This window comes from Bubalus kerabau, chromosome 6 (assembly GCF_029407905.1).
Source record: "Bubalus kerabau isolate K-KA32 ecotype Philippines breed swamp buffalo chromosome 6, PCC_UOA_SB_1v2, whole genome shotgun sequence".
NCBI classification, from domain to species: Eukaryota; Metazoa; Chordata; class Mammalia; order Artiodactyla; family Bovidae; genus Bubalus; species Bubalus kerabau.
Genome location: NC_073629.1, coordinates 115,144,670 through 115,287,982, shown reverse-complemented (window position 1 = coordinate 115,287,982; position 143,313 = coordinate 115,144,670). Strand labels below are relative to the sequence as shown.

The window sequence follows — 143,313 nt, the reverse complement described above, 5'->3', positions numbered from 1 at the left end:
CCTGCAATACATGAGACTCGGGTTGGATCCCTGGGTTGGGAAGATCCCCTGGAGGAGGAAAAGGCAACCCACTCCAGTATTCTTGCCCAGAGAATTTCATGGACGGAGGAGGCTGGCGGGCTACAGTCCACAGGGTCACGAAGAGTTGGACACGACTGAGCCACTGAGCATACACAGCACACGTGTTTGGTGAGCAGCCTTCCTACTGTTGCACGTGGGGAGGGATCAGTTCAGTTCAGTTCAGTCGCTCAGTCGTGTCCGACTCTTTTAGACCCTGTGGACTGCAGCACGCCAGGCCTCCCTGTCCATCACCAAGTCCCGGAGCTTACTCACTCATGTCCATTGAGTCAGTGATGCCATCCAACCATCTCATCCTCTGTCGTCCCCTTCTCCTCCTACCCTCAATCTTTCCCAGCATCAGGGTCTTTTCCAATGAGTCAGCTCTTCCCATCAGGTGGCCAGAGTATTGGAGTGTCAGCTTCAGTGGCAGCATCAGCATCACTACCAAAAGCAATCTATTAATAATTCCAATTTTTCTGTGGCTCTTTTGTCCTCAAAATATATCCCACTGGAGGGTACACAGAGTAAACTTGTCAGAAATTACTTGAATTCCGCGTTACTTTTCTCTGTGGTTAAGCTATCAGTTTGATCTATCATTAGACTCATCTGTTTCTGCTTGCAGTCAACTGTATTTGATCCCAGTTACAAAAGCCCAGAAAAATAGAAGACAGTTACTTTATATAAGACATGTACATAGAACAACCATGAAAAATATTACTCAGGAAATGAAAATCAGTTTCAATCAAACAGAAGATATTTCTTAAGAGATTTACTACCATAGGCTGACCAAACTTATGATATGTGCTTTTCCACCACTTTTTAAAAGATTTCTTTGTTTGTTTTATTATGTTTTGGCCGTAATGTGTCTTCTTTGTGGCACCCTGGTTTCCTCTAGTTACAGTGAGCGGGGGCTACTCTTTCTCATCGCGGTGGCTTCCTTGTCGTGGAGCACAGGCTCTAGGGACAGTGGGCTTCCGTAGCTGTGGCTCCCAGGCTCGCAGTAGCGGTGTGCATGGGCTTAGTCGCTCCTTGGCATATGGGATCTTCCTGGACCAAGTATCGAACTGGTATCCCTTGTGTTGCAAGGCAGATTCTTAACCACTGGACCACCAGAGAAGCCCCTCCTCCATCACTGTTCTTTTGAGCTATCTTTGGAGATGTGGGAACTTCCTAAATAGTCACACAATGAACAAGGGCAAAGATGAATTTGAGATGTAGGGGCAAGTCCTAAAAGATGATCATGGACCAACCAAGCAAGGAAAAATACTGCCTGCAGAAGAAACACACAAACACTTAGCAGTCTCAATGGACGCAAAATAACGTAAAATAAACCCAGGTGTGCACCGGGCATTGCCTGGCCATACTTTTTTTTTTACTTAACGCCTTCTATACTAAGGTATGGAAGTAACTGACGAGACAGGGTCACAGCAAATATGTTGTTGCTTCATTTCTTCTGGAGACACTGCTGCCTTTGACTCAAAAATTGTTCTGATCGAAATTTGGCAGCTCAGTGACTTCTTAACATCTTTATTTTCCCAAAGTATAATACATAACGTTAATTAAAATTCAATTCTAGAGTGATTCATACATTCCGTAATTTTCAAACTTTGTGATCCGAATCAGGCTGACCTCCCCCAAGGAGCTACTGTATGTACAACAAGGAAATTAAAATGTCAGATGTGAGTGAAATATGCTTTTCTGCCTTAATAAACAACTGAATACATGCACACTGTGAATTCAAATCCTTTCCCCTGTGTGTCTTCAAGTTACCTAGCAAGACCACGATTCATCATCCTGGGTTTCCCTGGAAACCATTGATAAGATTTCAAAACACTTCAAAACAATGTAACCCTTCTCTAGAGATGTTTCCTTGGTTGCCTAGGAAACCTGTCTCTTGTTTTGGCTCCAGAGTGGATGAAATGAGATTCCTATGCCAGGAGCAAAATGGTATCTGAAAATTCCTGAAAGGTGGGTTGGCCCCAAGCACCTTAGATATTTCCGTCACTCCGCCTCCTGGATTCAGTCCGTTGTCCTGTTCGGGGCCCTCCCACCCAAGACAAGAGGGCTGCCTGCTCCGAAGTCCACCACCATCATTCCTCACTGTCTTCCCGCACAGCTGGAGACATCAACTTTGGAAAATGCGTAGGTGATTCAGTGTATTGGTTTCCTGTCTTTCCTGCTGTTATCTTGGTTTCTTACTGTTATCCAGATAATTCACAGAAACTGAGTCTGCAAATCCAGGTCCCACCCTCCCCTCTTGCTCCAGCCCAGAAAGTTATGGTTGTGGGCAGGGGTCTGGGGTGGGAGGCAGGAAGTGGTTAATGACACAGGGAGGAAGTGATCACTGGCATGGAGAGCAGAGACATCCATCAGAGCCTTGTAGGTCCCTTCCAGCCAGGGTTTGGAGCAGAGGGGGCATAGAGCCAAGGTGAAAGTCAGCTTCTTCCTCTGGTCTGATCAGAAGGTGCCTCCGGGCTGGGGGGGGGGGGGGGGGATGGGGTGTGGAGTGGAGGCAAGTGTCCCATGGGGATAAAGACAAGGGGGCAGATGGAAGGAACTTCGTGGAGACCCGAATGGCCATGTGCATCCAGGAGTGGATGTGACCGGGCAGTGGGCCAGGATGGGCTGAGACCAGAAGGATAGGAGTCTAACCCCCACTGACGGGAGGCTTCCTAGGGGAGGGGTGGGAGGAGGGGCCCAGGAGGAATGTTCCAGAAGGAGCTGGAAGCATCCGTGTCCAGCCACGGGGTGAAAAGCCTCCTCACAAACACATAAATCCACTTTTTTAGAGAAAGCACAGTACTTCTTAGGAAAGTTGAACTGTGACTCTCAGGCTCAGTTTGAATGATGAGTTTGACTCAGGGTGAGGCTTGACTCCTGGGCACCCCAGCCCTGTCTGGAGGCAGCAACAAGCCCACGGTGCCTAGGAGGGCAGAGGTCAGCTTTGGGACCCTGGATGCCCCCGGGCACACAAGGTGACTGGACACTGCTGAGTCCTCAAGAGACACAGGCAGGTGGGTAGGGGACCTGGGGACACTCATGGGGCAGGAGGCGCTTGCACGAAGCCCGAGGTCAGGTGCCCTGTTTATGACCCTTGAGAAGGAAGGAAGACTGTCCAGGAGCGGTGTGATGGGAGAGTTGGAGGCCCAGTGTCCGGAGCTCAGGTTTCCGAAAGGGGGAGATACAGGTGGGTCCCGGCAGGTATGGGGAGCCTTGGGGTCCCTCTGTGGACAGCTGACGGAGCCCACAAACCCATCGGTGGCTTCACAGCTGCTGAATATGCCCACCTTGGAAACATGGGGGATTTTCCTACTCTCAGGAGAAGGGGGATGAAGGCAGGATTTGGAGGAACCGCAGGCTGGTGGTGGAGACAGCTGGCGTCTGGGGTTTTTCACATCCTGCAGATGGGCCAAGGCTGCTGTGTGCACAGGCTGGTGTGTAGGGGAGCCTCAGGGTCCCAGTGAACCCAGGCACCATGCTCCTCTTACTGAGGACGCAAGTTGTCGGGCCGGGACAAGGCTCCTTCACAGGCAGGGCTGATGGATGCTCAGCATGTGGAAGGAGACTCGGTTTGCTCTCCCAGCTCCCTCCCTCCTCTGCAGGGATGTCAGTTCCGAATCGCCCTTCATTCTGCATTAACAGTGTTTCCAGCTACGGGGTTATCCCCATTAGCAAATAAACTAAACACACACGCACACCAACAGCAAAGCGGCGACCTCACCTGCTCCTCCGACCGCTCTCTTGTTTTCTCCTCCCCTTCGGCACTCAGCTTTCTGCCCCTTTTCTCCTCCCAGCTCCACACTCTCCCTCTGTGCTAGTTTGAGCCCCATATACACAGAGCTGGATTAATCCTGGTCCTCGATTCCTGCTCTACCCTCACGGTGGATCCACGGGTGACCCACACTGGCTTATTTACTCGTTAGTCACCCTTAAGTACCTTTGGACTCACCGCCCAAAATGAAAGCTGGCGTGCTGATAGTGACCCACCTGTTGCCACCTGCTTTTCTCTGCTTCGGAGAAGGCAATGGCACCCCACTCCAGTACTCTTGCCTGGAAAATCCCATTTATGGAAGAGCCTGCTAGGTTGCAGTCCATGGGGTTGCTGAGGTTTCTCTGCTTGCCCGTCCTGCTCCCGGCTCCTGCTCCCGGAGGCTGATCATCACCCTGAACCCTGAGTCTGTCTTTCCCCAGCTTTCCTTCCTGTGTGGCTTTACCACCTGGCTGGGTGACAATGAACAGGTCATCTCTCCCATTGGCCAGCATGAGGTTGTTCCCACGTCTGTGCTAAGGCCCCAGGGCTGCAGTGAATGTTCCTGTACAAGTTTCCTGCTGCACAATCTCGAGGGCTCACCTCTTTCCTTTTTAAAACACTGTATCCAGAACTATTTTCAAAGCACACATATCTTTCTTCCTCGGGAAATGCACAGAACAGCATGTCCTGTTTCTACCGCCCTCATGTAACGTGGTCCAGTGAAGTGGTCGCAAAGTCCACTTCATGAATGTGGCCCTTTACCTCTAACTTCCTTACTGCGTGACTCATGGCTGATGCAAACGATCCCACCTTGAGCGTACTGACGGCACAGCTTCCTGTGAATTCAGATTTGTGTCCCCTTTCCTTTTATATCATCGACCCCATGGGCTATACAGTCCATGGAATTCTCCAGGTCAGAATACTGGAGAGGGCAGCCTTTCCCTTCTCCAGGCAATCTTTCCAATCCAGGGATCGAACCCAGGTCTCCCGCACCGCAGGCAGATTCCTATCCCTTCTCCAGTGGATCTTCCCAACCCAGGAATCCACCTGAGGTCTCCTGCATTGCAGGCGGATTCTTTACCAACTGAGCTATCAGGGAAGCCCTCACAGATAACTGAAGAGTAGTAAGTGGAAGTTTAGCAAATAAATAAAGCAAATGGCTAAACAGGGACCTTTCAACCCCCTCGACTGTGTGGATCTTCAAAGCCCCCATGGGTTTTCTCTTTGGCTTGTTTTCATAGATCTGTAGGGGCTAACTATGTTTTGTTAATAAATAATTGAAAGGCACTTTCTTGGTTTCTTTAGGAAGGACAGGAAGTGTGCAGAACTCCTCTAGGCATAACAGATGTTGGGTGAGAGAGAGGGATGCATCAAGGAGATGAAAGGCTCTCCACCCATGTGTGAGACTGAGGAGGAGAGCTACCAAACAGTGCCCTTGCTATTTTGCTATAGAACCAAACTCCCTGAAAAGTCGAGGTGAAAACAACATCATCATTTGTGTGGATTTTGTGGGTCAGGAATTGAGGCAGGGTAATGGGGAAGGCTCATCGCTGTTCTACCGTGTGACTAGGATCTTCTGGAGGCTTCTGAACTCACATGTGCTTTGACGGATGGAGTTTGACCAGAACTGTCCCCATGGCCTCTCATGTGATCTGGGCTTCTTACACAGGTGGCAGCCTCATAGGACTCCTTACATGGCGGTCAGGACGTCAAGCGTCTTCGGGAAGTCGCAGACACTAGGGGGCCCCCTGTCCTGGCTTCAGACGTCACACAGCATCACTTGGCTGCACTCTGCAGGGTGAGGCAGTCACAGTCTGTGTAGCTTCAAGGGGAGGGTGCAGAGAATGCAGAGCAGGCTGGGAGGAGGGACCAGGTGTCATTTTAAAACTAGAGATAGCAAGGGAAGGAAACTTGGTCTCAAAGGGCAGCTCTGCTGTTCTGCGAGTCCCAGGAGAGAGCAGAGTGGGATAGAAGTGGGGGTGCTGGGAGCCCAGCCTGGGGAGTTCTGAAGACTTGGTGCCTTGACCACATTCTCCCAAAACATGAGAGCTGGGCGGCTCCATGGCATCCTTAATCCAGCCAAGCAGGGAGAAGGGCTGACTGTCCTGACTCAAAACTGCTGAATGGTCCATGATTCATGCTCTTCAAATGTCTTCACCACTGTGGTCCAGGCTTGCCAACGCCTTGCAGAGTAATGTAAAATGAGCTGAGAGTTCACTGGACTAAATGCATTCTAATGAGAAAGAAAGCCATGAAGTTAAAAGACACTTGCTCCTTGGGAGAAAAGCTATGACAAACCTAGACAGGATATTTAAAAGCAGAGACATCACTTTGCCAACAAAGATCCATAGAGTCAAAGCTATGGTTTTTCCAGTAGTCATGTATGGATGTGAGAGTTGAACCATAAAGAAGGCTGAGGCCAAAGGATTAATGCTTTCAAATTGTGTTGCTGAAGAAGATTCTTGAGAGTCCCTTGGATTGCAAGGAGTTCAAACCAGTCCATCCTAAAGGAAATCAACCCTGAATATTCATTGGAAGGACTGATGCTGAAGCTTTAATAATATTTTGGCCACCTGATGCGAAGATCCAAGTCATTGGAAAAAATCGTGATGCTGGGAAAGATTGAAGGCAAAAGGAGAAGGGTGTGGCAGAGGATAAGATGATTCAATAGCATCACCGACTCAATGGACATGAGTTTGAGCAAACTCTGGGAGATGGTGAAGGACAGGGAAGCCTGGCAGGATGCAGTCCTTGGGATTGCAAAGAGTCAGACATGACTTAGCGACCAAACAAAATCAACAATGAGAAAGAAGAGTCTCTGACAACTCTAGTAAGAGTGTTTGGGATCCACGGTCTTTGTGGCAGGAGAGAAGAAAGAAGGCTGAGAACCTGCGAGAGGGGAAACAGGGAGGAAGGAGGCGTGCAGTGACTTTGATAGAGTCAGGAGCTGAGCGGGCTGATAGTTTCTTAATAGTTAAGGCGGGAGTAAAGGGCTCTACGTGGATATCCTGAAGATTAAATAAGCATCTTAAGTGAGTGATTAGTAGGAGACTTGTGTGTCCTTCATTTTTCTGGTTTTTAAGATGTGGTTTCCCCCTGGGGATCTTTTTAAGAGAAGTTCTGGGGACCTGGAGCCACTCAGGGACCAGATCCTGCCTTCACAGCACTCTGGACTCAACCTTCTCTGTGTGTGTGTAAGCATCAATGCTGCCCTGGTTGCTAGCGGGGTCCATCCCTGTGTCCCTCATCATTCCAAAGGGGACTCCGCCATTGGAATCCTCTCAACCAGTAGATGACAGAAACTAGAAAGACACACACACACACAAAATGCACTCAACTCCAAAAGATGTCCTTGATGAGGGCCTGCAGCTCAGGGGGGACTCCAATGGAGGGAAATGGAGACTTTTGTCCTGGAGGGGTCTGACACACTCTGCGGGTGGGGGTCGGGGTGGCAACAATCAGAACAGGGTTTCTCAAGTCTTTCTTTCCTACAAAGTTCCTCAGGGGATTTTCAACATTTTTCACAAAGATGCCTGGATTACTAGAAAGAATTTTTGCATTGTTTTCCTTTGAAAAAATCTTTTGGAAAAACATTCTTTTGGTAGCAGCACGTTGTACCTCTGAGAGTACTGACCCTGCTGTTTATTGGGGTCAGGGCTCCTGTGGGCCAGACTGACTTGTGCTCATCCCAGGATTCAGACAGACTTGAGCATGTGTCTGCAACCTCTGGGCTGACGCCACCAAGGTCATATTTGCTGAGAGCCTTTGGAACTTCCTGCAAAATAAGTCATCTGAAGAAGAAGGAGAGAGGAAGAGCACAGGGTGACCTACAGCTAACTCAGGAGGGGTGGGGCCGCTGTGATTCAGAACAGCGTGTTCCACAAACTGTCTACAGCCCAGGCCTGCATCTTAGTAAGAGGTTCTGGAAATGAAAAAGTGAGTAGGAATGAACAGACTTAGTGTTTCACTACACTTCTCCCATTTTGCAGTGTGGACCATCGTAGGGAAAGGATGTGCAGTTTGGTGGCTTTGCAAGCTGTCCATCAAGGAGCTGGAATCAGGGACTGACATCTCATATCTCCCTGTGACTCAGAATGTGGAGACAGTTCCTAGGAGCTGTGCATGGAATGGTTTCTGCATCAAGTAGTCCTGAGGGCCTGAGGAGAAGGCCAAGACAAGAAAGAGACCAGAGATGGTCAAGACTCAGTGAGGAGACTTGAGGAGGTAGGGAGATGAATCACAGAGGAAACCCTTGACTTGAAAAATAAGCAACAAATAACACCAATTAAAACAGAAGGCTCCAATTTCTCAGCTATGACACTGGCAAGGGTTTTTAAAAATTATTATTCTAAGGGACATCTAAAACTGTTAGGTGAAAAGCTGGTAGGCTGACAAGGGCTGATCCCACTCATCTGTCTTAATGTTGCCAAAAGTGGGACTGCCAGACATCAACTACCCACTGAAGCTCTGCAATAGGAGGGTTACAGCCCTACCAGTGAAGTATCATTATGGAGAGATTGAACCTGAATCCAATCGAGCCTCTAGACCTACGTGCCCATTCATAGCTAATTCGAGGCTGAGAAGAAATTTAAATGATGCCCAATGAGTCAGCTGGCCAAAGCCAGAAGTGAGACATTCTTTTGGACAAATGACCTGGAAAATGATCAGATTGTTTCTAAAAAATTACTGGCGTGGAAAAACCAGAAGAGGAGGCAAACTGCTAAGATTACAAAAGAATTAAGAGTCACATTATCTGAAAGCAGAGAGTAGAGCAAATGAACCCTAAAGGCACTTCTGAGACAATCAGGAAAAACTATAGATTGGTTTTCAGGCAACATAAAGAGATTATTGCTAATCTTTTGGGTGTAATATGGTGTTACATGTGTGTGTTTAAGCTTTGATCACTTATTTCTTAGAATGAACACTTGAATATTTATAAGTGAAATTATATGATATCTGAGATTTGTTCTCAGTACTCCAGATTTTTTTTTAAGTGTTCAGAGGCCAAATGAAACACAAAATAGAATCTGGGTAAATGCTGGAAATAAATGGCAAGCACTGGAAGACCATCACCTTCTTTTTGACACTCTTGTGAATGTTTGAGATATTTTCATAAAGATAGAAAGAAATGGCTCCTCTGGATTGGCAAAGGTGTATAGAATTTTCAATTTCAGATTTGTGTTATCCATCTTACTTATCAGTTTCTTTTGGTTTTACCTTCTATTTCTCTCTTCTTCATGTTCTTATTTTCCTTAAATGCTTAAGCATATTTATAATAAGTTTTAAAGTCCTTCTCTGCTAATTCCATCAATTCTCCATTATCTGCACCATTTCTGAGTCTGTGTCTGTGACTGAACTCTATCCTGGTGACATGGCACATTTTCTTTCACCGTTGCTTGTCTAGTAAATTTTGAGTGGATATTATGACTATTATGTTATTGAGTGTCCAGATTTTTTTTTGGGGTGAGGGGCTTCCTTTAAGTAGTATTGCAGGGTTTTCTTTTTGGCAGGCAGTTAAATTATTTTTTAGTCAGATTGATATTTTTTAGTCTTGCTGTTAAGTGTTTAGTAGACAGGTTTACTCTTGAGCTGTTTTTATCTATGACTAATGCACGAACTTTCTGAGTTCTTTTCTGAATGTCTTGTACATTCAGTGAGTTCTCTCCACTTGAGTGGTTGGGACTATGTGATCTCTAGAAATGGTTAACCTTACAAATCCCCTAATAGTTGCTCTTTCCCTGACCTTGGAGAGTTGGTCGTATGTATGCACAATATAATTTCCCCCACAGAGACTCAAGGACATTGAAGGAGACCTCTAAAAGAGCTTTTTTTTTTTTTTCCCCTGTGTGGTTTATTCTACTCCAGTACTCTGCTCCATAAATTTTGGCTTTCTTGACCTCTCTGAATTCCAATTCCTAATGCTCAAGTCAATTAAACATCTATGACTTGCTTGGATTCCCTCTCTCTCTGCTGTGGTCCAGAAAGTGCCTCCCAGTGGAAATCTGGGGCCATGGTGGCAGTCACCTCATTTGTTTTCCCTCTCTCAAAATCATGCACTGACAATCCCATTCACCATTGCCATAAAAAGAGTTAAATATCTAGGGATAAACTTACCGAAGGAGACAAAATAACTGTACACAGAAAATTATAAGACACCAAGGAAAGAAATCGAAGATGACATAAACAGATGGAGAGATATTCCATGTTCCTGGGTAGGAAGAATCAATATTGTGAAAATGACTATACTACTAAATGCAATCTACAGATTCAATGTGATCCCTCTCAAATTACCAATGGCATTTTTCACAGAACTAAAACAAAAAATTTCACAGTTCATATGGAAACACAAAAGACCCCAAATAGCCAAAGCAGTCTTGAGAAAGAAGAATGGAGGTGGAGGAATCAACCTTCCTGACTTCAGATTCTACTACAAAGCTACAGTCATCAAGACAGTATGGTACTGGCACAAAAACAGAAATACAGACCAATGGAACAAGATAGAAAGCCCAGAAATAAACCATGCACCTGTGGGTACCTTATTTTTGACAAAGGAGGCAAGAATATACAATGGGACAAGACAGCCTCTTCAATAAATGGTGCTGGGAAAACTGGACAGCTACATGTAAAAGAATGAAGTTAGAACACTTCCTAACACCATACACAAAGATAAATTCAAAATGTATTAAAGATCTAAATGTAAGACCAGAAACTATAAAACTCTTAGAGGAAAACATAGGCAGAATACTTGATGACAAAAATCAAAGCAAAATCCTCTATGACCCACCTCCTAGAGTAACGGAAATAAAAACAAAAGTAAACAAGCGGGACCTGATTAAACTTAGAAGCTTTTGCACAGCAAAGGAAACTATAAGTAAGGTGAAAAGACAACCCTCAGAATGGGAGAAAATAATAACAAATGAAACAACTGACAAAAGATTAATTTCCAAAATATACAAGCAGCTCGTACAGCTCAATACCAGAAAAACAAACAACCCAATTGAAAAGTGGGGGAAAGACATAAATAGACATTTCTCCAAAGAAGACATACAGATGGCTAACAAACACATGAAAAGATGCTCAACAAAATGCAAATCAAAACTACAATGAGATATCACCTCACACCGGTCAGAAAGGCCATCATCAAAAAATCTACAAACAGTAAATGCTGGAGAGGGTGTGGAGAAAAGGGAACGCTCTCGCACTGTTGGTGGGAATGTAAATTGATACAGCCACCATGGAAGACAATATGGAGATTCCTTTAAAAACTAGGAATAAAACTACCATATGACCCAGCAGTCCCACTCCCTGGGATATAGCCTGAGGAAACCAAAATTGAAAGACACATGTATTCCGTTGTTCATTGTAGAGCTATTTACAATAGCTAGGACATGGAAGCAACCTAGATGTCTATCGACAGATGGATGCATAAAGAAGTTGTGATACATATACACAATGGAATATTACTCAGCCATAAAAAGAAATGCATTTGAGTCGGTTCTGATGAGGTGGATGAATCTAGAACCTATTAGACAGAGTGAAGTGAGTCAGAAAGAGAAAGATAAATACCGTATTCTAACACACATATATGAAATCTAGAAAAATAGTACTGAAGAATTTATTTACAGGGCAGCAATGGAGAAACAGACATAGATACTTTGGACATGGGGAGAGGGGAGGAGAGGGTGAGAGTAACATGGAAACTTACATTATCATACATAAAATAGATAGCCAAGGGGAATTTGCTGTATGGCTCAGGAAACTCAAACAGGGGCTCTATATCAACCTAGAGGGGTGGGATGGGGAGGGAGATGGGAGGGAGGTTCAAAAAGGGAGGGGATATATGTACACTTGTGGCTGATTCATGTTGAGGTTTGACAGAGAACAACAAAATTCTGTAAATCAATTATCCTTCAATAAAAGAAAAGAAAAAAAAAAAGAAAACCCATGCACTGACACATTGACTCTGGTCCAGTGTCTGAAAACTGCCGTTTCCGGTATTTTTGTCCCGTTTTCTCATTGTTTATGGTGAGTAGGCCGGTTCAGACCTGGTTATACCTTGAGGCTAGAAACAAGTCCAACTTAAAAAAAAAATCATTTAATCAATTTAGAAGCTTCTTCTAGAAAATGAACCAAGGCAGAAATGAGGTCTAGACAATAATAGGTTCAGCACTGCGGGGAGGTGGGAGGGAGGTTCAAGAGGGAGGGCATGCATGTATACATATGGCTGAATCACTGTTGTACAGCAGAAACTAACGCAACATAGTAAAGCCAAGGAAAATTATGATCAGTGTTTTATGGCCGGTATGAGGGCCACTGAGGCGAAGAAGTGACCATGACTCATTATTCTTCATTATCTTTGCAGGAAGGAAAAATAAGTGGAAACAGCCAGCAATAAACCAGAGTAGGAGAGGGAACCAGTTTCTTTAGGCCTGAAAGACTTTTAAAGGAATTTGATCCTTAGAATGAATAATGAACAAGCTCCCTGGTTAAAAACAAAAACAGAAACAGGTGTATGTTTGTTCCCAGCCACAGACCAACAGTAAGTTCAGAGGACCTGATCTACTGCTGCTGCTGCTAAGTCGCTTCAGTCGTGTCCAACTCTGTGCAACCCCACAGATGGCAGCCCACCAGGCTCTGCCGTCCCTGGGATTCTCCAGGCAAGAACACTGGAGTGGGTTGCCATTTCCTTCTCCAATGCATGAAAGTGAAAAGTGAAAGTGAAGTCGCTCAGTCGTTTCCGACCCTTAGCGACCCCATGGACTGCAGCCCACCAGGCTCCTCCGTCCATGGGATTTTCCAGGCAGGAGTACTGGAGTGGGGTGCCATTGCCTTCTCCGCCTGATCTACTAGGCACACATAATAGTAATTGGATTCAATACGTTGTAAACTTGCATTGATCTCCCCGGCACACACAGACAGCTTCTAATTTCTTATAACAGTACTTGAGTGGAGAGGTGTTGGTACGAAACCACTTTTATTAAGAGTGTGAATTCAAAACAAATGAGCCTGTTCAAGAGCAGTCAACAGGGGCAGAGAGGATGAGCAGTGACATCCACACATTTTCTATTTAGGAAACTCTCCCCCATCCTCTCTCTCTCTCTCTCTCCCTCTAAGTCCTCAGGTCCAGAGTAAACCAGGCTTCTCTAAGAGCTGGGGGTGTGGTGGATGTGGCAGAGATCATGTCAGATCTTCCCGGATGGAAGCGGGCTTTTCTAGAATGCAGTTCAGCCCAGAAGGACACTGGCCAACTGCCGCCACTCAGTCAATGGATGTAGCTGCTTCTCCAGCACTCTGAGCCAACCTCCTCACGGATTTGCACTTTAACACGAAGAATCAAGTATCTCCCCCGATGCAAGGTTCAGGTCGACTTCACAGAGGTCATGTGTTGTGTGTTTCTTCCCTTCACACGGGATGTGTGTGTATTAATATAACTCAGGAGGAAGGAGCAGCAATGGAAAATATTTGCTGCAGAGCAATGGCGAGTTATTGTCGTTTAGTCCCTAAGTGGTGTCCGACTCTTTGCAACCCCACAGACTATAGCCAGCCAGGCTCTATGGGATTCTCTAGGCAAGAATACTGGAGCCAATTGCCATTTCCTTCTCCAGGGAATCTTCTCCAAATCAGAGATCAAACCCTTGTCCCCTGCAGGTGGGGTGGATTCTTGCCCCCTGCAGGTGGATTCTTCACCACTGAACCCCCAGGGAAGCCCAAGAAGGCTGGTAAGAGCACTTAAAGGTCCAAAGTTTGCATAGAAGACTGAAAGGAGCTTCAGTCAAGCTCCTATCTATGGCAGCCCTTCATTTTGACAAAACCGAGCTATAAAGCCACAGGTAATGGGATTCGAACCAGACGCCTGCAGGCAATTTTCAGAAACCTACCATACATTCAGATCTCTGAGTATAAAATGTTTTTTTTATAAAATACGATGGCAGTTTTGTTCCTTTAAGCCACTGTAAGCACGATGGGAGACGCCGCTTGAGAGCGACATTAAACAAGGGGACGGCGCAGCGGCGAGGAAGCTGGCTGGATTCTAGTGCTCAGGCTGGCGTTGACGGGCTGTCTGCCTCTGAATAGAATCAAAGCACCCAGCATAGTTCATTCTGGGTTTGGCTCCAGTTCTGAGCTCCGTAGGGCTGTCAGACCAGAGCGTCCATGTGAGAATTTGGGGGGCTCATCAGTGTGACGCACGCCTCCCCAGCAACCTTCTCTTCTCCCCTTCCTTCTTCCTCCACAAGTGTTTATGGTGTGGCCAGGGATGCAGTGGTGAGCAGAGCCCAGAGTCTCATAGGGAAGGCAGAGGTCAAGGAAGCAATCACATTAAAGATGATTGTGAACTGAGCTTCCCCTATGGCTCAGTGGGTGAAGAATCTACCTGCAGTACAGGAGATGCTGGAGAGGTGGGTTCGATCCCTGGGTCGGGAAGATCCCCTAGAGAAGGAAATGGCAATCCACTCCAGGATTCTTTAAAGGAACCGAGCAAGCCAAGATGGAAGAGCATCCCTAAGACGTGCTGGGGAAGAAGCTCGATGGGGGCTGCGCAGGAGGGAGATGATGGAAGAAGCCGAAAGAGGGGACCACCCTCCCTGCTGTTTGTGTGCGTCCTCTCCAGGAGGCATCAGGGAACTGAAAGCAGCTTCCAGGTGTGATTTTTTGGGTCTCAGATGTGACCTTCCTGTTCATCTTTAACTCAAAGAGATTTCTTCTATGGTGTGGTCCTGTGCAGGCTGACAAGATGTTGTTCTGGGTCTCCCGAGCCTGTCCAGATAAGGGGATTCTGGCTGCTTATCAGGGTGACCCCAGCACCTTGAGGAGGGGCTGTGCCAGACACCGAGTACATATTTGTGGGCTGACTTCAAGACAGCCCTTACAGCTCCTACATTTTTTACGGAGTAACTCATTTTGTATGCAGCTCCCACAGGGACATTTTAAAAGATTCACAAGCTGTCGTAGAATGCTCCAAAATGCTCTAAAGAATCAGAGTACACGAAATCCACCTCTTTAAAATATTTTAGAGCTGTGATAAACAAAGAATTTTTATGTTAAAGAAACAAGGATGATAGATTTATCCTCAGGAACTAAATGAAAAAACTGATATTTCCCCAAATTATGGACTTTTGAATCACCTTACAGTTATTCCTTTGGGTGTATAGGAAACATAAATCAAAGGTACTTTTGGAAGACTTAAAAAAATACCATCATGTGTAACCAGGAAAGAGAAGCTGTGATCTGAATGCCCTCTCAAATAATCTCTCTAAAACGTTGAGCAAATATCCATGTATTTTGAATTTTGTCTTTTGGAGGCAAAGAAAACGTTATTCTTTTTCTTAAGCTTTGGGTATTTCTGTAAGGATATTATACTCAGTGTTTTTTTCCTCATGTATTAAATCTTGATCTAACTGATCTACCATGTTCAGGACAACCCTTATATTGTCATAAACAGGAGGGGAAACTTGAAGATTATGTTTTCCGGTAGCCTCGCTTTAAAATATAAGGTTTTCACATTAAAACTTTGGAGTTCATGCGAAGCAAATGGAAGCTTTTTAAGGAAGAAAGTGCTTTTGAATTTATACCCATACTTAGTTTCTGCGGAGATGCTATCATTAAGCAGAGGGTGCTTGACCTTTGGAGAAACACCACACTGCAAACATTTCTCAGCAAACATTCTGAAAGGGAAGGCCGTGTAGCCAAGAGCTTTCCTGGCAGTTTGGTGAGTGCAGCTTGGACTGTTGGACTGTTTGGCTCATAGGAGAGGGGGCTGGGCTGTGGTGGGTGTGATCGTAGAAGGCTGGCTCTTATCCTCCAGAGAGACTGCTCTTAGTTAGAATACTCAATAATAATAATGTCAATGTGTTAGACACTCAGCCGTGTCTGACTCTTTGCAACCCCATGGTCTGTAGCCTGCCAGGCTCCTCTGTCCATGGGATTCTCCAGGCAAGAATACTGGAGTGGGTAGTCATGCCCTCCTCCAGGGGATCTCCCTGACCCAGGGATTGAATATGGGTCTCCCACCTTGCAGGCAGATTCTTTACAGTCTGAGCCACCAGGGAAGCCCCAGTAACGTCAATGTCACTTCCTTAAACTTGAATTCTATGTCATTATCTGGACAGTCACTCTCTGTGCATCTGGATCCCTGTTTGGCCATTTACATCTCATCACTTCTAGCTGCCCCTTTTCTTCCAACCGGATGCTTTTCTGGTGGCCCAGCTCACTGCCTGCTCCTGTCCCAGGCTTCGGGCCCCAGTTGGGAGAAACCCACCCTTGCTGGCTGGTAGCTGGTGGTGTATAGGATGAAAGCTCAGAGAAAAGGCTTCCTTGCTTATTTTTAAGAGTGAGGAATGTGAACCAGGCTCATGGAATCTTTTGTTGATAATGGAGGCGCCCTGGAGAGTGTGCAGAATTGGAACTTAGGGTGAATTAGGCACAGGTGGCTGCTTTATTTATTCTTTTCTGGTAGGTCAGTTCAGTTCAGTCTCTCAGTCATGTCTGACTCTTTGCAACCCCATGGACTGCAGCACACCAGGCTTCCCTGCCCATCACTAACTCCCATAGCTTGCTCAAAGTCATGTCCATCGAGTCAGTGATGCCATCCAACCATCTCATCTTCTGTCATCCCCTTCTCCTACCTTCAATCTTTCCCAGCATCAGGGACTCTTTTCCAATAAGTCAGTTCTTTGCATCAGGTGGCCAAAGTATTGGAGTTTCAGCTTCAGCATCAGTGCTTCCAATGAATGTTCTGGACTGATTTCCTTTAGGACTGAATGGTTGGATCTCCTTGCAGTCCAAGGGACTCTCAAGAGTCTTTTCCAACACCACAGTTCAAAAGCATCAATTCTTTGGTGTTCAGCTTTCTTTATAGTCCAACTCTTACATCCTGATCTGGTAGACCACAACTCATCTGGTAGGTCATTTTTGTTAAAATGCATTTTCCATTCAACTTAAAAACTCGCTAAACTCATAAACCTTCAACTTACTGCTGTATGCCAATTATATCTCAATAAAGCTGAAGAAGAAACACCGTTTGCTCTATTTTTATAATTTTTATTTATTTTTGGCTGCTCTGGGTCTTTCTGCAGTTGCAGCAAGTGGGAGCTACTCTTCGTTACTGGGCGTGGCTTCTTGTGTTGCAGAGTACTGGCTGAACTGGCTTCAGTATTTGTGTCTCTTAGGCTTGGTTGCTCCAAGGCAGGTGGAATCTTCCTAGACCAGGGCTCGAACCCGTGTTCCTTGTATTGGCAGGCAGATTCTTAACCACTGGACCACTAAGGAAGTCCCAGTTTGCTTTCATCAGGAATGTTTTACCATATCCCAAGTTGCGCCATGCACTTTTTTTGGAGTTATACTTGAATAGTTTAAAATCCTGTGATACTTGGCTTTGATTCTAATGGTACCAGTGGAAGCAGGTCTGTAATCACAGCTCTTGGCTATACTTTCACAGTGAAGGTTTTAAGCCAGTTTTCATGTCCAATTGACCAAATAATCCATGCTTGCCAGCACATGGTGGAAAAATAGGTTCAGACACACGTGTGTGCGTGTACATGTGGGGCTTCCCCTTGGGGCTGCACAGCTGGCGCTGGCCCCTCGTGGTCCATCCTCACAGGACGTCTAGTTGGTTTATGGTTACAGGACAACCAGCTAGCCGACAGACTGCTCCCCTTACGGCTGGGGAGGGAGGTGTCACACAGATCCCCCGAAGCTGAGGATCGTGGTGGGGGGGCAGTGAAGCACGATGGAATTCTACTGAGTGCAGTTATCAGAAGGTTTTGCTTCCCTTACTAAAAGAGACAGACACCTGGTAGACCCCATGCCCTTTGCCCTCTCCCCCTCTTGCCGCCTGGAAAATGGACCCAGTACCCAGAGATGTGGCACAAAGCCACAGGATAAGGATGACTGTGCGGGAGGTGGAAGGCCAGTTCTCTGAGCAAGTGCATCAGCCCCGGAATAAGCACTCAGCCTGGGCAATGGGTCAGATGAGATAAATAAACTCAACTGGTCTCGCCCAGGTTTCTTTGCATTTGGCCCAATGCAGTCCTGGCAGACTGATAGAATGATGGATGTCATGCATGTGAGACACACGAGATGCAGTTGTGAAAACCTCCAGGCAGGATGTGTGCTGGGCACTGGTGGGCTGCATTTGACCACGGCCAGTGCGTGGGGCCCTCCTGCTATGCGTCCCCCTAATACTTACGAATGCCCTGAATAGGAGAGTCTTTTATACGGACATCACCATGTTTTCATATCCTCTAGGGTAGTGGTTGTTCAACTTTGGGGGATCATGAACATGTATGAGTACTTAATAAAAAAAAATACTCTGGGACTTCGCAGGTGGTCCGGTGGCCAAGACTCCGTGCTCCCAATGCTGGGGGCCTGGGTTCGATCCCTGGTCAGGGAACTAAATCCCACATGCTGCAACTGAAAAAGATCCCGCATGCCACAACCAAGATCCAAGATCTCAAGTGTCCACCACTAAGATCTGGTGCAGCCAAATGAATAAATAAAAATGAATATTTAAAAAAGCAAGCTCTAGATATCTTCCATGGAAGATAAACAGACTAAAGTAAAGAAAAAATTAGCACACCTTTTGAGGGTTTCAGAGAAAGTCCTAAAACGCATCTGGGGGCGCTGGCTGCAAGCATTCTGTTCCAACAGCCAAATCAATTTTGATGATCTCCCTCCACAGGCCCACTGTGCTAATTAACAGTATGCAAATTAGGTACTTGTATGATTTTTTTGATTTTGCAAATTGGAGTATTCGTTCTAATCCCTGGATGCCTACTAATTCTAAATTACTCTCATTTCATGAATCATTATCTGCAGCATATAGAATTATGAAAATATCACTGGTGCAGAGCCAGAAATCAAATGGCACAAAAAAGTGTGTGTTCGTACTTGTCACTTCAGGTGTGTCCAGCTCTTTTTGACCCTATGGACTGTAGGCTCCTCTGTCCATGGGATTCTCCAGGCAAGCATACTGGAGTGGTTTACCTTCCCTTCTCTAGGGGATCTTCCTGACCCAGGGATCAAACCCACGTCTCTTTTGTCTCCCGCATTGGCAGGAGGGTTCTTTACTACTAGTGCCACCTGGGAAGCCTGGCACAAAAAGGTGCACAAGGAAAACTGAGTCCTTCCCCAAAGGCAGACTGCCAGGCCCCAACAACCCCGTGACCACACTTCCTGAGCGTCGTGCCAGGAATGCTTTTTGTGTGAGTTCCATAAATGGGAGATTTTATAGTCACTGTTCAATTTGTTTTCTTTTTAACTTACTAGATCTTGGAGATCCTTTCACATCAATTACTATAGATCTTCCTGTTCCTTTTAGAGGTTGAAGAGTATTCCGTCGTGTAAACATACTGTGACTTATTTAACCACCCCAGTATCAATGGTCATTTCTGTAGAGGAAAATTTTAAAATCGCTCTCACTTCAGCAGGCTCATTGCTGTCTCCACACCAGCCATTGAATACATAGAGGGAATATAAACTAATTACATCTCTTTAAGCAAAGGAAATTAAAACAACAAGCGAATTACAAAACCTCTCTCCACTTCTCATTGTCTTCATGTAAAACATGCTGAACTCAGAAATACAATGTTTGCTCTTTACCACATTCAATCACGCAAGTCCCCATTTCTTTCTCTTAGGAAAACATCACCTGGGTATGGCAGGAATGGGGCCCAGCAAGCACCTTGGAGCCAGACTATCTGGGTTTGAATCTCGGCTCCACACTTCGTAGCTCTGTGACTTTGGGAAAATTATTTAACCTCTCTGTGCCTCACGTTCTCTGTAAATGTGGGTAACAATTTTACCGATCTCACATATGTGTCAAGAGGATCAAATGAGTTAAAATCCCTAAAGTTTTAGGGTGGAGACACACAGAGAAAGCGCCGAGTAAGTGTGGGCTCTCACTAGTCTGGGTGGCCTTGGAATAAAATGACGGTCAGTGGCTTCTGCCGTGGCATTGCTGCCCAAGGTCAGGAATGCCTGGAGGCTGGCTCAGAAGCCTCTGGACCCCTGGGGCAGGGACCCTCACACACACGCTCATGCACTCAGGCACACTTGTGCACACACAAGAACACTCTGTGCACACAGCCCTGGCATACCTGAGGTCTGCTACATGTCACCAACAGAAAATGGAGTTGCTCTTTACTCGGGTATTAATGTTGGAATGCAAAACCAATTTATTTTTGTTTTGATGGTTTGAGATATACCGTGCGTGGCATCCTGACACTAACCATCAGGACATCGCTACATGTTTTGCACAAACCTAATATTTGAAAAATGATGACTGTCTTCCAGGTCCTGGGAAAAACACATAAATCTCCAAGGTCTGTGTAAATTATTTCTAACTAGGTCAAGTGCTCTGAGTCTCTCAGTACAGATTCAGCACCTTTTCTGACTTGAATTTCTCAACTCATCTGTCACATAGAAAAAGTGATAATTAGAAACATGTAAAGGTGTTTTGAGAAATGACTTGCGGAACTGGAACCTGATTTTCCAAGATTTTTGACACGTAATTGTTTTTCCACTAATTCACCAACTGCACAAAGAATACACATTCATACGACACTTCCATACACACACGTGAGGTTGCATTTGTATGTTTCAATATTACATGTTGTTAAACTGACTTGTCAGCAGGGATTTTACTCCAAGTTCTTCATTCTGCAGATGTGGATCTGAACCAGGCTCAGGGTCAAAAATGAAAGTGACAGTTGTCCAGACGTTTTCTCTTCTAGACAAGGAGGACGCTCTGTGAGTCCCCAGAGTTGCTAGGCAACCTCCTGCCTGCTCTGCTCAGGTGTCAGGTGGCCACCCAGGGAGGCCTGTGACACCAGGACAGCTCACCCGAGGCTGCGGGTCTTCACTGAGTGTACCCTCGGCTGCTAGTCTCCCCTAGGTGTGATCGTCCATGCTGTGGATGTGAGCTGATTTTATACTTAGAGTGTAGAAAAAATATGCCCGTGTGTGAAAAATAAAGCAAACACTTTTTTTTTTGCCCTAGTGTGAGCTTCAGCTGAGTTGAACATATGTAATGTGAGAAGACCAGTGAACTCAAACAAGTAGAGATAGAACTTTCCAGAAAGAAATCCAAAAGTGGACTCGCCACAATCTTCTATTTGTTTGATTTTTTAAAATCAGTACAATTGCACGCAAGGCTACTCGGACACTGGTACCTGGCCTCCACTCTCCCAGGGGAATCGGTCGGCAGTGGTCATTGGAAGTTGCTCATTCAAAGGGGCGTTCATCCAAGAATGTACAGAGTGTGAGTTGCTTGAGTGTGACCTGGGCGTGGGAGCATCTTGGTTGTCCAGTTTACAGTCTGGACACAACAAGCAAATGCAAAGCTCTAACAGACAGATTTGGGGTTTATTGTGGTAAGGCTGGCATGTGGGTTTGCATTTTCTGGGTTGCAAGTACAGCAAGACTGTCCTCAAGAGGAGGACAAGCTGACCACCTGGAAAGCATGATAAAGCCAAAGCACAGTGAGGAGGGTGGTTTGGTAGAAGCAGCCACGAGAGCAGAGAGCCATGGAAGCACTTCACTTTGTTTGTCCCTGATTCAATGGACGATCTGAGTCATGAGATGTGTGGGTGTTTGCCCCTGGTGGCTCAGATGTTAAAGCATCCGCCTACAATGTGGGAGACCCGGGTTTGATCCCTGGGTCGGGAAGATCCCCTGGAGAAGGAAATGGTAACCTACTCCAGAATTCTTGCCTGGAAAATCCTATGAGCGGAGGAGCCTGGCAGGCTACAGTACATGGGGTCGCAAAGAGTCGGACATGACTGAGCGACTTCACTTTCACTTTCATCATCAGCCAACACTGTACTTTGCCAAGAAAGACATTAAGACAACTACGATGGTTTACTAGGTCCATCAGTTACCAAAACAACTCTTTAGTTAACATTAAAAAGGAACGGAGGGCTTCATCTCAGGAACAGAAAGGTGTTTGCTTTCTGTAAATCTGGCTTTCATGAAAGCCCTCTGAGCAGTGTCCCTGTTCCTCTCATTTCACGGGGACAGGTGGAAGCTTATCAGGGCCAAAAGGGTCTGTATATTTGGGAGGCCTCCATTCATCCGCTCTCAACATGGGAGGCCACGCAAGGTCAGGGTTAAGTAGGCAGGGGCACGTGTTTCTAGTCCACATGGACCATGCTGGTGGCCACGTGGGCGATGTGCTGAGGAGGCAGGGCTGGGGTTGCAGGTATAGGGAAAGGTGACGTGGCCAGGATCAAGGTGGAGCCCCATAGACAGGAGGAGAAATGGGGTGGGGCGTGACTCAGAAACCTCAGTGGTCAATGTAATGGTCATGGGAGTGGGGGGAGGCCCACCCAAGGACACGGAGGATGTCCTTCCAGGTTTCCATACCATCTGCACCAGCTTCTCACTGGCTTTTTTTTTTTTTTTGGTCTAAAATTTTCAGCGATGTCTTCCATCTTTCTGTTGCTTCCAAACAGAAAGAACTCACTGCTCTCCGCCGACATCCATGTCCATCGCCTGTAGCTTTCCTCCCGGACCATCCCCTCCCCACTTTCCAGTAAAGCTCTTCATCAATGCTTGGGAACCCGTCGTGACCTGCTATGTTCTCAGAGGCCACTAGCCCCTCTTGGTCTCACTGCTGCTGTCCAATCAAAAGCCACACTGAGTCCATCTTCCCCGTCTGTCACCCACACCCTTCTGCCCCTGACATCCAGGGCTTTTGGGACTCCTGCTTCTCCTCAGCTAATCACACCAACACCTCCTATCCGGTCTGTCTCCCCTCACTCCAGTCCCCTAAAGCCTTCCCCTCCCTCTGAGCCTAACCTGGCTTCCAGGCTGCTCCTCCCTGACCCCACCTTCCCGCTCTGCTCTCTCTGCCCTTTGTAGAGCAGCATACACCCCAGCCTCTCTGAACCTATGCATGCGTGCATAGTCGCTCAGTCATGTCTGACTCTGCAACCCTATGGACGCAGGCTCTTCCATCCATGGGGTTCCCCAGCCAAGAATATTGGAGTGGGTTGCCATTTCCTCCTCCTGGAGATCTTCCCGACCCAGGGATCAGACTCAAGTTTCCCGTGTCTCCTGCATTGCAGGCAGACTCTTTACCCGCTGAGTCACTGGGGATGCCCCACTGAAGCCCTCACTACTCCCCAAACTGTGCCTCATCAGAGGCCTTCCAGGCTGTCCCGGTCTACACTCACTCCTTCCCCTAAGGTCACAGTTTTCTTAGTTCTCCTCACAGCCCTTGCCTCCATCTGACCTGCAATGAATGCTGATCACGGTTATTGGCCCTTTCCCCACTAGCATGTGGGCTCCATGGGGACAGAGGCTACACTCCAGGCAGTTATAGTAACCTCTTTCCCCTGCCCTTCCAGAATCTTCTCAGGATTTCCCCTCCACCCTGGGGTCCCTTCTCAGAGTCCCCATACACAACCATACTCGGAGTCCCATCACCCAACAGGCTTCATTCTCCTTTCTCCAATTCGTTCTTGGTCCACCTCGTGGCAGTGCAGGGCATGGCGTTAGGAATGGCTGGGGCTATGAGCGGCTGCAGGGACCTGCTGACCGACGGAGGAGAGGTCTCGGGGCTAAAACTAGTCTTGGTGGATGTGGACAGGTGACCTGACACTACCCGGAGGGGTGGGGGCTCAGTGACTACGAAGTAAACAGTCTCGTTTGCTAGGACTGCATGACAGTCAGGTAGAGACCAAGATAGGAATGGACCACAGACAAAATTGCCCTCTTCTTGAGAAATCGGAGCATGGCTGTTTCCGATGTAGTCTTTCTTCTGGGTGTTACGTCCTCAAACTGTTAGTTGCTCAGTTGTGTCCGACTCCTTGCAACCCCATGGACTGTAGCCCACCAGGCTCCTCTGTCCATGGGGATTCTCTAGGCAAGAATACTGGAGTGGGTTGCCATTCCCTTTTCCAGGGGATCTTCCCCACCTGGGTCTCGCACACTGTGGGCAGATTCTATACCATCTGAGCCACCAGGGAAGTCCCTAGGTCCTCAAAGACAACTACAAATACCATAACTTTCATGCCAACTATTACCATTCTCAATGTCAAAATCAACATCGTAAAGGACTGGAAATTTTATCTGAGCACCTTGGACCAGCTTAGAGAATATTCAGTAAAAACAGGATTAAGTCATTCATATTCAGACTAGTAGTGCTCAATTCTGGACATGGACAAGCAAAGAAAGAACAGGACTAAGTTCTCCTCATTTGTGACCCCGTGGACTATACTGTCCATGGAATTCTCCAGACCAGAATACTGGAGTGGGTAGCCATTCCCTTCTCCAGCGGATCTTCCTGACCCAGGAATCAAACCCAGGTCTCCTGCATTGCAGGCAGATTCTTTACCAGCTGAGTCACCAGGGAAACGACTTTCACTTACCTGACATCATCCAGGTGTGACAGGGATTTTTCCCTATAAGAGCAAACCCCTCGTGCCTCCAGCTTTTCCATTAACAGTAGTAATCTGAGAATACAGGACCTAGAGGAATGCCGGCTGCCCTAACAGTGAACCCCCCAGCCTCAGAGGCCAGGAGGTAAACTCTGGTTTGAAGGGGTCATTTGAGGACCTGTATCCTCATTTAGGTCCCTGGAGTTCTTTCTGCTCAATTGGGAGAGCAGAAGGGGTGCCCAGAAGGTTCGACAGGCCAGGCTGATGCCACCTATGGGTGGAGTCACTTGGCCACACCCACTTGAAGGGAGACTGGGAAACACGAGATGGTGATATGGTTGGGTGGCATCACTGACTCAATGGACATGAGTTTGAGCAAACTCTGGGAGTTGGTAATGGACAGGGAGGCCTGGTGTACTGCAGTCCATGGGGTCGCAAAGAGCTGGACACGGCTGAGCGAACTGAACTGAACTGGGAAACACTTGAGCTGTTTGCTCAGGAAGGAAGTGGGTTTCAGTGAACCGAGCTGGTCCTGTCCAGATTAGCTTCCCATTGTAAAGATTCACCTCCCCCTGCCCCTCTGGCTTTTGCTTAAACCGAGCAGAGACCCTGGAGACAGATCCAGCTGGATTTCTTCCCCATCCTTCTAAGCAGACCACCGCCAAGGCCTCAGTATAGGGGGCCAGGCTGTGGGTTGAGCTCTGTTTTTCAAGGTCTGCTGGAAGTCCCATCCCCCAGCCTGTGAATGTGGCCTTGCTTGGAAATAAGGTCATTAAAGAAGATCAGTGGCTCAGATGGTAAAGAATCTGCCTGCAATGCAGGAGACTTGAGTTTGTTACCTGAGTCGGGAAGTCACCCCGGAGAAGGGAATGGTTACCCACTCCAGTACGCTTGCCTGGAGAATCCCATGGTCAGAGGAGGCTGGCGGGCTACAGTCCATGGGGTCACAAAGAGTCGGACACGACTGAGCAACTAACACACACACACACACACACACAGAAGATCGAGTTAAGATGAGGTCACACTTGATTCGGGTGGGCCCTCTCCCATAACTGGGGTCCTTAAAGAGAGGTTTGGACAGGCACAGGGGGACGGCCACGGGACACCCTGATCTCGGACTTCTGGCCTTCAGATCTGTGAGAAGATGGCACTTTGTGACAGCCGCCCTGGGTTAAAACCGCCACCTCTGCCGCCAACTTGTGTACGTCCGGGGCCTCGCTGAGCCCCTTCTCAACTGCAAAATGGCGCGAGGTTCTGGCTGGTGGGGCTGGACTTGACAAACGCTGAGGGGTGATGAGGAGGGCAGAAGGGCGCTCAGAGGCTCTTGCTTGTTCAGCACACCCCAGGCCCGGGGAGGGGTCAGCCTCCGGTGGTCCCTGTGCCCCCTCAATGCTGCAGGCACCCTGTTCCCCTGGTCTGGCCTGGCTGGTGCCTGCTTACCCCTTTACCTTGGACTCAAGTCACTTCTAAAGGAGGCTGGCCTCCTCCCCATCCTCCCCATCCACTCCAGGTGGGGCTGGGCTCCATCGCTTGCCCCACCCCATTCCGTTCTCTCCCTGAGCTACATGGTATTCCGAAAGCGAGGTGAGGGCAGGGCCTCTGGGAGTCTGTCTTGCTCTAACCTGATGTCCACGCTCAGCTGTGTACAGTGGGTGTGGGATTGGCCAATTCCAGGTGCAAAAGACTGAGGAAAAGGCAAGCCATTTGCACCTTTGGGTACTCTGGGCCACACTTGATTCCCATTAGTCAGTAATGGCTGAGATTCCTATATTCCAAGAGCAATTAAATCAGCAGCAAGAAAACAAGAGCCTCACTAACCCAAATGTCACCCTGTCATCTATGTCATGTCACCTTGACCATGGCGGGAGGCAGAGGGGGAAACAGGACATGGCTCTGTGCATAGATACACTAGGTTTTGTGCTTTATTTAAAGTCTGGTTGGGTACAGAAAAACACGCACACACAGTTAGGTTAAAATATCCAAAGAAAATTTACTGCAACTTTCATACAATTGAATTTGTGCTACAAGACACGTTGCATAGGAAACTATTTAAAGCCCCTGAGGAAAAAAATCTCCATATTTAAGGTGCGACTGGTTTTGTTTCTTCTTTGGGGAAAAGTGAGAGATGCTCTCTGGGAAGACTGAAGGCGGAGAGTGGAGCGCAGAATGTAAGATGATTTCGTGGGATGATGGGGAGGGGAATCGTGGGGTGTCTCGGTTTTTGCAGCATAAAATCTGTAATGTTTTTTGTTGTTGTTGTTGTTTTCTAGCTGTGGGTTTTCTGAATCAGAATCAATAGCTGTAGAAGAATGTTTTAGTCCAATAAGGGATTTACATGGATTATACTAAGTAATTAACGCACTTCCAGCAAGCAGATTTAGAGAATGAGATTCCGGAATCCCAGATGGTGCATCGCTCCTGTAAGCACGGCGCGTGTCTCGGCACCTTCCCAGGCATCGACTCTATTGATCTTCCAGATGTTTCTTCTCGCCCATCCCTCACTTTCTTCTGAGATGATGCAACCACACGCGACTGCAGAATTCAGCCCAGCAAGGTGATCTCCAGCTATCAAGCCATCAAGGCAACCATCAGCCAAGGCTCAGATTTTACGTGAGAACATTTTCAGACAATGGTCACCCTGCTCAGATAATCTTCATGCTCTTTTTGTCTTTAAAGATTTCCCTATGCTCTTTATTTCCAAGGAAAGGAGAGACGGACAGACGAGGAGGGGAGAAGGGCTCCATTTCAGGTGAAGTGGAGTTTGGCAAATGCCAGCAGGCGTCTCTGGACATCAGCATAGGGTGTGCTTGTGGTGATGTGTTCTCTGTGCCCAGAAGAGAGGCTGTAAGCTCTGCAGCAAGCATTCCCTGCCCCTGGAAGAGGCTGGGCGCGGCCTCGCAGAGCTGCGGGGACCACTTGGCTCCGGGTGGCGAAGGGCACACAGGCAGGGGCTCAGAAGGCTTCCCCTGTGTCGTGGCCGAATCTTCCTGCAATACGAGGCCAGGGTCAGAAGGTAATAAAAACAGGAGGGAAGCATAGACCAGGACAGCCTCTGAAAGAACGGGCGGGCACCGACTGGACTCGTTTACTGAGACACCACGTTTCCTATTTGATTTCTTTTTCACAAGTACACAGCCAAAAAGGTCCGGCACTTGAGCAAGTGTCCTCCCGTGCTCAGTGGTGAAATGCAAAGTGTGTCCGACAACCAGAAACGCTCCCACAACCCTTAAATACGTATATACATCTATCACATAATTTAAAAAGGTCTTTATAGAACATAAAAACCTCAACACTATCTTACCCTAAGAAGTGTTTTCTTCTTTTAATTTAGGGTCCAGTAAAAAATTAGATAACCACCTTTCTGGTACGCCCTACCCCCATACTTTAAAAAAAAAACCAAACTGATTTTAAATTTAAATTTATACTTAACAAATAGAAACCTATTTGATTGGCAACTACCTGCAGTAGAAATTCCCTTCGGGCCTCCCCCACGATGGAGAAGGCAGGTAGAACATCATACATGTGCTTGGTCCTGGGTGAGGGTCCAGTGGGGAGGGCCCCTGGGTCTGTCTGAGCAGCTGACCCTCCCTTCCTCCCCAGTGCCATGTGCCCGCCTGGGCATCTGGGGCAGACAGAGGGTCCGTGCCCCAGAGCAGCAGGAGGTCGGGGACCTGTTCAAATCACGAAGTCATCATGGTCCACGGGACTGAAGGCGGAGGCACGCAGGATGTCCAGGGAGTTCACCAGGATCAGGGTCCCTGTGAGGTGCTTCCAGCGCTTGGTGATGGGGTTCTTCATCTTGTCCAGGCCGATGTGCAGTTCCTGGATGACGTCCCGGTAGCTGTCCCCGATCTGGTGGCTCCAGGTGAGGAGAAAGTCGTAGGCGGGCTTCCACATGGCCTGGATGGTGCGGTCGTCCAAAACCAAGAGAGAGAGAGCAAAGATTAGGAGATGGTGAGAGAGCTGGTTCGAGTTACCTCTCCTAGTAACCAGCATCATGAACCCCAAAGCAGAGTCGACCCTGTCCTGGGCTAGCACATTTCAGAGGGAAGAAGGCACTTTGCGTGAGAGCAGGTGGGCAGTGCTGAGAGTCAATTCCTAGGTAGGTTGATAAGAAGTCCAGGGTCCCTGAGAAAGAGAGAGGGATCTGAGGCTCTCAAGGAGAAAAGGACAAACTTTTTTTTTCCTACTTTCCTTTGTCTTAGTCAATATAACAAAGTATCTTGCTCAAGTTCATGTTTCTTCCTAACAAGAACCCTCTGACTAATCTTGTTATCTTAAGATGTTTATTGTGGGAGTGGGTCTGGTTAAGGCCTTTCTGTTGTCAGCTCTCATCTTAATTTGGGAGTGGGTCTGCTAAAAGTATATATGGCCTTGGTAAGACTAGTGAGTGGGGGGCGCTCTGCATCCCCCTTCTGAAGTCTATGTCAGAAGAGTTCTCTGTCCTTTTCATACTTTAATAAAACTTTGCTATACAAAAGCTCCTGAGTGATCAAGCCTGGTCCCTGGTCCCTAAATCTTCTTCTTCAGAGATCATGAATCCAACACCGTTCATTGTAAGCTATCAGTACCACGTACTGGCCAAGCCAACAGAAGGGGCCTCTTTCCTTACAACCCCATAGCACTTTCCATTTATTTAGAAACTTGCCACGTCAATAAAGGATGCCCTTATCCTGGGGACTTCCTGCTTCCTAGGTCTCGAGAGCCTTTCCGTCTTTCCAGAAGCTTAAAGTGACTTCCACAAAACAAGTGAGAAAACAGACTATGAGCAGGGACCCAACCAGCCTTGGCTGAAGCCGGCAACATACCAGGATCTGTCCACCCCACCCTGTGTGGGGCAGAGCCCCACCATCCCGCGTCCTCCAATCGGGCCTAAGGTAATTTAAGATCAGGATCAGCGAGGGACTGGCAGTTCCGAGGATGCTGTTCCAATGTCCCGCCTGAGAGCAGAGCAGCCTCACCACCACCCAGGGCCTGGCTGCCAACTGAGGGTCCCGATAACGATGGACATGCTCCCTCTCATCGCGAGCCTCCTCTGCACTGAGCACTCGCCTTCACACTTCATCATCTGTCCTCCTAAAAGTGCTCTAATGTAGACGCCGTCACCACCGCATTTGACAGGTGGAGGGAAGGGCAGCCGGGCTCACCTCACTGTCCACCACTCCGTTTCTGTCCCGGTGGGGAGACTCGTACGCGTCCATCTGCTGCTTGGACACCTTGGCGAGCTTCTCGGCCAGCTCCCGCCAGCGCTGCGCCACCTCGACCGCCGTGGTCAGGAGCACGAAGTCTTGGATGAGTCTGACCACCAGGCCCTGGCAGTCCATCTTCAGTAAGGCCTGAGGAGGAAGGGGCGGGGATGAGGCAGGGCTGAGGGCAGGCTCCGGGCTCCCAGGAAGCTGGCCCCGCAGAGACCATGTGCTGACTCCCTGGATGCTGTGTGGCCTGAGCAGCCCCTCTGCTGGAACCCACGATCGCAGGATGTACGGGGCCCCCTGCCTGCACATCCTCGCCCTCCTGTAACTCACAGCAGGGTCTTTGCAGATGGAACCAGCTACGCTGTGGCCCTGGTGGACTAGGGTGCGTGCCCCTCTTCCAACAACTGGCGTCCTTATGCGGAGAGAAACAGACACGCAGAGATAGAGGGAAGACTGGAGGTAGGGACAGGGTGATGCAACCACAGCACTGGAGCCCCCAGGAGCTGGGAGAGCGGCATGACAGACCCCCGCAGAGCCCCCAGAGAAGCCAGCCCTGCGACAGCCCCAGAACAGAGGCAGGATGAATCTCAACTGCTTGGAGCCTCCCAGTCTGCGGTCCTTCCACTCGGTAGCCCCGGGACATGGATGGGTGGGGTGGGTGAGATGTTGGCTGTTCATGTGTTCCCACCGCCACTGGGGAAACTGGAGAAGTGATGCACTTGACCCAGACGGCCAGTGCAGGATGGTCTGGGCGCACAGCAGGACAAGCTGCCGTCAGCGGGTGGGGAGCCCTGACTCACAGAACAGACGCGAGCAGGGCGTTCAGATTGGGACCTGGAGTGCCGAGCAAGATCCGGGACCCTTGGGTTCTGGAGACACACGAAAGGGCGGGATACAGGGAGGCTGAGAGAGGCCAAACCATTAAAAGTCTCCAGAATCAATGGGACCCCCACCCTTGTCACAACTGTGAGAGATTTCCAATGCGTCTCTGCACAGGGCTAACTAACCGTGGAGGGACGGGGGGTCAGGAGGAGAGAAGTGTTGTCAGCTGGGAAGGAGGCAACGGCAGATTCCCAGGCCACGTTCCCGTGTGACCCGAATAGCAGGTGGCCCGGCTGGCCCATTGGGGCAGGCTTTTAACACAGGGCTTGCTGCCCTGGGGTTCTGTGCAGCCCAGGCTGGAGGCGGGGGTCACACTAATGTTTCTGGCTTAAAGAAATGAAGCCACATCAGTATCACAAACCCACAGGTCTACTGTCCCCACACATCACCCCAAGCCACACGGATGTCTGCTGGGTGTTGGGCTGTGGGTCCCACGGAGCCGGCACAGAGTGTGTGACTGTGGGCAGCCAGGATGGAGCCCTGGCAGGAGGAGAAGACTCTGTGAGGACCAGACCCACCTGGGCCACAGAGCCAAGGCTCACCCCAACCTCATTCACCCAGCAGATTCTTAGATTACAGCCTAACAGCTGCAGAAGGGAGGCTCCGGGGCCCCAGCGATGGGGTCTGAGATGTCCTGGGGCCCTCAGACATCGAGGATGCGACTGAAGAGACGCTGAGATCAGGCCCCGCCTCCTTTCTGTCCCTGAACGCTCTGTCCAAGCACCTGAGGCTGTCACTTCAAGGCTCCACAGAAAAAGTGCTAAAAACATCAATACACCTACCAGCCAACCCCTCCCCAGCTGAGCCAAACACATCTTTCTCTTCAAACATTTTGTGAAGCTGCGGGCAGCCTGGCATCCGAGCAAGGTCAGTGTGCTGGGCTGCTACTTGAAAGAACGCAGCTATTTTAGACTGAGCGTTCTCGTTGAAGTACATTTATTTGTGGGAACTTAACAAAATGAATGGATGGTGACTTTGGGCGAGGGGGCTTCCTGAATGTATAAGCATCTCAATCTTTACCTTTAAAACACAAGCTCATTCTGAGGCTGTCCAGGGTCCAAAGGCTTAGCAACTGGCTTTAAGGTGGGAAACCAGAAGGGAGGACCATGTGGTCCTTTTCTGATTTTTGTCTTTATAAAAATAAACTGCCATCACTGAGTCCTTCCGGTGAGCTGGGCACGGGGCTCATCTACTCTCCAGAAGCTCCATGGAGAGAAGCCAAGCTCACCCCAGTTTGCAGATAAAGTTGAGAGGACAGGGGTCCAGTGTTGGAGCTGGTCTGGCCTCCAGGCAGCCTGTGCCCGGCTCCCACTCACTGTGCGGGCTGCGTGGTGTCTGATTTATAGACCCCGTAGACACTGGGTGACTTGTCCAGGGTCCCATAGCTCGAGGGGACAGGAGTGCTGCATGGTGTCTGTTTTATAGACCTTGTAGATGCTGGGTGGCCTGTCCAGGGCCCCACAGCTTGAGGGGAGGCAAGTAAGATTTCCCGGCGCTCAGGCCAATGCCTTGCCAGCTCTGTGGGCACCACGTGACCTCAGGACCTGTGCATGAGGCTTCAGCGCGATGATTCAGACATTTCAGAAACTGGTCTCTTTGAACTTAGATATCTTCAAGTGACATTGTTTGAAGAAAATTAAATGTTTACTAGATTTGTACTGCAGAGCCTGGTATGGGGGGGGATGTGTGATATACTGGTAGAATTCAGGATTTAAATTCTTTTGCTTGAATAATAATAATAATAATAAAAAAACAAGGTCCTACTGTACAGCTCAGGGAACTAGAGCCAATACCCTCTGATAAACCATAATAAATATGAAAAAGAATGTCTCCCTATATATGTACAACCAAATCACTTTGCTGTGCAGCAGAAATTAACACAACACTCTAAATCAACTATATTTGAATAATAAAAAAAATTAAAAAAAAAAAACTTTTGGCGTGGTGTGGTTTGAGCCCAGATGCACAGGGGAGGCAGGGCCCCTGCTAGCCACGCCTGCTGTTCTGAGAAGGATCCGGCCGACCCCCAGTGACAACGGTCCCTCCCAGGCTTCCGCATAGCATCCCGGCAGCACGTGTGTGCTCAGCTGCCTGGCTCCGCAAGCGGCCTGTTTTCCAGGTAACAGAACACTTCAGAGTCCCCCGCTTCTGCTTCGGGGATCCCTGGTAGGGGTGATCAAAGCTGCTTTCTCCTCAGGGTACAGCGCACAGGGACAAATGTCCTGAGAAGCTCAGCCCCTCTCTCTGGCCTCTGAGAGGCTACAGCTGCCCACACCATCTCCAAGGGGTAGTTCTTACATTTTTTTTTTTCCCCCCGAAGGATGCATTTTGGGTGCTCACCAAATCTCAGAAATAAAATTTTCTCAGCTGCAGGGGTCTGGTTCTGGAACCTTTTCCCTGTGGCACCTCTTTAATTTCTGCACACACAAGTTAACACAGGTAATAGCAGAGAACAGAACACACCCAATGAAACAAAGCACAAAACCGGCCCCAGCTTGACTCTCAGTAGCTGGAGTGACCGTGCCTTAGGTCAGGGTGGCCAAGCTTGCTCTGTAGGGCCAGACAGGATCTGTTTTTGGCTCTGCAGGCAGGGGGTCTCTGCCTTGGCTGCGTGACTGCGGTGGGGCGAGAGAGTAGCACAGACAGCACTTGAACGAGTGGACAGGGCTGTGTTCCAGTAAAACTTCCCTTACGAAAGCAGGTGGCCCTCGGGCCAGGGTGCCAATTCCCGTTTGAAAAGACATTCTTATGAGAATACGACAAAGCATCATTCTGCGGTATGCTCATTCCAAGCTTCCATTCCAGAGGTTCAAACACCAGAAGGGCGGTCACCATGGCAACCCTGCTCCTCCCTGTATCAGTGCCCTCGGGGCTTCCGGACCCCCTGGCAGGAAAGAGCCCAGAAACCTCCGTAAGTGCACAGCTGGTAGGTAGCTGCATCCTCTTCTGGGGGAGAAGGTGGTTTTGCTCCCTTTTCAGAGAATTCCTTCATCCCAACCTCTCCAGCCCCAACTCTCCCTGATCTCAACACTCCCCTCATTTCCATTTGCTTCTCCAGGTTCTCGGTGTTGATTTCACCTACAACCTTACTCCTAAAACCACCACCTGCCTAGACTTGTATTCTTACAGCAACTTTCTCTTTTTTCAGAGAAACTCCAAGAGCCCACAGCATCCTTCCCTCTAGATCCTGGACTCCCACCGCCACCACCCGTGACTCCTGGTCACCCACCCTGACGGCTTCGCTCCTGGCAGCCCCAGGACCAGTTCTGATTGCTGGCTTAGGCCCCTTCAGGAGAGGCCGCCCTGCCCACAGCCCGGTTCCTCCTGCAGTTCCAGCCAACTCTCCCTCCTTCCCTCCCAGCCCGGAGGACAGACTCCTTGCTGCTCCCTCAGGGTGTAACCCCCAGAGTCAAGAATAATCTCTTACATTGAAAGAGTGTTGCTAAATGAAAACACTTCCAGTTCTTACAGAGCTAGGTTCCTGAGGGTTCTGTCTGCCACCCTCCAAACTCATGCACACATACACACACACACACACACACACGAGATGGCCATCACCCAGATCTTCACAGTCCTCGAATATGAGCCAAACCCTTCCCTCCACTCACTGTAGTCACCACGTCCTGGAACAAATACACAGCAATGTTTCCCACCTGGATTTTCAACCACACTCAGAAAACTCTTCCCCAGACCCACAAAGTGTGTCAAAAGCAGCATTAATGCCTTAAAAACAGAAGAACACACTCTGTCATTTCTTACTCTCACGCGTGCTGCATGTTCAGTCGCTCAGACGTGTCCAACTCTTTCGCGACCTCCTGGATTGTAGCCTGCCAGTCTCTGTCCATGGGATTTCCCAGGCAAGAATACTGCAGTGGGTTGCCATTTCCTTCTCCAGGGGATCTTCTTGACCCAGGGATCGGATTCCTATCTCCTGCATTGGCAGGTGGGTTCTTTGCCCCTGAGCCACCTGTGGAAGCCCTCTCACCCTCATAAAACAAAACTAAATCCCAGACGTGGGAACCCAAGGCTCAAAAATGCGAGAAGGGTGCACACCCATCAGCAGGGGCCATTCAGTCCGGTCACTGCAGAGACAGAGATGGACACCGGTGGGCTTTTAAATCATCCCCCGTCACTCTCAGGCCTTGCTCGCCTCAATGTGACCCCGCTGCCATGGCCAATGCTGGCTCCTCCTTCTCTGCAGGGTGCCTGCAGCTGGCAGAATGCTGTCACGAAACGGAAGGGACAAGCCTGCAGAGTCACGGGGCTGGGACCTGGCTCGGAGCAGCGTTGGTAATGGTGAGACCAGGCACCACCGCCTTCTTGGAGATGGAGGACCAGAGCATCTGCCCAGCTGGGGGTGGCAGCTCCGCACAGACCCAGAGCCGCCTGCTCACGTGCTCCAGCGGGAGGAGCTGACCACAGACAGTGCAGGGCAAACCCGAGGAAGGGAGGAAGACCCATGGCGTCTACCCTGCAGACCGCTAACACAGGCTGCTTTGGAAGATGGGCCCGGAGTGGGGGCCTTCTGCTGCTGTTTCTCGGGACTGGCAAATAACAATGCAAAAAGAGCACCTGCCGTCTTCACAAACAGAAATGCCAATGAGGACTATCTTCATTTTGGAAAAAAAAAAAACCTGGGATGAGCCACAGCAGCGGGCCAGGCCCAGGACCCCGGGGGACTCTGAAGGTCAGCACGGCTGTGCAGGTGGCCTGGGAACTGCCCCTCTGGGCCACAGCACAGACCCGGGGCCATCCAACCCCTACCCAGCATGGCAGGATGGAGAGAAAGCCCAGGGCTGCCTTGCTCCCTGCCCGCCCTCTTGCCAAGGTGGGCCAGGTCTGAAGGCTAAGGGTGGGGCAGGGGTGTGGGGGCACTGACTGTCAGCCGTGTGGCTCGGAGGCTGGGAGGTGACAGGTACAGCAACACACCTGGGTGGGTCCCCAAGGAGAAGCACACACCTGGGTCCCCTTCCCGCCCCCTAAAACACTTACCCCAGCCCCCGGCCCAATGCTCAAGGAAGAAGGCACGAGCGTCATCCAGCCTGGGCCAACCCCACCGCCAGCACACGGCCATCTCGACTCAGCCCAGCCTCTGGCCTCCCCTGGCCTCTGGTGCTACCCTCCCCCCTCCCCCCTGCACCCAACAGCCCCTCTCTGCTGGGTGGGCCACGGCCCACCCCCCGTGTCAGCCCTCCCCCCACACTTGCCTTTCCCTGGCCCACTCACATCAAGGGGATCTTTTCTTCAGGGCCCATCACTGATCTGTCCTGCACTCCTGTGGGTATTCACTCCGCATCTCCCTCAAGGAAAGGTGCAACACGCTACCCTCAAATAAGGGCACAGCAGACACCGGAGACATGTTTCATGAACATGGAGTACAAACACCTGCCCTGGACGGGGCGGCTCTTCCGAGCTCTGTTAGAAGCTGCAGCCATATGCCTGCCACCAGTTCCCCCTGGCCTGTTTCTGACAACAGAACTTGACTTCAGAAGCTCTTCAAATATGTGGTGCCTATTCCAGGATCTTCCTAACCCACAAGTCCCGCCAGCCAAGCGATCGTCAAGGGGGTTCATTCAATGCTCTCTCATGCCTGGAGGTGCTCCACGAGCTCCGTCCATCCTGGCTACTCTCCTCGGGGTCAGCGTCTCACGTCCCCCCACTTTCTTGATGGCCGGGGTGGCGGTAGCGTCACCCGTGTTGGACGGCCATCGTTTGTCACAGACAGGCAGGGCCTCTACTGGAGAGCTGGGCAGACCGGGGACAGAGGGGTGCTTTCCACGGTGGTCACACCGTGCGGGTGAGACAGGGCTGCAGAGAAACAGCCAGAGATCATAGTTACATAAGGTGCTGCTGGACCAGCTCTGATATTGAACAGATGCACGAAAACGGCGAAAGAGCAAACGGAACCAGAGAACAGAAACACACCTGACCTGAGGAGACTGCGTCCAGGTCAGATTCTCAGCCTGCGTCACTCATTCATTCACTCACTCCTCATTCACTCACGTATTCACTCATTCATCAAATAGTTGGGTGTTTCTTGTGTGCCAGCATGGTTTCCCTCATGGAGTTCATATCCAATTAGCCTAATGATAAGGACCACGAATACGAGTAAACAAGAGCATTTCAGATTTGAGAAAGTGCCATGAAGACAAAGCTACAATAACACAGGGAGTCTGGCGCAGGGACCCAGAGGCGCCAGGTCGCTTCATCGAGGGCGGCAGAAAAGGTCTGGCAAGGACATTTGAGCCGGGACCTGAGGGACATAAAACGCAGCCACATGAAACTGGAGTGGAGAGAAATCCAGGCAGAGGGAACAGCACATGCAGAGGCCCGGGGCAGGGGCAGCCAGGTGTGTCCAAAACATGGAGAAACGGCCACCGGTGCAGCCGGTGTGCAGCGGCAGGTACAACCCCCAGCGGTGGGCCCGGCAGGGCCAGACAACTCAGTCCTTGGTTCCTTTTTCCTTCTCATCTGCCTGCAAATTTACTGTCTGAAAACCTTCACCACTTTTAATTCATTCAATCACTGCTTCCAAACCAAGGAGTCATAACTGAACAGAAAGCTACCTTCAAAACGAGAGGGGTGGGGAAGAGGTGGTCTGCCTGGGACAGGGCTGGAGAGAGGGGCGGGTGAAATCAGCCACTGAGGCTGCAGGAAGCCTGACCGCCCAGTGATTTGTTAAGTCCCTGGAAATAAAACACCTGGTTTCCAGCGACTCTCTAAACACGCTGGGATAAATCAGCCTGTAGTTTCTAGAGGTTTGGCCAACCATTCAAACCTGCCAGCCCACAAGATGAGGCGATAGGAGAGGAGCCGGGGAGGGGCGGGAGAGGGGAAACACTGCTAAACCAGTTCCACTGCTGCACCACAAATCCAACCTTGTCCCGGGGCCATGCTCCTGCCAAGGTCAGGTTTCATTTCCTCCTTGCCTGGGAGTCCTGGTGGGTGTGGGGCTGGCAGGGGATGGGGGGAGGACCGAGTTGCACACGGAACCCCTCTCCCCTCCCGACTAACCCAAGGAAGCTTCCCGAAAAACCCGCTCTCAGGGAAAGTTCCCCAAGTTGAACAAAAGGATGAAAAGAAACAAGTTGGAAATGGAAGTTGAGCACCACCTCCTCAGTCCACCCAGGTTCATTCATCCTGCCCCATTCAAGGTGAGCGATTTGCAGCTGTGAGGAAGGAACGATTAAATACCCTTCATGGTCCATGAATGCATATCATTCCACCATCATGGAGAATCCCTGCTGGTGGCTCCCTCCTGCCCCCCTGCACGGGGTCTATCCATGAGGGCACCACGCAACTCAGGCTGGACACAAACTGCGAGAATTGATCTCACGGGTGGGCTGGCGGGATGAGCCCTGAAGGGGGGCCCTGGCTTCTTGCTGTGCAGGACCCTCATCCAGTGCCTGGGCAGGTTCCTCTGTTGCCCATCCCCCTCACCTCGTCCCCACCCATTGCCATGACAACGGGCTTCCTCCCCACTGAAGCTGCCATCAGTGATGGATGCCCTCAGTGACCTCCTGGTTGCCACCTCCAGGTCCGGTGTCCCTCCTATGGGCAAAGTCAGGCTCTTATCCCGTTCCGTTGTGTCTGGCACTTTGTATTATTGTGGGGCCACTGTCAAGGGGTCTTTCTTGATGCCTTGCTTCCTGTTAGGCTGCTGCAGGGGCCATGCCCCCGTGGACCGTACCCCTTCTGCACCCCCCAGCCCCAGGGGGCAGCATGGGATGTGAATGCAACACCTCCATCCACGCACACACCCTCACACCCACACAAATACGCCGGGCCCATCCATTCCAACAGGCACGCACTCAGAATGGCAGGTGCTGGGGGAAGGAGGGGAGTTGAGGTGGCAGAAATGCAGGGGTGCTGGGAGTCATACCTTACAGGGCTTAGGAGGTGAAAAGGGCTGTGTGGAATGGGCAGAATGAGGGGGAAAAAAAGGGCTATGACAGAGTCACAGGCTTCCCACGGGAACAAAAACTAGTGGCATGTTCGTATCAGGGGACGGGGAAGGGAACTGAGTCGGCTTCTGTTACACAAAGAATCAACAGAATGTCTGCTGGCATGAATTCAACCAGGGATGCCCAGAAGGCATCAAGCTTCTCCCAGGTAACTGCACCGGAAGTTAGAGTGACCAGTGCAGAGCCCGGGCCTGTTGGAAGCTGTGAATGGGTAAGGAAGGTGCTTTCCGGTTGGTTTATAAGCTCTAACCAGCAGGGGGGGCTCTAACCGCCCCCTCTTTACTTAGGATTCCAGTTTCCGGTTGTGCTGGCGAAACAGAGGCGGTCCTCCCTTGAGTTTCCTGAAGGAAATCAACCCTGAATGTTCACTGCAAGGACTGATGTTGAAGCCCCAAGAATACTTTGGTCACCTGATGCGAAGAGCCGACTCACTGGAAAAGACCCTGATGCTAGGAAAGATTAAGGGCAGGAGAAGAAAGGGACGACAGAGGATGAGATGGTTGGATGGCATCATCGACTCGATGGACATGAGTTTGAGCAAGCTCCGGGAGATACTGAAAGACGAGGAAGCCTGGGGTGCTGCAGTCCATGGGAGTGGCAAAGAGTTGGACGTGACAACCACTGAACAACAACAATAACAACCACAACGTCACCCCAAATCAAACAGAAGCAAAAAGGAGGAAGAGGAAATGATACTGAGGAGGGCAGAACCTTCAAGTAAGGCCCAGAGAGAAAAATTCACATTGTGATCAAGTCAGACTTTGGGGCAATGGTTCACCAAACCTTCACGTCACAGGTCCCACTGGATCTGACGAAAGGATGGATCTCCTCCCAGGAGATCTAAATAGGAGCGGGTGGACGCAGGGCCCCCTTGTGCCCCAACCCCCGCATCCGGCAGGGGGAGATGCATTCTGGACCTCCGAGCTCACAAATTCAGCGGGAGGAGACCTGAACGACCCTCACGCCCCGGTGGTGCTGAGCTGTTTGGGGCTCCCCTCCCTGAGGCCCACGTAAATGCCTGTCCCCAGGTGCATGTGAGTGTCCGGGAGCAGAGAGGGGCCCCAAACCCCAGGCCCACCAACTGAGGAGACCACGCCTGTGCCTGCGTGTGCCAGGGCTCTAAGGCCAGATTGGGCCCCCAGTCTCCGAGAAGCCGGCCCCCGCCGGCCACTCACCATCATGAGCTCCTTCTGGAAGGACTTTCGGTCTTTGTTGTCCGTGTTGTTGCAGTCTTCCTTCAGCTTCTCCAGGACGGACGCTACCCGCTCAGGCTCACTGTCCAGCTCGGCCCGGCAGAAGAAGGTGAGAGGCAGGTCCCCGTAGCCCAGGGCATCAGCGAAGGAGCGCCAGCTGCTGACGTTCTCCATGAGCAGCGTGCGGACGGAGGCGTAGATGTAGGTGAGGAACTTGCAGGGCCGCAGGATCTGCTCCAGCAGCACCGACGTGCTCAGCTCAGGCCCTGCGAGCAGGCTGGGCCGCGCCTTGCCCACCACCAGCACGTTCTTGGCGTGCACCAGGCCCACCCTGCCCTGGTGGTAGCCGATGTACCACTCCTTCGTCCACAGCTGCCCCTTGAGCCGGATCTTCTCCTCGCTGAGCAGGGCGATGGCATCGCCCTTCTTGTACTCCAGCAGGTAGTGGTTCTTGCTCTGCCGCACCACCGTCTTGAGTAACTTGCCGAACTTGAGGCTGGACACGGGGCGGTCCTGAAACGTGGGGTATTTGGTGGTGGCGGCCAGCGGGGACAGGATAATCTTCCCCACCTCGTTCTTCTTGAGGAAGCGTCTCTGCCAAGATGGCTTGATGGCGCTTTTGGGGGGCGGCTGGGGGGTCTGCACGCAAAACTGGGTGAGTATGGCCTCCTGGTCATCTTTCACCTGAACCCGCAGGGTGAAGTCAGAGAGCTCGCTGGGGTTCTGGCATGTGATGGGGAAGATGAGGCGGCTGACCTTGCCCAGCTTCACCTGGAACCCTCTCACGGCCTTGGCCTGCTCGCTGGCTTTGACCTCATAGTTGGTCATGTTGGAAAACACACAGACTTGGAGATCCTGGGGTCTGGATAGAACGAACTGGTGCTTGCCCCAGAGCTGCAGGGCCACTGGGGCCGGGGTAGGGGCCTGGCGGGTGACCTCGCTGACCAGGAGGGTCTTTGGGGTGCAGTCATGCCCGAAAATGGTCACCACTGTCTTGAAGGATGGGTGGATGTGTTTGGGGCCATAGAGACCCACGGTGACTTTTTTATTGATGAAGTCCCAGACCGTGGAAGGGTAGAGGATGTTCGGGCCGTGGGCGACGATGGCCAGGTACATACAGGGCTCCAGGTTGTCCAGCTGGACCTGGACTGTGTCCCCGTAGCTGTAGGCGAGAGGGATGGGGACGTAGGGCCCCTCTTTGGAGTCACTCCTCAGGCACTGGAGGCCCACTGTGCTTTTGCTGAAAATGTCACTCTTAACCTCGGCTGACACCTTCATCTCCAGGATGAGGTGGGTCTTCACCTCCAGGGTGCTCAGCTTCACCTCCAGCACTGGGCTGATGGAGCTGCACCGGTCGCTGTTGAGCTCCAGCGGGGGATCCAGCAGAGCCTTCATGGAGATCTGCTGCATCTCCCCGGGAGCCACATGGCCCTCGGGCACGTGGATGCTGATGTTGGCGTCGGGGAGCTGCACGGCGCCCCCCGAGCTGTCCAGCTTGCACACGATGTTCGTCTCCACCGCCTGGGTCTGGCCCCACCCAGGGCTCTGGCCCAGCAGGTCCAGGTCGTGGCAAGACCGGGCCAGCTTCCGGTGGCTCAGCCAGGCAGCCCGGAAGTCCTCGCGGCTCTGGAACTGCTCGGGGGCAGGTGATTTCAAGCCTGTGAAAAACCCCGAGGACGCAGGCACGTCAGACTTGGCCTGGAGCACGGAGAGCTCCGAGAGGCTGTAGGAACGCTTGCTTCGGAAGAAAGGGTTGTCCCGCTTGACGGGTGGCTCCGTGGGGAGGCGGCCGGTGGCCGGCAGCTCGTCAAAGATGTTGCCGGTGCTGTTGGTGGTCGCCGAGCTGGACTCGGTGAAGGAGGATGTCCCTGTGTCGAAGAGGAGCAAGTCCACGGCGCTTCTGGGCATCAGCTCGTCCACGCTGGGCATCGCTGGGACATTCCCATTAAGAAACGGGTTCGTCTGGACTCCGTTCCAGAAAGGATTATTACTGTAGGGTTTGCTGGATTCCTTCTTGGCATCCGTCCATCCCCCGAGCAAATCGAGCTCCTTGGCGACTTCGTCCGGGCTGTCTGGAAGATTGTCGATCATCCCACTGTCGCTGAGGGTGGAGTTCCGGTAGTTTAAGGGCTGCACGTAGGAGGAGGGGATGTAGCCCATCTCTGTGGTGTTGTGGGCATACCACCACTCCCCGCCCGACGTGTCCAGGACATAGAGGTGGTCGCCCTTGGAGAACTTGAGGGTGGTGAAGTTGGTTGGGCAGTAGTCCTTGATTGCAATCACCTCCTTCGCGTTTCCAAAGGGTGTGGGATTGTCGACGAGCAAGGCACTGGGAGAAGGCACTGTGCAAAATAAAGAACAGGAGGTGAGGGTGGGCTCCCAAGAAGAGGCAGAATGCTGTCCCAAGCCATGGAGAAAAGAGGCCTGGGAAACCATCACCCCTGACATGGAGACAACAAGCCAGGCATAACCGACAGAAACCAACCAGTGAAATCTGGGGTCTGATTCACCTGAATTCTCCCCAAATTCCATCACATCCCAATCACAGTCTAAGTCAGGTAGAAAGCCTCTCTCTCCACCATCCACAGAAACACAAATCAGCATGATAGAATTATCAGATGTCCCGGGTTTTACCATAAAGAAGGCTGAGTGCCGAAGTATTGATACTTTTGAACTGTGGTGCTGGAGAAGACTCTTGAGAGTCCCTGGGACTGCAAGGAGATCAAACCAGTCAGTCCTAAAGGAGATCAACCCTGAATATTCTTTGGAAGGACTGATGCTGAAGCTGAAGTTACAAAAATACTTTGGCCCCCCGATGCAAAAAGATGACTCATTGGAAAAGACCCTGATGCTGGGAGAGTTTGAAGGTAGGAGGAGAAGGAGGCGGCAGACAATAAGATGGTTGGACGGCATCACAGACTCAATGGACATGGGTTTGAGCAAAGTCCGGGAGACGGTGAAGGACAGGGAAGCCTGCACTGCTGTAGTCCATGCGGTCACAGAGTCAGACATGACTTATTGACTGAGCGACAACTGGGGTTTTAAACATCTCCTTTTAACTGGACTTTTCGTGATTTAACTAACTTATTGGGACTGCTGCTAGGTCAAAAGAGAAGTTGAAAGTGATTTAGAAAAACAGTGTTAAATGACCCAGTGCATGTAACCAAAGACCAGAAAAGCCCTCCAGCAGTAATCTCTTTGTGTCTAAGAACAAATTCCACTCTCTCCCTTCAGAATGAAATACATACACCGAGGGGAACGTACCCTTGATAATCAGACCCGTTTCCTGGTTCCCAAGTTGAACCCATTTTTCATCAAACTATTTATATGAAATAAGATTTTTGAGTCGGGTCTCTTTCAGCCTCTTTTAAAAAATCGTTCAGAAGAACACCATGAAATCATTTCTCTCTTATGCCCTGAAAATTAAAGGTTGCGGTTCGGTCATAATTCACGTTCTTTTGAACAACTCTTTAAGCAATCTGAAAAAATGCCAACACTTTAAACAACGGACTCAAACTAATTTATGGCTCTTGGTGTCCAACTATGTGTTACCAATGTAGACAGCAATTAGAACAGCAGAAAAAAAGTCATCTAAACAATAGGATGTGTTTTGAAAAATAACGGATAATTAAAAACCTCCCATAGGTGACCAAGTACATATACGTAGAGGATCAGGGTTAAGAGGATGAAGACATTTCTTTCTGATGGAAATAACCCCATATATTGGCCCCCTTCTCACCCCAGCTGTGCCTTGTTTTACGGAGTTTGCTGCCTTCCTGTTACAGAAAAATGAAAGCAAATGTTCTTAGTTGTCTTAAATGAACAAGCAAAGAAAGGACATTTTTAGTGGAATTACACTTCCATCTTGTCTAATGTATGACTAAGTCAACAGATAAACTAGTCTATCAAATCGGCCCTCCTGCAAAAACAACTCACCTGCCCATTTCCCTTTCCTAAAGGAAATAATAATAAATTAAATTGTATAAAGGAAATGATAATAAAGTATATTGTATTTCTACAGCAAAGTCTCAGGAAATAAGGTAGGAAGTTTCTATTTATTTACACTAACTAAATTATAGAGATATGCTTGGCAGGGTGTGTACCTGGGCCTTGGGGAGGCTGTCACCTACCACCAAGTCTGGCGTGTCAGAGAAAATCTGGCTCTGGGATCATCAGACCTGGACTTTTAATCTGTACCCTTAGGGCTTCCCTGGTGGCTCAGCTGGTAAAAGAATCCACCTGCAATGTGGGACACCTGGGTTCGCTCCCTGGGTTGGGAAGATCCCCTGGAGAGGGGAACGGCTACACACTCCAGTATTCTGGCCTGGAGAATTCCATCGACTGTGTAGTCCAGGAGGTCACAAAGAGTCGGATTACGACTGAGCAACTTCTTTCACTTTAACAGCTGTGGGATCTCTGGAGTCTGGGATTGTTCATGATGGATAAACCATCTATCCTCAATGGGCTCTGGTGGGGATTAAATGAGATGATGCTGATGAAGTGATGAATATAATGATACTTAGTCTAAGCAAAGGACTCACAAAACCAATGAACTTATGGTTACTGCAGGGAAGGGACAGGGAGTTTGGGATGGACATGTCCCTGCTGCTATGTTTAAGATGGATAACCAACAAGGACCTACTGTATAGCACAGAGAACTCTGCTCCATGTTATGTGGCAGCCTGGATGGGAGGGGAGTTCAGGGCAGAGTGGATGCACGTATATGTCTGGCTGAGTCCCTTCACTGTTCACCTGGAACTATCACATTGTCAATCAGCTATACCCAATACAAAACAAAAAGTTTAAAAAATAAATAAAGCCCCCCCCCCTCGAGCCCCCTCCTAATTTAATTTTTCTCCATAGCATTTATCATCAACTGATACAAAATGTCCTTACATATTTATTTTGGTTTTGCGGGGGAGGGTTCCATTGCCCCACTAGGCTGTATGCTCTGTTAGGGTATGTCTTGCTCACAGCAAGTTGCTTACAGCAGAGAAGCAACATCCACGTTATTGAAACAAGGTGTTGGCCGAAGTCAAAGTTAGTATTCCCCTGGCTTTGCCCTTTTTCTGTAAAATCACACCGGAGAGAAATCACTTAAGACAGAAAGGAGGGAGTGAATAAAAACAGCCAAGCCAAAGATAACAGCTTCGGCGGGGTGGGGTGTGAAGAAGGGAGCTGGGTCAGCTGAGGTCCAAGGATAGCATAAGATCTTCCCTCCTACTTTTTTTTTTCCAGTCACAGGCTCCAGGAATACAAACAATTTTTTGTTTCCTTGACACGTCTCATGAAAGTGTCACATAAAAATTAAAACCAAATGATAATGAAAGAAAGCTGGCCGGCTATTAAAATCTTGTTAGACTTCCTCAAAAGTTATATCCCTATTACGTTCCTCCAGAATAATTCCCTTACAGTAATATTTTTTTTAATTAAAAACCAAAGCTATTAAGCAGGATGTAGCCTGAGAAAATTTATCAGTGCAAATGAAGAATAAAAATGGTTTTACTTAATATTCCAAGCTTTCTTCTTAGGAGAGGAGTGGCTACAGACTTCACTTAAGGATGAGGCTCATTTGATGGGAGACCGCACCCCTTCCAGTCGGGACCCTGTGGAGGTGGACCACGGGGTGAGCTCCCTTCTAAGACCTGCCTCTTTATCAGTCGAGTGCTACAGACACCTGGGGACAAGAGGCTGGGACTTCTATTAAGTCCGATGCAGGAAAATCCCCTATCAAATTCCATCTTAATGAATTCTGGAGAGTGCTGCCCAGATTCACAGGTACCTTGATTTTTAATACAAAAAAATATCCCCGGGTGTCAGGAGGTTCAACTTACTGAATAATACATTTCCTACCCTTCTGCCTTGGTTCTTATATAGGAAAAACATTTATCAGGTGTGGAAAACATTGCACCGGATATTTTGCCTGAAATAAGACCCCACCTTGAAGCTGGCTTTATCATCAGGATGTGCAGGGAGCTGCTCGGCTGAAATGCTGCCTGGGCCACAGGTCGCCCCCTCGGGAGTGTGGTCCAGGGGTCTCTCCCCATTCCATTGCCCTAAGCTAACCGGCCCTGCCTCACAGCCCTGGCTGTCTCGCCTGCCTTCCTTCCCAGCTGCAGCATTCTTTTAGGATCAGCGTCATCATCTTTCAACGTTCCGCTCTCTGCCCCACATTTCAACATCCCCAGCCCAAACCCCATAACTTAAGTTCCCAGTTTCCCGCTTCAACTGTGAGTAGCTGGGTTATAAGGAAAACAGTGCCCAGTACCTGACTACGAAAAATAAATGGCTCGATTATTTATAGCAACACCCAATAGGTCCGCTGCTCTTATTAATAAAGCCTCCTGACTTCCCTGGTGGCTCAGATGGTTAAGTGTCTGTCTACAATGCGGGAGACCCAGGTCCAATCCCTGGGTTGGGAAGATCCCCTGGAGAAAGAAATGGCAATCCACTCCAATACTATTGCCTGGAAAACCCCATGGACAGAGGAGCCTGGTAGGTTACAGTCCATGGGGTCGCAAAGAGTCGGACACGACTGAGCGACTCCACTTTCTTTCACTTTCCTGATTCCTTGGGGCTTCACTTCAGGAGATGTAACAGACGTGGGTTCAGTCCTTGGGTCAGGAAGATCCCCTGGAGAAGGGCAAGGCAACCCACTCCAGTATTCTTGCTTGGAGAATCCCATGGACAGAGGAGCCTGGCAGGCTACAGTCCATAGGGTTGCAAAGAGTCAGACACAAATGAAGCGACTTAGCACACACGCATGATTCCTTGGCTAGTCTTTTTTTCAGAAGAAAATTTAAAGCGATACTCAGGGCCACAAGAATAAAGGACAGACAGGAAGAGGAAGAAGTTGAGGACTAACGGAAGAGAAAAGGCAGAAACGCACACGTATGTTTACTATCGGGGTGAAGTGTCATGATTTTATCTGGGAGAGAGCAGTTTAGCTCAAGAAATATTTATTTAGCACTGACTTTGTGCCAGGGACTAACGATATAAAGGTACAGAGAAAGCTTTTGCTGTTGAGCTGTCTGTAGGCAGCACAGTGGATCATTTCAACAGAATTCACCGGCAGAGTCAGCTGATGATGGTGGTCATGATGATGATGACGAAATGTAAGATGCCAGGAACCTCACAGGAGACACACCATGATAGCTAGTGAGGGCAAGATGAACTCTAGGGGAAAAATGACCCACCAGCATCCTCTTTAGTGTCTAAGAATAGACTTCACCACCAGCCCAGTTTTATGGAGCTGTTAGGAAAACCCAGACTCAGTGATTAAACCCTGGGTCCACCTCTAAACCTTCCCTGGTGGCTCAGATGGTAAAGTGTATGCCTACAATGCAGGAGACCCAGTTTCGATTCCTGGGTCGGGAAGATCCCCTGGAGAAGGAAATGGCAACCCACTCCAGTATTCTTGCCTGGAAAATCCCATGGACGGAGGAGCTTGGTTGGCTACTGTCCATGGGGTCGCAGAGTTGGACACGACTGAGCGAATTTACTATCACTATCTATCCACCTCTAAACCAGGGGTGGGCAAACTGTGGCCCCTGGGTTTGTCAGCTGTTTTGTGATCCAGGTGGTGGTTTTCGTCAAGTTTTGTTGGAACACAGCTATGCCTACTTGTTTACTCTCTTCTATGACTGCTTTCTCGGCGCAATCGCAGAGCCGAACAGCTGTGACAGAGGCCATGTGGCCTGCAAGGATTCGAGTACTTACCCTGTGGCCTCCTGCAGAGAAGGCATGCTGACCCCTGTCCCAGACCACCCTTCCCTTCCCCAGTGGCTCTCAGGACCTCATTGGCTCACCACACTCTCCTTCCCCCGGTTCTGTGTTCCACCAGGCTCTTGTCTTAATGTCACCAAAACTCACGCAAAGACAAAGAATATTCTTCATTAAGAAGCTGTTTCATTACTGAGGGGAAAATTCAAAACAACCTCCCCACACATCAAAACCAAACCAAACACGAGGCTGTCGTTCCAGGGCTGAATTTATAACCTGACGAAGTGTAGGCAGCTCAGATTCAGTTATCTGAATGTGAAACCTGGCAGCCTGTAAGCAGGAGAGTCTCTGGGTCTTGAGCGCTCGTATGCTGCGTTTTCTCCCTAAGCCAGTGCCTGTTCCCGGGAGCTCACCTTTGACATCATTAAAGCTCGATTCTGAAAACCCTTCACTGAGGTCAATCAGGGTCCCCTCGGACTTGCACCGCGGGAGGGCGCTGGAGTTGGCAGCCCGGATGCGCTGAGCCGCCATCCTGAAATGCTTTTCCCCCGGCCGGATGGGCTAAGGTTTCATATTTCTCCCTCCGGTTATTCCAGCGAGCGCGGAAGCTGCTGTCTCAGGCGACCATGCTGCACGACGGCATCAGCTAGGCAATGTGCTTCTTCCTGTGAGGGGTGGAAGAAAAAGAGAAATTTCCTTGGAGCAAGTGAAAAGACACGGGTTAAAGAGAAAATCAATGGCAAGAGGGAATCCTCGCTCTTCCAGAGGCCGTGCCATTTTTCCTGGCCCAAGAGAACATAGCAGGGCTCAGGCTCCAGCTTCTATGCCCCTCTTATGCCTGTCTCATGGGTCTCTGGGTGCACACAGTCCCAGCAGTGTTCCCTGGCCTGCTGTGTGCACCCCCTCTTGCTGGGGGGCCACAATGAGGTTTGTGAAATCTGCTCGAGCACCTGGCCAGCCCATTCATTATAGCCAAAGAGGAGGACAAAACAGCATCTGTCCCGCTGCTAGTTCCAGGGCTCGGAGAAGGGGGACTAGAGCTCAGTGTGTACAGAAAGTGGCTGGTCCCCTTGACTCCAGCCCGGGGCGGGCTGTGCTTTGCATCTCTGCAGTGGGTGTGAAGGGCCTGCTCCCTGCCCACACACTCCCCTAGATCCTCCCTGGACCCCCAAATAAACAAAACACAACACACACGTGACCACCTGTGCATGCAAGGTGTTCTTATGTGACTTCTGCAGACGGAATGCGGTACATTCACTGAGTCACCGTGCTGATAGCACACCGGGAGAGGAAGATTTTGTGGGAAAGAACACAGCTTCCCTTCTGAAGCCTCGGTTTTCCTGGGAAGGGGCACCCAGGTGTGTGTATGTGTGTGTGTATGGCAGGGGAGGGGGTAGTGGTTGGAGATGAACAAGGTAACTGGCTGTGAGCAGACCCCTCACCAGGGCCAACGGACAGGAAAGGACCATCCAGGAGTCAATTTCAGAGCAGGGAAGGTCACACGCTCTCCCAGAGCAGACCTGGGCCGACGTTGCTCCAGCTGGCCACAGGTGACCACAGCACTCAGCTCAGCGGGCAACTGAGGGCAAGTGAATTTCACCCAGTAGAGCCGGGTTCATGAACCCTGGCCGCAGGGCCCCTGTTCCTGGATTGTTCCATCCACAGACAGCGGGAGATGCATCATTTTAATGCAGGAGGGTTGGCCTTTACTCATGAGCGAGACCTGGAGCCCCAGCACCGCCCTGTGCAGGGATGCTGCAGTGGGCAGGACGGAGCCCGGCCCCAGGCTCTGTGTGCAGCAGGCAGACCCAGATTGCATGCGTGCTGTCTGCTGGGGAGGAGCCCGTGTTGAGCACCTTACATGAGGTTCGCTTTCATGTTGGTAACGTCGGACAGTGAGAGCACTGTCCTGATTTGTCTGAAGGAGAGAAAGATAATAACACCGGGAAGGTGCTGAGAACGAGGGGCCGGACCCCATGACTCCTGGACCCCCCCCTCCCCCGCCTCGGCCTCCATAGCCCCCATCAGCAGCCCTAGCCCTGGCTCTGAGTGACCCGCGGGCAGTGGCTCGAGGGCAGAGTCTGGGCCGGCTCAAAGGATGCCACATTCCTGCACCTGAGCACCCTGGGCAGAAGGCTGGCTGTGGGCTGAATGCATCTCCTTGTCAGAGCTCTGACACCCTGCACGGATATCTGGAGATGAGGAAGGGGTGGGGTGAGGTTAGATGAAGCGGGTGGAATCAGTGCCCTTACAGAAGGAGACCCCAGAGAGCTTGCCTCTCTCTCTGCTGCCTGCCAGGTGAGGTGAGGACACAGAGGGAAGAGAGCCAGGAATGGGGCCCTCAACCCAAGATCCGGGGGCGGGGCACATGTGTGCACAAGGGGCAGGTCAGGAGTGGCCGGCTCCCTTGGAGGACACTTTCCCTAAAAGCAGGCCCAACCTGAGCCCAGACTGTGGTCCCTCCCACCCGTCTCCCATCCTGGAGTCCTGCAGCCCATCTGGAGTTGCCCCATCACACACACACACACACACACACACACCAGCACTCACAGGCATGCCAGATATTTGAAGGATGATGGGGTGAAGCACCTGGATGGTTTCCCCGATCGAGTGGCTCCCACATGACTTCCATTCCTTCCCTGTGAGGTTACGACTGACCACGTGCTCAGAGCCCCCCCTACCCCACGCCCGGGTTCCTCTCTGCAGAGAACTGAGCTGGGCCTCCAGGAGAGGACAGTGGCAGGGACCTCGACTGGAAGCAGGAGGGCCTGAAGCCAGTCCAGGGATTCCCTGCCCCCAACCCAAAGCCCACCCTCCAGGTGGGGACACAGCCCCACTTCCCCATCAGCCACGGCGGCCACATGACTGTGCAGAGGCCGTTGGAGCCGGACCAGATGACTGGTGACCAGGCCAGAGGCTCTGGCCCGACCAGGCAGCCTAGGGCCCTGAGAAGAGAGGATGTGAAAACATTTCGGATCCAAAAGTCGAAGCCTCATTTCCTGGAGGGAATCAACGCGGAGGATGAAATGGGATTTGTGGGTGGGCGGATTGGTGCAGGGAGAACTCTGTGATGGTTCTGCGCCCATAACCTGCGTTTGACAGGTGGGCTTTTTTCAAACTAAGGACAATTTCTACCTGGGATTCCTGGCCTCTTGGGGAGGCAGCAACAGGGAAAGGAGGTGGGGGTTGGTTAAAGCCAGGAGATGCCATCAGCTGTGGAACCTGCCAGCCCTCCCCTCCAGGCCAGGTTGCTCCCAGGACTCACCAGCACCAGGGACGGTGCTCGGGGTCATGCTCATAGTCAGAGGCACTTCCTGCCCCACGCCCCCCAGTCCAACTCCCCCCCGACCCACAGGCTCCCGGTCAGGACCCAGGAACCCCAGAAGCGGTGTGCTCCCGGAAACAGGATCCCTGGGGCTCCCCAGGGCAGTTCACCCTGACCAAGCTTCGAGAGATCGAGATGCAAGAAGAGCTGCCCCTACTCCCTGCCTCCCCTTTCCTCCCTTCTGAAGCATCACTGAGCTGCTGCTCACATCTGGGGAAGCATCTAGTGGAGGGAATAAATAAAAGTGAGGATGGGCTCAGTCATGAGGTCTTACTGCTCCCGAGGACCCCAGGGCCTGCGGGACCGGTGAGGGTCCCCAGAGGCGGGCTGGCCGCCCAGAGCAGGGAAAGGGGCCCAGGGTTATAAAGTGCGAGGAATCAGTGCCAGGCAGAGCAGGGCCTGTGAGTCTGGGGGGCACGGTGGTTGAGCACCGCAGGAGAGGCGGGGCAGGGGCCAGTCTCGGCCCTGGACGCCACGGGAAAGCCACCGAAGCTTTCTGATCCAGAAAGATGACTTTGGCTGCTGATGACACCGCTGGAAGCACCAATGCTGTTTTGTCTTTCAAGACTACTGACACAGTTTAGGAGAAGCCAGCGACAGACCAAGTGGACTTTGGCAACGGAGAGGGGATATCAGGCAAGCCCCACCCCCTCAGAACTCTGCACAGACGCCCATGTCCTCGACAGAGGAGCTGGATGAAGTCTGGATGGGCTTTTACGCAGGGCTGGGAGACTGGTGGCCAAAGTCAGCTGAGGCCCAAATAGGACACAGACGGCTTCATGGGAGCAGCCAAGAAAAGCAGAGATTTAAGAGCGATCGGATTCCCGCCGCCCCTGCCGCTGCCAAGAAGGCAGTTGATGGGGAACCAGGGCCTCAGGGTGGGCAGGAGAACAAACCACAGAACACCGCTGGGAGCTGGGGAGACTGATTCCCGTTTCTGTTGTGTTATCGATGGCAGATACAACCGTGACCCTGAGCCAGTGCAGGCAGAAAGCGTGCCGGCAGTTACAGCAAGAGATCTGTGGTCCTCGTAAAGCACAGACACCCCTCTCTGAGGCTGCCGTGCAAGGAACCTGGAAGCCACCAGCTGTGGTCCTGACATCGCCGCCACTTACCAGCCGGAGCTGAGGACTGAGGTCTGATTCCCCAACAACCAGGAGCCTCGTTCGCAGGAGCATGAACGCGGTCATTCACACCCTTCCTTGGGACCGGGGCCCTTTGGTCCGTGGTGCTCAATGCCCCGTGGAAAGCCTGGAACGGCTACTTTCCCCAGGGCAGGCCTGACATCCACCCCAGACACCAGCCTTCCCCTTGGGGATGTTACTTCACAGCAGAGAAAGAGCCGGGCTGGGCCACGCCTGTTGGGTGTGCTCCTCCCGGCACCTCCCGATCTGACACCGCCAGGGTGAGGGTTCATGGTGAAGCTCTGTAACTCCTCCTCCAGAGATGCCTGGAGGGACCCCCACCCCCACCCCCACCGCCCCACCGGGAGGGCTCCAGGAGGTGCGGCTGCAAAAAACGCTCCCTGCTTCCCGGCTGGCTAACACTAGAGCTCACTTTATTGCTCCTGGCTGTCAGACCCCCGATTACCGCCCTGGTCCAATCCATGAAAATGAAATGAAATGGAAATGAGCTCGGTTGTGTCCCATTCTTTGCGACCCCATGGACTGTAGCCTGTCAGGCTCCTCTGTCAGTGGGATTCTCCAGGCAAGAATACTGGAGTGGGTTGCCATGCCCTTTCTCCAGAGGATCTTCCCGATCCAGGAATTGGACCCAGCTCTCCTGCATTATGAGGGGATTCTTGACCCTCTGAGCCACCAGGGAAGCCCATGCCCTTAATGTTCTCAAAGGTCCCTCCAGCTCAAACCGCCCCACCCGCACCCCACTGGGTGTGGTTTGCTGCTTTTAAACCATTGAAGGTGGACTCCCCGCCCTGGTACTCAGAGCCCCACCACCGTGCAGCTCCCCTGGGCATCTGGGTTTACTCACCTCCACCCCGCATGAACCGGGGACCACTCCTCCGTCCACCCTGCATGTCCATTGCATCTTCTGCTCCTGGAGCCTGCTCGCTGCCCTCCCCTGCGTCTCCGGGAAACTTCTCTCTCCCCACCCTCCTAGGGCTCCACCCTCCTCCCCACGGCCCTGCGAGCTCCAGATGACTCAGGGGCTGGCCTCAGCCCTGCAACCAGCAGAGGAGTTCTGCTCCTCTCTCCTGGAGGAGCCTTTGATTCAAGTGGCCCAAGGTCAAGAGCCACACCCCATGAATTAGTCCTTGCTTTATTCAAATAATAATAATAATAATAATAATGTGGGGGTAAATGACCTGATGCTCTGATCTGCTTGGCAGTGAGTTCACCAAGGTTCATCAACACTGTATTTTACCATCTGTTATACTATTCCTAGGACATCCCTGGTGGCTTAGCTGGTAAAGAATCCATCTGCAATGTGGGAGACCTGGGTTTAATCCCTGGGTTGGGAAGATCCCCTGGAGAAGGGATAGGCTACCCACTCCAGTATTATTGGGCTTCCCTTGTGGCTCAGCTGGTGAAGAATCCACCTGCAATGTGGGAGACCTGGGTTTGATCCCTGGGTTGGGAAGATCCCCTGGAGAAGGGAATGGCTGCCCACTTCAATATTCTGGCCTGGAGAATTCCATGGACTATATAGTGCATGGGGTCACAAAGAGTTGGACATGACTGAGCGATTTTCACTTTTCATACTATTACTATATATTACTATACATTATGCTTTCTCTACTTTTTTTTTTTACCATTTCTCTATTTTATTATTTTTTATCATTATTACTTTCCTTATGTATTCATTTTACTATTATCTTATTTATGCATGTGTTTGAAAATGTCCCAAATGAAACATTTTATAAAATTAGGGAAGTATTATTAGGAAACCTCCATCATTCGCCTCTCCAGGAGGGATGTGTCAGGAATGAAGTTATGAATATATGTGTGTATGTGTCTCTTTGAAAGAGAAAACCTCTAAGGAGCGCTAAATACAAATGCCCAGGTGGTCTCACAGCACAGCTGGACATGGCAGGGCTCCCGCTCGGTTGACAAATGACCAAAACTCCAGACGTGGTCACCGGGGGCTCCCCTCAGGACTAGCGGGCATCCTGTACCTCCCAGTCCAAACCCAACTCCGGGTTTGCCCCAAACCTCCTCCCCAAAATCGCTACCTTTAGTCAACAGGAGAAGGGCTCACTCAACCAGCCCCAAAGCCCCCTGTCCCTCCCCCGGCTCTCCATGGTGGGTGTGCACGGCGTGTGTGCGTGTGTGCCCGCACCCCACCCCAGCCCCGGCAGCTCCGGCTGAGCTCCCCTCAGCACCTCTGGCCACCATCCCCCTTCAACTCAATACAGTGGTTGGCTCCTTTCCATCAGGTCTAACACGTCCAGCTCTGCCCTCCCGTAATCCACCCCTCCGTCAGCAGTCAGGACTTCCTTCAAAACAGTTAGTCGGGCCTCTGCTCAAAACCCTCCAAAGCTTCTCAGGCCTTCCTTCATGCTTGCAGTGCCCTCGTGGGCCCCGCTGGCTTTCTGGTCCTTTTCCTGTTCTCTCCCTCCCACCCCAGGGCCTGTGCACATGCTGTTCCCGCATCCTGGGAAGCCCCTGCCAAGTATTTGCCAGGCTGGACCCCTCACTGCAGTCAGGGGTCTGCGACACCCCACTCTCTACTTTCCTTATCAACACCAGATAAAGCCCATGCTCTTCCGTTTCCAGCCTGATTTCTCTAAGAGAACGTAAGCTCTCTGAGGCCTCTTGGGTTGTGATAAGCCAGTATAGAGCAAGCTCTCAAATATAAATGAGTGAATGAATTCTATTTAAATAAAGAATACAGTGTTGGAGCTCTCTGGCAGGTAAAGAACCTGCCTGCCAATGCAGGAGAAGCAGGTTTGATCCCTGGGTTGTGAAGATCCCCTGGAAGGGGAAATGGCAACCCACTCCAGTACTCTTGCCTGGAGGATTCCATGGACGGAGGAGCCTTTCGGGCTATGATCCACGGGGTCGCAAAGAGTCGGACAGGACTGAGCAAATAAGCACACAACCTGGGCTAGTACCCTGTAAAAGCCCCATCCCCAACAAGGGTTACGTGTCTCCCCGCATGTATGTGAAAGTCATAGTCGCTCTGTGTCCAACTCTTTGTGACCGCAGGGACTGTAGCCCACCAGGCTCCTCTGTCCATGGGATTCTCCAGGCAAGAATACTGGAGTGGGTTGCCATTCCCTTCTCCACGGGATCTTCCTGATCCAGGGATCACCCCCACATGGCAGAAGTCAGGTCTCAGAGTCAGGAGGGAGCATTAAAGCTTACTAATGTCTGACTCACAATTAATGAGGTTTTCTTTTCTTTAGTATACAGGCCAATTCATTCAGAGAGAAAAGAGCCCGCTGCCAGCTCCCTGCCTGGTAACTAACTAGGGGGCTGGCCTCTGGATGGCCGACACCTTCGTACAAGAACACAACTATTTACAGATGCTGGTGGCACAGTCAGGAACCCACACACAGCTGCTCGGCTACCCCAGGGGACTCGTCACTCCCAGGATCCTGGAATCCCAGAATTCTACTGTGGGGGCCTATGTGCCAACATTCTGCCCGATGAACAATTAAAAAGCGAAACAAACTGGGCTTCCCTGGTGGCTCCATGGTAAAGACTTCGCCTGCCAACGCAGGAGACACAGGTTTGATTCCTGATCAAGAAAGATCCCCTAAGCGGTGGAGCAACTAAGCCCAGAACGACAGAGCCCGGGCTCTAGAGCCCGGGAACTGCAACTGCTGAGCCCACGTGCCTTGTCTACTGAAGTCCCCAAGGCCTAGAGCCTGTGCTCTGCAACAAGAAAAGCCACAGTGAGAAATCTGGGCACTGCAACCAGAGAAAAGCCCGTGCAGCAACAAAGACCCAGCACAGCCAAAAAATAAATCAATAAAATAAAAGTATACAGAAACGCAACAAAAAACAAAGCAGGAAAAAGGACAGAAGCATCTGTGGGGCGGAGACGCCCTACAGCCGGGACCCCAGTGTGTGCACCAGCCAAGCCCGGGCCCTCCAGGTGACCCGCCCCAGGACGGCACAGGAGGCAGGCGCCGGGCCTGGACTGCTGCTGCGGGAGGCCCCGGGCGCCAAGACGGCCCTCGGCCTCCCCTGGGCGGATTCCGGTCATGCCTGGTTTTTAAGATGACTCACTCTCCACGTCGGATTTTAATTTCTGGAGTGGGAGTATCATGTGGATTTCATCAGATTTCCTCCGGCTGAAAGAGAAAGCACGAGTTTCAACCGGCTCCAGGGTGCCTCGGTCAGCAGGCTCTGTGGACACACACTTCATCCCGTCTGCCACCGCCCCCCCACCCCCTGACTCTCTGCCCAAGAAAGAGCGTGATCCCGAGGACTAAAGTCAACCAGAGCTACGCTCCCTCCCTCCCCCAGGAGATCTGCTTCACTTCCAGCGAGCAGCCAGAAGAAACCCAAAGCACGGGGCTCCTGAGCCTCTGCGACCAGAGAGGCCCACACGCCCATCCAAGGCTGCGGGGAGGAACCTGGCTTTATGGACACCTCCCCGGGATCGAGGAGGAGCCCTGAGGAAGGCGGGCTGGGAGTGACCCAGCGGGCGAGTGTGAGCCCGTCTGCATGCCTGGAAACGTCTACAACAACCTCAACACCCTCTTCCATCCAACGCCAAGAGCCAGAGAGGGAGACGCATCCCCCAGCCTAAACAGCACCCTATCTCCCTCTGCCTTCTGACCTCCTGACCCTGACCTTGACCGGTCTGGGCAACTGGCCCAAGTGAAAAGGCAGCGCGTGACTTGTGCCCCTTTCCGGGTTCTGCTCTCTTGGCTGGGAACGCATGGGCTCCAGTTAGGAGAGCTCCGTCCTGCACAGGGAAATCTGAGCCTTCCCGCCACCTTCAGAACCTTTCTGAGTCCTGGATCCACCTGGAGCAGAGATGAAGGACCATGATGCTGCCCTCTGGTGTGGTCTGGAGAAGGGCCGCCTCCTTTCGGGGTAAAGCCCACGGTCCCATCAGAGAATCGGGACCATGGGGAACCCAGCTGCTTTTTCCAGTGTCTGTCTGCGATGTATTTTGCTTTGGTTCAACGAGGACCTTAACATAGGAGATAAGCGTTGGGAGGTATCAGAGCACCCCACAGCCGGCTGTCTGTGCGGAGTAATGAGGTTCGTGGGCAGAATCATCCATTCTGGCCTGGGCACCTCCCGAGCAGGGGACCACATCTCCTGGGTGAACAGCTGCTGAGAGCTGCATCTGCTTCCAGGAACAGGCTCTGCGTACACTGGGCTGGCAATGTGTCCATGTTCAAGGCCTAACTCTGTTCACCCAAAGCTGGTGATCAAGTTCAACCCCCCATGGTCTCTACGTGGTGCAGAGGAGGGACCCTGCCATTGTGGGCACCACTTCTCAATTGCTGCTTTTATGGTGCCAAGTGTGATGGCTGGAAGGACCCAGCCTGAGGACCCAGCGTTTCACCTAGTGCTCAGTTGTGTCCGACTCTTTGTGACCCCAGGGACTGTAGCCCACCAGGCTCCTCTGTCCCTGGGATTTTCCAGACAAGAATACTGGAGTGGGTTGCCATTTCCTCCTCCAGGGGATCCTCCTGGCCCAGGGATCAAGCCTGTGCCTCCTGCATTTGCAGGCGGATTCTTTACCACTGAGCTATGGGGGAAGCCCCAGTGTTTTCATTGGCCAGTGACAAAATAAGAAAATCTGAGTCTGGAGAATTGCAGGGTCATGGGCGAGGGTCAGGGAGGGGAAGCGATGGCCAAGTGCCCTCCACTTCCTCTGCATGGCCTGAGCTTCTTACTCCGTGGCCTCCTGCCTCCAGCCTCCTGGATGCCCAGCTGTGGAATTTTTCTTTGGGGCGGGCTGGACCAATCCCACCATTTCCTTGAGTCAAAACAACAATCTCAATCCCTTCGGGGGCTCCTACAGTCTGTAGAAGACAATCGACACCTGGCTTGTCTTTCCAGACCCTCTATACACTAAGCCACCCTCCATGTCCGTATCACACTCACCTTTATCTGCCCTGACCTCACCAAGCACAGTGACCGATTCTCCCACTTGGCTCTAAACATCCCTTGACCACCTTGAAATCTCAAGCTTCCATCTCTCTTTCCACCCCATGGACTTAAAAGACCCATGAGGGCCCCCAATTTCTGCTCTGTTAAAACCTACCCATCTGAGAAGACCCTCATCATATGGTGCTTTTGAAGACAGAATTCCACCTTTTCTCTGAGCTCTCTTGGGCTTTATCCATCACCTTGTCTGGGCACTTACTGCTTTCACTCTGGGCATCAGAGCTGCGATCCCGCACACGATTTCATAGTTTCCAGACAGCTACCCTCGTGTCCTCAGAAGCCAATTGGATACCTGGCTCCTCTGTAATCGTCCAGCACCAAGCACATGGGCCTGGCCCCAGCTGGGGTTTGGTCCATCTGCTGAACAGACAAATGTTTCATTCAAACATTCGTTCAGCATCACAGTGCATTGGGGGACCAGCAAAGACACAAGCAGATGGAGATGCAGTCTCTTCCCTTGACTGCTCATCACTTAGCTGGTGTGACAATGTGCATGAAACTGACACCAAGGGGAGGGGAGGGCTGAGGTCTGCCCCACGCCTTCTGAGCCTGCATGGGACGAGAAGCCTGCATGCCTTGGGTTGCCCAGCACACTGTGTGTGCCACACGGACACCCTCTACCTTCCCGCCCTCCTGCGCCATCAGCCCACTGCTGATGACAGCAGGGAGTTCAAAGATGGCCCGACCTGTGCATGTCGAGTGCTCCCCAGGCATGGGGTTTAGCCGGTCTGCTGGGGTGGGGTTGCCCCCACCGAGTCACACGGGAAGAGCCGCGGCAGACAGGCTGGGAAATAAAATCTTGTGATCAGCCCAGACTAGAAAAACTTCCCCACTCTGGTCCCCAGCCAGCGACAAGAAAGAAAAGGCATGATTATCTCTGAAGATGTTATAACAGAGATGAGAAGAGAGGCCCATTCACTTGATGGGCAGGAGGGAGGGAGACTCAGATTCTTGACTCTCATCTGACACAGTCAATCAAACCGCAAAACATCAGCACTGGGAGGACTTGTGGTTTCCAAGCATTAGTCTCTGATTTACTGTTTTCCTTTAAAAAAAAATCAAATTATTTAACACTTCTCTTTAAACCAACCTACTTTCTAACAACGTAAGCTCATTCAAAAGAGTTATTTTAAAGGCAGCTTTCTATAGCTTTAAAAAGGAAGTTACTAGTTTTTTTTTCCTTTAAAAAAAAAAAACTCTTCCTTAGACTGATAAATCTTTTCTAGTATATATTAACTTAAAACATTTTTTAAAAGTTCATCTTAGCTACCACTTTGGGAGACACAAGAGTAGCTGGTGGTACTCATTTACAGATGAGGAAACTGAGGCTTATTTGGTTTTGATTGAAAGAGGTTTTCCCTGGGGTTCATTTCTGAGACTCATGGAAATACCAAATTCAGACAAGCTTGCTTGCCTAGGAAGGCATCATCTAAGGCTTCATGCTACTCCTGAATCTATGGATGATTCTCATTAATGACAGACACGTGCCACGTCTGAGGTTCAAGTTCAAGTGAAGACAGGGCAGGACTGCAGAAACCAAAGGGATGGGGGAGGGAGGAGGGTGATGCGCAGGCAGAGAACAGAGCCACACCCACCAGGAGGCACCGCTGAAAACAATCAGCAAATACAGTGCGTGGCACTAACCCCACAGAGCCTGCCCCTGAGCCTGGGAAGCGAGCGCTGCTCGAGGACTGACTCCTGAGGACAGGGAGCTTACTGCTGCCCCTCAGCCAGGCCCTCCCCAGCATCGAAGGGAACTGTGTCAGTTTCATTCACCCGTTTATCAAAGATCCAGCATCTGGCATAGTAAGCAACAGATGAAACTCAAGGAATAAATGATTTTTTTTTACAGAAAACCTACCGTGTCCATGGCTAATTGAGATATCCTGGGCAATAAACCAATCACCAATCTCGACACTTCATCAGTATTTTTATTAAGGGAAGGAGAGGACAGGACTCTTATTCCTGCTCCCATTCCACTGCCCCTCAGCCTCTCTGTCCTTAGGAGAGCAAGCTGTCGGCCAAGCGACTTCCACACAGCACTGTTCACAGTGAGACAGGAGTGCTGCTGTTGCTCAGCCGCTCGCTCCGCGTGTCTGACTCCCTGCGACCCCGTGGACTGCAGCACGCCAGGCCTTCCTGCCCATCACCACCTCCCGGAGTCCGCTCAAGTTTACATCCATTGAGTCGGTGATGCCATCCAACCATCTCATCCTCTGCCACCCCCTTCTCCTTTGGCAGGTATGGGAACAATTATTTAACATGTGGCCTGAGGGTGTTCTAACTCCAGCCTGGGTTTATGCAGCTGTTAAAATTAATTTTCTAATACTCAAAAGAATGGAAAATCCACACAATAGAACTCTTGAGAAAAATGAAACCCACAAATATTACAATAATTTGTTCTTAGAAATGTGCATTTGCTAGAAAAAGAAGAGTCAATTTCACACTGAATGCCGACGGTGATTATGTCCATGTGGTAAGCGTATGGATCATTTAGTTCTTTATTTTTCTCTAAATTTTCTACTTTTTGTAATTAAAACATACACACACATTTTATAAAATAAATTTCCATCCTCCTTCCCAAACACCATGATTCCAGCAGGTCATTTCCAGCCTTGCAAGACCGTTTTCTAAGTATGTATAACAACAGTATGCCATCTGCCAAGCTGATTACACTTTCAAACACTTGACTGAGCATCTAGAATGATGCATTCATTAATCCCCGTGGATCTAAAGCCAGCCTTCCCAATTCTAGCTCCATGAATTCCTATTCCTCCTGGCCTCATGATTCTACTAACTAGGAAACACAGGCTATCTGATTTGTGATAATGTGATTTATTTTATACACATATGGGCTTTCCTGGTGACTCAGCGGGAAGGAATCTGCCTGCCAATGCAGGAGATGCAGGTTTGATCCCTGAGTCGGGAAGATCCCCTGGAGAGGGGAATGGCAACCCACTCCAATATTCTTGCCTGGAGAATCCCATGGACAGAGGAGTCTGGTGGGCTACAGTCCATGGGGTCACAAAGAGTTGGACATGACTGAGCAACTACCACTTTCCCTTTCTCCATAAGCTCTCTGTAAAAACCCAAGGCTGGAGTTCTGAAGGCTTCAGGGCTGGTGACCACACGGAGATTTGGGGAGGGGAGGGGGTGCTAGGAGAGGAAGTGGAAGCCCTGCCCCCTTTTCCATACCTTGCTTTAGGCAGCTCTTCTGTCTGGATGTTCCTGAATTATATCCTATTTACCCTGTTAGTAAAATGTTGAGTTCCATGAGCCTCTCTAGCAAATTAATCAGACCCAAGGAGGGGATCATGGGAAACTGAAATCTACAGCCAGCTGGTCAGAAGCACACGTGACAACCTGGACCTGTGATAGGCATCTGCAGTGGGGCGGTGGCAGCAGTCTTGTGGGACCGAGCCCTCGACGTGGGGGACCTGAGCTCATCTCCAGGTAGAGAGTTGAGCGGCACTGCTAGACTCCCAGCCCAAGTCTGGGAACTGGTGGTGGGTGGGGGGAGTCCCCACAGGTACTGGAACCTTTCATTCCCAATGGAGAGTCATCACCAAAGACACTGCACAAAGGAGCTTGGGCTGCACAGCGTCCTTGGGCACAAAGGACTCACCAGGCTTGTTTCCAGGTCTGTGAAGCGGGGAACACCCTGACCTGCAGTTGCCCGCAGACTCCCCGCTTTCTGCGGCTATACACGGCAGGGTGGTGACCGTCTTTATCCCTAATCTCCAAACTTTGGATCATTTTCTTAAGATGAATTTCTAGTAGAGTACGAAGCATTGCCAAACGCTTTCCTGGAAAGCTGTAGAGAGTCACCCTCCCAACAGGAGCAGACATTCCTTCCCACCCTTGTGACGGAAGTTCAAGAAAAGCTTCGCTTATCTGACAACTGGGCGATGAAATACCAAGTTTAACTCCACATTCTTTCGAAACCATCAACCAGAAAATTTTCAAGTTGACTACATCTTGTTTGCTGCTTCACGACTATCATTATGCATCCTTTGCTTGATTAGACTGTAAAATTTCATTTGTTGTCGTCCAGTTGCATCGGAATCTCTGTGACCCCAGGGACGGTAGCCCTTCAGGCTAGTCTGTCCATGGGATTTCCCATGCAAGAATACTGGAGAGCATCGCCAGTTCCTTCTCCAGGAAATGTCCTATCAGTTACAAATATCTCCCCCACTGTTGCTCGCACACAGGAATCCATTTGCTAGCTGAATGAAGTCTCAATTATCTATCCCCGTCAATCTTTCCTTTGTGATTTCACACTGAAGCACAGAAAAGCCTTCTCCATTGAAAAACTTGATAAACATTCACATCTATTTTCCTCTATTTAAAAAAAAACGGCGTGTGGACTGACATTAATGTACAAAGAATTTATTTGGCTGCTCAGAGAGGAACTTCACCAAATTAATTAGCAAACAGCGAGGCAATTACTCGTTCATCAGTCCCTGCACAATCTGTCCTCCCCGTGATGTCACTTGGTGCTTTTTAAATGTGTAGAGATGCCAGGGTTTGAATCTGCCCGATTCTGCATCGTGAGTCTGCCTATTTTTATCACAACACCAATCCTTATGTAACTCCGGGAGTTTTACCACAGTTGGCCATCTGGGAGGACCAGCCTCCAGGACTCGTTCTATTTCAAAGCCTCCTATCACTTATTTTTACCTATTTTTGTTTTCTTCCAAATGAACTTCAGAATAATTTAGTAATATGTCTTTCCCACCTTTTCATTCCTTCAAAAAAATTAACCCCACTGGGTTTTGGTTTTCGCTGGCATGGCACTGGTGAGAACTGACACCTTTTTACTATTTTCTTTTCCTCCAGAAATATGGTGGGTCTGTTTATTTAAAAATGAGTGCCAGAACAGTGTGTGTGTGTGTGTGTGTGTGTGTGTGTATGTGTGTGTGTGTGCAGTTGCTCAGTCGTATCTGGCTGTTTCTCACCCCATGGACTGTAGCCCATCAGACTCCTCCATCCATGGGGTTCTCCAGGTAAGAACACTGGAGTGGGTTGCCATTTTCTTCTACAGGGGATCTTCCCGACCCAGGGATCAAACCCAGGTTTCCTGCATTGCAGGCAGATTCTTTACCATCTGAGCCACCAGGGAAGCCCAAGGAAGCCCAGCTGGTTTATAGCTGCTGCTGCTGCTGCTGCTGCTAGTCACTTCAGTTGTGTCAGACTCTGTTCGACCCCATAGACAGCAGCCCACCAGGCTCCCCTGTCCCTGGGATTCTCCAGGCAAGAACACAGGAGTGGGTTGCCATTTCCTTCTTCAATGCATCCTTAGCGACCCCATGGACTGCAGCCTATCAGGCTCCTCCATCCATGGGATTTTCCAGGCAAGAGTACTGGAGTGGGGTGCCATTGCCTTCTCTGCTGGTTTATAGAGGCTTTATTAAATGAGGACATATACTTTCTTTATAAATTACTGATCACTTCATAAATCCTACCTCCATTGCTATTACGACCATGGGTTGTGTGTAGTGAGGGTTTAATATCACTGCACCTTACTTCCACTACCTTGAGCTATTTAAGGCCCAGATATGGGGTTGAGTTCAGGCACTTGAGCAAGCATCTCTTAGCTAAAACCTAAAAACCACCAGGCCGGGGACAGCAGTCCTGAGCAGTCACACATGTTCACGCCTTTCTCCTACCCTCACATTATGAACTGAACTGTGTCCCCTGCCGACAATGCTGAAGTCCCAACCTCTGCTACCTGCCAACATAACCTTATCTGGAAACAAGGTCTTTGCAGATGACCAAGTTCAAATAAAGCGATGAGGGTGGGCCCCCATGCAATATGACAAGCATCCTTACAAAACGGGGAAGCTGGGCACAGAGGGAAGGTGGCGTGGAGACACAGGGAGGAGGCGGCCGTCCAGAAGCCCAGGAGAGGGGCCCAGGATGCTTCTCCCTTGGGCCTCAGAAGGAGCTAACCCTGCCGCCACCGCAGCCTGAGTCTCAGGCCTCTAGAGCCACGAGACATGGAAGCTCTGCTGTGCTGAGCCCAGTCCACAGCAGTGTGCTCTGGGGGCCCCAGGAAGGTCACACAGCCTCTTGCGGGTGTGGACACAGATCCGCCATCTCAGCCCCTCGCACTCCTCAGCCGGTGTGGCCTCCCGCCTCCCAGGAATTCCTCTTTTCCAGCCCCCTCTTTGTCCCAGCTGACACAACCGGAACTCAAGGAGCAAATGAGTGTCCAGTCCCAGAACACAGGCCCGGCCTCTGCAAAGTGTGGTCTTACCTCCACATTGCTAGAACGTTCTTTCCTAAGATCCCAAACTCCCAGGCCATCGACTGAAGTGCTGCTCACCCCACAGTCCCGAAGGCGGAGTTGGACGTCGGCGGAGAAAGGCGCCCACAGACCCAGAGTGCTTCTGCAGAAAACCTTGCCACCTCACGGGCCCTGCAGAGGCATTTCTTTGCAGCAACCAAGTACGTGGGGGTTGGGAAACAAGCAAGTTTCACCACGATTCTGGAGCTCTCTGAACTTTTCCATTCACTGAGAACACAACGGAACCACCAGAAAATAGGGGTCGGGTGGAGGACAAAGCAGATCGGTGTCCCCTAAGCTACGGGGAGACCCTCCCTGCCAGAGGGCTCCATCTCCGTGATGTCAGGTTCCCCGTGGGGGAGTCCAGCCCGTCTGCAGCAGGACACGCACAAAATGAGCAAATCCTTAGTAACACAAAAGACACCCTACGTAATCACAGCACAGAAGCAAAACCTTGGCTAGAAATTTCCTGCAGCTGGTGGAAGCCGAGTGGGAAAGCAGCTGAGGGCAAGCGATTAGGCTTCAGGGGGCCCTGGGATCCCCCAGGGACACAGAGACAGAGCGGGCAAGACAGCACAGCTCAAAATACAACAAAGGTGCAAGGGACCCGCCGTCGAGAAGAAGAAAGGCTGGCGAGAATGACAGGCCCATGGGAACAGCAGCAGTCTGGAGGCTGGACGGCCCGGAGGACCGGCATTTAGGGGTGTGCTGTGTCTCCTGGCTCCCCTTGTAGCTCAGTTGGTAAGGAATCTGCCTGCAGCACAGGAGACCCGGGTTTGATCTGGGTTTAGAAGATCCCCGGAGAAGGAAATGGCAAGCCATTCCAGTATCCTTGCCTGGAAAATCTCATGGACACAGGAGCCTGGTGGGCTACAGTCCATGCGGTTGCAAAGTCAGGCACGACTGAGCAGCTAACTTACACTTGTGTCTCCTGGCACAAACTGAACCACAGTTTCGCTGATTCCTCAAGAGGCAATTATTCTGGAAAAGACCGGGGCAGGGAAAAAGCTGTTCTTGAAACATCTGTTTCCAGACAAAAGCTCATTTTTTCCCACGGGCCAACCCTCTCTATAGCCTGGGAGATAAGGAGGTCATTTCTGGCAGCCTCACAAAGGTGAAGATACTGCGGTCTGCACGCTCGGCACCCTGCCTCCAGCCCAGCTCTGTTCCGAGGCTCTGCTCGCTTGTTTAGCATGTGGTTTCCTCACCTGATCCTTTTATCATCATCTTCCTCCTCCTCCTCCTGGCCTGCAGCCGGGACTAAACCAAGGTGATGCCACCATACAAAGAAGGGAACACGAGGTTTTGGAGTCAGGCTGGAGTGTGACCAGCAGCTCTAGCTGTGTGCTCTTGGACACGTTACTTAACCTCTCTGAGCCTCTATTTGTATCACCTGCAGCAGAAAGACAGTAAAATCTGGCTTGACAAGTAAGCACACAGTAGATGCTCAATGAGGACCATTCCTAGTCATCACTGTGCCTGGAGATGAAGGCCAGCTGGCCCAGCACGGATGTCCCCGAAGAGCGACGTGCCAGGGGCTCAAACCACTCAGGAATTCTCTGCGTTTGCACTCAGAGGCACTGGCATGTACTCGAAACCAAAGCCACTACCTTCTCACCTTGATGAGCTCTCTTTACTCCGCTGTGTCACCTGGCTCCGGAAGGGGAAGCCCTCTGGCGAGCAGAACTCAACTGCTTGGCGCCTCCCCTTCTCCATCTATACTATGGGGTGACGCGCTCTCTGCCTCTTCCAAGTGTGTGGGTAAAGTCGGCTGGTTCATGCCAAGCGCTTACTAAGACCCAGCAGGTGCTCTGTCCCCAAGTCAGGGCTTCCTGCTCCTGATGCTAGAAACACTTTGTATGGGACCACTCTGAGTGTGTGTGTGGTTGGGTGGGGCCTGGCTGGGGAGGTGGGGGTTGTGCCCTGCCCACTGCAGGACTTCTGGCAGCATCCTTGGCCCACACACCCAGAAGCTGGGAGCATCTCCCCTAGACAACCCAACTCCAGGCACCACCATGTGTCCCCCGATATCACCCCTCCGAGAACCACCGTCCCTGCTACTGTTATTAACGTTATTTATCTTCTTCCTTTACCTTTAAAACCGAGCTGCCGGGTCGTGTGTTTCTGCCTCTCCTCTCTGGCTCCTGCCCTTGCATTTCAGTCTCGACTTCCACCCCATGGCCACGCCCAACACCCCTGGGCCCTAAGGGGCTCCCCTTGACAGTTTCCCTACCCTGGATGTCGATGACAACCACCTGGGGAGGCGTTGGACTAAGACGGTCCCACCTGGAGATTCAGCAGCACATTTTGAAAGCGCTCACGCACTCCCAACGCACACACAGGGCAGAGGGTCTCTGTGGAGCCCAGACTCACCTATCAGTCAAAGAATCTACAACAGTCCTTCCTTTAGAACCCAGACCCCGATCGCTCAGCCTCCGCTGTGAATGGTGGTCCAAGGTCGCCTCCGCCAACCCCACACCCTGGCCTCCTCAAGTCCCAACCAAGCTCTCTCTCCCTATTCAGGACCTGGCCTTCTCCAAGGTCCTCCAGATACCTCACCATCTGTATGGCCTTATTACTCAGAAGAAAGCCCACTTGCTCAACCCCCAAGATACCACTGGCTTCATCCCCCCCAACCCCAAGCCCCGAGCTGCAGGTCCTAACGACCAGCTAACAGGCCCCCTCCCCAAATTCTGCACGCTCAGCCAGGCACGCCACTCACCTTACCTGGAAGATGCTCTCTGACTCTTTTAAGCCTGACCAAACCCACCTACCCTTGAATAATCCTCCCTGGACCGCTCTGCTGTCACTGACCCTAATCCCGATTACATCATAAAAGTACCCAGGGGCAGCGGCACTTTCTGGGTGTTACTCACAAGGTCCTGAGTCTACACACTCACGGCACTAAGTCCTGGAGGCGAGTTCTGCAGGCGCACACAAGCTGCACACAGGACCCTCAAGTGACTCCTTCCACGCGGGGCACAAGCCCGCAGGGCAGGTGATAGCAGCTCTGAGAATCCACCGGCCACTGTGCCCTAAAGAGCATTTTGACCTTGAAGGGATCAAGGGGCGTTTTAACAGGTAAGTAACAAAGGCCAGAGAGACAGCCCATGAAGGAGCAGATTGAAGTGGCCCCAGGAATTCCAGCACCTTCGCGTAGCCTTCAACCCCGACTCCCGGTGTGGCTATTGCTGCCTGCAGAACAGATGCAACCAAACGTCTCGGCCTGAGTCTGAAGTGAAGCAGATCACAGAAATACAAGGCCAAGCACTGGGGAGAACTCCCTGTAACAGGAGGGCCCCAGGGGCAGGCAAGGTTTTATTTTTAGAAGCAGGACACATTCTTCAAAGGAAATCTTTGCAGAAACCTTGAGCCAAAACCTCGCCTAGGTGTCCTGGGGTCAGCGAGGCCCAGGTGCGCGGGTTCCCAGGGCTGGTGTAAAAAATAACCACAAACTGGGCGGCTTAAAACCAAGAAGCCATCCTCCCCCAGTCCTGGACGCTGAAGGTCTGAAATCAAGGTCTCTGTGGGCATGCTCCCAAAGGCTCTGGGATGAGCGTGTTCTAGGCTCCCTCTTGGCTTGTGGCTTCATAGGCAAGCCTGGTCTTTCCTCGGCTCGTAGATGCCCCTGCAATCTGCCTCTATCGTCCCGTGGCCCTCTATCCTGTGTGTCCACATGGCCGTCTTCTGAGGACACCAGTCACGGGATTAGGGTCCACCCCTGGTGGCTCAGTGGCAAAGAATCTGCCTATCAATGCAGCTGCCGTGGAAGATTCAGGTTTGATCCTTAGATTGGGAAGATCCCCTGGAGAAAGGCATGGCAACCCACTCCAGTATTCTTGTCTGGAGAATCCCATGGGCAGAGGAGCCTGATGGGCTACAGTCCATGGGATTGCGAAGAATCAGACATGACTGAGCGACTGAGCATACACACAGACTTCAAGTCAATTACATCTGCAAAGACCCTACTTCTAGATAAAGTCATACTCTGAGCTTTTGGTAGATGTGACTTTCTGGAGACACTCAGACCCTGGACATCGAGGAACAAGGGACAGGGTAGGGGCAGCAGGCCAGGGGAGTGGGAGGAGGCAGGCTGGCTCCTGGCTAGAGCAGACGGGAGCTGCCAGAAGTCCGAGGGGTGTCCAAAGTCCGTAAGCCAGCAGACTGCATTCTGAGTCAATGCCACATCTGTGGTCACCAGCCCCTGAGCCCCACGCTCCCCTACAATAGGACTGATCACTTCACGCAATAGCTCTTTTAACTGCCTGCATCTCCAGCCAGGCCAAGAGCTTGGGATCAGCAAGCACCTTCAGCCTCCTTGGCAGACAGCATCACTCAGTAAGTAGTCCTTTTCACCAACCAAGGGTTTGTGGGTTGCTCCCATCTCACAGTGCATAGTAGGCTGCCTCTCCAACCAAAACGTCTCGTGTTCCCGGCCCTCTTCACCTCTGTCTAGTGCAGATTTCTGTCCTGAAAACGGGAAGGTTATCAGGAGCGGCGTCCTCCCTAGGGTCGATCACTGACGACGGGGGCACCGAGCCTTGTCCTGCACTATGCGAGCTGCTATGTTAGAACACAGAGAGGAGCAAGACCAGCCTGCCGTAGAGGGCTCGCAGAAATGAGGAAGACGCAGGCACTGAACTACAACAGAAACCACGATACAGTTAAACCAGCCAACCACGCCCACTACAGGCGGTTGAACGGTGTCCCCCCAAAAAGGGGCACTGGAATCCTAAACCATAGTACCTGTGAATTTGACGTTTGGAAGCTGGGTCTTTGTGGATGTGATCAAGTTAAAATGAGGTTACACTGGTTTAGGGCAGGCCCTACATCCAGTCTCTGGTGTCCCTGTAAGAAGAGGGACGTTGGGATAAGGAGACACAGACACATGAGGGGAAGATAACTGGGAAGATGGGACAGAGACTGGAGCGATGAAGCTCAAGCTGCTGGGCATGGACATGGGGAGTGAATGTCCAGAGCTACGAGGAGGAGTCCTCAGAGGAAATCTGGCCCTGTAGACATCTCATCTCAGACCTGCGGCCTCCAGGCTCGAGAGAACCCACTTCTGTTGTTCTAAGCCAGGATGCTTATGGTCACTTGTTATGCAGCCTTGAGAAAGGGGCAGACTCCTGAGACACGCAGGTTCAGTGCGAGACCTCGGCAATAAAGCCAGCGGCAGGACAAACAGAGGCGGGCTTCCCTGCTGGCTCAGCAGTATAGAGTCCGCCTGCCAATGCAGGAGATGTGCGTTCAACCCCTGATCTGGGAAGATCGCACATGCCGCAGGGCAATTAAGCCCGTGTGCCACAACTCTAGAGCCTGTGTTCTGGGGCCCAGGGAACCGGAACCACTGAAGCCCGTGCATCCTAGGGCCCATGAAGCCACCACAATGAGAAACCCAGGCACCGCAGCTAGAGAGTAGCCCCGCCTGCTGCAGCTAGAGAGAAGCACACGCAGCAATGCAGACCCAGCACAGCCAGAATAAAGAAATAAAATTATTTTTTTTTAAAAAGAGAAACTTAAAAATAAAAGATGTAGTAAGTCACATGAATCAGGGTTCAGTTCAGTTTAGTCGCTCAGTCATGTCCGACCCATGAACCGCAGCACGCCAGGCCTCCTTGTCCATCACCAACTCCAGGAGTAGGTACCCCACCCCCAAAGTGGTACTGGTCTGGTCCACGGCCTGTTAGGAACCAGGCTGCACAGCTGGTGAACGGCAGACAAGCGAGCAAAGCTTCATCTGTACTTATAACTGCCCTCCATCACTCGCATTACCGCCTGAGTGCTGCCTCCTGTCAGATCAGTGGCCACATTAGATTCTCACAGGAGCTCGAACCCTCTTGTGAACTGCGTGTGAGGGATCTAGGTGGCTTGCTTCTTGTTAGACTCTAATGCTTGATGGACTCTAATGCCTTGGACTGCAAGGATATCCAACAGTCCATCCTAAAGGAGATCAGTCCTGAATATTCATTGGAAGCACTGATGCTGAAGCTGAAGCTCCAATACTTTGGCCACCTGATGTGAAGCGCTGACTCATTGGGAAAGACCCTGGTGCTGGGCAAGATTGAAGGCAGGAGGGGAAGGGGATGACAGAGGATGAGATGGTTGGATGGCATCACCAACTCAACAGACATGAGTTTGAGTAAACTCTGGGAGTTGGTGATGGACAGGGAGGCCTGGTGTGCTGCAGTCCATGGGAACACAAAGAGTTGGACACGACTGAGCAACTGAACTGAACTGAACTGAATGCCTGATGATCTGAGGTGGGACTGTAATGTGCTTAAAAGTGAAATAAAGTCGCTCAGTCATGTGAGACTCTGTGCGACCCCATGGACCGTAGCCTGCCTCGCTCCTCTGTCCACGGGATTCTCCGGGCAAGAATACTGGAGTGGTTGCCATTCCATTCTCCAGGGGACATTCCCAACCCAGGTCTCCTGCACTGCAGGCAGATGCTTTACCATCTGAGCCACCAGAGAAGTCCTTGGATCATCCCCAAACCATCCACCACCCACCCCCCCAACCCTGCCAATGCCAGATCCAGGGAAAAACTGTCTTCCATGAAACCGGTCCCTGGTACCAAAAAGGCTGGGGACCGCTGACATGAGTTTTTTGGTTTCCCAGCACATCTAAGTTAGTTGTACACTATACTACAGTCTATTGTGTCATACAGTTTATGAAGCTCTGATACGACCGTCTCTCTCACATCCCTCTCCACCACACCGCTAAGACTCAGAGCTGAAACTGAAAGTGTTAATCGCTCAGTCGTGTGCAACTCTTTGCGACCCCATGGACTGTGGTCTGCCAGGGTCCTCTGTCCATTGGATTCTCCAGGCAAGAATACTGGAGTGGATTGCCATCCCCTTCTCCAGGGGACGTTCCCAACCCAGGGATGGAACCCGAGTGAGTATATGATAGTACTGTCAAAAAAAAAAGCGCATGCCTTAATTTAAAAAGATTTTTTATTGCTACAAAACACTAACCATCACCTGAGCCTTTCCTGAACTGTCTTTTTGCCAAGGTCACATCAAAGATCACGGATCACAGATGCTTAGAACAAATATAGTAGCTATTATTTGAAATATTTAATTTAAAAAGTAATAAAAAGTTAGAAATCAAGCATTACTGAAATGTAACAGAGACACAAAGTGAGGAACTGTTGCTGGAAAAAAGATGCCAAGAGACTTGGCTTGACGCAAGGTTGCCACAAATCGCTGTCAATCTGTAAAAACTTGCTTGTCACTTCCCGACCGCTGCCCTGAGGGCATTTGTTGGGTGCGTGTCAAGAGTTATCATTCTCAGTGCTTCTGTGCTCACTGATTTACATGTGACAGCCACCCCATGACACAGACATCATTCCCCCATTGAACGGTTGGGAAAACCGAGGTCTCTGGTCCAAGGATCCCAGCTGGGTGGCTGCAGGGGGAGCCCATGAACCCGAGGCTGGTGTGAGCCCAACACAAGGATAGCGGAGCTGGAGAAGTCCCTTTCTAGACAATTCAAGGACCACCAGCTGTTCCTCCTCACTGCCCACTGGGCCGACAGCAGCCTGGGTCCTGGAGACCAGAGCAGGACCCTCAAGCTGGGCTGCTGGGGCAGAGCTGACAGACAGCCCAAACATCCGCTTGGTGCTTTTTTTTTTAATCAATGCATACATTAGCAGGGGCTTCCCTAGTGACTCAGATGGTAAAGAATCTACCTGCAATGCAGGAGACCAGGGTTCCAACCCTGGGTCAGAAAGATCCCCTGGAGAAGGAAATGGCAACCCACTTCAGTATTCTTGCCTGGAGAACCCCATGGACAGAGGAGCCTGGCGGGCTACAGTCCATGGGGTCGCAGAGAGTCGGACACGACTGAGCCACTAACCACACACATTAGCAAGCCTGGTGTGAAACCACCCTGTTTGTCCGCTGAGCTTCTGCTACCCATCTGCACCAGGCAGGGATGAAACAGAACCCGACCGACCCAGCAGCTTTCCTGTGCGGAGACTGAGTGCCCCAGAGGCCTTGGAAGCCAGGCCCCTGGCCTTTTGATAATCGGCTATTTTCCTTCCAGTTCTGAGGGTGACGCAAGAGCTTGGCCGGTGGGGGGAAGACTGTGACCTGGAGCCAGAGGGCAGTCGGGGAGGAGCTTTCCTTTCGCCTCCCAGGGGGTGATTATTTTATACAGAATGTCAGAAAAAGCATCGAGAGGAGAAAAGAATCACCCATGGGCAGAAGGGGCACTGCCTCGGTTGATCCCATCCTCTGCTTTCTCTGCTCAGCGCTCGTACTTGGCCGTCTAGAGGATTCTTAGCAGCACCTTCGCCCTGCTGCCCCGCCCCATCCTTCCCCCTCCTCCTGGTCCATGGGAGGTCTCTGTGCTCTGTCCCGCCGGGCCTGGGCTTGGACCGGAGCCCCAGGCAGCTTCGGGCCCCCTTGCCTACAGCACCAGCTGCTGGCCCGAGCCCAGGGCTCCTGGCTGGCTGGCTGCTGCCAGCGCCTTTCTGCTCACAAACACCCTCCCTGGCTGCCCCCTCACTGCCCCCAAAGCCTCTCCCACCTCAAGGCCTGGACGCCCTGGTCTCATTGGAGTTGATAAGGCCACGGGAGCGCCAGGTCCCGAGGGCGTTTGCCCACATGCGTCTCCCCGGGTGGCTTTCCCACGCTGACCGCTATCCCTGCTCTGAGCCAGCCTGCGAGGCCTGTCCCGCAGGTCTCCTGTCACACCTCCAAGGCTGGTCCTCCCCCGTCCTTCCATGCTTTCTCCTCCTCTGCCGGCCCCTAGAGTGCCCACTGTCCCCAATGTCCATCCCTGCCCTTCTGCTTCATCACTAGGCACATTCTCCTTGGGGGCTGGCCACTGCCAGGCCACCCCTGGGGACAGGGTGGGGACGGGGCCACCTAGTCTCTGCTGATGCCTGAAGCCCAGTCTCTGCAGTACCTGCCCACAACCTAAGGATGGCCACCACAGGGCCAGACGGCTGGGTCCTCCCCCTGCCGGCCTGAGCGCACTGCCCCCTCTCCTGCATCTCTGTCCTAGCAGAGGGAACCATCCATCTTCCCCAGCCGGTCAGTTCTGGAGTTGAAACAGAAATGCTCTCCTGGATGGCAGTGTTTCTCAACCTTGGCCCTACCGACATTTGGCATGGGGTCATTTTTCGTCATGGGGCCCATCCAAGTGCATCCCAGCAGCATGCCCACCTCTACCCACTGGATGCCAGGAGCCCCCCCCACCGCCTCAGCTGTGATGACAGAAGCATCTCCAGACGCTGCCAGATGGCCCCTGGTGACACCCTTGCTGGAAAGGGCCAGGCGGGGAAGACCACAGGCTCTGTGGGCCACGTGGCCTCCACTCAAACCATTCAGCTCCGCCCTGCAAAGGCAGACACGGCCACAGACAATGAGCGTGCGCGGCTGGGCTCTGAGAAAACCTGATTTGCAAAGGCAGGGGGCACACCGGATTTGGTCCACTCGTTCCTGAGACCGCAGCCTCCTGGTCCATCTCCGGACACTCTCTGGCGGGCTCCCCTCCGCATCCATCCCCTCCTGTTTCCTCTTTTGGGAATTTCCCATGCATCACCTCAATATACTGCCTGTGGTCTTGACCCCCTACTCAATTTCTCAGGTATGAGTTCTCCCTGACCCGAGGAAAACAGAAATCGTTCGAATCCTAACTAGGACGATAACACCCTTTACCATGGGCCAGGCCCTGGGCTACAGGCTTTACCAACTAATTTAAACCTTTAGAACGGGTTCGGTCAGTAGAGGGAATGAAAGAGATTTGGGGAACCAACTTGTTCACAGGATCTGTGTGGGCCCCAAACCTTCATCCTATCCCTGGGATATCACGTGGATCATTTGCTGCTATCCCTGCCCGCTCCCCCGGCACCTTCCTCCTCCACCGTCTACTTAGGTCTCAGACCCTCTGAGACCACAGGCAGGGCCATGGGATGAAGGGGTGGTGCTGGAGGATCGCGGCAACATGGACCAACACCGCCATCCCTGGACGGGCTTGCGTCTTTGTGGGCACACTGGCCAGGTGGAAATCTGGGCCAGCAGCCCTGAGTGGCACCTCAGCGTGAGACTCACGGTTCTAAACACCCTGCAGTCCCGGCTGCCTCCAGCCTGCTGGTTTCTTTTCTGGAAGGGTTTTGCATCACAGTTAAAAATCATTAAAAATGAAAGAGAATATACTTTGTTTCTCATAAAGATGCTATGCCAGAGATTTCTAGTTGATCTCTCCTTTATCAAACCCCAGAAACGTCAGGTACGATATCCTTGAAGCAGCAGGTAACCCTTACGAGGTTTTCTGAACGTGCCCAAGAGCACAGGAAAAGGAAAAACAAAAGAGAAAGGAAGGCAGCAAAAGCATCATCAGTAGGAACAGAGCAGGGAGAGACGGGGAGGGTGAGGTCATGCCCCCCTCCACCACCTGCTGCCTGTCCTCCGCTTTGGGTCGCAAAGAGTCAGACACGACCGAGTGACCGAACTGAACTGAACTGAATGACAGTGAGATGGGGGAAGGGGGGCAGCGAGTGTAGGGAGACCCCAGAGTAATGACAGTAGGAAGGAAGGGATGGGGAGGCAGGTACTGGGGATCCAGGGAGCGACCACCCCGATCTCCCCTGATCTCCTCTCCAGCCTGGTCTTTCTACTGGAGGCAAGGGAGCCCACCCGATGTAGTGGTTCCAGATGAACCCCTGGTTGACCTCCCAGCAGGTGCAGAAAGGACACGAGGGGAGTCAGCACACAGGAGCCTGTCCACGGGAGCTCACTCATGAGTGGTACCCTGAAGACTTCCTGCAGAAACAGCATCCCAACTGAGACAGGAAGCAGGCAGGGTTTAGGAAAATGACGTAGTCCGAGGACACAACATACACTGATTAGAACCAACGAGGTCCGAGATGGCAGACAAGTGGACCTCCACTAGACCTTGAGCCTCAGTATACGCTCGCTGTAGCACACCAGCAACCTAAACCACACACCCCCACCCACAGGCGTCATGAGAGTTCCAAGGCCGAGCATAAAAGGTCAGAAACTGGGGGAGTCGACTTGATGTCTTTCATTAGCGTCATAGTTTTCTGTATACAGCTCTTTCGTCTCCTTAGGAAGGTTTATTCCTAGGCATTTTCTTCTTTTCCTTGCAATGGTAAATGGGATTGATTCCTGAATTCCTCTTTCTGATTTTTCATTGTTAGTGTATAGGAATGCAAGTGATTTCTGTGTATTGATTTTGTATCCTGTAACTTTACCAAATTCACTGATTAGCTCTAGTAATTTTCTGATAGGATCTTTAGGGTTTTCTATGTATAGTATCAAGTCATCTGCAAACAGATGAGAGTTTTACTTCTTCTTTTCCAATGTGGATTCTTTTTATTTCTTTTTTTTCTCTGACTGCCATAGCTAGGACTTCAGAACTATGTTGAGGAATAGTGATGAGCCTATCTGACGGGCAGCAGTGGAGATACAGACATAGAGAACAGACTTGTAGATACGTGGGGGGTTGGGGAGGGAGGAGAGGGTGGGATGTATACAGACAGAAACATGGAAATGTGTACATTACCATATGCAAAACAGATAGCCAGCGGAAACTAGCTGTGTGGCTCCGGGACCCAAACCAGGGCTCCAGAACAACCCAGAAGGGTGGGAGGGAGAGGGAGGTGGGAGGGAGGTTCAAGGGGGAGGGGGTGTATGTGTACCCATGGCTGACACATGTTGCTGTATGGTAGAAACCATCACAATATTGTAGAGCAATTATCCTTCAATTAAAAATAAAGAAATTTAATCATAAACAGGTGGGGTGGCTCAATTCCTGGAAATCCCCACCCCTTCCCCCAAACAGCTGGAATACTCCTCCCACTCATTAGCCTACGAAATTACCATCCCTTGAGAGTCCTTGGACTCTCAAGGAGATCAAACCCATCAATCCTAAAGGAAATCAACCCTGAATATTCACTGTAAGGACTGATGCTGAAGCTGAAGCTCCAATACTTTGGCCACCTGAAGTGAAGAGCCAACTCACTGGAAAAGATCCTGATGCTGGGAAAGACTGAAGACAGGAGTATAAGGGGGCAACAGAGGATGAGATGGCTGGATGGCATCATCGACTCAACGGACATAAGTCTGAGCAAGCTCCAGGAGATGGTAAAGGACAGGGAAGCTTGGAATGCTGCAGTCCAGGGGGTCGAAAAGAGTCAGACACAACTTAGCGACTGAACAACAACACATAACCAACAACCCCACACCTTGGACACCCCTCACCTTCTGAGATGGCGCACCCTCTGTCTATGGAGTGTGCATCTCCCTGGAGAAACCTTTTTCCTCTTTACCATGGCTCACTCTTGATTTTTTTCCCGTGAGAAGCCAAGATCCCACACCCAGCGGCCGTCCCAAGGACTCAGACGTGACCTGGGATGTGACCATCCTCTCGGGCTCCGCTCTCTTTCCTGCAACACAGGGAGGGCAAACTATTTCCTAGCGACGCATGCCAACCTGCCTCCCAACAAATACAGATGACTGGTTCTCAAGTTATGTTATGTCCTTTGGAAATGTAGAGATCCCAGGTAGAAGTGGTGTCCATCCTGGCCTTACCTGGACTCTGGGATGTGTCCCACTGATGGACAGTTCAAGAACCCTGCCTAGCCTCCCACCATCCGACCCCAGCTCTTATTGCTGTGGGGAGCTGTGTACTGGCTTTGGGGTCAGAGGCTGCTCTGAGCTCCCATTAATCACGGTTGGGCTTCCGAAGCACCACCTCCCTCATCAGTAAGAGGAGGCCACGGAGCCCTACCTGGCCTGGCATCACCTCTGGGAGAAGGTCAAAAGGTCAAGAACAAATCCGAGAGCTCTGCAAACTGTAAAGCACTCTGCAAAATTTCAACAGTGAACCTACGGAAGAGTTCTTCGAGCACTGCGCAATACCGTCTCCTCCCTGAAACCTCCTCGGCCAAATCCACAACAGGCCCAGACCACACACACCGTGCATCAGAAGCCCACCTCCCCTGAGAGCCCATTCCCAAATTCCTCTTCCCACGCCCCTCAAACCTGAGCACCGTGCAGACTGACAGTTCAGGAGGGCCCCCTCTCTCCAGCCACCAACCCACGGACAGCCTGCTGGTGGCCCAGACCCTGGCTTCCCATCAAACACCCGCACAGCATCTCTGGTTTTCAGGAATGGGGCAGAGCAAGCCCAGGTCAGCTAGACTCCAAAGGTGATTTTCATAAGCCAGGTCCTCTCTACAACAGAGCAAATACCATTGGTATTTGAATGGAAAGCAACAGAAATAAGAACCAGATGAAGAAAAGAAGGAGGCTTCCCGGTGGGGCTAGGGGTAAAGAACCTGCTTCCTAGTGCAGGAGACAGAAGACGCAGGTTCGTTCCCTGGGTGGGGAAGATCTCCCGGAGGAGGGTATGGCAACCCACTCCAGTGTTCTTGCCTAGAGAATCCCATGGACAGAGGAGCCCAACGGGCTAAAGAACACAGGGTTGGGGTCACAAAGATACAACTGAAGGGGCTTGAGAATTTCATCTGGGTGTGTGCTGAGCGCTCTTGGTCAAGGATAGACCTTCAGCCCCTTGGTCTGACACCGGCTTATCTTCCAGCCACCTTATCTCCATGCTGGCCTTAGCCTTCTTCCAAGTCATGCAAAACTCATTTGAGGAATCTGACAAGGGCTGTGGGCTTTCTCTTTAGAAAACCAGCTATATCTGTAAAGTTTTGTTTGACATGTTGGGACCTTAAGGACCCTCTCAATAGGCTGCTAGAAGTCCCATGGGGACACGCCTGCTATTGATGAAGATGATGTTCAAGGGGCTGAGGCTCAGACCACGGTGACACCCCAAGCACACATACAGCATCAATCAATGCTTTTCACAATTACTTTAAAAAAAACCAAAGGCAGAGATGAGGCTCTATGTTCATACAGAAAAATAGCAAATGTAAACAGGATTGATGGTGGGCAATGATGAAGTGGGAAGAATCAGGTTTATGGAACCCAAAGTCCAGGGCTGCCCAGGAATTGGGGTGGGGGGGGGTGTCCTGCCCTCTAGGAGCCAGGGCGAAGGGCTTGAGAAACCGTGTGAAGTGTCTGGGGCAGGGCAGCTCTGGGGCCACATCAGTGACATGTTCAGAGACTGATGCTCGGGGGCCTCTAGATACAGACACACACCAAGGGAGTCCCTGGGAGGTTAAATGGCTTACCTATCTGGTGGGGTGGCAACCTCAGAAGGAGGGAGGCAGAAAGGGAAGGAAACAAGGAGGATGGGAGGGAGAGAGAGAGGGAAGGAGGGAGGGGAGGTACGTTTGCATAAAGGCCCAGGGGAGGGTGAAAGCTCGCACCTCCTCACTCTGCTGGGTGCTTCACTGCCTGGTCCAGGCGCTCCTCCAGCCTGGACAACCCATGGCCCTGTCCCCTCCCTCTGATGGACCAGCAACGGACCCCACTTGCAGGTCAGCCAATCCACCATCTGCCTCCGGACCCAGCAACTGAGGACCTGCTCCAAAGGGTCAGCGGGCCCCAACCCACTTCCAAGAGCAGGGAGCTGAGAAAGGCAAAAGCACCCCAGGGCAGGTCCTGCTCATGGACTGCTGGACCGTGGCTGGTGGCCATTCCTCTACACGCTGGCTGAGCGGCAGAGGCTGGGTAACTGGGGAACATGCCATGCGGTTCCTGAAAAGCGGTTTCATTTCTCCAACTCTGGTTCCCAGGTCCTCTGTGATCTGGGGGCTTGACCTCTGATCTGGGGGCTTGACCTCTGGATGTTTCCAACAACCCTCCCACTGTTTCTCTTGAGCAAGCTGCAGTGCCTATTCCATTCCTTTTTATCTGAGAACCTTCTGACCTGGGCTCTGTCTTTACAGGTGAGGAAACTGAGTTTCAAGGAAATTAGTTTATGCAAAATGCTTGTGCTCATTATTGAAATCTGTCTCTGCCCGGAAAAGATTAAAGCTGTAAGTTTTTGGCAGAGACGTTTTTCTGACTCCAAACAGACATTTTTCTGACCCAGGAATGAAACACATTCACTCTGTCCTTCCTGAGTTGCAGCTGGCCCAGTCAACTTCAAAAAACAGATGAACGAAAGGGGAAAACTTCAGCCAGGGATGGGGACCCGGAGGTTTTCTGATTAGATTGGGAAGTTCTTTGTAGCCTACGCAGGTTTCAGCAGGAGACTGGAAAGCTCTGGAAATAAACAACTGCGGGATCTTTCTTCCACTCACCTTTTATCTCCACGGCCTCAAGTATGTCAAAAATGTCTCAGCGGTCCCCAGGACACGCCTGCTTTAAGAAGAGTGAAAACGCAGGCTGGTGATGAAACTAAAACACAAGGCCTGTAAGACCACAGAGGCTGTTTTCCGTTTAGTGCCTCTGCCCAAGCACTCAGGGTTCTCACCCGCCCGCATTCCCCGGACTTCACTCTGGTGGCCCCTGACCTCACGGTCAATATGAGGTTTTTAATTTTTATATAATATAAAATTTAAATTTATTTTTAATAAATATTTTTAATTTAATGAGGCAGCCCCGATGTGACTGAGGCTCACTCATGCAGAGCTTCTGAAAGAGGCTGAGCACCGCTTCACATTCAAGCAATGTGTGGCCAGGTCCCTGCAGTGGTCCAGCTGCTGACCCCCTGTGATGACAGGCCTTACCTCCAGGGGGCGGCCTGCAGGCCTGGGTGTCTGCAGTTAAGGATGCTGGCCTTGGCTGTGGGGAAAACTGGGATAACCGACAGGTTGTCGTCCAATTCAAACCTCAAGAGTTAACCCCTTAGTGGCAGGGCAGGAGGGCAGGGGGCAACAGGAGTAGGCCCTGAGGGGGAGCAGCGGTCTTCTTCTGAGGTGATGGAAAGGTTCTGAGACCAGAGACAGGTGCTGGTCACACGACACTGTGCACTAAATGCCAACTGAACTGTATACTTTTAAATGGTTAGTTGAATGCTATGCAAATTTCATGTCCCAAAACCCAAGCTCACGTAATCAGAAAATCTGGCGATACACAGTCTGAAAAGTAACCCCTGAAGAGCAAGAATCTGTCTGAGTGTCCACATGGACCAGACCTTGGCCAAGGCACTCCCTACAGGGAGGGTGGACAGGTCCATGCAGCTAGACAGCACCGATCTTTGAGACCACCTAACTCACTTCCTAACTGCAGCCTTGATTTTTAAGTAAATTTACAGTTTTAAGAGAAAAACTTTAACCTGTTTGATTCACAAGTGATTTCTACTGGCCAGAAGGGGACTCGAGGGTACTGGCCCCATAGCTCATGTGTCCTCCCAGTAAGGAAGGATGACTTGGTACACACAAATAAGCTTATTAATAACCCTCTGAACCTGAACATGAATGGGGCACTCTCTGAGCCTGACTTCTTGTCTGTAAAATGGACAGGACGTGTTCCTGGGCAGCAGGAGACCTAACATGCAGACAACAGGTGAGCGAGGCTGGAGCTCCTGCCTCCATGGCCATTGGCAGGATCATGGGAACTGGCCTTGACCCTGGTCTCCCACCGAGCCCCTCCTTGGTTGGCACACTCCCCGAGGAGCCATCAGGCCAAGTTCTGCTATTTGCCGGTTACGCTGGTCCTTCACATGAGTCTTAAAGTGAAGGGAACTGGAATCAGGCATCATTCCTGCTCCCTCACCTTGAACAGCAGCATCCACTGGCCCTTTAATAAATGATTTCTGGTGGCGGTAACAGGGGATCAGTAACAGGTAAAGAACCTGACGCCACGTGAGTGGAGAGTGAAGTACAAAGTCGCTTCAGTTGTGCCCGACTCTGTGCGACCCCATGGACTGTAGCCCATCGGGCTCCACTGTCCATGGGATTCTCCAGGCAAGAATACTAGAGTGGGTTGCCATACCCTTCTCCAGGGGATCTTCGACCTAAGGATCAAACCAGCGTCTCTTAAGTCTCCTGCATTGGCAGGCGGGTTCTTTACCACTATCGCCACCTGAGAAACCCAATGTGTATGTAATCCCACGTGGGTGGAACTACATGCAAATCACAAAATTAGGCACTGGTAAAACCTCTTGAGGGTTTCCCTGGTGGCTCAGACAGTAAAGAATCATCCGGCAATGCGGGAGGCCTGGGCTGGATCCCTGGGTCGGGAACGTCCCCTAGAGAAAGGGATGGCTACCCACTCTGGTATTCTTGCCTGGGGAATTCCGTGGACAGAGGAGCCTGGTGGGCTACAGTCCATGGGGTCGCAAAGAGTCAGACACGACTGAGTGACTAGCACTTTCACAAAACCCCTTGATGCCTCTCCTCACAATGAACTTAGGACAAATCAGATCTTGAACATTAAGAAGCAAAGAGAAAACACTTCATTTGTGTGTTTTCTGTAGGGGGGAAAAAGCCACAAAAATTGGCCAAATGTGTGAGGATCCTCTTCTGGCCATAGCCAGTGGGTGGTCTCTTTAAATGCTGGGAGACACACATCCACTCCCTAAAGCCCCCACGGCTGTCTGCCACCTCCATGGCCAGGAGAGGTGTGAGCCCCTCTCTGGGAGCCCTTAATGACAGGATGGAGACCCCGGGGGCAAGGCCCACCCACCCTGCTTCCTCTTCCCAGGGGTCCTGATGCCCTGGGTACCCTGGCTCACTCCCAGAAAAAGCAAACCACATAAATGACACCCAGGAAACTGTTGGAGCTGAAAAGGGGTCCTAAGTAGAGCTCCCCGTTGACCTCCTGCTTTGCTCAAGAGGGGTCCACCCTGGCCAAGCTGTGTCCTCAATTCAAACCCAGAGGAGGTAACCTGGGGAGGGGGGCCACAGGGCAGGGAGCCCAGCCACACCATCCCTGGTATCTACCAGGGTTATCTCCAGAGAAGAGCCAAGCCACATGCTTGCTGTTTGAGTTCAGAAGCCCCAGCTTTCCGGCCAATGCCAGTCCAAAAGAATGCGAGGAATGTGGATGCCTTTCACTGGGTTTCACTGCAAACCCAAACAGATCGCAACCTCCAGGGCAAAGGCTTGCTGACAGCCACTTCCTGGGTAGAGGTATTTTAAGTCCCTAAGACCTCAGTGGGGACCAGAACACTCCTGAATTCCTCACCCACTATTAAAAGCCCCAGGGTCATAACCTGCAAACCTCCTGCAACATTCTTTCTTTATAGCAAAGGCTGATACTGGAAAACAAAAAGATATGATATAAAAGGGGGGGGGAGCGCAGTGAAAGTGGAAACAAAATCTAATCAGCTGCCTCCCAGCGAACAGAAGACACACAGGATTTAAGGATAACCTGCACTTATTCAGACACTTTATCTGGAACAGCTTTTATTATTCAACTGGGTCCTGCAAGGATTTCCTGGCTTCCCTGGTGGCTCAAATGGTAAAGAATCTGCCTGCAATGCAGAATTTCTGGGTTCAATCTCTGGGTCGGGAAGATCCCCTGGAGAAAGGAATGGGAACCCACTCCAGTCTTCTTGCATGGAGCATTCCAGGGACAGAGGAGTCTGGTGGGCTACAGTCCATGGGGTCACAAAGAGTTGGACATGACTGAGCAACTAACATTTGACTCTACAAGGCAGCAGGGTCTGGGCTCTTCCATCTCAACCCCCTTCTTCAACTTGTGTCTGCAAATGACCCCCTTACATTATATCTGATCTTTTTCACCCTGAGTTGGAAAGTCTCCTTTGTTTTTAAATATGAAGTCTGCACCATGTTACGTAGATAATCTGACCCAGCTGATTGTACTATAGATGGTTTCTCCTACTATTATTGCAGGTCATGGGGATAAAGATCAAGAACAGCAGAGAAAATATCTGAGAACGTTCTACCAGGCCGCCATTCACTCTCCCTTCTTTCTGCCAACTCACTTCTTCCTCCTGAGCAGTGGCTAAAGCTTCCTGCTCACGTTTTCTGCCAACCTCACACTCCTTTCCCAGGACACACCTGTCCCAGGGCCACACAGAGCCAAAGGCATCGCATCTCATCACTGGTGGCCATTGTTTGGGAAGCTCGGAACCTCTCCAGCTTTAAGAATAAAGCTGCTTTGTGCAAACACACAGGACAGCCAACCTGGGCTCCGTCCCCCCGCTGTCAGGGAGGCAGACAAGCTGCCCAGCTGGTTTCTGGGCAGAGAGAGAACGTGTCATCAGTGGACACAGAGGGAAGTCACCGAGGTAAACAGAAACCCGAAGCTGTTCCGGGAACTTGCCCGTGCCAGGAATGCCGGTGACCTCTGACCTCCTGCAGGCACGTGGAGCGCTGACGAGGAGGAGGTGAAGACAGGCCTGTGCAGGGGGATGGATGGTGCTGCAGGGTCTCGGGGAAGTGACTTCTCCCTCCTGAGCGGCTCGTGGGCACTCTGGGCATGCCCCCTCCAGGGGGTGACGCCGCCCCCTCCGTGGGACAGGCCCCGGTGGGGGGCAAACTCAAGCGCCCTGCCCGCATCGCTTACCTGCCACCGGCCCCAGCTCCCTGATGTCAGAGCACCAGCCCCAGGATGCGGCCTTCTGTCCAGAGAAGGGAGACGCTGCAAGACAAAAGGGGAACCGAGACTGAGAGCCAGAGTCTTGTGCAGCTGAAGAACTCATTTCCACCTCTTTCCTCCAAGGCTCTTCCACATCTGGAGCCGGTTTCGTTGGCCACTGCGTTTACCGGGGAAGACGAGGGTGGCGGTGGATGCTGGAATCGGCCCCGGAACCCCTTCCATTCTGGCTGCCAGATGCGTGGCCGGCTTTCTAGAACCCCCTCCTGGAAAGAGGCCCTCCTCCACCAGGTCACGGCCCCGCTGGGGCAGCCACTCTGCAGTAAAAGGATGCCCCCCACCTCCTACCCAACCCGGACAAGTGGGAAAGGGCTGTCCAGGGTTGGAGCATCTGTGGGGTCTCAAGGGCTTCCCTCTGCACCCCCAACCTCAGGGCCCTTCCAAAGGGTCTGACCCCAAGACTGCACCCCGGTAACCTGTGCCACAGTTGGTTTCTGGGAGCCCAGTCACCAAGAGGGCATTTTGGGCTTGTTTCTTCTCAAGGCTGTATTGTCTTCCCTCACCTGCTATTACTTCTGCAGAGATAGGCAGTGCAGGCTCAACAGAATAATCTTATCAGCTAAACCCAAGAGATGGATTCCTCGATGGCTTGCCAGCAGTGGGGTTTCCTCCCCACTTGCTGGTCACTTAGGAGGTGGTGACTAACAGTAACCAAGGAGCCCACGTCTGCAACAGGTTCCTTAAACAGGGTGATGATGGACGGTGGGATCGAAGGTACCACCGTGGCACGACACCCTGGCCTTCTGGACGGGAGTAACAGAGCTGCTCCAGGATTTACAGGAGCCCTGCATCCGGCCAGCCTGTGAAACAGGAGGAGGAAATCCCATCCTGGGCACCTTCCCTAAATCACTGTCCTCCCCTGGAACAGACCCTCAGCCACGTTATCAGTCCACATGCAATCACAAGGAGCATCACAGGAGGGCAAGAATTATCCTGAGATGCTGGGGCAGCTGGCTGGTCTTCACAGCACCGTTTCCTCTGGGGCTTCCATGGCGAAATGAATTCCAGACGCACAGAAAGGTAAGAGGACAGGCTGGGAGGCATGGAAGGAAATCAACCGGAAGGAAAGAGAAAATCCAGCACTTGTACACTTAACTCTTAAGGTAGAGACAGACCTAATGCACAAGGAACGTAGGAAACACAAAGGCAAAAGGAAAAACCTCAGTGAAATCAACGAATGCTACAAAAAGGCAGCAACAACCTGAGGAAACATATCTGAACGTGACAAAAGATTCAGACCCCGAGAAGTTCAGAAAATGCAGGTGGGGTAGGACGTTCAAGGCTCAGGATGCACAGGCCGCTGTCCACCCATCACCTGGATTCTGGGTGCATCTGCAGACCTTGGCATGCCATCGAGTTGCATGCAGGATCCCAAAGACAGTCTAGACAGGGCAGATGAGAACCTCGTCACTTTGAAAGGCCTGGAGGGAGTGAAACAGTGCAGGGGTGCCTCTCAGAAGTGGGTTTTTGGTATTTTAATGCTTGTTCCCTGGTGGCTCAGTTAGTACAGAATCTGCCTGCAATGTAGGAGACCCTGGTTCAATTCCTGGGTCGGGAAGATCCACTGGAGAAGGGACAGGCTACCCACCCTCGTATTCTTGGGCTTCCCTTGTGGCTCAGTTGGTAAAGAATCAGCCTGCAATGTGGGAGACCTGGGTTCAATCCCTGGGTTGGGAAGATATTCTGGCCTGGAGAATTCCATGGACTGTATAGTCCATGGGGTCACAAAGAGTCGGACACGACTGAGTGACTTTCAGTTTCACTTTCAATGCTTATTCAGACTTCTCTAATCTTTCCAATTTGCTCTATGGTGTGAATAGCATACATCTCTTTTGTTCTTTTTTTTTTTTTAAGTCACTGTATCAGCCTGAGGGGCTTCCCAGGCAGCACTAGTGGTAAAGAACCCGCCTGCCAACGCTCAAGATGCAGGAGATGCGGAATTGAGCCCTGGGTTGCGAAGATGCCCTAGAGGAGGTAAATGGCAACCCACTCCAGTATTCTTGCCTGGAGAATCCCATGGACAGAGGAGTCTGGCGGGCTACAGTCCCTGGGGTCACAAAGAGTCGGACATGACTGAAGCGACTTAGCACGCACACATGCACCAGTCTAAGAACTTGGGTGTCTCCTTTGCTTTATAAACCATCCCCTCCCCGGCATCTAGGCTGGGGGGACAGGACTTTGTACCCTCCCTCCTGTCCAGGTGCCCACTCTGCTGAGCCTCTCACCTCTGCACGGGTCCACCTGCAGGCCCTTCAGGAAGGGCGAGAAGGAGTCGGGGCTTGGCAAGGCCACAGAGTCTCATGCAAAGAGCATCTCTAGTGATCAACGGCCTCTACTTCCCACATCTACATCACGGCTCTCCCTAAAGCCCATTTCCCAGATGCAAAATAGCTGTGTGCTCTGCGCAACCAGAGGAGCCCACCACCAAGTCTTTTATGAGAAGGGGAGGACTTTATGAAGAGGGGAGGAATGCGTTTCCTCTCCCATTCCAATTACAGCATCCTCAGTCAATGCAGCTTTAAGTGCTGGATCACTCAGCATTTTGGGCAAGAGCCTAGGAAAACACTGGGCTTTTCTCTTGCTCACTGCAGCAGGCTCCTGAAGCTCTGTTCCCTCATAGGGATCCCTGGAAGGTTCCTAGATAGATCTGTGGCATGACAGGTGCACACCCAGAGCCCTCTGCCCACTCAGCGTTCACGACTCTGGCTGTGAACGGGTGAGCCTGTGAGGTCCAGTGTACGGGGACTAGGTGAACAGGATCAGCCCCTTCCCACCTCCCCAGCTGCAGGCTCTATCTCTCTGGAAGTCCCAGGTCTCTGCACAAGGACCCGCTGACCTGAGAGGAGAGGGGTGTGGCCCTTCAGCCAAGGAGGGAGCAGCCAGAAGCCAGGGGCCCATCAGTCTCCACAGCCCCCAGAGAAAACACAGGACTTAGTGTATGTGGATCAAGTTAGCCCCAAACCCTGGAGTCTAGAAGATGTCTGATATCCTGATTTCATGGTTTGTTTCCAGACACATCAATGCTGTTACTGCTGAAGTTCGGGGGGGAGTCTCCAAGAACCACAGAGCTGTCATAAAGCAATGCTGAGAAGGCTCTGTTGTCTTCAGGAGCCTTCAAACACAACCACAGTCCAGTGGGGATACCACTGACATCACTGGCCTGCATCACTCTACAGCTGCTGCATCCGCAGCTTACCATCTTGGCTGGTGATAGGATGACAGGGCTTATCCTACCTGAGGACAGCTGGAAAGCTCAGCAGGTAAACTTAGAGGCTCAAGAAACTTAGATGAGAAACTATTCAAACAAAGACAGAGCCTCATCCTAAAGTCTCACCCCAGGACAGGTCCCAACAAGACACTCAGCCATTCTCTCCCCGTGCCTAAAGTTATGGTCAAAATCATGCACCCCGTCCCATGCACACAGGCATCCCAGGTGGCACTAGTGGGAAAAAGAACCCACCTGTCAATGCAGGAGACATAAGAGACTCAGGTTCTATCCCTGGGTCGAGAAGATCCCCTGGAGAAGGAAATGGCAACTCACTCCAGCATTCTTGCCTGAAGAGTTCTATGGACAGAGGAGCCTGGTGGGCTACAGTCCATGGGGTCGCAAGGAGTCAGACACAACTGAAGCAACTTAGCACGCCACATGCACCCCATGGATACACTGAAGCCCTAGCCCCCAGACCCTCAGAATGTGACCATATTTGAAGAAAGGGTCTTTATAGAGGTAATTAAGTGAAAACGAGGTCAAGAGAGGGAATCCAAACCCAGTTCGACAGGTGTTTTCACACAGGAGGAAATTTGGAGGCAGATACACAGATAGGGAGAACTCCACGTGAGAATGAAGGCGAGGATCAGGATGATGAGTCTACAAGTCAAGGTTGCCAGCAAACCACCACAAGCTGGGGGAAGCCTGGGACCATGTCTCCCGCAGAGCCTCAGAAGGAACCAACCCTGCAGACACTCCATGTTGGACTTCCAGCCTCCTCTGTACTGGGAGACGATACATTTCTATTGTTTAAGCACTAAAGCTTGGGGCTCTTTGTTATGGCACCCAAGCCAACTCATACAACCAATCTCATACAACATACAACAAACCAGGAGAAGGAATCTTCAGGAGGCCACCTGTCTCAAGAGCTGAAAGTGACAGGTTCAGAAATACTCCGAAACGTTCTCTTTGCTCGACCTACAGCTTGGTTCGTGTTAACCCCACGAGAGCTGGCAACCCTGCAGTGCCAAGCCTCTCAGAGCAGGACCTACGTGGCCCTCTGATGTCACTGAACACCCAAACCTCCGTGCTTTGCTCCTACAACCCCAGCATGTGCTCAGCGGCCCGGCATCTACGCAGTCGCCCAGCACAGTTCTTCACAGCTGGAGGAAAAGCATTTCTAGGGTGGCTCTGGGGAAACTGGCCTATTACCTGGGTTTCTAACCATCACAATGGACACGTATGGATCCACCGGCCAAAGGTTCCTTTACATCAGGCACCTGCCAATATCTAGACTGGGATCTCTCCAGGGCAAGATTCGGTCTCACCACTCTTGTGCCCACCACACCTGAAAACACCAAAATAGCAGCTCGAAAGCACAAAACAGAGACAAATCCAGCCCAACAGCCTTCTCTGCCCACGAATGAAGAGCATTTTTCAATAGGGAAAGCACATACTAATACATAAAAATTATACGAAATGTTTTAAAAATATGAAATTCAGATCGCAGTGTGCAGAAGTACAGTTTTATTGAACACAGGCACCCTGTCCCTTTACGGATTTGTCTGTGGTTCTTCTGTGTGTCGATGGCCACAGACCCCTGAGAGGGCTGCAAAGCTGAAACACTGCCTGGCCTGGCCTTCTACAGTGAAAGTGCGCTGACCCCGGTCTACACCAGCTCCATGCAGGCTGCAGGGCAGAGGCCAGCCTGGGGTAGGCTCAAATTACAGAGGTGGGCAGCACCCACGGGGCATGGCCAATGCCCAAGGGCTGGCCAGGTAGCAGGCAGCATCTGAGATGGCCAGAGGAAGGGAAGGGCAACAATGGGAGGTGTGGCTTGAAAAGGAAGCAGGAATGGCCCAGAGGTAAATTTTATCAACCAGAAACTGCTTCCTGGAGCCCGCTCCAACCTGCGAGGGGAGAGCTCAGGCCCCTCTGGGGCACAGGTTAGCACCCCGAGTCCCTCTGCAAGAGATGCTCAAGGCATGTGAGCATCGGGGTCCCAGGCCTGGCAGTGGACTTCACTCTTGGTTCTCCATTGTTTATGGAAGAAAGGACAAGGCAACCAATTTATAAAACTGAGAAAAATCATGCTTCTGCAGACAGACCTTGGTATTTAACGCTAACAAAATAAACACCAGTGAAACAACAGTACTTAGGTGTGTGGTGGGTGAGGCGCCAAGTGAAATAACACCTGGTCTCTGGGGAAACCTTTCTTACAGAGAATACAGAACTGCTTCACCTACCTCTCCTAAAATTTCATAATATTTCAAATTTTATAGATTGGGGGGCAAGGAACAGCCTTTTCTCTCTCGTGGAGGAAGCCTAGATTGACTGTGAAGCACAGAAGGTGGGTTACTGAGACACAGGTCGACCAGATGCCCATGGCAGCTTCGCCCTACACACCTGTGCATTCCCACCTGGCACCTGGCACAGTATCAAGTTGGCGGTTTGGTTCATGGTTTGTGGTCGGCATTCTGTGCATCCTCCCTCCCCAGCAGGGCGGGGACGAGGGTGGAGGCTCCTGTGTGTGTGGGTGACCTGTGCCCACTCCCTCTCAGGTATGTGGACGCCCACACCTGTGGCCACAAGGCTGCCTTCTCCTCCTCCTTTGGGCTTTTGCTCCCGCTGGATGGAGCTGATGGGCTTTGCTATGGACATTTTAATGGATCTAATTATCACATAAATCATCATGGGAGATGAGCAGCTTCCAGGACTAGTCAAGTGGAATATTTTGTAAAGACCTGATAGAGGGGAATCACTTAAAACAGGCTGGCAAACTAGACCACATTAACATTTAAGAAAAAAAATAAAATAACTCCAGAACTCTTGACTCAGGCTGCTTTGCCAGCCTTTGTGTCATCCCTTGACTCTAAACTGGGAATCAGGACTTCCCTGGGGGCACAGTGGGTAAGAATCTCTCCGCCAGTGCAGGGGACAGAGGTTTGATTCCTTATCCGGGAAGGGTCCACAGGCAACAGATCATCTAAGCCCGTGTGTTGCAACTACTGAAACCTGTGCCCTAGAGTCTGTGCTCGTCAACAAGGAGCCATCATGATGAGATGTCCACGCACGCAACTAGACAAGCCCCTGCTCCCCGCAACCAGAGGAAGCCCGCGTGCAGCATCAAAGACCCAGTGCAGCCAAAAACAACAAATAAATATAATAAATGTAAAAAAGTAAACAAATGGGGAATTGTGAGGCTGTACTAGGCTGGGGTCCCTGCATGCCAGATACAGTCATCAAACACACACTCAGGGAAAGACCTTCACCCAATGTAGGAAGACCGGAAGATCCATGGACACTGTTTTTTTTCCATTAAAAAAAAAAAATCTAATTCTTCCAGGCTTTGACTAACTTTTTCCACTCACTGACTAATTACTTAGGACCTTTACAATCTGACCGGGGTCACAGATCTGGGCTCCCAGGAGGGCTGGAGGTTTAAATCCAACATCATGACAATCCCCACTGCAAAGCTGATGAAGGAGCTTCCAAAGTCTGAGGTTTTCCATTCTGACCATAGCCTCCTCCTCTGAATAAGTGGGGAGGTGGCTCCAGCCAGGGGCTGGGTGTGTGAGATGCCATATGGATGGGGAGAGCCTGGACACGGAGGTTTCTGAGATGACCCCGTCAAATCTGAAGACTTGCATTCCAGCTCTGCCCTTCATGGGCCTGATAACCTCTGCCAGCTTACCTAACTTGACTCTGGGTCTGGGCTTCCTCAAGTGTAAAACAGGGTTCTCCACGTCATGCTGGAGATTACTCTTTAGTTTTTGTTTTTTCTACTCTACCATCTTTTTTTCTCCCTATCATGTAGAGTAGATTCTTCCCATCTTTTCTGTTAGTCTATGGACTGCAAGGAGATCAAACCAGTCAATCCTGACGGAAATCAACCCTGAATATTCACTGGAAGGACTGATGCTGAAGTTAAAGCTCCATCACTTTTGCCACCTGATGCGAAGAACTGACTCATTGGAAAAGACCCTGATGCTGGGAAAGATTGAGGGTGGGAGGAGAAGGGGGCAACAGAGGATGAGATGGTTGGATGGCCTCATCGACTTGATGGACATGAATTTGAGCAAGCTCCAGGACGTAGGGAAGCATCTGGAAGGACACGGAAACCTGGCGTCTTGCAGTCCATGGGGTCACAAAGAGTCGGACATGACTTAGCAACTGAACAACGGCAACATGGGCCACCTTAAGGGCAGAGACCCTGCCTTTCTCTTCTTTGAAACATAAAAGTCCAGGGATATAGCCAAATGCAAAATAGAAATCTCGCGATTATGCTTATGGCATAAATGGCTGAGAACTAAACTTCTTCTGTATGAATAAGGAGGTGATTCTCAAACAAGGGCATGCACCAGGCTCACCTGGAGGGTTTGTTAAAACATAGCCTGCCAGTCTCCACCGTGAGGCCTGGGCCGGGCCTGAATGTGCATTCCCAACTCGCTCCCAGGTGATGCTGGTGCCGCTGGTCCCTGGACCACACTGATACTATGTGGGGTAACTGACAGCAATGTGCTTCTCCACCTGGCCTCCTGGAGGTTGGAGGGGGGCAGGGTCAGCACCATTGTGCCCTCAGCAGACTCAGTAAGTGAGGTTCAACGGGGTTTCAATGACTGACTGAGGTCAACAAATGGGAAGCTGAGATCATAACCCACCGGTCCAAAGCCGCCCCCAGGACCTCGATGAACAGAACAACGGTCAAGCGCAAAGAAAACAGAGGCAGGCAAAGCAGGCTGCGGGCAGACCGAACGTCTCTGCCCGAGGGCATCAAATGCCAGCCCGGGTTCCACCCTGCCTTCCTTCTTTCCTTCTTCCAAGACAGAAATTATAACCTCCCCCATCTCAAGTCTCCTAAAGTAAGAAGAAGTACACCATCCTGCCTGGTGTTTATGAGCTGCAGGAAGCGGGGCTTCTGTGCCAGGCCTGGGAGCCTCCCGACAAACCCAGAGGAGGAAGAAATACTGGGACAAGTCAGCGTGTGCAAGCGCAGACCCTATTTGAACAGAGCCTCAAATCTGGCTTCGGCCGCTGAATCTGAGACCAGGGATGCGCACCCTTGCTCCTTGGCGCCCAGCAGGCGGGGTAGGGAACTGCCCAGCCTCAAGTGTGTGCTGGCAGGGCCTGGCACACGTGGGCTCCAGCACAGTCCCTTTTCTGCCAGGACCCCAGCAGCCACCTCCTTCCCCAGAAGTGCCCTCCTGTGGGTCACCCCTCCCTGAATGGGGTTGGGGGGGAAGACCTGTCAAGGCGAGGACCACCCACCCTCTGACCTCGCAGATTCTTCCTGGAGGTCACGTCTTCACCCTGGCAACTTCTCACCTTAGCAACAGTGAAAGAGGGGGGAGATGGAGACTGAGCCCTCCCCCCACTAACAGCAGGCCTTTTCCAGCTGACCCCAAATCCCCTCCACACTGGGCTCACCTCCCAAGACCCCCCTTCCCCTCTCAGCTCTGCAGAGTGGGCTGGGGGGGTCCTCCTCCTGCCTTGCTGTTGGACTGGGGTACCATAGTCGCGGGAAAAGGGCAGAATCCCTTCTCTAAGAGAACATGGACTGCTTTGTCATTTGTTAATCTGCTATGTATCCCAGCTCACTCCCACTTTTAGATAACATGCCCTACCCTCACAGATATGCAGAAATGGGTCAGAAACAAGACTCACTGCAACATTTTCTGAAGCCCAAGACCCAAACCAGGTTATAAGAGGACAGTGTGTTTTTATTCATTTCCCCCAAAATAAATCCCCAGTTTCTAAATCTCTCCATTGAGATAAATATAATGTTATCCAGAAATGCAAGGCAGTTCCCAACCCCTGGAACAGCCTACTTTTGTAACAAGACTTAAAAAAAAAAAAAAAATGCAATCTTCAATACACATAGATAAAGAAAATGCCAACTTGAAGCTATTTCAATAGATGCCTGTGTGCTGGAGAGGTGGGCATGTGAGGAGACACTCGTATTGGTGGACACATGCTTGGGTGACCATTACCCGCCACCCACCAGCAAGGCTGGGCCAAGGGCACAGCTCCATGGGGTCACTTCCCTCTCTGACCCCACAGCTATAACTACAGGCTGGAATAGGTGTGTGGAGCCGGGTCATGTCAGAACACCCCGGCCCAGGTGGCTATTATGGGACAAGAAAGGTGGGTTCCACTGGCCATCCTTCACTCCCCGCCAGGGCCACGTGAGCCTCTCTGATGAGCCTGTCCACCCAGCGGCTGTTCTACACAGTAAGACCTCTGTCATCAGCAACCACCAATCAGGCGTGAAAGGTTAACACAACTGTGAACACAGCTCAAGCCGTCCTGGCTGGTGCTCATTCGGCTCTGAGGGACAGGAGGTTAAGCGTCAACAGATCGCTCCGCCATCTCCCAAATCTGCACTTGGGCTCTGTTCCCTGCAAGGTACAGACGGACCGGCAAGATAAATAAAACCAATGGGTCCTGCACTCTAGACGGGAAATAAGAGACAGCAGGGACTTAAGTATAAGACAAGGCTGGGGGCTTCCCTGGTGGCTCAGTGGTAAGAATCTGCCTGCCTATGCAGGAGACGCGGGTTCAATACCTGGTCCGGGAAGATGCCACATGTGGAGAAGCAGCTAAGCCTGGGAGGCACGACTACTGGGCCCTCAAGCCCTAGAGCATGTGCTCAGACAGACAAGAGAAGCCAGTGAAGTGAGAAGCTCGTGTGCCTCAACTAGAGAGTAGCCCCTGCTCTCTGCAACTAGAGAAAAGCCCGTGCAGCACGAAGACCCAGCACAGCCAAAAATAAAATAAAATAAATTAAAAAAAAAAAAAAAAAAAACAAGGCTGAAAATGGAAGATGCCAAGACACAAAGCTGCTGGTGTGAGTCCAGAACTAGATGGAGAGAAACTCCTGAATGGAGGAGGGGCTCCTGGGAGACGGGGAAGGTACCACCTGCGCTGACCGGCTTCCAAACAGGTATCAAGAGAGGATGCTACACACAGGGGTCAAAGTCCCTCTGCAGGCGAGGTGCTTGGTGCCTCTGTGCTCCCATCACTCCTCACACAAGCATCTGAACTTTCTCCAAGCCTCACCCAAACACCGTCTGCTTCGCCGACCGTGGACAAGCATGAAGACACGCCTGGGAGGCTGTTTCAGCTCTTGCTGGAGGGCGGTGGCTGAAATAGCTGCCTTTCTCAGGACCCACAGGGAGTGTGAGTCTGGATTTCGCGGAGGCCACACTGTATCGGATTTGTGTACAATGAGTCACCCCTCACTGTGCTGTCAAGATACCCTCCAGGACTTCCCTAGTGGTCCAGTGGTTAAGAATCCACCTGCCAATGCAGGGGACATGAGTTCGATCCCTGGTCTGGGAAGATTCCACATGTCACAAGGCAACTAAGCAGGACAGCTGCAACCACTGAAGCCCTGCACCGAGAGCCTGTGCTTTGCAACGAGAAGCCACTCAGTGAGAGGGCCATCCCCTGCATCTAGAGAAAGCCCACAAGCAGCGAAGACCCAGCACAGCCAAAAACGGAAAAAGACCATACCCTCCAAATGGGTGGGTGTGACCCCCATCACAGCACCCCAGGCCCCCAGCCCTCGCTCAGCCTTCAGGGCACACTCCTGTGGCTGCCCCATTCCCCAGAGGGACCATTCTAAGGTTCTTTGGGAGGGTCCCCAGCAGTCACAGTGACCATGAGCTCACGGACTCACCTTGTACTTGCCTCCCTCACTTCCTCATGTCGCCCTCCTGCATCCCCACTTCTGCTTCTGGGGACCACCTCTCCCCATAATGTCAATTCCAAAGTCCTCACCCGGGGCTCCGCACTTGGGGATCCCAAACAAGAACAGATGGCAAATGTCAAGCTGGCACTTGGCCACTAGGCCTTTTTTGGCCAAGACACAAGCTGAGTGACATGGGTGCATTATTTCTGGCCAGTTCTGGTCAAAGCCAGTGTGCTATTTTGTATTGCTAGAAACTCCCAATTTAGAAAGCCAAGGAAATATTCTGTTCCATTAATAAGATACACGTACACGCAGCTAAATCTGGAGAAAAGCAGTTGACATTTTTACATTCAGTTCAGTTCAGTTCAGTCGCTCAGTCGTGTCCAACTCTTTGCGACCCCATGAACCGCAGCACACCAGGCCTCCCTGTCCATCGCCAACTCCTGGAGTCCACCCAAACCCATGTCCATTCAGTCGGTGATGCCATCCAACCATCTCATCCTCTGTCGTCCCCTTCTCCTCCTGCCCTCAATCTTTCCCAGCATCAGGATCTTTTCAAGTGAGTCAGCTCTTCACATCAGGTGGCCAAAGTACTGGAGTTTCAGCTTCATCATCAGTCCCTCCAATGAACAACCAGGACTGATCTCCTTTAGGATGGACTGGTTGGATCTCCTTGCAGTCCAAGGGACTCTCAAGAGTCTTCTCCAACACCACAGTTCAAAAGCATCAATTCTTTGGTGCTCAGCTTTCTTCACAGTCCAACTCTCACATCCATACATGACCACTGGAAAAACCATAACCTTGACTAGATGGACCTTTGTTGGCAAAGTAATGTCTCTGCTTTTTAATATGGTATCCAGTACTCTTGCCTGGAAAATCCCATGGACAGAGGAACCTGGTGGGCTACAGTCCATGGGGTCGCTAAGAGTCAAACATGACTGAGCGACTTCACTTTCACTTTTCACTTTCATGCATTGGAGAGGGAAATGGCAACCCACTCCAGTGTTCTTGCCTGGAGAATCCCAGGCACGGGGGAGCCTGGTGGGCTGCCGTCCATGGGGTCGCACAGAGTCGGACACGACTGAAGCGACGCAGCAGCAGCAGGTTGGCCATAACTTTGACTGTGTGGATCACAATAAACTGTGGAAAATTCTGAAAGAGCTGGGAATATCAGACCGCCTGACCTGCCTTTTGAGAAAACCTATATGCAGGTCAGAAAGCAATAGTTAGAACTGGACATGGAACAACGGACTGGTTCCAAATAGGAAAAGGAGTACGTCAAGGCTGTATATTGTCACCCTGCTTATTTAACTTCTATGCAGAGTACATCATGAGAAATGCTGGACTGGAAGAAGCACAAGCTGGAATCAAGATTGCTGGGAGAAATATCAATAACCTCCAATATGCGGATGACACCACCTTTATGGTAGAAAGTGAAGAGGAACTAAAAAGCCTCTTGATGAAAGTGAAAGAGGAGAGTGAAAAAGTTGGCTTAAAGCTCAACATTCAGAAAACTAAGATCATGGCATCTGGTCCCATCACTTCATGGGAAATAGATGGGGAAACAGTGGAAACAGTGTCAGACTTTAGTTTTCTGGGCTCCAAAAATCACTGCAGATGGTGATTGCAGCCATGAAATTTTTACATTAAAAATGTATAAATTAACTGCAGATCATGTCCAGGCTGAGGGCCATCAGGGCTCAGTTCCCAAGGAATTCCTGACTCGCAGCTGGGACTGGATCCCAGGGCAGGCCCCACAGTCCCAGCCCACAGGTCAGCAGGGAAGCCCACCCTCACATTCTGAAAGCATCGTGAGCTACGTTTCCCACCCCTTATACCTGAAATAAGCGAAAGTGAAGGTGTTAGGCACTCAGTCGTGTCCGACTCTTTGTGACCCCACGGACAGAACCCACCAGGCTCCTCTGTCCTTGGGATTCTCCAGGCAAGAATATTGGAGTGGGCTGCCATTCCCTTCTCTAGGGGATCTTCCCAATCCAGGGATTGAACTCGGGTCTCCTGCATTGCAGGCAGATTCTTTATCATCTGAGCCATCAGGGAAAGTTTTTTATTTACACCTGGGCATGGTTCAAACATCACCTCCTCAATCTCTGGGCTTCCGTGTTCCTTTCCTAGGGGAAGCATGTGACAGCCCTAGGAACTGTCACAAACTGCCACAAACCTGGCGCCTTAAAACCAATTTATTCTTACCATCTGGAGAGCACAAATGTGAAACCAGTTTCACTGGGCGAACATCAAGTATTGCTGGGCCTGCTGCCTTGTGGAGGCTCTACTGGGAGAACCCGTGGCCTTGCCTTTTCCACCTTCTGGCATCCTGGATTCCCGGTTTACGGTCCCTTCCTCCAACTTCAGAGCCCACTCACTCCATCTCTGACTCCATCACCTCCTGCTGTGCAGTCACATCTCCCTCTGCCTCTCTTACAACGAGGCTGGTCACTACAGGACATTCAGGGCCCCTCCAGGTAGGCAGGGTCATCTCAGGATCTTCAGCTATCACACCCGCCAAGTCCTTTTTACCCTATGAAGTACCATTCATAGGTTCTGGGAATTACCACGTGACGATCCCTGGGGGAGGTGGGAAGGGACAGTCAGCCCTCTACGGGAGTGTGTGCTAAGTCCATTCAGTCATACTCGACTCTTTGCAACTCTATGGGCTATAGTCCGCCAGGCAACTCTGTCCATGAGATTTCCCAGGAGAAGAATACTGGAGTGGGTAGCGATGCCCTCCTCCAGGGGATCTTCCCGATCCGGGGATGGAACCCACGTCTCTTGTGTCTCCTAAATTGGCAGGTGGGTTCTTTACCACTAGCGCCACCTGGGAAGCCCCTGAGCCTACTACACTCCCTCTTAAAACAGCACAGTTTGTCTGCCCATCCAGCTACCCAGCTTCAGTGATCACTCCCAACACTCTTTATCATCTGTTTATTTCCTTTCTCTCCCACCAGAGGAAAGACTCCTGGAAGGCAAAGACCTCACCCGGTCCACCTGGAACACAGCAAGCACTCAGTGAACTGCTATAGAATCCCCCCAGGGAATCAGCCCTGGATCTGTCACAGGCCTATCTGTATGGCGCACAGGGCAGGGGAACACCTGTTGTGCTCAGCGCTGCATCCAGCCCCTACGCCTGCTTCACGGGAGCACACGGTAAGATGCTCCACCAGCGGTACCCGGTGCCTGCACATAAAAGGAAGGCCCCCCACCCCCACCTATGATCTGCTGGCCATCTTGGAGCAAAGGATCAGCTGTTTCCCAGATGGTCCCAGCTGCATCTCCACCGAATCCATCCTCTGGCTCCCTCACCTTCAGCCACTGTTCCCCTGCCCGTGCACAAAAAGTGCCCTTCTCCCTCCTAGCACCAGCCCACCTGAGGCCAGGCATCCCTGCCCCAGCTCAGGGCTCTCCCCAGCTTGGCCCCATCCCACCAGCCTCCTTAGCACCCACGCCAACTCCCTTCACTTTGGTCAGGCGAGCCACCCACCAGAAAACTCCTACGTACACATCTCCCCTCTTCCTTCGAGGTCCAGTGCTGGCCCACGACTCCTACCAAGAGATCTGTAACTCCGGGTCTGGGTGACATGCTTGCCGCCCACCTCCGCTAAAGGGATGGCACTCCTGGGCAGGCCAGTGAAGTGGGCTGGTGATGCCCCTGGTTCCGTGAACATGATCTTCTGATGAGCATGTCTGTTCTCCAAGGAAGATGACGGGCCAGCTCCCCCGTGCCCTCCAGCTTCTGGGCATGGAGTGACGAGGCGGAAGGACCCTGATGTACGTGAGCAACTGGAGACCTCCTGCGTGTTCTCCATCCGTGGAACGGGGGCAGCACGCGCCATGATTGCCTGACTGCAAGCCTGACGCCAGCAGGTGGAGAGCGGCCAGCCCAGCGCCGGCAAGAGGAAGTGTCCGAGCCCCTAGGGACAAACCTGGAGAAGCCATGGGGCCCACCAGCCAGCAAGGAGCAGGCGATGTCCCTTCCTCACCTGGCAGGGCCTCAGGCACCACGAGACCAAGACCGAGGACCACAGAGGAAAGTCAGAGGTGATCTCCGGATGTTAGGACACCCTGTTAAAACTGTATTTCAGATACGCAACAAAATTTTATTACCGTAAGTATGTCCCAAATAGTCAACCACGCTAGGGTGCAGTGTATTTTTATTTGCTAAACCTGGAGGTGGGGTGCCCCCTCCCTGCCTACCCCAGTCAGAGGGGGCTCCCCCAGTCACAGGGGGTTCCCCAAGAAGTCCGAGCCTCCCCACCAGGAGAGGTGGCCTCCCCTCGAGGGGGGCGGGGCGATGGGGATCCAAGCCCCCGCAAGGGCCCAGGTCCACTCCTTCCAGGGTTCACCGACAAACAGATGCACTCCACGGTATCAACTTCCCATTCAAGAGCTTTCGCAAAAAAATAAAATCTTTTTTGCTAGCCATAGAAAGGAGCTGTTTCAAGACTATTTTTCCAGGCTGGCACAATTCTCCGAGAATTCACAAACAAAGCAGTGACTTCAACAACAAAGACTGCCATGGAAACGGACCACCTCCATCCCGCAAACCATGACTTCACCGTCATATTCCAACAGAAACCGACCCCAGATTGTTACCAGAAGAATCCTTGTGCAAACAAACACCAGCCAACTGCGGCTGAATGGCAGGAAGTATAACTGCTTTTTCTAATTTTAACTTCCTCCAGGAATGCATTCCTTCTAAACAGGCTGCATCCAGGCTCCCCAGACCCCACATTCCTTTAGTAAAGCTCCCACCTCCAGGGGCCACAAAGAAACGCAGATTTAAAGCTGCCGGGCCAGGTGGGGCTGTGCCCCAGGCCCAAGGTCCAGGGCTGACTCACTAATTTTCCCCCAAATGACTAAGAGACCAAAACGATTTGTGCAGGAAAGCACTCCCAGACCCCGGGGTGGGGCGGATCCATGAAGGGGAACAGAAAGTGAGAGAAGGCAGTGATGGATCATTACAATAAGCTGGACCTATGACCTCCCAGGCACGATGCCTTGGCCGAGACCAAGGACACACCGGCCAGAACTAGGAACGCCTGGAAAACAGTTCTGTAAATTATCCCCCAGGACAGATGCAGAACGTGCCTCATTGGATTTTTAAAGCACGTGTGGGCAAGTAAACTAGGAGGCAATATTTGCAGTGCTCACAGCCAAGAAAGACTTATTTTCCAGAAAATTCAAAGAACTCCTACAATCCAGCAAGAAAAAATGGAGAAGACCATGGAAAAAGGGAGAAGCTATACCAGTCTTATGAGTGGTCACTGTTTCTGCCATCTTCTATTCATCCCAAATATTTAAGTGTTATTTGTATCTACAGGCTTCCCAGGTGGTGTTAATTGTAAGGGACACGCCTGCTAATGCAGGAGACACAAGAGAAGCAGGTTCAATCCCCGGGTTGGGAAGATCCCCTGGAGGAGGGTGTGGCAACCCACTCCAGTATTCTTGCCTGGAGAATCCCATGGACAGAGGAGCCTGTGGGCTGCAGTCCATTGGGTTGCAGAGAGTCGACACAACCGCGCACATGCATTCAAGATTTAGGAACCAATTGGCCTGTCCCCCTGATATCCCAATGGAGTGGTAAGGACAGGCACTGCAGGCCTGGGGAAAAGGTGGCTCCCTCCCCGATCTTGCTCCTCAGAGAAGCGGCCCAGCTGTGACCTGGAAGTAGGGCCCCACCTAGAAACCCTCCTCCCAAACCAAACTCACAGGCCTCCAGCCTCACCTGGAAGCCGTCTCCCCCTGGGCTGGGTTATGACTGTAAGAAATCGCCCCACCTCTCCCCCTCCCTCCCATGCAATTAAAGATGCTGGCCCCAGACGCTGCCGGGCTGGGCTCTTCATTAACCCAGGGCTCCCCCCAGGGCCCCCAAAGCGCCCTGTGGTTATGGGGTTTGTCCCTCTCCAGGCAGTGGAAAACAAGAACCTTCGATTGCTGGAAGCTGGGAGTCACCCAGACCACATCCTGTTTGGCAGCAGCAATGGATTCAATCATGCCAATAGCACCGAACAAAAGAAACCTTCTACGCGGGCTGATGGGCGAGACTGCGGCTGGTAGCAGCGCAGGGGCCCAGCCAGAGTTCAGCGCTCAGGGCGGCCCTGGTCGGTGAGCACACGGCCCAGTGCATGCCAGCTCGGCCTGGGGCCCAGGGAAAGGGTATCTGGTCCCTGCTGCCCACGGATGGAAAGTGGGCTGTGCCTGGGACTCTGTTCTTTGCGCCCCCCATACTCCCAGGTGCAGCAGGCTCTCAAATACTTGTTGAATGAGTGATAAAGCACTTCCAGAGGGAGTGACAGAAGGCAAAAATTGCAAACCATGAACATCACCTGAAGGGGATGAAGCTGCCCTTGGCTACAGGAGCAAAGCCCCCAGGGCCATGGCAAGGCGGCCGCCGTGCTGTTGGGGCTCTGGTCCCATGGCCAGGAGAGACATGGGGAATGTCCAGGACCTAAAGATCAGGCCAGCTGTAGAAAACCCCCCCACAAGCTGCACAGCCTGCTTGCATGGAAGAGCTGAAAAGGACCAGAAAACTTAAACACACCTTGAGCACGTTAGGAATCTGGAGAGGTTTCTTCCCAGGGTGGCTGGGGAATACGGTGGTGTTAACTCAAACGTGCGGACTCTCAGATCTGGGCATCTGAGTTGGAAGAATTGCGAAGGGAGAAACTTCTGGAAAGCTCCGACAGCAGGGAAGTGGTCCCCGGGTGTGGGGCGTGGGGGAGGTCACCAAAGCAGCCATCCCCACTCTATATCCATCGTGGGAGTCTCTGGGTCCAGAGGCCGTCAAGAGAAGGGCGACCCCAGAAGCTCCCAACACCCGGAGCTCTCCCAGTGCAGGGACCCTAAGCTCTAGGGTGATGCCTGTCTGTGTAAACACACTGGCTGGGAAACTCCAGCTGTCCCACCCGAGGAGGTGCCAGGCAGAATGGGCTGCCTGGGGCCCAGGAACATCACTCCCATGCCCTCCCACTGGCAGGACCTTGAGCTGGGAGCAGACCTGCCTTCATCTCTAAAAAAGGGCACCCAACCTACAAGCTATTGTGGGGAGTGTATGTGTGAAGCGTTTAAAGAGCTCGGCGCCTACAGTCGGCACTACATAAGTGCTCCAGGATTTACCCTGCAATGAGGAACCAATGTGTGCACACAAGGGCCACCCAGGATGACTGCCATCTCTGATCCTCCCACCTGATGCCCCCTTGTCTCTTTCCAGCTGAATCTCAGCCCAGACCAAGGCCCCCTGCCACTCAGCATGCGGTCCCCACATCAGTAACCTCTTCCCGTCACCAGGAGCTGCTCAGAACTGCCCCCGTCCCGGGCGATCCCTGGGCACAGAAGACTGGCCAGAGGACGGCAGGTCCAGCTGGAGACAGACATTTGTCCCCATGCTGTCCCGGAGCCGGGTCCCCTAAGAAAGCCTTCTGGCCTAAGAAGATTATAAGCTCAAGTGCAGGGGCCGGAGCCTCCATGCCTGTGTGTGCGCTCAGTGACTTTCCCGGTGCAGGGCGCGTCACAGCGCTTGCTCCCCCAGCCCTGACTCAGGGTATCAGCAGAAAATGCCTGAAGGAGCAAACGCCTCAATGCAGCCATGCATGCTATCAGCCCTCTTCAGAGGAGAGAGAACTTCACCAACTCATCCCCTCTTCCGCACATCACCCCTCGAGCTGCTAACAGGATTAGCGGGGCCCTCGGCCACCCTGACCACCCCTTCTAATGCTCCACCACCAGCCTAATGCTCCAGACTCAGAATTGCAGGGCAGTTTATACACAGCCCCACTGTTCCCGCTGCTCGGCTGCCTTTCTCAAGTTCAAGTTCACCTGGCAGAGCTGACCTGTGCTTTGTGTTTGGAAGCTGGCTTCCTTGCTGACCTGGAGAGCAGCTCACTGTTAAAAGTCCAGTCCAGGAGAGAACAAAGAACCTGCTGACTGGAGGAGACAGGCCAGCGCCTGACCTGGAGGGGGTGGGCACCATGCTTGGCAAAAGGTGAGGAGGCCTGGGCTCCTCCCTGGAGGGGGCCGCCCAAAACCACGGGCCCGCACTGCAGGGCACCCTCTGGACTCCAGCCACGGTTACCACCGACGGCAGATACCAACCAGAGCCAAGGGTCTGAGAGCCGAGCCCTGGCACCCCTGCCTCCCAGCGGCCCTCCCTGCCATCGTTTTGTCTCTTTTCTAAAGCAAACTTCCTTTTAAAGTGGATTTGGATGTATAGAAAAGTCGTCAGTATAACACAAGGTATCCCCATATGCCAACCAACACCTGACTTCCCTGTTATTAAAATCTCCCATTAGGATGGCCCATTTGCCAATGAATGATGGCGGCACTTTAGTTCAGTTATATGAACTGAAGTCTAGTCTCTGATTCCCTTTTTGTTGTTTAGTGGCTCAGTCACGTCCAACCCTTTACTACCCCGGAGACTGTAGCCCACCAGGCTCCTCCGTCCATGGGATTTCCCAGGCAAGAATACTGGAGTGAGTTGTCATTTCCTTCTGCAGGGGATCTTCCAGACCCAGGGATCGAACCCTCATCTCCTGCATCGGCAGGTGGATTCTTTACCACTGAGGCACCAGGGAAGCCCTGAGATTCCCTGAGTTTTTCTCTCTCATGTCCTTTCTCCATCCCAGGATCTGTGCCAGGTATCACACGACATTCAGCCCCGTCTCCTGAGGCTCCTCTGGACCGTGACAATTCCATAGGCACTCTTTGTCTTCAGTGACCTTGACGGTTCTGAGCAAGACCAGGCAGGTACTGGGTAACTGCCCTTCAGCTGGGGTGTGTCTGCTTCTTTTCAGGGTGAAGACTGGGGCTGTGGATCCTGGGGAGGAAGGCGGCAGGGGAGGTGCCCTCTTCACCCCGCACAAGGGCATATACTGTCCACAGGACTTGGCACTGTTGATGTTGACCTTGGTCACCTGGCCTGACGTCTACTAACCCCCTTCTCCAGGCCACTCCCTCCCTCTTTGCTGAAAGACACACCCCCTCCCATGCACTGCCAGTGGGAAGGGCATAAATACAAGCTCCTCTATTTATTACAAAACAAGCAACAGTCAAAGAGCACCACACAGGTGCAGGCAGCTGTATGTGAAAGCTGCTCGGTCACACACTCTGCCCTCCGCCCTCCTAAGGACTCAGGTTAGATTCAGAACTGTCCGCTGACTAGAACATCAATAGGAAGTTACAGCCTGAGAGGCTGGAAAACAGAGGTGATAACCTGGCCTGTATTTATAAAAAAACAATTTATAGAAGGACCCAGACACCACTTGCTCTGCTCAGGCCTTTATGCAATACCTGGCCATGTGAGCAGGGGGTCCCCCCGTGCAGGGATGGATGGGTTACCTGAGGAGGTCCCCTGGGTCTGCAGGCATCCTTCAGAGGGTTCTCTGGGTGAGAGCTCAGCCCCCAGCCTCGGAGATGCCAGTCCGTATGGAGGACACGCAGCGTCCCTGACGCCGAACTCAGCCCTGGACTCCTGTGCTCTGGGGTTATCAATCAAGTCGGAGAATTGATTGCCGTCTGTACAGGACTTGGAAATGCTGGGCTGGAGGGCACCCGAGGATGACACAGGAGGAAAGAAACTCATCCCCTTTTAGCTTCGTTCAGGACGAGAAGCAGGGAGGTGGTTGGGGGAAGCAGGGGTGCTCCAAGTCAAACCACATTTGTTTGATTTCTGACCCTCAGAGTTCAGGGGAACCGCTCCGTGCCCCCGGCTTTCCCCTAACACTGAGTGCTCACAGTGCCTGCTTCACAGGTAGAATTCTAGAGGCAGGCATGAGTCTCCAGGCAAGGGCAGGTGGCAGCTGTTCCAGGGCAGTTCCAGGATGGAATTCAGGCCATGATGGAAGGGGGCCCCAGGCTCGGGGGCAGGCCACGTCTGGGAGGAAGGCGGCCACGGTGGGCCCTGGGATGTGGCTCAGCTTCCCCGGGGGAAGCTTCTCCATCTGTGAAAAGTGAGAAGGGGCAGCAGCCGTGGGCAGAGGGGCCTGGCACGGCGCTGCCCTAATGCCCACAGGCCGGAAGGACTCTGTTTAGGGGAAAGCAACTCAACCCAAACCAAACTCCTTTCCCTGGGCAGAGCATTCCAGCACGAAGCTGCTGGATGCCGTCAATCCAACGCTGCACCATGCGGATCCCGAGAGATCCACCACGCCTCAGTCACCACCCGCCCCATCCCTGACCCCTCGGGCTGCAGGCAGCTGCCGGCTGGGCCAGCTCCACTGCTCCCCGGGCGGGGCTGAGCCGTGAGTCAGGCAGGCTCCACACGCGCCTCTAATCGGGCAAGTTATACAATTATCCCCATCACAAATCGCCACGCGTCGCGGGCCTGCACGGTTGAGGATGAGCTACTTTCCCAGGGTGGGTGCAGAGACCAGCTCAGAGCCACCTAATTCCTGCCCCTCCCCGCCCCCCCCCCCAGCAGCCCAAAGGGACCCCAACACCTGCCAGTGAACAGGGAAGGTGAGGGGCAGAGAGAAGTCAGAGCGGCTGGGCTGGGCTTGAACCCCTCGCCCTTTCTCAGCTAAGGCGGCTGGACCTTGCAGCATGGGAACAGAGCTCCTGCCTTCTGGAGCAGCAGAAGGGCCTACCCTACAAAGCAAGAGCCTCAAGGCCAAGTCCAGCTAAAGATTCCAGGAGCTCCTGGGCTCCCAGGGGGACTGGCAAACCCTGAGTTGCATTTCAGGATAACTGTCAGTCAAGGGTGCGTGTCCACAGGCCCACCCACTCCACCCACCCCACACACCGTGCGTTTTCAGTTCAGTTCGGTCACTCAGTCATGTCCAACTCTTTGTGACCCCATGGACTGCAGCATGCCAGGCCTCCCTGTCCACCACCAACTCCCAGAGCTTATTCAAACTCACGTCCATTGAGTCGGTGATGCCATCTAACCATCTCATCCTCTGTTTTCCCCTTATCTTCCCACCTTCAATCTTTCTCAGCATCAGGGTCTTTTCAAATGAGTCAGCTCTTCGCATCAGGTGGCCCAAGTATTGGAGTTTCAGCTTCAGCATCAGTCCTTCCAATGATTATTCAGGACTGATTTCCTTTAGGATGGACTGGTTGAATCTCCTTGCAGTCCAAGGGACTCTCAAGAGTCTTCTCCAACACCACAGTTGAAAAGCATCAATCTTCATTGCTCAGCTTTCTTTATAGTCCAACTCACACATCCATACATGGCTACTGGAAAAACCATAGCTTTGACTAGATGGACGTTTGTTGGCAAAGTAATGTCTCTGCTTTTTAATATGCTGTCTAGGTTGGTCATAACTCTTCTTCCAAGGAGCAAGCGTCTTTTAATTTCATGGCTGAAGTCACCATCTGCAGTGGTTTTGCAGCTCAAAAAAATAAAGGGCAGCAAAGTGGAATCAAGTTCACGACTTTCCTGAATTTCTAAAGGACCTTCCCTCAGGCAGGTAAGGAGCTGATCCACTGAGATAAGTGTAAATATTTCTTCTGCAAGAATGAGCCTAATTTTCTAAATCACACCTATCAAACCAGACTGGGGAAAACACTTTGAGAATGGCTCATACTCTGTGTGGGCGGGTTTCTCTGGTGGCTCAAATGGTAAAGATTCTGCCTGTAAAGCAGGAGACCTGGGTGTGATCCCTGGGTTGGTAAGATCCCCTGGAGAAGGGAAAGGTTACCCACTTCAGTATTCTTGCCTGGAGAATTCCAATGACAGAGGAGCCAGGCGAGCCCATGGGGTCACAAAGAGTCAGACACGACTGAGTGACTAACACTTTCACTTTTCACTTAGAAACAAACAGAAAAGACAACTGACCTCCACTCCTTAGAGGCACTACTATGTCATGTTAGTCACTCACTTGTGTCTGACTCTTTTTGACCCCAAGGATTGTAGCCTGCCAGGCTCCTCTGTCCATGGGATTTCCCAGGCAAGGATACTGGAGTGAGTGGCCATTCCCTTCTCCAGAGGATGTTCCCAACTCAGGGATCGAACCCGGGTCTCCCGCATTGCAGGCAGATTCTTGACTGCCTGAGCCACAGGGAAGCCCTAGTGAGAGGCACTGGGTGGCTTCAGTTCTTACGTTTCAAATTGACAGGGTGATGATCGTTTTCTACAGATGTCATTCATCAGAACACACTTGAACCCTTTGAACAGCCTGCAAAGGGGAAAGTGGCTTTCTGGGGTGAAGGCAGGGGACAGGGGGCAGTGAAGGAGGCGATCCCCCTTTTCACAAGGAGCTCCTCCTTCTAAATGGTCTATTCAGAAATAAGTTCCCCCAGCACACCTGCATGGGACAAAGCATGAAATCTGTATCAATTCACTTGAGTTTTCATCTTACCAGGAGTATGAAGAAAAAGCCTCCTCAAAAACACTTTACAGAAAAATCTAAGTAAATGAATGCCATTTAAAAAGGGCAGGCTAGCCAATAAGCATATGAAAAGATGCTCAATACCGCTAATCAGAAGGGAATGCAAGTCAAAACCAGGAGATGTCACCTCACACCCTTTAGGCTGGCTGTGTATAAAAATCATAAAGTCACAAGTGTGGATGAGGATGGAGAGGCTGGAACCCTTGTGCAGAGTCGGTGGGGATGCAAACTGGTACCACTGCCATGGAACAGAGTATGGAGGTTTCTCAAAAAATTAAAAAAAAAACAACTGCTGCTGCTGCTAAGTCACTTCAGTCGTGTCTGACTCTGTGCAACCCCATAGACGGCAGCCCACCAGGCTCCCCCGTCCCTGGGATTCTCCAGGCAAGAACACTGGAGTGGGTTGCCATTTCCTTCTCCAATGCATGAAAGTGAAAAGTGAAAGTGAAGTCGTTCAGTTGTATCTGACTCTTAGTCTACCCTATGATAATGAAATCCCACCTCTGGGTATCTATCCAAACGTGAAAGCGGCTTCTCAAAGAGATATTTGCCCACACCTATGTTCACAGCAGCATCATTCACAGTCTCCAAGAGGTGCAAACCAAAGGTCCAGGAATGGATGGGTGGGTAACAAAATGTGGTCCATCCATCTAATGCAACATCCTTCAGCCTTGAAAAGGAAGGAGTTCTGTCACAGGCTACCACCCAGATGAAACCTGAGCAATATTCTAAGTAAGATAAATACCAGTCACAAAAAAAGACAAGTACTATATGATTCCACTTATATGGGCTATGTGAGAGTCAAATTCACAGAAACGGAAAGTCGAATGATGGTTAGTTCTCAGCTGGTGCTAGAGGAGAAGGGGAAACGGGGAAAGGTTTAATGGGCAAGTTTCAGTTTGGGAAACTGGAAAAGTTTTGAAGACCAGCTGCACAACCATGTGGACACACTTTACACTGTTCAACTGTATGATTTTAAAAACTGTCAAAATGGTAAATTTTATATTATGTGTTGTTTTTAAAAAACCATAATTTGAAAAATAAATAAAATTTCTAAAAAGAGAGGGACGTCCTATACGGTGGCCTATTTTGTTTTCTTCACAGAGTTTCTGAAATTGGTGTCTGGCAGCGCCCTGCAGCAACACACAATGTAAGTCCTTGCCATTTCCACCTAATTCCCCTCAGGATAAGTCTAAAGCAGTTTCTTAAAAAAAAAGGGGCAAAAAGTGATCTTGATCCCCAAGCTGATAAACAAAAAGGGAAATTATACCTAAACCCCATGTGGGGATACAGAAGCGGAACCCTGAGTGATACAAGTCGGCAGAAAAATCCACAACCTGATGGAATTCGCCCCAGGAAAGTTGTCAGAAGCAGAGATACAGCCGGCCCCAGTGGGGGAGAGTGACTCACTTTTCACTCTCCAGGCGTTGGTAATATTTGGAATGATTACAAAAGCACGTACTTTTCTTACAACAAAACAACGTAAAGCACACTGACGTTTTTGAGAAACCATCATCTGAGGAACAACACTGCTCAACACGTGGATTCCAAAGGGGTCACTTGAAGCTATGCAGAGGGTCACTTAGGATGCCTCTATAATTAAGGATCCAGGGGCTCAGCCTGAGGTCGACTGACTCTAACAGAGCGCCCTGAGCAAGACTGCAACCCTCATGGTGAATCTGATGCTCAGGGAAGGAGAGACGCCCAGCCCAGGTACATAGACCCACCAAGACCTGCCTTAAGTCCAGGAGCAAAGGAAGGATGTTGTCCGGGTCAGTCTTCGGTACCAGTAATGGTGGCTGTTCTGACCAGCGTTCAGTTCAGTTCAGTCGCTCAGTCATGTCCGACTCTTTGCAACCCCATGGACTGCAGCACGCCAGGCCTCTCGGTCCATCACCAACTCCCGGAGTTTACTCAAACCCATGTCCATCGAGTCCATGATGCCATCCAGCCATCCCATCCTCCTCTCATCCCTTGTCCTTCTGCCTTCAATCCTTCCCATAATCAGGGTCTTCTTCGTATCAGGTGGCCAAAGTACTGGAGTTTCAGCTTCAACATCAGTCCTTCCAATGAATATTCAGGACTGATTTCCTTTAGGATGGACTAGTTGGATCTCCTTGCCTTGGATCTCCAAGGGACTCTCAAGAGTCTTCTCCAACACCACGGTTCAAAAGCATCAATTCTTCGTTGCTCAGCTTTCTTTATGGTCCAACTCTCACAAACATATATGACTACTGGAAAAACCATAGCCTTGACTAGATGGACCTTTGTTGACAAAGTCTCTGCTTTTTAATATGTTGTCTAGGTTTGTCATAGCTTTTCTTTCAAGGAGCAAGTTTATGGCTGCAGTCAGCATCTGCAGTGATTTTGGAGCCCAAGAAAATAGTCTGTCACTGTTTCCATTGTTTCTCCATCTATTTGCCATGAAGTGATGGGACCAGAAGCCATGATCCTAGTTCTTTGAATCTTGAGTTTTAAGCCATGATCTTAGTTTTTTTGAATGTTTATGTTTTAAGTTTCAGTTCACCAGTATGTCTAACCAATGTAGCTGGAACTAAACAGGAAGACATTCAGGGCCACCGTGTGTGAGTGTCTGTGTGGGACATTTATCCCCAAGGCCTGTGGAGAAGGGTCCATACACATCACACTGGGGCATCACCATGTGGCATCTCAGGGACCAGCGGGCCAGTACAGAGAAGGGCAGGCTGGAGTCAGAAAGCTCAAGGACAGCCTGCCAGACCCAGTGCTGGGCTGAAAACGCCAGACTTGCTCTGTGAAACCGGGAAGGCCTCGAAAGTGTGCAGGCCTATAAACACGGTCAGCTCCTGCTCTCAGTTCTTGGCAAAGGGGAAGTGTCACCGCCGAACCACGTCTAGCACACTAAAGCCACCAGGCGTGTCTGCGAAGCGCATGGATGAGCAGGTGAGGGGGAAGAACAGGAGGGAGTCGGCCTCCCAGGCAGACGCAGGCCAGAGAGCCACACCAGCATGGCTGAGGCCAGTGCCTGGCGTCACGTACTGCAGGATCCCATCGAAACCCAGAGTCCACGTGACACACACAACCGCCCAGGCACACAGAAGGGGCTGCACGCTGGAGAGGGGGACCCCGAAAGTCCTTAAGCATCAAGGCACACAAAACCAAACCACACACACTCAAGGCTGCAAACCCCGACTGATTAGAGAACCCTTGCCACAGAGAACATAGCAGCATCACAGACGCCACATCACCAGGGGAACACAGCGCCCCGGGACCCTGGGAAGAGGGAACCCAGGGAGGAATCCAGGCTGAAACACTCGCTCTGCCCGGGGAGCAGCAGAGCGCCTGAGTCCTGATACGGCTCTCAACAAGCACCATGCACTTTCCGTCAAAATGTCTTCCTTTTCAATGACGGTAACTAGAGCCACGGTCTCGGGTCGTTTAACTTCCAAACCACGCTCAAAGGGCGGATAGAAGGAGCAAACCCTTCATGGGAGAGGCAGTGATGGAACCAAGCGTATGATTGTTACCAACATAAGACATCCAGGAAGGAGCACTGACCGAGGGAGAGAAAAGCTTAGACTCCACGTGACACACATCTGAAAATGACCCAGGAGGGAAGACAGTAAAGCACGATGAGAAAGGTACAACTCAGGCCACAAACACTGAATACACACGGGAGAGGATTTTCTGATTGATCCAAAGATCCAATCAGCTGCCAGAACAGCTCTTATATACAGAGAAGCTGTTAGAGTTGATCCAGGGAACACGACAAAACCACAGTCCCGTCGGGAAACGGGAGCCCAACCCTTGAATCTGACAGCACAGCGAACAGAGCACGTTCTGGTCACCATGTGAAACGTGATGTAATCAATGAACGTAATTTAATTGATCCACATTTGCCTGCATGTCCTGGAGAAAATGCAACTGCCGCTTGAGTATCCAAGGAACGTTCGCAAACATGAGAAGCAACCTGGAAATCCCAAAACCCTCTAAAGAAGAAAGCTGCACAGGGCATCGCTGACCCCAGTTGAGTAGAAGTAAGAGGAAGGAAGAGGAGGAAAGAGACAAGGAAAAAAATTAAATACTTAAGAAAAGAACTCTTGGGTTAAAGAGTATTAAAATTAAAATTAGAAGAGATGCCTTAGAAAAAAACAACAAGGATGGCATTGGGGTCCACCTTGCTCCAGGCACTCAGGTGGCTCCTTGGGATATCCCATCCCAGAAATACAACTGTAACCCCACCACCACCAATGGTACTACAGATGTTGCTACTTTCAAAAATTCCCTCTTGAGATCAAGCACTGAAAAAGGCAAGACCCGGGACGTTCCATCAGTCATCACCAAGATAACCAGAGCCGCAGACCTCCTGGTGGACCGCAGCCCACCTTCCCTTCCATCAGCTGTGCTCGGATGGGTCACAGGGGACCAGGTGGTGCCCTCACCTGAGGGAGGGAAGTCTGGTGGGGCTCCTCTGTGGGTGGCAGGCAGGAAAACCGGGGGCACCAAGCCTGTAAGTGAGAGCTTCTCACACTGCACTAGTTCTTAGCTGAACATATAAGGGCTAATCAGATTCTTGGATTCAGTTGCTAAGTTGTGTCAGACTCTGCGACCCCAGGGACTGCAGCACGCCAGGGCTCCTCTGTCCATGGGATTTCCAGCACTACTTGCCATCAACGAAAATAACTTATTTCTGAAGTTTCTGAGTATTCTTGTAATTCAAAGGAAGCTAAGAGGGGGTCAAGGCACGGGCATCCTCAAATGCAGGATGTGGGGAAGGAGTCGCTATTACATTAAAACACAACGCTGGGGTCTAAGGTGAGTTCAAGCGGGTGGGAAGCGAGGGGCGTGCCACGTGGGGCCCAGGTGAGAACGCTAGCGCGGCTCTGATCTGACAGGTGCTGGTGAATGAATGTCCTCCAGGGCCATGTCTGGTTTGGGGTCATCCTCAATGCACTTGATCCTTCCACTCTAACACTGTACTTTCCACAACTGAACAGCTGCACGCGGAGCCTGGCATTCATGCTTTGGGTAAATAACCCTCTCGCTTAATATCCAGGCATAAGGACCACATATAACAGCTTACTCCCTGGGGTTTTTGGATACTCCCTGGGTCCAGGGACACAATAATTACCCTTTTTGGCTCTGGTTTCATCATTGGAAGATGTGAACAAAGCCACCTACCCTGCTGGCTTTTAGAAGAAGTGAAGTCGCTCCGTCGTGTCCGACTCTTTGCGACCCCATGGACTGCAGCCAGCCAGATCTCTCTATCCATGGAATTTTCCAGGCAAGAGTACTGGAGTGGGTTGCCATTTCCTTTTCCAGGGGATCTTCCCAACCGAGGGATTGAACCCAGATCTCCCGCATTGCGGACAGACGCTTTACCATCTGAGCCACCAGAGAAATCCGCTGGCTTTTAGAAAGATCTTATATATTAAAAGGGAGAGCACCTGTTATACTGAATGCCTGTATCTGTTTGACAAATATTAGCTACCTTTTCTCCTCTTTCTCCCCCAAACATGTTAAATTTACAGGTTACTTTTTTTGTTAAGGACAACAGAGGGGGTTTTAGGTGAATGGGGAGATGACCACTCCAGACCAGCCCAACAGTTTTCACACCAAAACCACTTCTGTACACTCCCGCTAGCCTGGTGTGCAAGCTCTACGGAGCTATCTATTTGCAATTCCCAGCAGTAAAACCTGAAGGCAAAGGACAACCGCAAGCAACCTGACATATTCAAAGTCACACTCGCTCAAGATTTTCCCATAATGCCTAATTTACAGTGGTCTGCTAAGCCGTAAATCGACACTGTCCTGAATGTCTTGCACACCTGTTACTCACAGCCTTCCAACACCCAGTCCCCATGGGAGTCACCCTGTGCTCTACATGTTCCTGCTCATCAAAATAGCCCTGCTTCTTCCCAGAATAATCATCAGACCCTCCATTTAGCAAGTGGCCAATTTCTTGACAATTTCACTAATGACAAAAAAAAAGCAGTATTTATGACATCATTGTCCAGCTTTTAGTGCTGTCCCTTTTAACCTTGATAAAGGAACGGCTTTACTCCGAGAGTGTGATGAACAGTGGGTTGTCTGACGGGCGCAGAAGGTGGGACTGAAGTTTTTCCCCAGAAGTAGACACAGGATTAGCCAGGTGAATGTGGGTTAAACACAGAAATCTTCTGGAAGGCCAGCAAAGCTGCAGCTTTGTGGCTACCAACTCAAGGTAGCCATATCGTAGAAGAAGGGGCAGAGAAGGGGGCCATGGGAGGGGAATGACTGCCAGGCCTGGTGAGAACCTGACAAGGAAAATCAGGACTCACCCTGCCTGCGCCCCTGAGCGCGGGGTTGAGGGGGACAGCCATGCTCAGAAACGGCCAGGGACTCCACTGACCAGGGCAAGGCACTCTGTCTCACCGGGTCCTCCCACATCGTTTTATCCAAGAAGCCTCTGCATCTTGATCCACACCTTCTCCTTTCTGGAATACGAGATGCTATGACACGATAATCCGACAGCTGGCCCAGTTGCTAAATGTCATTTGGGTAATGAAGGTCACTCTTAAAACTGTCCAGGGTGGTCGTTTAAACATTTGGATGATTCTACGATACTGTCACAGTAGGTCAGAAGGGCGTGGCTCCCCACATGGGTTGCAGAGTGGGGCGACAGGAGGGGACCCCAAGGTAGCTGCAGGGGATCACGGATGTGAGCAGGGAGGCATGGTCATCTGCTCAACTTCTGGACCCCTTGCGAGTCAGGTTCCTTGTCATCATCCTTCTGGTGGCCTGAGATAAAAGTTCAACGCTGACTGACGACCAGAAGGGCCCACCCTTCCAGACGCCTGCCACCTGAGTTTCCATCCCCTCCACGTGCTCCCAGAAAACTAGCACCTCTATTAGTTCCAGGCATTCACTCAACCGCCCGCCATGCCTAAGTCCCCCCATGGGCTCCCACTCAATTCCTTCGGGACCCCCACTTAGCAGGGCTTCTCTGGGGAGCCAGTCCTGACCTCCAGCACCCCTGGGGAGCCCTGACCTTGTCTCCTGGGACACTAGAGGCCGATTCCCAGCACAGAAGCTGTCCCTGGTGGATTTTCCATCCCTCCAACCCCACCCCCCCACCAATCTGGCTCACAGTGAGGGAGGAAATGCATGAGTCCAAGTGAAACACGAGCTAACGAGTAGGGGAAGGCACCAGGACAGAGAGTTACAAGAGGGCCTGGCTCTCAAGCCCGATCTAGGGGCTCCCCACCCCCTCAAACTCCATGAGGTGGGCCTGGCAGCCAGGACAAATAACCAGTACGAAAGAGCGGTCCTCCTGCTTCCTGGGCAGCCTGAAAAGTGCCGCCTCATCTTACGCTGAGTGGACGATGACTCAAGGGAACCCCGGTGCCAAGACAGAGGAGGCGGCCAGGTCCCCCGCAAACCACGCTCAGGACATGGGCCAACCAATATTCCGCCCATAACTCAGCTTCCCCCTCCTGCCAGAAGGAAGCAGTCCTGTGATGCCAGACCGCAGCTAGAAATCAAAATGATGGCCTTACCATCAGTGGAAGGTATTAAGTGCTTTCTGCCCTTAAGGAACCCACAGGTCTCAGAAATCAAGTCTGCGCCATCACCGTGGGCTAGATCAAAGTGCAGCCTGTCAGGTCACAGCTCCCCAAGGGACACAGACAACCCCAGGGATCACTCTTGACGCCCATAGCGACAGGAGCCTGGGGAGCTCCAAGTGGCAGTTCCTGAAGCCGCATGCATGGACATCAGCCGCTTCCCTTTCCAGCAGGGAGAGGGCCCCGAAGATGTCCAACAGAAACATTTCCCAGGCTTCAGGACACACGACGTCCCCATATGGTCCTGTTTTTGAAACTGGCACGTGTGTACATTCCCTAAAACCGTGATAAGCACTTCCAGCCCCTGCCTGCCAAAACTCACAAGGTAGAGCACATTAGCACCCGGACGGTCAGAAATCAATTCCCCAGGAATTCCCCGGTGCTCCAGTGGCTAAGGATCTGGGCTCCCGATGCAGAGGACCTGGGTTCAATTCCTGGTCAGGGAACTGGGTCCCACATGCTGAAACTCAAGATCCTGAGTACTGCAACTAAGACCTGGTGTAGCCAAATAAATAATTACATTAATTAAAAAAAAAAAAAAAGAAATCAATTCCCTGCAAAGGAATGCCAGAGGGGCTGAGACTGATCTCAAAGTTCACCAAGTTTCACTCAACAGATAGAGAAACTCTCCTGGATGTCACTCCCCTTGGACATGCTTTTCTGAGCACTGATTATGTATTTGTGTGTGCTCAGTAGCTAAGTTGTGTCTGACTCTTTGTGACCCCATAAACTGTAGCCCACCAATCTCTGTCCATGGGATTCTCCAGGCAAGAATACTGGAGTGGGTTGCCATGCCCTCCTCCAGGGGATCTTCCTGACCCAGGGACCAAACCCAGGTCTCTTGCATTGCAGGTAGATTCTTTACCATCTGAGCCACGCCAGGGTGTGAGGGGGGTGAGGGAAGCTTGCCTAATCATTCTCGGATATCTAGCTAGGAGGGGGTGAGAGAGCGTCCACATCCGCACACCGGTCTTGTTTCTATTCTGTTCTGGACAGAGCCGCAGCCGTCATCCAGATGCCCTCGGGACCAGCCTGCAGAAGAACCAGCCCCATAAGCTGAGACACGTCATCTTTTCAGTAATCACGTCTCCCCTGATTGACGGAGAAAGCAGCACTGGGTTTATACATCAGTCGCTGTGAGTCTAGTTAACTTGTGCCTGTCAGGGCAGTAACTAAATCAGGTTCTGGAAACAAGAACTGGAAACCAAGCACAGAGAATCCACTGAGGTCAGAGCCCCCCAGGGGCACCTGCTTGTAAGGCCAGCTCTGCAGCCCCAGAGGCTGGCTCACTAGCCCCGGAAGCTCAGTGTCTGTGATCACTGAAGAATCATTTTTTTAACACTGCCAATCCTTTTTTGTAAATATCTGTGCTTTTCCTTTGCTTCCTGTGTCTGTTTTCTCTCTTATTTTTGCTGTAAGCACAAGTAAATGCTCAATAAATGCTGATTTAATACACGGATGGGTGAGTAATAGCCTCAGTATTTTTGACTGAAAATGAATAAATATTTCTGAGAGCAAAGGCAGACAGTATGTGAAAGCATTTAGGAGGAGTGCACTTTATAAATACAGGAGGGTTGTAAGTGACCAGTGGGCTTCCACTGTAACATTTGACCACACAAGGGATTCATGTCAAAAAGATCTCCAAGTCTGCTGAGGGCTGTGTTGTTATAGTTCCTCATGTATATGTGCTAAGTCGCTAAGTTGTGTCTGACTCTGTGACGCCATAAACTGTAGCCCACCAGGCTCATCTGTCCATGGGATTCTCCAGGCAAGAATACTGGAGTGGGTTGCCGTTTCCTCTTCCAATTATACATTCACCCGATCAATAATAAAGTTAGAAGTTCTTTGTAGAAGTTAAGAATAAAAGAAAAGAAAATCATTGGAAGAAAAAACTTAACATGTGTTGAAAGATGTTCACTGCAGTACTGTTTATGATTTCAAAGTCACTGGAAACTGTCTATGAACAAGAACTTGTTAAGGGGGTGCATCCCCTAAGAGATCAACAGTAAAACTGAGGATAGAAATCCGTACTTATTGATCTGAAGGTATATCAACAATTTTTTGGTAAAAAGCATAGTATTCATTCAACAGGGAAGGACTGACTGAAGGATAACTATGCATCAGGCATCTAGTGAACAGAAAACCAAGTTCCCACTCCACCATCTTGTTCCTTTTGGAAGGATCGAGATTTACATGTGAAATTATCTGAAAGACACAAAAATGCCCAGAGCAGTTACCCTGAGTGGCAGAATTCCACTGTGAACTTTTTTCTTCTCTTGCATTTTCTAATGTTTCTAAAGGGGCTCCATGATGGCTCAGATGGTAAAGAATCTGCCTGACCCAGGTTTGACCTCTGGGTTGGCAAGATCCCCTTGGAAAACAGAATGGCAACTCACTCCAGAATTCTTACCTGGGAAATCCCATGGTCAGAGGAGCCTGCTGAAGTATAGTGTATGGAGTCAAAAAGAGTTTGACACAATCGAGTGACTACCACACACACACACACGTTTCTAAAATGAACACATAATTACTTGAGGAAGGGAAAAAAAAAACTTAAGCGGACACGGTTTTTTTAAGAATGAAAAATCACAAAAGACTCTTCCCAAAACAATTCATATATCTAGAAAAGATGTCTGTTGAACACTAGATGCTTCACCTCCCTCCCTGGACATGTCAGGCCTTCTTGCAAGAGGCACAGAGCAGCCACTGGTTGCTGGGGCCCCCAGTCTACAAGTCAGGACCATTCTCCACCCCAGGTCTCAGACTGGAGTGAAACTTACCGACCCCACCCCTCACCTCTCTTCCTGCACCAGGAATTTCAGAGACAGAGCAAAGACTGGCAATTCTAATCCTTAGCCACTTACCATCATCTTTAATGGAAACACTTACATCTTTAAACATCAGACTGAATACCTAAATAATATCAAACCCCTGCACTCCTGTTTAATTCAGATGGTGGGGCATCACACAAAATCTCTACTTAACATTTTTTTTAAAATCTTCAAGTGTGCACAAGGCCCCAAAGGCCACAATCACGAAAACCTCCGTAGGACAGGTACGGGGCTCAAAGCACAAGAGAGGGTGATGCAGTAAGGTCCATTTCTCCACATGAAAATCTCCCACCCAGGGAAGTTCAGTCCCACCAACACTGCTTTACAGGTAAGAAAGCTCAGTTTCAAAGAAGTCAAAAAATTTGTCCGAGGTCAAAGCCAGAAGCAAACAGAAGTCAAAGATGCAAACACAGACAGGTGTATGGGATTTGGAAGCCCATGACATCACCCAAAATAAAACAGATCTCAACAAAGGCCACTGGAGACACACCTGAGAAAAGGAACTTGTCACTTTCCAGTTTGCCCTGACAGTGGCCTCAGGTACAAAAAACAGTGTTTAGAAGAACATGATGGATGGTCAGTCACTTAATTTTTGAATCTCCTCTGATGACTTTCAGTTGTGCAAATCAGACTGTTTCATATTTGCCTGACTGAAAAGAAACATGTGACCAAAATTTGAAACTTTGGTCTCCTAATCCAGGACAGAAAGGTGAAATATCCTAATGGCTGTGGACCAGCACAAAACCAGAATAAAGTTTCCCTCCTTAAGATGTCATAAACACTGACTTCTGAAGCCACAAGGGCGAAAAAAACCACGACTTCTGCCAGACGGTATTTGGGCCAGGATGACAGGGAGGGAAAGTGCGAGCAGACCGTAGCAGCTGACTGTTTCTACTGCCGTTGCCATCACCACCTGCTGCGGTGAGAGGCCCTGGCTCACAGGCCTGGCCCAGAGCTTGCCATGAATTATTATATGCAGAACAGCGACTCCAGCCAGCACCCCCAGTTAAATTCAAACACGAGGCCTTATTTTCCACTTCTCTAAGGGACACACAACAAACATCTGACACCACTTGTCAGAACGACGATTCTTAGGGTAATTTTCAAATGTTTAAATGAAGCTGCATTTTTCGCATATTCCATTTACAGATGGTCCCTGACTTATTGGATGTTATTGCCGACTCAGTGGACATAAGTGTAAGCAAACTCCAGGAGACAGTGAAGGACAGGGCAGCCTGGCAGGCTGCAGTCCATGGGGTCGCAAAGAGTCAGACACGACTTAGTGACTGAACAACAAGCTGACTCAGTGGTAACGAATCTGCCTACCAGTGCAGGAGACGGGAGTGGATCCCTGTGTAGGGAAGATCCCCTGGAGAAGGGAATGGCAACCCCCTCCAGTATTCTCGCCGGGAAATCCCATGGATAAAGGAGCCTGGCAGGCTACAGTTTATGATCCCAAAGAGTCTGATGTGACTCAGTGACTAAGGCATGCGCACCTGACTCTCATCTCTTGACTCTGCCAGACTCTCCTTACATCTCTTCACTTTACCATGGGAAAGCAACATGCACTCAGTAGAAACAGGACTTCAGATTTTCAATTCTGCTCTTTCCTGAGACTAGCGTATGTGGGTCTCACACTCTTCGGTGATGCTGGGCAGGGCAGAGTGACTGCTGGGGCCAAGAACAGACACAAAACTATTCTGCGCCCAGACAATCATTCTGTCTTTTGTTCAGTACAATATTCAATCAATTATGTGAACTATTCAACACTTCATTACCCAAGAGGCTTTGTGTTTGATGACTCTGCCCAACTGTGGGCTAACAGTGTTCAGAGCACGCTGAAGTTAGGGAAGGTTAAGCTACGATGCTGGGGAGCTTAGATGTATTAAATGCATTTTCAATATGTTCAGCATACAATGGATTTATGAGTACATAACCTCATCTGAAGTCAAGGAAGAGCTGTACCTTCCTGTATCCTAAAGTTATAAAAATTAAAATCCTTTCCGAAAGGGTGATAGCTCGAACAGGTAAACAAAGGCAGGAAGTTGGGGTAAGTGAGACGGCAAAGGGCAGAGCTGCGAGGGGACTGCTGGGCAGCATTTCAAGTCAGTTGGTTATTATTCATAGAAATTGCTTTCCTCCTCTGGCATAATTTTTAGCTGTGAAGATAAGAAGAGACCATCAGCATCACTGCTTCATGGTTACAGGGCAGTCACTGCCCTGCTCTCCACCCTGCTCCCTCCTGGTTCACAGGATGCGCTGTCTGTGCAGCAAGCATGCGAAGAAAAGGAAAATGCAGCCCCTTGCCCAGCAGAGCCCCGCCCAGGGGCATGACAGCAAGGAAGCAGCGGTCAGCTCCTGACCTCAGCAGTCAGGAAAGGCTTCCCTGAGGAGACTCGGGGAGCTGGGTCTTGGGGACAAATGAGGACCACCCCCCTCACCCCAGAAAAGGCTGGTAAAAACAAGCTGCAGATGTACAACATGAAAAAGCATGGAGGAGGGGGTGAGGGGGAGTCTTTTAAAGAGTTGGTCCCCATGACAACCTCTCACACCCACCTCTTTCCCTCACAGTCCCCGGGGCCACTCACCCCCTCACTGGACCTCCATCACTCTGTGCTGATCCTACGCCCCCTCCCTTCAGCCCCCCACCAGGCCTCCACAGCCCTAGCATCCCAGCCCCTCTGACATAATTCCGGGTCCTTCCTGCCTTGACATCCTCAAATGACACTAACACTCAGTGTCAGTGGGCTATGTGTCTCATCCTTGGTTTTCTAGAAGCTTCCCCAGGAGCACAATCACACGGTCCTAGCAAACCACACCCAGGGGCCCCTGGTCTTCCAGGTGTGACTTCTCTGATCATTCATGACCCAGAATTGTCCTGTTTAATCCCAACCTCCTCCTGGGTGCCTTGTCATCATGGAGTGACTGAGAAGGGTGTTTCCAGGCCTGTTCCTCACTTAAGTCTGCAGTGACCTCTTCCGGGGTGATGGTTTGACTCTAAGGAAGTGAGCCCCCAGCCAGCCCCTCTCACACAGCCGCTCCCTGACCCTGCGTGTGTATCACACGAGACAGATGCCTCCTTGAGCCTGCATGCCAAGCCTGGTGGCCTCTTCCTGGTCCCAAGCTGCTCACAAGCCTGGCTCAGCCCATCTCCTTCCCACGCGCTTGCTGCCTCTCAAGGAAGCACTTACATTTTAAATAATTTGACTGCTAATTATGATAGCGAAAAAGTAATCAGCTTATGTGCAACCAAGCTCAGACTCTTAAAGGACCCTCAGCCATCGAGTTTCTCCCTTCTCCCTTTGTACGATCCTAGGAAGGCCCTGTGGATGCCGGCTCTGTCTCCCTCACTCCACATGGTTCAACTCCTTGGTTTCAAAAACAGAGTTGACCACTCCTAGTCCCTAGTTTCCTTCTTATACAAATTCCCTACCTTGGTGGAATTCAACCCTGGACACACATCAGAGTGTTGATTCCACTGCTGCTGCCGCTGCTGCTAAGTCACTTCAGTTGTTTCGACTCTGGGCGACCCCATAGATGGCAGCCCACCAGGCTCCCCCGCCCCTGGGATTCTCCAGGCAAGAACACTGGAGTGGGTTGCCATCTCCGTCTCAAATACATGAAAGTGTAAAGTGAAAGTGAAGGCGCTCAGTCGTGTCCGACCCCATGGACTGCAGCCCACCAGGCTCCTCCGTCCATGGGATTTTCCAGGCAAGAGTACTGGAGTGGGGTGCCATTGCCTTCTCCAGCTGATTCCACGAGGGAGCTTTTAAAGTTTCCCAGGTGGCGCTAGAGGTAAAGAATCTGCCTGCCAATGGAGGAGATATGGGTTTGATCCCTGGGTCAGGAAGATCCCCTGGAAATGGCAACCCATTCCAGTATTCTTGCCTGGAGAACTGCCATGGACAGAGGAGCCTGGTAGGCGACAGACCACAGGGACATGACTGAGCACACAGGCATACACACGTAGGAGCCTTGAGTTTTGAAGTACTCGTCTCTTGCTGGCCAAATTAGGCTACTCAGCGACATCCAAATCCTTTCAGAACATACAGCTCCCGGGCAGCTGTGGTCCAAGCAGAAGCCAGGCAACCTTTTCACCCGTTCTACAAGGGGGCTGAGCTGGTGAGCTCAGTGCAATGAAAGGCAAGCTGGAGCCCACTCTTACTGGCTACACAGATCTTCAAATACTTCATAATAATATTGCCAGACCCAACTGGCAGCTTGAACTCAGCCATGGGGGCAGGATGTACACCAGGGTAGTTGGCAGATGCCCTCATCAAGGCTCTTTGTTTTTTCCCTGAGAGCAGGTTGACCAGCACACTTCAGGCTCAGAGACCAAGGAAACATTTAAATTCCTTTTATGCCTGCAGACCTTAGCAAGCTTCCCTGTTTCATGAGAATGGGGCAGCGTTTTCCTCAGTGAAGCAGGCTGGGAGAACAGGGAAGGGGCGGGAGAGGGGAGAGGGTGATTTAATAAGAATTTGGAACCACAAAAACTCTTTCACAGAAAGGATTCTTTTCAATTGGTTCAGAAGAACTGGGCTACCAGGCATCAGCTCAGAGTTCCCTGAAGACGAGGCTTCATGGAGCAGATAAGAATAATCTCATTAGTATGTCCTTTATTTGATTGTACAGTGGAAGGTGGACCTTATCTTACATTTACTTAACAGCCTTCCTATAATCTTAATCTTATTCTAGTGACCTCATCTGCCCAGAATACCCTCTTTTCATGGTACAAGGACAAACTTCAGAGCAGATTCTGAGCTGTCCCCAACTTCAAAATCACCATCTTCCAAATACATCAAACTTTACCTTGTAGATAGGGTGCAAGGGCATGGCCCTCTGGGGGACAAAGGTGCAAACGGACTGCCTTCCATTTAGGCTGCAAAGATTTCTCAGGTTTTGAAGATTTCACCACCTTTTTGTTATCACTGTGTAAAGGAGGTAGGCACTCTGCTATTTCCATTCCTGTGTCTTCACGCTCCCAAAGGTGTGACTTGTTTCTTTTATTTAGGCACACGGGGAGATGTGATGAAGAGCTCTGGGTTCAGGCAGGTCAGAGTTTAAATCCCAGCTCAAGCACTTACTGGACAATAAGGCTGGAGGAGCGACTTCAGTTCTGGTGGTTGTCCTGTAAAAGGGAAACCCTCACGGTTTTTGTGAGGATTTTAAAGTCTGCACGCTGTATCAGGCCCATCACAAATCCTTAGCAAGCAATCCCCGTTTGTGCTCAGCTGTGTCTGACTCTTTGTGATCCCATGGACTGTAGCTTGCCAGGCTTCTCTGTCCACGCAATCTCCCAGGTGAGAATATTGGGAGTGGGTTGCCGTTTCCTCCTCCAGGGGAATCTTCCTGACCCAGAGTTGGCACCCAGGGATCGAACCCGTGTCTCCTGCATTGGCAGGCAGATTCTTTACCACTGTGCCATTTGGGAAGCCCAAGGGATCCTCATTACAACACCCCAAATCTCAACTTACAAGTCCATATTTGCTTACCAGTGGTTTGGGAAGATATTTTGTACACTTGGTGGATGGGAGGCGGTGATGAACTCTAAAGAATTTCACCCTTCCTAGAATCACATCACACACTCTTGTGTCAACATCCTTCCCCCAGACTCTGGTCCTGAATGCATCAGATGCTGTCCAGTAACACACAATGCCCGCAGGGCCCACGGAGAAGCAGGCTCAGGCTCCATGGAAGACCCTGGTAAGTTAGTTGGGTGTTTAGGGGCTTGCTGAATTATTTTTTCTGTCACTCTCTGGAGGGTGAAGGCAGAATGTGGGGCTTCTATTGTGCAAGCAGTGGGGAGGCAGGATCCAGCTTGCAGAAAGCTGAGTGTCAACACTGGACTGCCCCGGGCTCTCCTCCTGGCCCTGAGGTCAGGGTAAAGTCTATTTAGCTGCTCAGTGACCCTCTCCAGTTCCTGGCTGTCAGGTGGTGCCCTCAGGACAAAGCAGTCCCAGTGCTCATCTCCAGGACCTTAGGAAACACATCTCAGGGGACTGACTCCAATTCTCAGAAGAAAAATTGCAACGTGGCCCAATTCAGGTGTCGAATTTGAAAATAACCAAGCTAAAGAAAACCCACGTGGCTGGCCCCGAGCCCACAAGGCACACACAAGCCTGGTTCCTCAAACAGGGAGCCACAGTGGTTTGCCCTCAGCTGGGGTAAGGTCAGCCAGGGCCCAGTGAAGTGGCTTCTAACCTTGTTTGGGCCCAGGGCTCCCCTAAGAAGCTGAGGGAAGCCAGGTGGCCTCCTGCCTTGCAAGAAGGAAGCGCACACATCCTTCCCACACTTAACCGGCCGGGAAGCCAGGATTTAAACATGGGAGTGGCCTCCCAGGACCCAGGGGTGTCAACGTTGTTCCTATTAGCATATCTTATTATCACACCAGTACTATTAGAATGAGAAAAAAGTCTGTTGAAGCAGCCTGCAGGGAAACAATTCCAGGCTGCTGGGTGACTAGAAATTGAGTTAGCGAACAGCAGAGGAGAAAATCCAGGACTCCCCCTTCCTCCCAACTCAGAGACCATTCTGGGCACAACACTAAGAGCCCAGGAGCCTGGAAGGATTCTTATCAGTAACTCATCCAGCCCACTTTCTGGGTCCTTCCGGAAAGCCCCCTGTGTCTGGACTGTGCTCAGTTCCTAGCCCTTGGGCAGAACAAAGTGCTGGTGGGAGTGACAATTTAAAAAAAATGAAACTATCAAATGACAAGAACCCTCCAGACCCGCTACAGAAAGAGGCGCTTCCGTCACGGCTGCTTTGCCAGGGGAACAAAAGGCAACCTGTGTGGCACCTCAGATGGCTCCGGCTCCAGCTTTTAGTATCCGAAATTAACAAATGATCCGAGTCCCTCCCAATTGCTTTCAAAGGCTCCTTAAAGCATGGTGCCAGAGTCTTGGGACAACAGGAAAAAAATTAAAGCTCACAGAAGCTTCTCAGGCACCACAGATCTGAGCGGGTCATTGTTCATTTGGTAAACAAGAGTGCCGTAAAACAAATGCCTAGGAAGCCAGGGTTGTTCACTGTCTGAGTCCTTCTCCCAGAACTAACTGTTCCCTCTCAGATCAGCGTGGCCTCGGCATCAGGCCTGTGAACCCTGGGGCTTTAATGTCAAAGCCCCCTTACACTCTGGGCATCTGCCCATGTGCACAAAGCAGATAGGGGAGGGATAAGGGGGTTCTGTCTCCTTTCAAGCCTAGCACCCCCACCCCCCTCCCCCCATTTTCTGAGGGACTCAGCCTGGAAAGACAGTGCTGAGCAGGGAGCTGGGAACCTTCTCCAGACTCCACTGGACACTCCCGTTTCCTAGTCGGGATGACCAGGTGGCAGGTAGACTGTTTTATTTGATGATGAAAGCAAAGGACACAAATGAAATGCTTCCTGGCCCCTAAAAGTACAGCCGCTGTCCATGCAAGGATGTCGAAATGCTTTGCAAACCACCCATTAATTTTTATGGTGCCCTGAGAAGCAGATTGAGAATCATTACCTTCATTTTTACAAGGCAGGGAACCCAAACCACAGCCAATCCCCTCTGAGCCAGTGGTCTAGCTGACTGCCGGCTTCTTTCTCCATCTCGGGCCTGCAGAAGGCATGCAAAACACCACCCACTGGAAAGGGGACCCCCGGGGCCTGAGAAGGCAGCCAGGTCCAGACACCCAAACTTTGGTGCTCAGAGACAATCAGGTTTAGAAGGGGGGAGGGGAAGAGCTTCACAAAGGGATTGCTTTCATTTAGTCAAGAGAGGTTCAACGTCTAAACTTACCGATTAGATCAGCAAGCGGGTGCATATGACTATCAAAGAAGGAAAATACTGAAGCCGGTAGGAACTGTGGGATCAATGATGGTTTCTGTTTTACTGTTTATATTTCTATGCTTTCCACCCAGAAAATACAGTGTTGCTGTGATCCGAACAAAAGTTATGTGTGAACTTCTTACTACTAATAAAGCACACGGTACCGATCTAGTTGCACTAACTTGGAAAGAAAAGCGCGGATAACATCCTGCCCGGGTTCCCTTTCTGAATCGCATTGACCGGTTAGGCTCCACCGGCCTCTCCGCACGCAGGAAGCCCGGCCGCCGGCCCCCTGGCGGTACCGGGGGCAGCCCAACACCCCCGGGAGAAGGGCCAGAGCGGCCTGGTCCCCCCGGCTACCCGGCCGGCCCGGGCTGGGAGCCGCCGGCCTCCAGGGCTAGGGTCCTACAGACCACCAATACGCACCGCAGAGCCGGCTTCCCGCGAAACACCACTTAGCAACGTGCGTCTCTGCCAGTCTTCTCCGCCCGCCCGCCCGCCGCCGCCGCTGTCACCTCGCGGCTGTGGGTCACCGGACGGCGAAGCCAGAAATCGGGGTTCTCATTTCCATCCTAAAATGAGGGGGTCTCCGAAGAAGTTGAAACACGCATTGTCACTAAGTTTAACCCCGGACTGCGCGCCCTTCCCTTCGCCCGGGACCCGCGCCAGAAAAAGCCCCGGCGCCTCCAGACCTCGGAGCACCCACGGCCCCCCGAGCCGAGCGCCCCGAGGACGCGAACAGTCGCCGAGGAGGGTCACCTCTCAGGGCCGGCCTCGCTAGGACCAGGGAAGGGGGATCTGCCGGGCTCACGCGGGGGCCGTAAGTGAGGCTCGACTCCCGGAACCCCGAGCCAGGCCAGCCTGCGCCGAGGTGACAGAGTCCCCGGGGAGCACGAGGGGCGCGCACGGCTTCCCGAAGCCGTCCGGCGCCAGCCGCGCCTGGGCACCCCCGGAGACCCGAACTCGGGCGGCGGAGGGGAACGATCGGCACCCGCGAGGCGTGCAAAGCCGCCGAGCCCCAGAAGGCGCCGCGGGAGCGCGGCCGGGCGCGGGGCTGGAGCGGCCCGCAGGGGCCGGCCCGGGCGCGCAGCCTGCCTACCTGGCTCGCATTGCGTCCCGCGGGCTCCTGCGGTTCTCCCCGCGGTCTGGGAGCTCGCCCAGGCCGGCACCGCGCGCCGATCCGCGGGAACCACCGCGCGGCGGCAGCTAGTTGCCGGGACCGCCGAGAGTGCCGGGAGCGCTCGGCCCCCGCCTGGGAGGGCTGAGGGTGGTCCCCGCTCCGGGGCGGGGCGTGCGAGGCGGGGCGCGGGGCGTGCGAGGCGGGGAGCGCGGGAGGCGGGGACCAGGGAGCGGGCAGCAGTGGTGGGGCGGGGGTGTCTCCTGGCCCGGGCGGGGTCAAGAGGGCGGGGCCTTGGGGCGGGATCGCGGGGTAAGGGTGTTCCTGCGCCGGAGCGGGGCGCCTTGGGAGGTAGGGGACAGAGACTGAGCCGAGCGCCTTGGGGAGACAGGGGTGGGACGACGCCCAGGACGAGTAGGCGAGCGGGTCCTAGCCCGGGCCTCCGGGAGCCAGGGGCGGAGCGCGGGCAGGCAGGGGGCGGGGCGAGCTCGAAGGGGGCGGGGCCCAGAAAGCAGCCCAAAGTGGGAGGGCGGGGTGGGAATGGGTGGTGGGCGAGGTCATGGAGGAGGGCGGGGCCTTCCTGGGGCGATGGAGAGGAGGGCGTGGGGCTGGAAGAAGCAGAGGGCGGGGCCGAGCCCATGTGGCCTGGGGCCTGGGGGAGGGGCGAGCGGCGGGGGCCGGGAGGCGGAGCGGGGTGCGGACAGGCAGGGGGCGGGGCCTAGAAAGCAGCCAAAAGGCGGAGGCGGGGGTGGGATTGATTAATGGGCGTGGTCGCGTATGAGGGCGGGGCCTGCGTTGGGTGGAAAAAGCAGGGGGCGGGGGCAAGCCGATGGGGCCTGGGGCCTGGGGGAGGGGCGAGCGGCGGGGGCCGGGAGGCGGGGGCGGGGTGTGGGCGGAGGGGCGGGGCCGAGTCGGAGTGCAGAGAGGCCGGGAGGGGGAGCGCTCGCAGGCGAGGGTCTGGCGCCGCGTCTCCCGGAGCCCCGTTGAGGATCCGGCCTCGGCGTCTCCTCCTCTTCCTCCTTTAGGCGGGGGCCCCGGAGCGAGGTCCAGGAGGCTGGGCCCCTCCGGAACCGTGGTGGTTGGTACCGAGCAGATCTAGAGGTGGCGGTCGTCTCGAGACGTTTTGGCCGCTCTCGCAAGCCCCTGGCATCTTCCTCCGCCCACCCCTTCTCTAGGAGCCCCAAGCAGAGACCCCTGGGTGATGTTCGGATCCGCAGACTGACCGGCGTCGGCCAGATCGCGGACATGGGCACCTGATTCTCAAAACCTTTCTTACACTCGTCTAGGACCGTAGAGAAAGAAAAAAAAAGCATGTGGGGACCAGCGCAAAGTTTAAAAAGTAAGAACAAGAAAAAAGACAGTCATGTGGAAAATTACAATTTCCTGCTGAGCAGATCGCAAATGGAATACACAGCATCTGGCCGTGTACACGTTCTCTGGTCGGTACACCGCTGGGTCATCAGTGCCTGGAATATGCCTGGCACGTAGTAGGTACTCAATAAATGCTCAGTGAATGAACGCACCACTTACTGTGTGGCAAGCAGTTTCCATGGACTGGAGCATTTAATCTCCCCCAAATCCCACACTTGGCTACCCTCATTAGTCCATTTCACGCCTGAGTTCACTGAATCTTGGAGAATTAATTTGACAGCAGGAAACTGGTAGAACCAGAATTTGACCTGAAGCCACTCGGGAGGTTGGGCTCTAGCCATTTCGAGGACCACTGGTTACCATACTGAAGGACTGGGTGCCCCATGCAATGCAGAAACCACGAGGAAGAACAGGTTTTTAGGGGGAAACAAGCTAACATGGGTTGTTCCGTGCCCAGAAATATTGTGGCTCAGCTGGTAAAGAATCTGCCTGCAATGCAGGAGACCTAGGTTCGATCCCTGGGTTGGGAAGATCCCCTGGAGAAGGGAAAGGCTACCCACTCCAGTATTCTGGCCTAGAGAATTCCATGGACTATACAGTCCATGGGGTCACAAAGAGTCGGACACGACTGAGTGACTTTCGCTTTCGCTTGACTCGCTTGAGTCATTCCTCACCGTTACCTAGCGAAGCCGATATTATTACTATTCTCATTGTGATGACTTTAAACCTTAGGTACTGCTGTCATGAGCCCTTGGGGCATGAGTCTAAATTCAAATCTTGGATTTTCTGGATCCCAAGCCCTTGCAACCTCATTGGTCTTTGAGACCTCCCTTTAACGTAGGGATCTGTGTACTGCCACTTCAATTTTAAGTTCCTAATGAATTTTTGGAAGGAGACATAGGAAGACAGATACATGGACCTAGAAGGGTGGACACTGGTGTTCTGATTTGGGTATCATCTATGTGTCAGTCACTCAGTCGTGTCTGACTCTTTGTGATCCAGGGACTGTAGCCAGCCAGGCTCCTCTGTCCATGAAATTCTCCAGGCAAGAATACTGGAGTGGGTTGCCCTATCCTCCTCCAGGGGATCTTCCCGTCCCAGGTATCAATCCCTCATCTTCTGCAGCATTTGCACTGGAAGGGAATTCTTTACCACTGAGCCACCTGGGAAGCCCATCATCTATGTGTTAGGACAACTGAATTCCTGAAAATAGATACAATTAGCCTTAAAATGTATGCTATGGATTGCAAAAGGAAGCTGTCCCCCTGAAAAGACCTCAGAAGAAGGGTGCAAAGGCATGTGGGAGGCCTAGGGGGTCCTTAGTAGTATAAGTACACGTTTGGAGCACTGGCCTGGAAGCCAGCCTGCTAGACTTGCCTCTCTGTGACTCGGTTTCCTAAATGAGAATGAAAATTCAGTGCAGCTTGTAAGGTGCTTAGCAAAGAGCCTGGCACAGGGTAGCATTCAGTTTGCTTTATCTACTATTATTACTGCTATTCCCAATGCCTAATATCCTTACTGTGTAAAAATGCCTGTAAAGCATTGAACAAGACAAGCCAGTGGAAAATGGACAAGAGCTATGAAAAGACAAATCCCAGAAGCACACAAATGGCCAAACACGAGGAAAAGCTCAGCGGCCACACCGAGGAAGGGAGCTAGGGCAGAGCACAAAAACAATCAAATAAGAAAGCCAAGGACAAGTCTGGGAAAAGCTGAGTTCACTAAGCAGTGAGGGAAGAAGAAGCATTAAAGTGCACAAACAACAAAGTGATGTGGAAATGCAAGATACAGGGCTGATAGCAGAGTGCCTGCTGTGTTCCCCTTCGGGGGCAAAGAGCTGGTCTCATGGTGTCCACCCATGAGACCCAGTACCAGCCCAGTACCCAGTACCAGCCCAGTACTTAGTATCGTATTGTGGTGCCATAGGCATCTTCAAAGCAGCCTGCATCCTAGGAGAGGAATTTATGGAGGTCAGAATGTTTAAAGAAAATTGAAAAAAAGAGGAAAACCTGTCAACAGATTCTCTTGTACTCTCACTCCTGTATTTCATGGATTTGACGTGGGAATGAGCTGGGAGAGACAGCGCCTCATGAGCAGGTGTAGGTTGTCTGTGGACTTTTCTGTCTTTGAAGTTCTGAAAAGCAAGACAGTCTCGAAATGTTGTTCCCCATTAACTGTATGCTTTCTCATTCTACCAAGTTTTCCTAGCTGTCTTTCCAAAGGCAAAAGAAAAAAAAAAAAAGGAGCTACTTATAACATTCAATGACTCAACAAGCATTTCTAGTGGAAACACATTCAGCAAATTCAATAACTTGTTTTTTTAAGTACCAGAGTAATACTTGTTTGTTTCAAAGGATTCAAATGATTAGAAGAGTGTGTCCAAAATCACTGCGGATGTTGACCGCAGCCATAAAACTAAGACACTTGCTCCTTGGAAGAAAAGCTATGACAAACCTAAACAGCATATTAAAAAGCAGAAACATCAGTTTGCTGACAAAAGTCCATATAGTGAAAGCTATGGTTTCTCCAGTAGTCATGTATGGATGTGAGAGTTGGACCATAAAGAAGGCTGAGAGTTGAAGAATTGATGCTTTCGAACTGTGGTGCTGGAGAAGACTCTTGAGAGTCTCTTGGACAGCAAGGAGATCAAACCCATCAATCCTAAAGGAAATCAACCCTGAATATTCACTGGAAGGGCTGATGCTGAAGCTAAGCTCCAATACTTTGGCCACCTGATATGAAGAGCCAAACTCATTGGTAAAGCCCCCAATGCTGGGTAAGATTGAGGGCAGGAAGAGAAGGGGGAGACAGAGGAGGAGATGGTTGGATGGCATCATCGACACAATGGACATAAGTCTGAGCAGGCTCTGGGAGATAGTGAAGAATAGGGAAGCCTGGCATGCTGCAGTCCATGGGGTCGTAAAGAGTCAGACATGACTTAGGGATTGAACAATGAACAACAAGAGTAACAGGTAGGCATTGACCACAATTTCACACCCTCTGCCAAGATCCTGTGGTTAACAAAGTATTGTTACGTGTCTATCCAGAAACCTTTTCTTAAGCATTTACAATGCACCCCACTCCAGTACTCTTGCCTGGAAAATCCCATGGATGGAGGAGCCTGGTGGGCTGTAGTCCATGGGGTCACTAAGAGTTGGACACGACTGAGCAACTTCACTTTCACTTTTCACTTTCATTCATTGGAGGAGGAAATGGCAACCCACTCCAGTATTCTTGCCTGGAGAATCCCAGGGACGGGGGAGCCTGGTGGGCTGCCGTCTATGGGGTCGCACAGAGTCAGACACAATTGAAGCGACTTAGCAGAAGCAGCAGCAGCAGCAGCAGCAGAGTGTATGAATGTATATACGATACATGTGTGTGTTGTAGGGCTGTGTGTGTGTGTGTATACAAGTGTGCATATTTGGTACTGAAATCAGGCTGGGGTTAAATGCCAGTCCCATCACTTAACAGCTAGGTGTTTTCTCATCTGGAGCTGGGCATAATATTTGCAAGGATTAAATGAAATAATGTGTGCAGATTGCTCAGCGTGGAGCTTACAGTGTTTATAAATATAAACTACTGTCATTTTGTATACACACACATACTTACAAGTTAATCTTTCATTCGGGGTTTTATACCAGCTGTACATAGAAATACCTTTTTGCAAGCCACTGTAGTTCAAGGAGCTGACCACATTACCCTGGCAGAAAAGCGTTGATGAGGGAATCCAAGAAAGTGACCTTCAGACTTCACAAAAGGATTTCACCTGCCAAATTTCTCTAAGAGTGTAGGCTCCTTTATAATGGCATGCAGTCAGTGTATTAGCAGGGAAAATGCCATCTTAGGAAGCCTCATGTGTTGGAAAGTAAGATGCCCAAGAAGTTAGAGGAGGCTGGCATGGGTTTGGACCATCAACATGGAATCACTGTTATTTAAACCAGCAATAGCATGAGCTTAATCCATGCTGACCACCACCGCCTGTCATTCATTCTGGCAGCTTCCTAAAGCACATGCAGCACTGCTGGAAACAGCAGCTCAAGCAAGAATAAGTAATAAGTACTGCCCTGAGCTCCACCAAAGCTTGCTAACGTTGTGGCGTTCTGGCCACTTGTAAAATACACTTCACGTTAGGGAGTAACTTATCAGAAATCACACGTGGGCTTATCGAGAACGTCTCTTTTTAGGAACAAGGGCGTTCTCTACAAGGAAATAAAAATAATGTTCTTTTGGAGAAGTGAGATCAGTTATGATCAAAATGCCCATGTCAAGGGGAAAATAGAATTAAAAAAATACAAAAAGGGGGAAAAGACAAGTGTAAGGCATTAAGGTATTTATCCAATGGAATCTATAAAATAGGAATTGTATCATCCACATGGTCGAACAGAATTTCAAACTTGCTGTCTCTGACTCAGAGTGTGAAGAGGGGGCTTCTGGGAAAACCCTAGCCTGGCTGAATACCCTGTGTGGATTTCAACTGAGGGAGAAGATGCTCCTGACATGAGTCACAAGCCTGAAGAGTGACAGTTGTGCAATTCGACATACACATTGAACACATGTGTGCCAGGCCCTGGGTTCAGCCCTGAGCATTGAGGATGGGTGAGACAGCATCAGCTCTGCCTTCCTGGTGCTGAGGGTCCAGCGATGACTTGAAACAGAAGGAAGGGGACAAGCCCGTGGGTGGTACGAGCTGGAAAGGAAATCACCCAAAGCAGGAGACAAGAGACTTCCCGACTTAGGTAGGACAGCTAGAGAGGGCCGTCGGGGGAGGGGACATCCGTGCAAAGAGAAAGGAGCCAGGGAGGGGCATGCAGGCGGACCGCACAGCAAATGCCAAGTCTTTGAGGAGTCGACCGAAAAAAAAAAGTAGGGGGCGCACCTAAGAGTTGAGCGTTGTGTTTGATTCGGCGGATGTCCTGAGAATGTCAAGCCCTGGACACAGCATCTCAGATGACACTGAGAAACTGCTCTGAAGAGGCAAGGGTGAGGGCAACCAGGATATAGAGGAGTTTTTGCAACAGAAGGCCTTGTCAGAACATCAAAGATTACTGTTAATAAAAGAAAACCAGATGTCTCAAGTTAAGGAGTGTAGTGTTTGTGCACGGGAAGACGCAAGAGTCTGGGCTCACTGAAATCATTCCTTTGACACGCTGTTCAGCTCTCTGGGGCCAGTATCCTGTGTTTTCTCCTCCTGAGTCTCCTCAGGGTGCATGGTGGTGGCTGGGGTGGGTGGCTGCAGTCTGATGATTCAAAGAAGGGGAGCATCTTGCCTCCACTCAGAGTTCCCTTGGAGCTTGCTCTTGGGGCCGCTGTGATGTGATGGCTGGATGTCTGCAACGCCATTTGTTTACTGTTTCAGTTCAGTTCAGCTCAGTCGCTCAGTCATGTCTGACTCTTTGTGACCACATGGACTGCAGCATCCCAGGCCTCCCTTTCCATCACCAACTCCCAAAGCTTGCTCAAACTCACGTCCATTGAGTCGGTAATGCCATCCAACCATCTCATCCTCTGTCGTCCCCTTCTCCTACCGCCTTCAATCTTTCCCATAATCGGGGTCTTTTCCAATGAGTCCATTCTTCGCATCAGGTGGCCAAAGTATTGGAGTTTCAGCTTCAGTATCAGTCCTTTCAATGAATATTCAGGACTAATTTCCTTTAGGATGGACTGGTTGGATCTCCTTGCAGTCCAAGGGGCGCTCAAGAGCCTTCTCCAACACCACAGTTCAAAAGCATCAATTCTTCGGCGCTCAGCTTTCTTTATAGTCCAACTCTCACATCCATACATGACTACTGGAAAAACCATACCCTTGACTAGACTGACCTTTGTTGGCAAAGAATTGTCTCTGCTTGTTAATATGCTCTCTAGGTTGATCTTAGCTTTTCTCCCAAGTAGTAAGCATCTTTTAATTTCATGGCTGCAGTCACCATCTGCAGTGATTTTGGAGCCCCCCAAAATAAAGTCTGTCAGACTGTCAGACAGACTGTTTACCGGTATGGCAGCAATATTCTAGTTCTCAGAGGCTGGAGAAAGCTTTGTGCCCTTTTGGAGCTGACACGATGGCAGTGTGGCTAGAGTGAAAGGGTGAGGTGGAGAATGCAGAGGGGTGAGGATGGAGAGGTTGGCAGGTGCTGGGTCCCCACACCCAGTAACTGTGCAGGAATGTGGGGAATCAGACACTCTTCCATCCTCAGCTTTTCCCACCCTCCGCCCCCTCACCGACCACTGCAGATCAGAAAAACTTGCTCTGCCAATAACTCAACATGAGCTATAAGAGAGTCCCTGTTTTATGAGAAAATGTTGGACAACCTGTTTGCTGTTTGTGGAAAGCTCTGTCCTTCCCCCCCACGCTGCTGTAATACTGAGCCCTCCATCCTGTTGGGTCCCCTTAGTTCATTCATACACACAGGGGAGTGGCTAGGATGTCACAGGTACACGTGTGGAATCCAGAAGGGAGACAAATAAAAAATTCAGCGGAAAGGAGTTCTGCAGCTCTCAGGAAACTTCTAGAAATACTTCTAAATAAATATTCATTTCTCTCCTCAAGTATTCAGTTCTTCATTTAACAAATATATCTAGAATGCTCATATATGCCAGTCAGTGTGCCAGGAGCTAGGGGTAGAAAGGGTTAAGTACATCCTGTGCTGTGCTTAGTCACTCTGTCCTGTCCGACTCTTTGCCACCCCATGGGCTGTAGCCCACCAGGCTCCTCTGTCCATGGGGATTCTCCAGGCAAGAATACTGGAGTGGGTTGCCATGCCCTCCTCCAGGGATCTTCCCAACCCAGCGATTGAACTCAGGTCTCCTGCATTGCAGGTGGATTCTCTATGGTCTGAGCCACCAGGGAAACCCTAAGTACATCCTACATCCTCCTATTGAAGAGTCAGATGGCTGTGGGAATAAACAGTTACTCTGTAAGGTGTTAAGTAGTTGAGTGTCAGGGCGCACACAGGACACCCACCTGGCCCAGCCTGCATGCAGGTGGCAGGTGGGCATCCTCAGGGCCGGATGGCAAAGGCCCTGAGGGTGTAATTTGTCCGGGGTTAGAAGCAGGGAGGAGGGGCGACATCCCAGGCTGAGCCTGCTCTGAGAAGGAGCAGGCTGCTCCCTGTGTGTGGTGCCAGGTAGGATGTGTGACTCTGGGGACGATGTGGCTGGACAGACTAGAGTAGCTGCAACCTGGGGTGTCCCAGCACAGCACACCACAGTACGTAAGGCTGGGCCTCATCACAGTGACTATTTCAATGTTAAACTGTGAGAATTTAATAAAACTTGGTCAGTTTGGGAATTTAAGGGTGAGGTGATACTTTTGCAGCTGGATTTTAGGAAGCAGCAGAAAGAGCAGAAAAGTCTATTCAGAGCTCTAAAATTTGCCTGAACTTGTTCCTATTATGTGCATACCACTTTCCATGTGTCCAGGAGCATGCAGCTTTCTTCTTTTTTTCCAAAAATATCAGTTACTATTGATCACATCAACATTTGTTTAAATCGGGCTTAAATATGGATTTCGGAGAAGGCAATGGCACCACACTCCAGTACTCTTGCCTGGAAAATCCCATGGATGGAGGAGCCTGGTGGGCTGCAGTCCATGCGGTCGCTAAAAGTCGGACACGACTGAGTGACTTCACTTTCACTTTTCACTTTTCATGCATTGGAGAAGGAAATGGTAACCCACTCCAGTGTTCTTGCCTGGAGAATCCCAGGGACGGGGGAGCCTGGTGGGCTGCCGTCTATGGGGTCACACAGAGTCAGACACTACTGAAGTGACTTAGAAGCAAATATGGATTTAAATTGGGCTTCTCTGGTGGCTCAGATGGTAAAGAATCTGCCTGCCAAGCAGGAGACCTGGGTTTGATCCCTGGGTCAGGAAGATTCCCTGGAGAAAGGAATGGATACCCACTCTAGTATTCTTGCTTGGAGAATTCCATGGACAGAGGAACCTGGTGGGCTAGAGTCCATGAGATTGCAGAGTCAGACAAGACTGAGTGACATATATATATATATATATATATATATATATATAATATTATACATATTTTTAAAATCATACTCACAGTTTCCTAGAAACAGGAGGTGAGGCACACTGGGCTGTCTGGAGAGGCACCAGGGTTCCGTGGGAGACAGAGGGAGCCAGGGAATGAGGGTAAGAAACCTGTCCTGTGGATTCCAAGGAAAGTACTGGGCATGGCTGGGAAGCAGCTTGGGACTGGCTGGTTTGAATAATTGCAGCAGGTTCCGGGGCATAAGTCGCTTCATTCATGTCTGATTCTCTGTCCCTAGCTGTCTGCTAGCAGGCCCCAGTGTAATTAGGGCAGGTGGATAGTGGTCTGGAGTGTGGGGCCCAATAAGTGAGGTGGTCGGGTGTGAACCCTGGATTGGTTGCTTTGCATCTGAGAAACAAGCTTGAGCACAAGTTGTTTACTATGTTCAGGAATTGGACACAGATGTCAGTTCATCATGAAATGTAAGATACGGTTAACACAGAAATCGAGGCTCAGAGAATTTGAATGACTCAGCAAAGATCACAGCTAGAATCAAGATAAAATTTGTTCTGGGTCTGCCCTGCTCCAAAATCTGACCTCCAGCCACTGAGCAGTGCACAGGATCTATTTTGCCAGGCCACTTGGCATTCAGAGGCGGTCATGTTCTTCAGGCCTCCTTGACAGTATCAGTCTTGACCTCGTGATTCATTCTTCCCAGCCACCAAGAAATTTCATGGCTTATCTGAAAGTCGTGGAGATGAATCTGGAAGCTGCCAGGCTGGCCTTCCCTCTGGTCAGCAGACTCAAGCATCCTTGGAAACACTACATGGGGGATAGGGACCGTATTGGGAGGTGGCCTGCTCTCACCTTGGCCCTGGGAGAACCCTCTCCAGTCTTTGAGCTGATTGTTCCATGTATCAGCCTGAGGGGCTCCAGCCACTGTCCCCCACATGAGGCCAAACGAGGGTTTGGGTAGGGCAGAGAGCAGGTGGCAGCCAACCTGTCCTCTTTCCAGATAGCCAGATATGTTCAGAGAACCACCGTGAAGAGGCAACCAGACAGACTCTCTGTCCAGACACACTTGGAAAGAAGGCTCATGGGGCTAGGGGTCCACGTGGCAACCAAAGAGGAGGGAAAACACAGGAAATAACAAAAAAGTGAGTTATTCATTAACAAGAATTTTATCACATCATCCAGGGAAACCAATTTTTTTTTTTTTTACATTGAACGTGCAGAGATGTAATATCTTACAGATATATATATTTCTCTTTGTTGGTGTACTTAGAAACTTCTCTAAGTACTTCTTCTGTTTCCAGCTTGTGAAAGTTCTTGAGCTCTCTCGGTATTTTTCATCTATTTTGATTTATGATGGATAATTTAACAGCCCTTTCAATCTGAAAACACATATCTTTAAAATGTGAGAAAATTTCCTGATGTTTTTCTATGAAAAGCCTAGAAATAAATGGTCACTCTGTTTTCTCTTTCTGGAGCTCCTGTTATTCAGCTGTTTGACATCCTGGATTGATGCTCTATTTTTCTTATATTTTCCCCCCACCTACTTCCTATCCCTTTATCCTTTTGCTCTGGTTTTAAAAGATATCACTACTGTTTTAATTTTCAAAATATTCTACCAGATTATCTTTACTTCTGCTATTATATTTCTAATAATCTCACCCCCCCCCACACAAATAATAGCATCCTGTGCACAGTATTCTGCAGCTTATTTTTTTGTATAAACAGAAATATCCTACAGATGCTTCTGAAGACGTTCACAGAGCTCTGCCTCTTTCTTTCTAACAAATATACTGTTTCTCTCTATGGATGTGCCAGCATTTACTGGGGTTGTATTTTGAAGAATGATAGGCATAAATTAATTGAAGAGGTTCTAGGCATGTAAGCAGAGGAGCAAGCAGGAAGGAAGGCATGGAGGTACAGAACAGCCAGAGACATTGCCAGGTCTAGCTGATGACTGAGGGGTGGGATGGGAGTGTGTGTGTGTGTGTGTGTGTGTGTGTGTTGGGGAGGAATGCATTTAAGAATAAGGGACTTCCCTGGTGGTCCAGAGGCTAAGGTTCCCGCTTCCAATGCAGGAGGCCCTGGTTCGATCCTTGGTCAGGGAACTAGATCTCACATGCTGCAATTAGAGATCTCTTATGCCATAACTAAGACCCAGAACAACCCCCCCCAAAAAATAAATACATAATTAAAAAAAAAAAAAAGGCAGTCAAATGATGGACAGATCACTTTTCCAAGGGATTTGAACCTTAGTTCAAACTTAAACTCTAGACTTGAAACAGGGTAGGAATATAGTGATATCTGCTCTTCAAATGTCCCCTCTGTCAGGAATACACAGGATGGACCCAAAGAGGATCAGACTTAGGTCACAGAGAACAGTTAAGTGGTTGTTACATTTGTGGGGAGAAGTGCTGAGAATCCAGACCAGGACAGTGAAAATGTAACAAAAGCCGAGGGCAGAGAGAGAAGATATTACCGAGCGGAAACTGTAGTTTGGTGGCTGTGTGGGGGATGAGGGGGAAGGGGTCTCGAAAGATGCCTCTGAAAGAGTTCAGCCTGGTGACTTCAGTAGACCATGACTCCACTAGGTGAATCCCAGATCGTGAGACGTTCCAGAGGAAATGACATGATCAGGTTTGGACACGTTGAATCTGAGATGAATTTGGGACACGTGAGGAGTAGAGCTGCCTTGACTAGAGAGTGTGTGTGAAGTCGCTCAGTTGTGTCCGACTCTTTGCAACCCCATGGACTGCAGCCCAGCAGGCGCTTCTGTCCACGGAATTCTCCAGCCAAGAATACTGGAGTGGGTTGCCATTTCCTTTTGCAGTACCTGATTGCTCTTAAATATAGAGAGGCTTAAAGCCACTCACATTTCTTTCTTTTTTAAAAAAATGATTTTATTTATTTATTTTTGGCCAGGCTGGGCCTTTGTTGCTGGGTGGGCTTTTCTGTGGCTGTGGCGAGCGGGAGGCACTCTCTAGTTGCAGTGTACTGGCTTCTCATCGCGGTGGCTTCTCTCGTGGAGCGCAGACACCAGGGTGCATGGGCTTCAGGAGTTGCAGCGCATGGGCTCAGCAGTTGTGGCACGTGGGCTTAGCTGCTCCCTGGCATGTGGGATCTTCCTGGATCGGGGATTGAACCCATGCTCCCTGTTTTAACAGGTGGACTCTTTCCTACGGAGCCACCAGGGAAGCCCTAGGACCTGGTGCTTAACTGAGAAGTTTGAGCTGAAGTAGACTTGGCTTCATGGGGATGAAGGTGGCCATGGAGGCTCTGGGTTTGGGTGAGGTCCTTCTCTGAAAGTATTCAGAGAAAGAAGACTAAGGCCACTGCCTGGAGAACCATGGCCTCCTCCCCCTTGGTGTGCAGAGGCCTTTGTCACTTACCGTGGGCACTTTGGCTTTCACTTTCCCTCTCCATTTCCCTCTCCCACCATATTCCCCCGGTTATTCTTGGAACACCCCTGATAGCCGCCTACTTTGGCTTCTTTGGACTTGCTGTTCTATTTTCCACATGCATGCTCCCCAGCTCTCCACATCGGTCCCTCTCTCACATTGTTCCAGCTCTGATGTACTGTCTCCTCAGAGAGCTGATTTCTGATCACCTTCATCCAGTGAGATTCCCCACTCCACTGTCACTCTCTATCAGCTCTGCCTTGCTTTATTTCACTGCCCAGGACTTATGACCCTTTGACATCGTCTGACACACTGCTTCATTTACTCATTTATCATTCACTCCTTGCTCTTCCTCCCTCCTTCTGTGCTGGATTGTAAGTTCCATGAAATGAGAGATTATTGTCACTGCTGTATCTACTGGCAAATAGTTGGTGGTCCACAAATGCTTGTTTAGTGAATAAATGAGTATCAAAGAGGAGTTGAGGAAAGCTTAAGAAGGGACAAAGACCTAGAAAGGAAGACAGGATAGACTGGGGTGAAAATATTTCCAGTAGGAGTAAAGGGATCAGTAATGTTGGGTGTCAGCATGATGACTAAAAAGATGCAGGCCAGGGAACATCCATTGGCTTGGCCATGGGTAGACGGTGGGTCACTTTAGCAATGGCAGAGGGGCATGGGGCAGACTGCAAGGGATTGGGCAGACACTGGAGGTGAAGGTGGATGACAAGTGCCTAGGAGTTTCTCAAGAAATCTGGACGGCATGGATGAGGACAAGGAGGACAATAACTAGAGAGTGACCAGCTTTCCCCCCAACTTGCTGCTTGTTAGTTTCAGGGGCAGCAGCCAGAGAGGTGAGAGGGTGCAGTCTGACTGGAGTCTGGGGAGCAGCGTTTCTGAGCATTTGGGGTGGCAGTCACAAATGTGGGTGATGGGAGGGACCTCAGGGGCTCTGCATCTCCTTTCTTCAATATCCACCTGACTAAGGTCAAGTCAGGATTAGATTCTCCTCCTGCCTCATCCCGTCAGCTGCTCTGGATTTCCTTTCACGTGGTATTCTGACAAAACTGGCTTTGGTAAATATCTGTTTTCTGCAGGGAGAATGCTGCTAAAAGCAAATAGAAGAATCACAGTCCATTGGATTATAGAGAGGGATATAAGTGTGTGCTTGTGATTCCCCCTCCCCCCCCCCCAGATTCATATCTTGAAACTCTAATCCAAGAAGTGATGGTATTTGAAGATGAGGTCTTCAGGAGATCATTAGGTCGTGAGGGTGGAGCCCTCATTGTGGGACTCAGTGTCAGTCGTGTCCCGCTCTTTATAACCCCCTGGACTGCCACCCGCTAGGCTCCTCTGTCCATGGGATTCTCCAGGCAAGAATACTGGAGTGAGTTACTATTCCCTTCTCCAGGGGATCTTCCCAACCCAGGGATCAAACCCTCATCTTTTGCATTCGACAGAAGATGGCAGATTCTTTACCGTCTGAACCACCAGGGAAGCCCATTGTGGGATTGGTGATCTGGTAAGACAGACCCAGGAAGAGGGTTCTCACCCAGCTCAACTGAACTGGCTCCCTGATCGCAGACTTCCAGCCCCCAGACCTGTGAGACATACTATTGTTTAAGCCGCCTTGCCTGCGGTATTTGCCAGAGCGGCCTGGGCTGACTAATCAAGACCGAAAGAAAAAGTATGTGAAGGACAGAGCTAAGGATTACAGATAATAACATTTCAGAGAGTACAGAATGGAGATGAGGGCAAAACCAATAATTAAATAAATAATGGAATTAAAGAAATTAAAAAATAGTGGAATAAAATACCTATGAACCCTAAAACAGAACTCGAAATTGAGGAAATCAAGACTGGAAAGAGTAGGGGATGTGCAGAGTTAAATATTGAAATTGGGGTAGCAATTTTTAGAACAAACCCACCATCTTCCTCAAAGGATATTACAAAGTCTACTTTCCTGCTGACTCTGATGACTGGTTTCCCTTCAGGTGAAGAATACATTTTAAAGGCATTAAAAAAATCTATGATGTAGCAATTAACAGAATTAAAAGTCTGTTTGCCCTACAGATCACAATGAAGTCTAGCATCATAAAAGAAAAAACAGAGAAACAACCTATCCGAACAAAACAGACTAGAAAGCAAGCAATTAGAAAACAAAGAAAAAAACATTTAAAAAGATGACAGAAGCAAAACTGACTATAAATGATCACAATGAGTATAAATGGGTTATTCCTCTGAGTTAGAGAAAGTTGAATGAAAAATCCCCCAAACCCAATGATAGGCTCCTTACAAAACTCAGGCTTAAAACATGATGATGAAAGAAGAGACAAATTGAGGCCAACATGTATCAGGTAAACGAGAACTAAAAAGGAAGTGAAGGAGAATATGTTAGTATCTGTCAACAGATTCAAAGTGAGAAGCCTTGCCAGCAAAGTGGAGCTCAGTTCACTTTGATGACAAAGGTCTCACCCTCTCTCCCTGGGGGAGGGGCACTCAATTCATCATCAGCCATATGGTAGCCTCTCCAATTTACACCTCAAGCCCAAATCCATCCAATCAACTCCGCACAATTGTCTGCTCATCATCCCTTCCCAGCAGGGGCCACTCCTACCTAAGTGACTAATCAATTTCCAGTTTGCCCAGGACTGAGTGGGTTTCCAGGGAATTTTGCCACCAAACTGAGACAGTCCCAGGCAAACCCGGGTGGTCAGTCAGCCTGAGTCCCTCTGCACAGAGAAGGGAGATATCTTGCCACTTTCCTTGGGGATGCTCACCACAGATTGCTTTAATTCCAGGCTTATTTCTGTTTCCTTAGCCTCCAAGTACAGGAGGGTAAAGCTTGTGGGTGTTTGCCTTTGTCTTCTGCCCTCTCTCACAGGGTCTGACACTCAATCATTCCCGGCTGAATGAGAGAATAAATGAAAGATGGTGTAATAGTCAGGAGAAGGAGAAAGGGGTGGCAGAGGATGAGATAGTGAGAGAGCATCATTGACTCAAGGAACATGAGTTTGAGCAAACTCCAGGAGATAGGGGAGGTTAGAGGAGCCTGGCGTGCGACGCAGTCCATGTGGTCACAATGAGTCGGGCACGCCTTGGCGACTGAACCACGACAACATAATAGTCTGGGATCTTCTTCTGCTACATAACAGCATCAGAACATGCAAGGCAACTTCCAAATAATCTGTTCGTTTAAATACAATATTTTAAAAAGCACAAAATGATAGAACATAACTGTATATACATAACTGTGTGCGTGTGCTGCATTTGGCCACCTTCTCTCACAGAGATCCTTCTGGAACACCCCTATAACCTCAAAACCCATCCACTGTCATTCAGTTGTCTGCACCTCTTGTGTTTCCCCAAAGCTTAACGTCTGCAGGCATTTTAGTTTCCTAATATTTTGGAGTTTCTTCCACTTTGCTAAGTACGTTTGGATCCCCCAAATCAAGAACTAAAATAGACTCCCCACTTATTACCAACCAAAGATTGTCCTCTTGATGTTAAGGATTGTTCATCTTGGTATTATTTACAGAAACACTTCCACTTCCCTAAATGTTTATTAATGAGATATTTTTATCGGCCACCAGGCCTTATAAATATTTACTTCCTAGGAATCCTCTCGTGATGCTCTGTTTAGAAAAGCACTCGGAGCAGGCGAGAACAGCTCTGTCTCCCAGGACTCGAGTGATTTTGACAAGAGAGGGGAAAGTTTGTTTGGCTGTCCACTTTGCGGCTGTTCTCTGAGTAGGTTTGGTGCTGTCGTGTTCTATACGGCGGTTCTGATGTTAGAAAGACTTATCCAAGAATGAAAGTGTTAGTCGCTCAGTCGTGTCCAACCCTTGCAACCCCATGGACTGTAGCCTCCCAGGCTCCCCTGTCTGTGGAATTCTACAGACAAGCATACTCAAGTGGGCTGCCATTCCCTTCTCCAGGGGATCTTCCTGACCCAGGGATTGAACTGGTGTCTCCTGCATTTGCAGGCAGATTCTGTACCATCTGAGCAACCAGGGAAGCCCTCTCCAAGAATAGATGCATGCAGATTTTCTGAAGGGGATCTCCTCTTGGTCCCAAAGAGGACAGTGAAATGTGAGACACAGGGGAATCTAAGTTTTGGTTCACAGCAGTGCAGGCTGGTGGACAACAGCCAGTGTTGCTTCACCAGACCCCAGGACACACCCACTGCACACACCTCATGCTGCATGGATCAGGTAATGGTCCCCATCCTCTCTGCCCTCTGGATCTTCTTCCATTCCTAATCGTTCACCTCTGTCTGCACTTTGGCTGAGCATTCTCCCTGCTCCCCTCACCTGACTTCATGACATCTCAGATTTTATGGGACCATCTTGAATTTAAATATTTAATCTGTTGTTTTTTTTTTTTTTTTTTGGACCACCTGTAGCAGATTCGTTCCAATCTGGGGCTTGGAAGATACAATCCTCCCATAGCTGGGTGACTTTCAGTACTTTCATTGGTAAAGTAGTAGTGTTAGTCGCTCAGTCATGTCTGACTCCTTGAGACCCCGTGGACTGTAGCCCGCCAGGCTTCTCTGTCCATGGGATTCTCCAGGCCAGAATACTGGAGTGGGTTGCCCTTTTACGTATCTGGTTGCTTGCAAAATAAATGCCATTCTTTTTTGGGGGGATGTGTGCCACTTGAGATG

At 50.9% G+C, this 143,313-nt stretch overlaps 1 protein-coding gene across 4 annotated transcripts; it reads right to left on the bottom strand.

The window, feature by feature from the left end:
- Positions 1-26,154: 26,154 nt before the first annotated feature.
- On the bottom strand, positions 26,155-126,126 carry SH3BP4 (SH3 domain binding protein 4). 4 transcript variants are annotated; one of them, XM_055586522.1, is made up of 8 exons: positions 125,876-126,126; positions 125,203-125,348; positions 124,471-124,810; positions 83,233-83,307; positions 47,559-47,810; positions 39,406-41,765; positions 29,337-29,525; positions 26,155-28,089 (listed from the first exon to the last, which is right to left on the bottom strand). In XM_055586522.1, exons 5-8 carry the CDS (start codon positions 47,674-47,676, stop codon positions 27,865-27,867), a joined length of 2,892 nt encoding a protein of 963 aa, XP_055442497.1. In that variant the 5' UTR covers positions 47,677-47,810; positions 83,233-83,307; positions 124,471-124,810; positions 125,203-125,348; positions 125,876-126,126; the 3' UTR covers positions 26,155-27,864. The 4 variants fall into 4 exon arrangements, 3 of the variants coding, with proteins under 3 accessions (XP_055442497.1, XP_055442498.1, XP_055442496.1); XR_008716105.1 differs by lacking the exons at positions 124,471-124,810; positions 125,203-125,348 and having other exon boundaries at positions 26,155-27,176; positions 27,649-28,089; positions 125,876-126,125; XM_055586523.1 differs by lacking the exons at positions 124,471-124,810; positions 125,203-125,348 and adding an exon at positions 103,968-104,173.
- Between the last annotated feature and the right edge of the window lie 17,187 nt (positions 126,127-143,313).

Bases quoted from the DNA above. Each gene is read 5' to 3' on its own strand.
- SH3BP4 (XM_055586522.1), bottom strand. From the start codon at position 47,676: ATGGCGGCTCAGCGCATCCGGGCTGCCAACTCCAGCGCCCTCCCGCGG. The intron at 41,766-47,558 runs GTGAGCTCCCGG...TATTTTGCACAG, and splicing joins GAGCTTTAATGATGTCAAAG to TGCCTTCTCCCAGTGCCTTG. The intron at 29,526-39,405 runs GTGAGTGGCCGG...CTTCCTCCTCAG, and splicing joins TCCAGAAGGAGCTCATGATG to GCCTTACTGAAGATGGACTG.